This window comes from Sminthopsis crassicaudata, chromosome 1, assembly GCF_048593235.1.
Source record: "Sminthopsis crassicaudata isolate SCR6 chromosome 1, ASM4859323v1, whole genome shotgun sequence".
NCBI classification, from domain to species: domain Eukaryota; kingdom Metazoa; phylum Chordata; class Mammalia; order Dasyuromorphia; family Dasyuridae; genus Sminthopsis; species Sminthopsis crassicaudata.
Window position 1 is genome coordinate 219,142,890 of NC_133617.1, and position 144,179 is coordinate 219,287,068.

Genomic DNA, 144,179 nt, shown 5'->3' on the forward strand with positions numbered 1-144,179 from the left:
TCAGATGGGTGCCAACTAGCCATATTCACCTTGTCCATCAGAGAGAAATGGAACAGACCCTTGAAACGAAAGAGAACACCCAAGAAACATCAGGTGGTTCTGTTGCTGACTGTGCCCACCACTAAAAGAGCCTGGCAGTTATGGCATTTGACTCATGGAATCAAGAATTTTTGGACTTGAAAACCCTCAGAAATCATTGAATTTTCTGAGAATTGATAAAACTGTTACAGGACTTCAAAATCTGCAGGAATTATTGGATTCCCTAACACATAAAAAGATTGTTGCAGGACTTCAAAAACTTGTGGGGATCATTGGATTCCCTGACACGTGAAGTAATGGACAATAGATTGGTTTTGACTATCTCTTGGTTGTTGAAGAAGGCGTATGTGTGACTGTTGTTTACATACCCTCCTTCTAGGACTTCTGGAAATCTTTTACAACACCATGTTGGTTCATATTGTTTGTTATCTCACTACTTGCATGTACAATTCCTGTTTGTTACACCACATTGAGCTTGCACTAACTGTGGGGAGAGTCATCACTAAAAGCCTGTGCGTTATTGCTATGTGCTTGTGTAATACCTCCCATGCTGATAGTTTGTGCATACCTGTTTCTAATAAGACCCTTCAGCCCAGAAACCCGCTAGCAATTCCCACTTCCTTTGGTGCTTTTCATCTCCCTTCCTGAAATGTCAGGGAGGGAGTGATCACCTCCTTTTTGGGGTTCTCACCTCCCTGAGAAGTCAGGGATGGCATGACCACCTGTGTTCTAAAACAAAAGAAAGCAGGAGATATAAAGGGCTGAAACTCTTGAGTCAATGCATTGGGGGGGGGGGGGGTAAGACAATCAAGCACTTGAGGCTAATTGGATAATACTTTATAAGAATATGCTTGGAAAATGGCCTTTCCCACTCTCCTGTGCTGGCCCAATCATTTGGTGTATACAGAGAATTGTGGGAGGGACTAGAAGATGCAGTGAGTGTAGCCAGGGTCACTTCTGGGAGGGAGACGAGGCTGTGAGGTCACAGAGATCCGATGTCTCCGCTCTCTTCATTTCTACTGCTAAAGACCTAGAATAAAGATTTTTGCTTATCCTGATTCCAGTTTATTCTAAGGCATCCAGGGTCCTAGCGTGATCGCCATAGAAAATGACTGAATAACAAGAATTTAAATGATACAGTACAAAACCATCTTGACTTTGAAGATTGAAAAGGCCACAGTTATTAAATATCGAAACCTATTGACAAAAGTGGAATTTCTGGAGTCCTGCAAAAGGGAGAGAGTAGAAGGGTCTTTTTTGAGGACTCCTTGATCCAAAAGAGAGATACTGAGGACTGTGTGTGTGTGTGTGTGTGTGTGTGCATTTGCACATGTGCATGTGCATATTTTAATAGACAGTGGCCCAGGATTTACAAACAGCATGCATGTGGGTCAATAGCAGTAACCCTATCACGTCCTTGCCCTTCCATTTTTTTAGTTTCTTTCTGCTCTTTGATATTTTGTCATGACTCTGTTATTTTAGGGTTTGAGTAGCTAATAGTTATATCTGTTCCCAAAGCTTAGCCAAAGTAAACCTTAAATATATAATATATTCAGTGTGAGGATGGAAGCAGCTTTATCTGCTCTTCAAGTCTTTTCAAGATAAACTCTGTTCATTATTATCATCCTCTTTGCCAGATGATTATCTATCATGGGATAACAATGAATATATGAGGAGGAAAATGGTATAAAACACTCACACCAAAATTTTTTACATAGATTTATGTACAAAAATACATGGTTCCAAATCAACTCTTCTGTATACCCAAATGTATTAAAAATTGCTATATGATTTAGAAAGAAAACAGATAATTTAGAAATAATCAACTTTCACAGAACAATAAGTATGTTATCAATAATCATATATGTAAGAGAAGTAGCATAAAAGACTTCAAATATCTGTCTGATGTGGAAAAGAATGAACCATCATTTGGTACCCATGAAATACTAACTGAGCAAGAGGGAGGTCTCTAGGATAAATCTTCTGTATAGAATTTTGGAGAAAATACAGTCAAGAATTACATAGAAAGAGAGGATGGAGATTTATAATTTGCAATGGGAGGGATAGAAAGCATAATAAAATCAGATTCATCCTGAGAATAAGCAATTTAGCATAATTGCATCTTTGAGTTTTATACTTTTATTAATAATTTAAAAACTTGCTATTTTTTCTTAAAAAGTTTCACTTAGTCTTGATGAAGGCACAGTGTAAAATTCCTAAATGTGTCTAGACATGACAAAACAATCTTCAAGATCTAAAAAGCTTAGCTGCTTGAGAAGAGCAATATGTTCAGTATCTGGTAGACAGAACATTAAGTAATTGTCTAACTTCCTCAGCTTTTACCTGGACATTCTAGCATGCATCCTTTACTGCTTCAGAGACAAAGAGATTAAAAAATGCTGTGGCACATGGCTGTAGTCAAGAGTGAAGAGAGAGAACTTTGCAAGTCTTAAAAAGCAATTTCAAAATATTTGAGAACAAATTCATCTGAGGGATTGTCTCAGAGATAAAATGTTTCTACTTCTGTTGCATCAGTTACTTTGCCTAGATTTAGATCATAAAGGATTACATGAGCTCAGAATTTTAGACTAAGAAATCTCAGAGGTCATCTAAAGCTCAATCTTATTACTTTACAGATGATGAAACAGGGTTAGAGAAGTTTTACCCTCTCTAGAGCTATGTTTGTTATGTTGATGAAGTAATTTAGACAGTCCTCATTCTTTTTTTAAAGGTCTTCCTTTTCTTTCTGTTTTGTCTATACATGTGGGCGTATGTATATGTGCATGTGTATGTGTATTAGAGAGACAGATAGAGACAGAGACAGACACACAGAGAGAAAAGAGTGAAGAAGAAAAAGAAAAAAAAGGAGGAAGAGGAGGAAGAAGAGCAGGAGGAGGAGAAAGAGAAAGAGGAGGAGAAGGAGAAGAAAGAGGAAAAGGAAGAGGAAGAGGAGGATAAGAGGAGGAGGAGAAAAAGAAGAGAGGAGAAAGGAGAGAAAGGAAGTAGAGAGGAGAAGGAGAAGAAGGTTTTGAAGAAGACAAAAAACATTGGTGGGGAAAAAGGCATGACCTTTAGAATGACAAAATTATAAACTTAAGAAAGGACAAATTAATTTAAAAGATTTATTCACAATAACAGCACCAATCTGAAACACATTGCTAAAAGGTAGGGGACTGGACCTAATGACCTCTTGAGATGTCATCCCTCTTTAAGTTCAGGGATTCTATGAATTCTAAACAATTCAGTGATGAGCATAGAGGTTCACTGAGAATTATACAATTTATGAGTTGTAGAAGTCATGGAGTATTTTTCATTTTAAAGTATTGTCATACTGAGAAACAGGAGATGAAAATACATATCTGAATCCACACCATCCTAATTAGTGGCAGAACTAGAATGAGAACAAGATCTTTTTTTCCCCAGTTGAGTGCCTTCTCCATTTCACCAATTATCAATGGCAAGTTATTGGCATTAATTCTAGCTATTGTTTACTTTTGCTACAAAGCATTTTGGAAGGAGTGGGAAAAATAAGGAAATGGGATATATACTTTAAACAAATTCAATTGCTTCTTTCCATTTATACATATTTTATTCAGGTTTAATTAAAACTGATAATAGGACAATACTGCTATCTGTAGAGTTGACTTGTTTGGAGATCTAGTTTTTAAAGCAGGATAAGTCCTCATAATTGTGGAGATACTAGAGTTGGAAGAGTCCTTAGAAATATCAAATTCCTTGGGAATTTGTAGAGAATTTGTAGAGAAAAAACTATGGAGACTGGATATGGATTGAAACATAGTATCTTCACCTTTTTGTTTATTTGTTTTTTCTTTCTAGTATTTTCCTCTCCTTTAGTCTGATCTTTCTTGGACAACATGGCAATGAAATATTCCAAATATTGACATATGTTTAAAAGAATTGCACATATTCAACTTAGATTGCTTGCTCTCTTGGGCGAGAGAGGAGATAATCAAGAGAGAGAGAAAAAAATTTGGAATACAAAGTCTTACAAAACTGAGTGCTGAAAACTATCTTTACATGTATTTGGAAAAATAAGATACTATGAAAATTAAAAAAAAAATAAAGCTACAAAACCAGATTGGTACCTCATTGTAGAGAGGCTTAAATGTCAGATTAAAACGTTTATGTTTAATAATATAAGCAATAACAAACCACTGAAGGTCTGGGGAAAAGGAAGTGACATGACCTGTGCCTTAGGAAGACCACTTTAATAGCAGTGATGAAAACAAGACCAATTAAGATGTTGTTACAATAGTATAAGAGGTGTTGACGGTTTGATCAAGGGCAATAGCCATGAGTGGAAAGAAAGGAAAAACTGGGGAGCCTTTAATTTAGTTGTAGAGTAGTAGCATGACCTAGTAAATAAAGAAGCCTGTGTTCAAATCTTAACTCAGGCACATCTTGACTTTGTGATCCTGGACAAGTCATTCATTGTCTCAAGCAACTTTTGACTAAACTGCAGAGCAGGAACAGCTGTGTATTAGTAGAGAGAATCTTCTCTGGAGTCCCCTATGCCAATGATACCACAGGTCTAGTTACAAAATGTTTTTCCCACCAACGTGAATGTTATGTGAGTCTCCAATTATTGATTGGAAGAGAAGGATTAGGGAAGAAATAGTCCTGGATTTGTTAGCCATTTTCTGACCTTCTGAAGCACCCTTGTAGGAGGGTGTTTTCTATTTTTTTTTTAATACCTTTCCCTCTACTCCCTCAAACTGCAATAGGTGGGACTGATGTTATTCCTACAGAGAAAATAGGGTCCATTAAGATGATCTTTGGCATTTCCAAGTCATCAAAATTCTGGAACTGAATGATCTCTTTTCGACCCCCACTCCCAAACAACTTCCACCATAAAGTGGGCCTCAACAGCAAGTGTTGTCTTCTTAGAAGCTGGAATAGCAGGAGCATGACCTCTTTTTAAGTGGTGTTGAGCTCAGCCCATAGAACTAGATCATAAGTTAATCTCTGAGTTCCTCAGGTATGGAAATATAAGGCTGAACTCTACCTGATCCTGACCAGTGACTCAAAGATGCAGCAAATTAGGGAAGATGTGACAACTAGTTGGTTCTTCAAACCATTGTGAACAATTGGTCCACAATATCTTTCCAAGGAAACTGTTCTGTATACCTACCTGCCCTTATGGGATTACTTTTTTTTTTTTTTTTTTTTTTACACAAAGCTGACTTATGTTTTTCACTTTTAACTCATTCATCAGTAGCCTAATATGTGATTTGTTCTGAGCTCTCTGCTCCCCATTCCCACCATGCTTAGCTCTAGAAATTTCTTTTTTAGGAGCACAAATGAATTCACTAGTGGGGATCTGACAAGGGACCATGCTTTTCAAGGTTTAACTAACCACTGGTTTCTATAGCACAAACATCTTTAATATCTATTAATATGTAAATAAAAAGTACTCAGCATAAATAGCAAAGATTTATGAGATTTAAAGTTAGAGATCAAATTCTATATTCAAATCCATTGTCATTGAGTCTCAAATTGAGGTTACTGCCTTTATGAAATGCAGGGGACAGAACTATTTAGGTGATATTACAGAATAGGCACATATTCACTAAATTCAGATGTATCTAAGTAGTACAGCAGATAAAGCACTGGACCAGATGGTGGGAAAAAAACTTGAGTTCAAATATTGCATCAGATATTTACTAGCTATATGATTCCAGATAAATCACCTACTTCAATTTTCTCATCTATAAATTGGGGATTGATTATAATAGCATCTACCTTTCAAGGTTGTATGAATCAAATGAAATACTTACAAAATGATTGCAAACCTTAAAGTGCTATATAAATGCTAACTATATTATATAGCTATATTATCACATTTAGTGAATTTTCTTCATTAATCTAGAGACTGAAATCAATTTAATTAAATAAACATTTATTAAACATAGACCATAAGGAAATTGAGAGACAGTGGAGATAAGTACTTGAATGCCCTTCTGGCATGGAGGAAAAAAGAGACAGGAAATACTATTAAAAGACAAAGTAAGCTCAAAAAGTTATCAAACTGTGCATACCCTTTGAGCCAGCAGTGTTTCTACTGGGCTTATTATTTCAAAGAGATCTTAAAGGAAGGAAAGGGACCCACATGTGCAAAAATGTTTGTGGCAGCCCTTTTCATAGTGTCAAGAAACAGGAAACTGAGTGGATGTCCATCAACTGGAGAATGGCTGAATAAATTATGGTGTATTTGAGTTAGTTGATATTCCTTTATGTATAGTACTTATATTTTCAATGTCCCCATTAAGAAAACTTTCTCAGTGGCTAAACAATATGCTGGAATCATCTCATTTTAGAGCAGGAAGAGAACCTCTAATCTGGAGGTTCTTAATTAAGGTCTGTAAACTTGGTTTATTTTTCTTTACAATATTTTAATAACTATATTTCATAATTGGTTTTCTTTGTTACCCCATGTGGTTTATTTTATGAATTTAAAAGTTTCATTAGGCTTTACCAGACTGCTAAAGGAGATGAGGACACAAAAAAGGTTTAGACATCCCATTCCAGTCAGACTACTTTTACAGTGATAAAACTGAGGTACAAAAAATGGAGGGTGAGGGGTGGAAGAAAGAGTATCTTAATCCACAGCATACTCTGAACAGTTTTAATATGCAACTTTTTCTAAAGTGTATATAGATGAGTGTCTTTCAATAGATTTTTTTCAGTCCTTCTGGGAAGTATCTAAAATGCTTCAATGACAGTGACATGGTTAAAGAAGAATAGTCCCATTATTTTGCTTTATTGTATCAAAGAACTAAAGGCACAAACATAACTGATTTATCTGCAGTTCTATGCTTTATTACCTGAGATCTGCATTATTAAAAAAAATAGAAATTTAATTATTCTTGCATATGTCACAGAATTAGGTGTCAGCTCCCCCTATTTCCCACCCACCCCCAACATTCAGAACTTCTTTTGAACTGTGATTGTATTTTTAGAAAGAAACAAACCAGTATATAAACCAAACACCAAACCCTGGTGAAATTTATGTGGATTAAAGCAGGGAGGGCACACGCTTTAGTTGAACTATCCCCCAAGTCCCACCCTGAGGGTAGTTAGGAACAATAAACATTGGACATTGAAAGCAAGCTGTTAAAGGTCTTCTATCCTCCCAGAAACCCATCTTGGAGTACATTTCCAAAAAGGCAGGCTCATGGTTGCATGCAGCAGCACTTCCTTCCTTCCATTGGTCACTTTTCATCATCACGCCCATAGTTAATAGTCTGTATTGCCTGAGCTATGAGCATAGCCATTTCTCTGGTACCAGCAGCAACCACTCTGCATGACATGAGATCAAGAGGGCCCCCTGAAGAAAGAAGGGAAGAGAAAAACTGAAATTACCTACTGTCACTTTCAACATATTATTTTCCCATTATGGTTGTAGAGCTAGGCAGGACCTGGGAGGTCCCCTAACACATTTCTTTCATTTTGCAGATAAAGAAATGAGGCTCAGGAACATCTTATAGGTAGGAAGTGTCAGAGATGGGATCTGAACCAAGACCCTTTGATTCAATCCAGAGATGCTAAAGCCCATAAACTCACTCATTTACTCTACCTATCTAGATAAAGATATAATTTCCCTTATATTCAACAGAAATGAAGTAAAAGTGTGCAGGTAAACATGAAGATAGTCAAGAGTATGTTGGAAAATGTTTAATAACTGGCTCTCTGGGGTTGGGGGGGAAGTATGATACTCTTTTGAGTTTAATTTGAGTTTAATTGAGTAACATTTTTTCATTGCTTTTTAAAGCCTAAACAATAAATCAAGCCCTGATTTGTAATATTTGCTGATTTCTGAGGTGTAAATGATCACACTGAAAATTTAGCAACTGTCCCACTCCAACACACCCCTAAAGCTAGCCCTGTCTTGAAAACATTTGTCTTAGTATCTGACTTAGAATAAGATGTTTTTTGGACAATAGAGCCAAAAATTATGATTTTGAAGTTCAAGTTTTCAGTCAAGTAAAATAATATGAAAGAAGGATGATTGTGTTCAATATAAAAGGTAAGTGATAAGGACCTGATCACAGGTACATACTATTCACACAGACTGGCATAGGAAATTACTGTAAATAGGAATTTTGGGGGAGTTTTGTAGAAGCCACAGGTGACACATAAAAGCCAATAGATGACATAGAAAAAACTTAGAAATTCAGAAATATATAAAATATGCTTATGACCAAATATTTTACTCAAATTTTACAAGAAGGTACTGTAAAAATCCCTAAAAGAAAAAGAAAAATTTCAGACTTCTCTGGTATGAAGGAGGGTCAAAAAATTATGTGGATTTTCCAGATCATGTAGATGCCATGCACCTAATTCCTGTGAATAGTTGTGTGGGTATGTACATACATACACACATGCATATTTTAAGGGGGAGTATTGATTTCTTTGGACACTGTGTGCCTTTTGGCCATGAATTTGTAATGACAGTCAAATTTCAGTTCTGATTAAAAACTCTGAGACTATTTCATTTCTCTTGAGATCCTGATAGGATCTTGGAGAAAGTGCATTTTTATCTTTAGAGAGAAAATGGAAGAGGAGATATTCTGCTGTTTTGAGTTTTAATAGAAACTTTGTTAGTAATGTCTATATTTCTTATTAGTAGTGATTACACATAGCTATGACTAACCCTATTTGTTTTCAACTTGTTGGGAACTACAGGAAAAGGCAGCATTAGAACCTATTTAGCTAAGAACTGGAAAATTGAAGAGATACCATAAATTGGGGAATGGATGAATAAATTGTGGCATATGATTATGATGGGATTATGAGCAGGATGCTCTGAGAAAAACTTGGAAAGACTTCCATGAGTTGATGCAAAGGGAAATATACTGTCTACAAAATAACAGCAATGCTATAAAATGATCAGCTGTGAATGACACCAATATTCTCATCCAATACAATTCTGAAGGACTTATGATGAAAAATGCTATCCATACCCAAAACTGATGGTGTCTGAATGCAGAAGGAAACATACTTTTTTTTTAAATTTATTTTTCTTGAGGGCTTTTTTTTTCTTTCATAACATGACTATTATGGAAATGTTTTGCACAACTACACATGTATAACTTATATTGAATTGTTTGCATTTTCAATTGAGGTAGAGTAGGGAGGGAGGAAAAAAAGAATCTGGAACTCAAAGTTTTAAAAATGAATGTTGAAAGTTTTTACATGTAAAAACTTTGGGGAACATGGAGAAAAATAAAATACTAAATTAAAATCTGCCCACCCCCCCCAAAAAAAAAGAAAGAAAAAAGAATTCACTTGTCTGGATAATGGCACTCCAATCAAGCAAACAAGGAAACAAGGTACTATTTTACCTTGCTTACATTCTCTTTGTGGTGTAACAAAGGTGAAACAAAACCAAAGAAGGGGACAGTCACTCACCTGAAGTGTCTATCACAATACCACCTGCTTCCCTAATTATGACAGTGGCAGCTGCTAAGTCCCAACAATGCAAGCCAAATTGATAATATGCATCTGCCGCACCAGAGGCTAGGTGGCACAAAGCCAAGGTAGAACTTCCAATCACACGCACCCTGAATCATCATGAGAAGAGATGCAGTTATTTTCAGTTCTGGAAACACACACACATACACAAATGGATGGAAAAACCCATCCGTAAATGGTAACAAGTTTTAAATTGAATTTTTTTCTCTTAACTAGTATCCTGATTTCATTAGATGTCATCCATTTTCCTGCAACATGTACCCAATAATTAAGGATGAATCATAATATATCTATTAACAGGTTCTACATTATGCTGGGCAGTGATACGGTAGAGTGGTATGTGTGCTAAGTCTAGAATCAGTAAGAGCTAGCTTCAGATCTTCCCAACAGCTACTATTGCTGGCCTGCTATATTAGATCAGATTTGGTTTAGGTATTTTTACATAGGCTTCTTTGTGTATAGGTTGTTTTTTCCAATGGAATGTAGGCTCCTTGAGGGCAGGAACTGTTTCATTTTTGACTTTGTATATAGTGTCTAGAACAGTATCTGGTATGCTATAGAGTCTCAATAAATGCTTGTTGATTGAATGATTTCAAATCCTTCCTTTGGTATTTATGAACTGTGCAGCCCAAACACTTTACCTCTTTAAACTTATTTCTTCATCTGTAAAATGGAGCTAATAATACCCACAGAATCTATCTCATAGATCTCAAATGGGATAATATATATGTATGTGTGTGTAAGTGCTTTGCAAACCTCTAAGTGCTACATATCAGCTATTATTAAGAAAAGTTTAGGTTTGAAAGCAGAAAGGCATCTGTGAAGAACAACTCCCTCTGCCTTCAAACTAATTTTTAATTGGTCATTAGGTGAATGGTCTGACAAAATCTTAGATCTAGCAGTAAGTCCTGGGATCATGGACAGTCACCTAATTTCACAAAACCATGGAAACCTGGGCCAAAAAGAAAGAGAAATCATCAAAGGTATCTTCCTTCTGGTACTTGGCAGGATGTGCCTATGTAATTTCTGACCTTATGGATCTTCAAGGATGAATCACTTATACCCTAGTGCTTCCTGAAGTTTCATCCTGATCTGTATTATTCTGATATAGCCCCTTTGTGGTTTTCCAATTGGAATCCCTGAGGAGTCTGGCAACATCGGACAAAGTACTTTTCTGCTCAATCACAAGCACATTCTGGGAATTAAAAGTTCAGTCCTAGAATAGAAAACTCATACCCATGAGCTTTGGCATGGAGTAACCTCTCCATGTTACTGAAGAACAATTTCAGAGTATCAGGATCACGCTTTGGACCAATTTCTGTTAAAACCAAGGCCTTTGAGAGATCTGTAATCAAAAGAAAAAAAACCATACCTACATTTAGCAGACTGATGCAGAACAAAATGGACAGATTTAGAAGTATAATATTTACAATAATTACAGCCTAAGAAAGGAAGGAGAACTCTGAGTGATTAAAAAACCAATAATGATCCCAAAAAGTAGAAAATGAAACCATGCATTCCTCCTCTAGAGAGAGGTGGGAAACCATAAGGTCAGTATTTGGTCAGATGTAGTTACTAAATTGTTGATATTGTCTTTTACAAGAGAAGTTCACTTCTAGAGTAGAAGTGGATATATCTAATGATGAAAAAAGCAAATGATATCAATAAAAATTAATTTTTTAAAGTCTTAATTAAATAATCAGAAAAACCATTGAGAATCTTGACAATTTCTCCCAATTGAAATGCCATTTTTTTCTTTCTCACACTTAATGTATCAGAATTTTCAGCCTCTTATTCTTAAGAAGAATAAGCCTTCTTCATTCTAGAATAAGATAATTTAGAACTAGAAATTCATTTTCACCTAGCCCATGAATGCTTAATTGCTTCACTTAAGAATAGAGATATGGTAAGATAAAGGAGATAAAAGAAAAAGCTAACTTGTCAAGTTAGCTACTGCCTTCATTATTATTAATTATTTCAAAAGCTGCTTTCTTTTTATAGATTGCAAGGCCAACTGCTTTAATGTGCTTTCCCCCCCTATGGATAATAATAGCACCTACCTCCCAGAGTTGTGAGGAGCAAATGAGATAATAACTGTGCTTAGTACAGTGCCTGACACATAGTAAGTGCTGTAAAATATTAGCTTATTATTGTTATTACTTCATTTAACAAATAATGTGAAAACCCCTGCAAACTTTGGCAGTGAATTGAAAAATGACTGAATTTTCCCCCTTCTGAAATTCTGGACAAGCTAATTCTCCTTTTTGGTCCTTAACTTCCTCATGTGCCAAATGAGGCGGCTTGATGAAGCAACCTCTAAAATTACCTACCTTCTAGCTCTAAATCTATGTTCCTTTTCCTAAGATACCTTTCCCCCCTATATTTTCATGAATCTGTGGTAAATAGAAGGAAAATGTCATTGCTGAAATGTTTGAACCTTACAATGAGGAAAGAACTACCCTTCAAAATTGTTTTTTTAATATTTGCTATAATCATGCAAGTGGAAATGTTTCCTAAGAAAAGGCAGCTTTCATCCTTCCTGACTAGTCACTTTTTAAAGTCTCTGTTCTAATCTAAAGGCTGTTTATTCAATATAATTAAATGCAACAAATGCAAAGAATTATTTTAGAAAGAGGATGTTTTTGAAAGTGTATATTCAAGATTTGTCCTTCAGAACAGGGAATGAATACAGATCATCAGATTAAATGAATCTATTCTTTCATGGAAGCTATAGACGCCACCAAAGCCAGAGAGATGGACTAATGGAAGAGACATTAGGTAGGTGGCATCTAACATGTAACATTTTTGTAGTGATCAAAAAGCAGTTTGTCTTTGGCTTTTCTCATACCTACACTCAAAAGCAAGGGAATTTAGCATAAGCTGCAAGTTCCATCAGGCCTAATTGCTCAGGCACAGTGTAGTATAACTAGGTGTGTACTTAGATTATAATAAAATAGGCTTGCTGTTCTATGAAAAACTAATGCAATTATGCTTAATTTAATGAACTCAATTATATTTTAGCATCATAAAGTATCTTAACAAGGAACCAGACTGAACAAATGAAGGCACTTTCCTCTCAGAATGTATCCCACACTGGGATTTTGCTTCCTCTAGAATTTTGAAAACTTCTACTTTTTCACCTTCAAGCTTTTCTGTAAAATGTTTGCTCCTGCACAGGATGCCAGCTGCCTTCAGGGGCTCTGAGTTATTCAATGCCAGACACACCCAGAATTTTTCTGGGACCCACATTCTGTAAAAATCCAGTACCAGGAAACCTTGTAGCTGAATCTGCCATTGCAACAACAGACAATGGAAAGAACTAATTCCAGGTGCTGATCATAATCTCTCAATGCTCCATCTGGATAAAATCTCAATTAATTTATAGATACCTCACCCTGCATTCACATGGTATGAAGCTGTGTTAGGTTTTTTTTTGTTGTTGTTTGTTTGTTTGTTTTTTAAGTCTCCTTTCAAATCACATTTCCCTTTCCCATGGTACTATTCAATTCATGGATCTTTGCTTTTTTTTTTTTTTTTTCCTCCTTAAGGGCATGGTTCCAAACTCATCTTTCAGTGAAGCTTTTAGCAGAGCTTAGCACACCAGTTAGACCCATTTTTCACATTAGTCTAGATGATTTTTAACCTACAGATCTTAGTTCATGCCTTGACAGGTATTGCTCTAGGTACAGAGTGAGGGTAGCAACATAGGAGAATGATTGAAGGGAAGGTGACATTGGCCTTGAAAACCCATTTGGAAGAACAATAGAACTTCAAGGCTATGCTAGGACAGGTGCAATGCTTGGTAGAAATATCATGCTTCTACAAATAAGCATTCTTTGCATTACACCCAACTTGCAAAAGTCTTACACTTTAGTGTATCTGGAAGTATGTAATCTTCCTCCACCAACCAGAAACAAAGAGAACTCCTTAATATCTTTCTCAATTACTTATAAATCACAGATAATAACCAAAGTGCCTTGAGCACACAACAGCACCTGATGGCTTCCATGTTCTCAAATTCTGGAGTCCCCTCCCTATTACACATTAATTCTTTCTCTCTGAAGGAATTTGCATTTGCCATAATTTCCCCTTTTCCTCTTTAATGATTTGCAGCTAATTAGTTTTTCCTCAGTCTGTTCTCAGTGCCTCTCCCCCTCTCTATTTCCTTCCTCTCACTTCCTTTTCCTTATTCTACCTCTATCTCTTTTAATTCTTGTTTAGCTATATCAAGAAAAAATATTTTTCTGTTCCTTATCTTTTCTCTTTCCATTTGAAATCCCAAAATTAACCTAAGTTTTCACAGTATTAATGCTACAACTTTACAAGGGAAAAGTCAAATCACATATTTTGAAGTTAAATTAAATATAATAGAGGATATTCCCCAAAATTTTTGTGCAATTTTAAGCTATTGAAGAGCTTTAACATAAAATTTTAGGCTATCTAGAAGGGATCAACTGAGTCATTTAGACTAGTCTGTATCTGAGCAGAAATTTTCTACAACATCCCTGATAAATATCCAAACTCTTCTTGAAAGTCTCTCTAGTTGGCAGCCAATTCCACTTTTAAACACTTCTAATTATTACAAAGTTTATTTTTCAATAGATCCAGCTGGATTCTGCCTCTCTATGATAGCCATCTTTTGTTCCCAATCTAGTTTTGACTTCTTGTGCCAAGTAAAATTACCTAATTTCATCTCTTGAATCAGGAAGTGAACTCTGGATGGTTCTTTGGTCCCTGACAAGGTCATCTATCAGGGATAAGTACTTCATATTTGGCCACCAACCTATGAAGAGCCACCATGAGGTCATTTCCTAGAATTTAAAGGGAATGACTTCATCCTTTTGATCTTTCTCTCTTCCTATCTACAGAGCATGTCAGGACTCTTCAAGCTCCTGCCTGGAGGGGACACCAGCAAGAATGACAAACTGATCACATATGGCACTTAGCATTTACAGGTGAGCCTGAGACTGGATCTCCCAAGCCCTAACTGATTCTTCTGCTTTATATTTCTTTCCTGAGTAAAGGGAATTGAGGAGCAACCATAAAGCAGTCATTTCTAGCCTTGGAGGCGACCATGTAAGTTTGAGAAGGTGGGAACACAACGTTGTCAGTTTACAAGGTTCCACAAAATGTTTAATGGTTTCAACTTTGTCATTTTCCTCCCAAGGAGCAACAGTAGTTATGTTACTATTAGTTTTGTTGGTTAATTGGTTGTTGTCCCTCGTTCTTGAAGAGGACCACAATGACATCACTATGTTAGAATCAAATTACTGTGTCTGACTATAGTTGATGAGACCAATAAGAGCTTAGAATGCTCTGCCACAAGTAAGGCACAAATAGTTCATGTGAACAATTGGGACAGATTAACTTTGCATGCCTTTCATTTCTTCTGAGTAAATTCAATTCTTCTTTGCTCATAGAGCACAGTACCTTTTGATGAGGGCATGCCATGCTGAGTGGTCCTGTGCCAGCGTCTCCCTTGTCAGGTAATCAATGCTAAAGTTCTTAAGAGAGATCTGGAGAGCATCCTTGTATTGCTTTTTCTGGCCATCTTGTGTGTACCACATTATGATTTCTCCATAAAATAGTCTTTTTTGAAAAGCATACATTTGGCATTCAATGTGGGCAGTCCAATGGACTTTACTCCCTACGGAAGAGTTTGAATGCTTAACAGTTTAATTCAAGAAAGGACCTTAGTGTCTGGTATCTTATCCTGCCATGTGATCTTCAGAATTGTCTTCCTAAGACAATTCCAATGGAAGTGATTCAGTTTCATAGCATGGTGCTAGTATGCTGTCCAGATTTCATAATCATACAACAATGAGATCAGCAAAATGGTTCTATAGCCCTTTAGTCTGGGAGTCAGTTTCACAACTCTCCTCTCCTACACTTTCCTTCAGAGCCTCTCAAACATTATGCTAGCTCTGGTAATGCAAAATGTCAGTTGACAGGGCTTATGGAAAATTACATCAAAATTTGGTTGCTCAGAAATTCATCTTAGTTTTGTTAATGAGTTTGAAAATATATTGTATTTTCAGAATTTCTTTTGTCTGGAGGAAATAAAATCTTCCTTACACCTGATTAATAATAATTTTATATCTGAACACCTTTTTAGTCTCTTTCTGAAAGACCTACATAATCAAAACCTAACTTTTAAGTCATTCCCTGCAGTTTTGGGGTGGGAAATACAAAAAAAATAAAAAAGTATAAGTAAGAGACCCTAACCTCTCTGGAGACCAGGCTTCCTTAGACTAAATATAGCTCATGTTCCCAAGGTCCAGAATGAATAACCCTCTGAGGAGAAAGAGAAAATGAGTGTCACAGGCTTCCTGGTCCATAATCATAGTTCTTACAACTGTTCACGGTACTTTGAGATTCCTAAAAGTAACCTCTTTTTTTAAAAGAAGATTAGGTTCAACAAGCATTTATTAATTTTTTACTTTGTACAAGGCACTGTTGAGTGAAGAAGATATATAAAGTTGGAGTCAAAACCATCCTACTCCATTTTAGTCTTGATTCTTTATCGTGAAAACATGTCTCAATTCATCACAAATAAACTTCAGATGAACTACTAAAAGAACTTTGATCATGTTTGGACAGACCATGTCGTAGGATTATCTAGAAGCTATTGAAGGAATTGAAAAGGAAGAAAATTTCAGAAATTGAATTCTAAGTTAAATCCTTGAAAACAAACTCCCCTCAGAAGAAAAAAAAAAAAAGAGATCTCAGTTTTGTCCTCCATCATTACTCCTTCTTTCTTGCCTTGACTAGAGGAGGAAGATGGCTTTTCCATCTTCTCATCAGTGTTCTAAATGGCATCCCTAGATCAGCTGTCTTCAGTAATGTCTACATCATTGGGGCCAAGAGCAGATTAGACTCACAGCTGTAAAAGGAATTCTGCAAAGAGATTATACTGTGTCTACAAGAATAACTTCTTGAGCAATCCATGAATGAGTGATCAGAACTTCTAGCAACTAAAACCTGTGACCATTTTACCATGTGTGCATTTAAACTTGAGTGCACTTTCCCCTGGATTCTGCATATTTTGGTGGGGGAGACTATCCTAGAATTTTTTTGGAGGAGATATTTTGTGTAAATTTTACTTAGTATACAATCTTGGTAAATATAGCTTTCTAAATAATACTTAATATTGGCTGACTAAATATTTGCCAGGTGATAATCTTGGCCCTTTAAGTGTTGAGAGAAGAGAGACAGGGAGGGAAGAAAGAAAAAAGGGAGGGAGGGATGGAAAGAAAGAAATACATATATATATAGAGAGAGAGACACAAGAAAGACAGAAACAGAAAGAGAGAGAGCCCAAGACTCCCAGCATAGGTGTGGAAACCTGATTCAACAGTAGTAGGAAGAGTTGGAAATCAACACCTCAGAGTTTATATAGACTACATGAAAATTAAAAAAAACAAAACAAAACAAAACAAAAAAACCCTGAAATAATTCAATCCTTTAAGCTACATTCCAATCCTGCTTATGTATTTTGTATAGAAAACATCTTAATCTCAGGGAAAAACAAAACAAAACAAACTGAGCTTCTGATCAGTCCTTGCCTAAAGTATCACAAATTGTTCAGATTAAGGGCAGTTGTCACTAATAAACTTTTATCCTGAACATCTGTAGCTAATATCCCCCAGAGGTATAAATTCAAACTGTCTGATTTCTGCTCACCAGCACCAACAGCTAAATCAATACTGATGAATAGATTTTTATTTAGTCTTAAAGGTAAGAGATAATGAGCTCAATGCAGATTGAACCAGGGGTGGAAAGAGTAGTGACATATTAGTGAAGTTAAGTGGGTCAATGGATAGAGAACTCAACCTGCACTCAGAAAGACCTGAATTCAAATTCAACCTTAGACCTGTGACCCTGGAGAAGTTATGTAACCTCTGATGATCTCAGTTTTCCTAACTGTAAAATGGGAATCATGGTAGAATTCAACTCACAAGGCTGTTGTGAGGATCAAATAAGATATTATTTGTAAAGTGCTTATGCCTGGCACATAGTCAGTGCTTAATAAATGCTTATTCTCCCCCAATAGTGTACTGTTGTTAGAATGGTAAATTGGTCTAACTATTCTGGAAAAAAACAACTTAGAACTAATGCCCAAACTTTACTAGACTGTATATGCTATTTAGCTTGGTGGTATTACTATTAGGCATATATCTCAAGGATATTAAGCACTGAGAAGAAGACATATATAGGCCTATTTTCAGCAGGGCTTTTTGATGTGAGAAAGAAATGAAACAAAATAGATACCTGTCAAATGAGAAACAGTTAACCAAAGTGACATATGAAAACCATGGAATTTTATGTGGTATAGGAAATGAATGTGACTTATTCAGAGAAATATGAAAATACTTATATGAACTAATGTAGAGGAGAGTGAGCAGAACCAGATGAATGCATTAAAGAAAATTTCAATAATTTAAGACAAACTACTCTGCAAGACTTCAGAATATGGATTAAATGAGATAATATTTGTAAACCACTTAAAACAGTTTCTGCCACATAGAAGCTGTTTAATAAAAATTTTTTCCTATTACTAACCTAAATCAGCCAACCAACAATCATGATCTCAAAAGAATAATACTTAAATATATCTGATATCTCTTGATAGGAGGTAGAGAGATTAGAGGCATGGAAACAAGTGAGTATTCTCAGATATGGTCAATGCCTTGACTTGTTTTGACTACATTTGTTATAGGAGTAAGGGATGTATATGGAGGAGGGATGTAAGAAAATCATAAAGAAATTAAAGTAGGTTGAACCTATATAAGGCTGGTTGGCAAAATTCAATTAAAAATAAAGAACTGACTTGGTCACCAGATTTCAGTCATTGTAATGAAGTCCCTTTTCTAGGAGAGGTATCAAATTTAGCATGTTCCTTTCCCATTTCCTCAATCAAAATGCAAATTCAATGGACAAAGCCCAGACCAACCTGTCTCTCTGGATACTCGAAGCCTTTGTTCATTACAAAAGGCCCCTTGACCTCGTCTGCCAGTGTACAATCGTTCTTCAGTACAGTGGTAAATCACTCCAAATTCAAGCTATAATTTTTTTTTAAATGAAAGGAAAAAAAAAAGGAAGGTTAGTAAAATTATATCTCATCAGAACAATGGGAAATTAATGATGGTGATTATAAAGATATGGTTGGGAATAATACTGTGATAAATAAAACACAAGTTGATTTCCATAAATATCATCTAAAACTCAAAAGTTAGAGGAGGGTCATAAAGACATTTCTGAGATTTTCAAAAAGCATAAAGGTCACATTAAAGACAAAATTAGAACAATTCTAATCTAATCATCAATTTGGCTGTGAGCTCCTTGAGAGCAAAGCTTATTTTTTTACTTTCTTTGTATTCCCAATGCTTAGCACAGTGCCTAATACATAATAGGCACTTAAATCATACTGACTCTTGTCTGCCAAAATAACCAGTAACTGGTAAATAAATTTCTTGAAATATTTTCATTCTAGATAGAGCATCAGCCCTGAAGTTAGGAGGATCTGAGTTCAAATCTGGCCTCAGACACTTAACACTTCCTAGCTATGTGACCCTGGGCAAGTCACTTAATCCCAGTTGCCTCAGCAAAAAAAAAAAAAAAAAGAAGAAGAAGAAAGAAAGAAAGAAATATTTTCGTTCTTCATAAAGTTCTGCATTTTTTTTTTTTGTTAAAAAGAAATGAATTGCTCACTAAATGTCCTCAGAATTGCTGAAGTGTGAAGAATGTAACCCTATCGCCAACCATAACATAGAAAATGTTATTGAAATGTCAACTAAGAGTCACAAAAGTACAAAGACAGCCCTATGAAGGTGTTGGGGTAGGGGAAGAGTAAGGAGAAGGACAAGGAAGGAGATATAAATATCTCATCTATTTAAAAATCTAAAAAAAAACAATCACAAGAAAAAACTTTGAATAACCTGAAAAGAAAAAGAAAACAATTGAGTTGTTTTATGTCAACATGCTTTGGACACATTTCTTCTTTTGTTTTGAAGGTGGAGGGCACTGGTAAGGCAGGTGAAAGGGAAGGCAGGAAAATGTGTCACACCCTAAAAGCAAATATGGAAATGTTTAAGTCTAACACCTGGTGAGAGACCAACAAACCCCAGAAGTCCTGGCTTTTGCCCAGTTTGGAATGAGGCCACACTAGAACAAACACTTATTCTGTCCAAGTCTTGGTCTAATATATTCACAGGGAGACACTTTTATTCTACAGATGATCCATGGTGTTCAATCTAGAGTAGGTCTGGTCTGACCTCAAGATGCTAAATGCAAGCTAACTCTCAGTTTTGTACCACAGCAGACCCACATACACAGATTAGGTTTAACACTGATTTGCCCTCTTGGGAAATCTTTGACATTTGGGTCCAATTTCAAGGTTTCTCTGGATCAGAAGGGTGGCTTCATCTTGTAATCTGGAAGCTAAATCTGAACCAGATAGGCCTTTATGGATAGGAAGAACAAGGGATGGCTCACTAAAGCATCTCAGCATTTTAGAAAATTTGATGTGGGGATTCCTGTGGAAATCTAAAACAACTACTTTCAAAAAGTCAATCAATATTAAGAAGGTTTTGATCAGCTCTTAGAAATAACTGTGAAAAGATAGCCATCCTACAAACTTTCAAACCTATGTTATTTTCACTGCCACTTGTCGATCAGTCATTTTTCAGTCATTTTTCAGTCATGTCTGATTTTCAGAAATCCATTTGAAGTTTCCTTGGTATAGATAATCTAGTGGTTTGCCATTTTTTTTTTCCAGATCTTTTTACTGATGAGGAAACTGAGGCAAACAGGGCTACAGGGTCACACAGCTAGTAAGAGTCTGAGGGTAGGTTTGAACCTGGGTTTTCTTGACTCCAGGCCTAGTTCTCTATTCACTGTGCCATCTAGCTGCCCACACTGCTCTGTAATACTTTAATTGTATCACAGTAAAGCATCTTCTGATGGCAAGATCTGGCTAACTCAGTATCTTTACTATGGATGTTTAATATTTCATATCATTTTGCTTATTGATTGCACAAAATACTATTTAGTGTCAAGTATAGTATTTTAAATAGAAATAATCAATTCATTTTTCTTTTTCAATTTCAATATTAGCTTTCTTTCTTATTTTGACAACATAGCATAGTGAACAGAAAGCTCAACCTCAGAGGTAGAGAGATCCATGTTCAAGTCATGCCTCTTACACATACTAGCTGCTAGATCCTCAGAAAGGCACATCACCTTTCAAGGACCCAGTCAACTCTTTAAAAATATGAAATACAGAAAAGGTGTTGATCAACATTGTTTGAAGGAATTTCCTCATCTGGGAGTGTCCTGTACCAGTGAAATCACATCTTGCACTTATCCCTATTCTTACTTGTCTTTATTGTTAGCTCTCGATCCTCGTGCAATCAGCCATCTCTCTTTTAGAGATATAGCCAATCAATTGTTCCTGTATGTGTTATAGCTACAGCTACTTAACAAAATTCTTGTTACCAAAGTCTGACTGTCAAATGGCTCAAAATTAGAAGCCACCATCATTTCATCAACATAAATGACATTAAAGAAGAGGCATTAATATCCACTTTGCCACATCCTATCCTATCCTATCCATATCCTAAGAATCATGGAATCTTTCCATCTGACTTGAAAATGAAATCTTCATATGTGCTGTCTTTCCCAGGAGGACATGGGTTTTTCAGAATGTCTATAACAGTTCACAGCTCCACCAAAAGCATCTTAACATACTTGTTTCTCCATAGCTATATCAGTATTTGTTATTTTTCTTCTTGTCAACTTTGTCAATCTGATGGACAAGGCAAAGAATTTGAGTTGTTGGAATTTGCAATCATGCAATTATTGGTGATTTAGAGCATTTTGTCATGTGACTATTGATAACTTGGATTTCTTTCCTCTGAAAAGTAAACATTTATATCCTTTGACCATTAATCAGAGATTGGCTCTTATTCTTATAAGTTTTAATCTGTTCTTGATGTACCTTAAAAATGAATGTCTATTAGGATAGAAAATGACATCTCCATCCAGAGAGAGAACTATGGAGACTGAATGTGGATCGAAGCATACTGTTTTCATTTTTTTTTTGGGGGGGACTTTTTCTTTCTTTTGGTTTTTTCCTCTTTGGTCTGATTTTTCTTGTACAACATGACAAATATAGAAATATTTTTAAATGACTATACATATCTAACTAATGTCAGATTGCTTGCTATTTAGAGAAGGGGAAAGTAAAAGAAGGAAAAAGAAAAAAATTGGAATGCAAAATCTTATAAAAATGAATGTTGAAAACTATCTTTACATGTAATTGGAAAAATAAAATCCTATTGAAAAAAATGTATGTCTATATTTTGAAAGTTTTTCATTACATGTAGTTTGAAGATTATAAATATTTGATATAACTACTATATCAATTAGAAACAAAACTATTACATTCTTATGTATCAGTGCTATATTTGAGTGATTGTGGACAATCATTCCAGAATAGTTTATTTGTTGAATTTTCAGGGTAATTTTGAGGTCTCTCTACTATTTGCAACATTGGAATTTGTTATCTTTTTTCCCCATGAAAGACACTGAGTTTCTAAGTATAACTGGAACTACAAGATCATGTCTTAAATCAGTGTTGCTACTCTATAATTTCCTTATATAATTGGAATTAAACAATAAATTCAGACTCCATAAGGATATATCCATAACTATTGGTGTAATGACCTGATTCTAAATTACTACCATAAATCCCTTCATTTCTATTAAAAAATTCACATGACTTAGTTATTTGTTCAATCTTTTTCTGTTGAAATAGTTCATGGAGTACCTGGTTGAGTTTATGTGAATTTTGCTCATGGCAAACTTCCTGATTCCATGCTTTCATCTAAACCTGTAAAATAGTTACTATGTATCAGCTTTTACTATTGCTTAATGATATGAAAGCTGCTTTTAAATTGTTTGTCGTATACTTTGAGAACATCTATTAATTCTCTACCTTAGCCACCATAGGGATAATGAGTTTTTTGTTTTGTTAATATTGTAAGGGGATTAGATAGTATACTTTCCAAAACTGTTATAGTTCATTTTAAAGTTCCTCAAAAAGTAAATCCAAACTAGAATCATATAGGCATTAATTACGTTAAATATATTCTTTCCATTAAGTTTTGATTTTTATGATAGTAGTAAGTCTACACACACACACACACACACACACACACACACACACACTCAAATGTATAAACCCTGCTTTCCCTTGATGATGTGGTGCTTTATTTGTTTTTCCTGGAGAATACCAAGGTATTTTTAAATCTCATCTTCATCCTTTGCTTCAATTTAACCTCTAAAGTCAAGCTCAAGAATTCAGTATCTATTTTAGTGTACATTAAGAATTTTACATTTATCAAGTCAAAGCAGACATTTTAAAATCCATGGAGAAAGATTTCACAAGATGGAGAAGCTGTCTAAATTATTTTTCATTATAGTCATATAACTTTAGCTATGTATATCAAGTGAGTAATACTACGTATAGCTATATATATTAAGTAATATGATGTTTTGATGTGGCAATTAACAACATGTGAAAGAATGCTCTGAATCACTAATAATAAGAGAAATGCAAATCAAAAGAACCCTGAGAATTCATTCATCCACTAAGGAAACTGGCAAAGATGACAAATTATGGGAGTAGTCAATGGGGAAATACTAATGTTAACTAATGGTAACCCTGAGAATTGGTTCAACCATTTTGAGAAGTAATTTTGAGTTATATTTAAAAAAAATGACTAAAATCTCCATTTCTTTTTGATTCAGAATTGGAGTATTAGGTATACATCTCAAATTGGTCAACAACAAAAGAAAGACCCTAAACATACCAACATATTTACAACTATTTTTGTTGTAACAAAGAACTCGAAACACAGAAGATTCCCATTGATTGAAGACTGGCTAAACAAGTTGTAATGGAATACTGTTATAAAAAAAGATAAATATGATGAATACCTAAACATATGAGAAGACATATAGATTGGTAGCAAAGTGAAGCAAGCAGAATCAGGAAAACAATATACATGTCTATAAAATGGAAACAGTAACAACAAATCAATGAAACTGCTGTTAAATTATGGTGACTAGGATTAATGCCAAAGAAGAGATATGAGAAAGCATATCCTTCCCCTCTTTGTCAGTGTCTCCTTTTGGGATCATGGCTGTGGAACATTGAAAATAACGTCAGTCTTATGTGTTAGTTTTGTTGAACTGGTTTCTCTTCTTTTAATCTTTGTATTAAGGCACAGATTTCTGAGAGAGAGAGGATGGTAGAATTTTCTACATGAGGAAATGTAGTGATATAAAAACAAAGACAGGGGTAAGGACTGGACCATTAATATAATAAAATCCAGCATAAAGAAACCTCTCTTTACCAACAGAGTAGTACATTTTCGGCAACTTATTTTCTTCAGCCTAGAACACTGAAAAGTTAAGTGACTTATCTGGGGTCATACTGACAGTATGTGTCAAAAATAGGTCTAGAACCCAAATCTTTTTGTCTTTGAAGTCAACTCTATCCAGTGTCCACTACTCTCTCTATAAAATTAAATTAAAAAAAAAAAAAAAAAAAAGATCTTTTGAATGTATGTATGTACAAGGGTTGTATAACTCCCATTTTAACTTAGAAGTCACACCCAATTCCCTTTAGGAATAGTAATAATATTATAATAATGGGATTATGATTAGTTAGAACTACAAAAGACTCAATTGTCTCTCTGAAAGATGCCATAGTTTATATCAATTGTTCTAAATATTATTGTGTTGCTGGTGTATTTTAAATGAAAAAGTTTCTTTTAATAAGAACAACAAACATCCTCAGTCTAGTAAGCTCTATTTTATATTTTTGCAGTGTATGAATGAACAAACCATCAGTGTAGAAATAAGTTAAAGACTTTGTAATAATCTATGAAAAATAAATATTATGGTGCTTTGAGTTGATTTATTCAATAATTACTAGGTCAATTATAAGTTATTCTTTATAGTTCTGGAGTTTTTTGGTACAGCTTTTTTTGTTCTTTGGTCAATATATTTTTTTTTCCTTAGCTCATAGATGTTTTAGTTAGAGAGTGCACTGGATAACTAACATACAAAAACAAGTAATTGGCCCATATTGGTAGGGGTTAGTATTGTTATTATTGTTTATAGTTTGTTATATTGACCAAGTTATTTATCCTTTGTAAGCATTAGTTTCCTCATCTTTACAATGGGGATAATAAAACTTGTATGTGAAAAGACAAGAGAAGCCAGGATGGGAAAAATCTATAGCAATAATAATAATTATAACAGCTAATATTTATATAGCACTTCAACATTTGCAAAGTGTTTTATAGATCTCTCATTTTATCCTTATAATAATCATATTGTGCTATTACTATTATTATTTTTTAAATGAGGCAACTGATGTGCATATCCTTTGATCCAGCAATGTTTCTTCTGGGTCTGTATCCCAGAGATCTAAAAAGATCATAAAAGAGGAAGAAGAACCCATATGTGCAAAAATGCTTATAGCAGCTCTTTTTCTGGTGGCTAGGAATTGTAAAACGAGTGAAAGCCCACCAATTGTTGAATGGCTAAATGGTATATGAATGTATGGTATATGAATATGGCTTATAAATGTAATGAAATACTAATGTCCTATAAGAAATGATGCACAAGTTCAGAAAAGCCTGGAAAGACTTAATTGAACAGAAACTAAGTGAAGTGAGAACAAGGAAAACTGTACACAGTAACAACATTATGTGATGACCAGCTATGATAGACTTAGCTCATCTCATCAATACAGTAAACCAAGGCAATTCAATGAATTTGGGATGGAAAGTGCCATCTGCATTCAGATAAAGAACTATGGAGACTGAATTTGGATCAAAGCATATTATGTCCACCTTTTTTTTTTCTCATGATTTTTCTTTGCCAAGATGACTCATGAAAAATATGTTAAAAATGGATCCACACACATAACACTTATCAGACTGCTTGCTAGCTTGGGGAAGGGGAGGTAAGGGAGGGAGGGAAAAAATTTGAAACTCAAAATCTTACAAAAATTAATGTTGAAAAACAATTTATATGTAATTGAAAAAACAATATGCTATTAAAATATTTTTTTAAAGATAAAGCAATCAAGATAGATAGAGATCTTGTCCAGAGTCACACAGCTATTAAGTGCCTATAGCTGGATTTGAACTCAGGTCTTCCTGACTCCAGTTTTAGCATTAAATCCACACCTAGATACTTATTATTCTCAAGGTTTCCACTGATTGAATTTGCTTATTAAATATGTAATAACTATATATTGTGGTTTTTATTCTCTATCTACATTTCATAATTTTGTGTGAAGATCAGAGGACTCTGATATAAAGCATTATGTAAATATAAATTACTATCTTGAAATGTTGATCTACCTACCATCTTCTGCACAAAACCTTTTCTGATCTCCCCAGATACTAGTATCTTATTCTTCCAAAACACATTGTATTTATTTTATATGAACATATATCCATATATTTATATGTCTACTTATACATATATGTGCATATGTCTTTCTCAATAGAATATAAAATCTTGAGGGAATCAACTTTTATATCTCTTTATATTTTCATTTCTTAATGCAGTGCCCAGATATATAATCCACACTCAATAAATGCTTAGAGATTAAATAATTGATGTAAAATTTTCTGTTTGGTTCAAGCCAATCATGAATTCTTTTCACTGGTCTTATATCATTTTCTCAACTTTCCAAGTGAAAACAGAATCAAGTTACTTACTAGCAAGTAGGAATGAAAGACAAATTGAAAAGCCACACTTTCTCTTCCTTCACCCCCAACTCCCTCCCATCCTGATTCCAACAGGTTTAGATTTGTTTACTATGCCGGATTTTATTTGCACTTTAGGGGGAGACATATGCTGGATTTAGTTGTCAACACTGAACATCCCTATAGAAGGAATGGAGCCAGAATCTGAGATTATAATTATTCAAAGCTTTCAAGGAAGAATGATTAAACAAGCAGATACACATATAACTACTGCTGTCTGTCATACTGTTGGATGATTCTGAGACAACTCTAGATTACCCACTTAGAGAATACATTCAATATACACATACAACAGACACACATGCATACAAAATACCTCTTGATTAACAGCAAATCCAATGCTAACTGCCACTGTTGGAAATCTGCAAAGAAAAAAAAACACATTAGTTTTTCATATACACCAACCCTCAAGATCTTTATAAATGTGAAAGCCTTTAATAGCCACTGTAGGATATAGTTGGAAGGGTACCCAAGCACTTTATTGTTACTTTTTATTTTTTCCCCTTTTAGGATACTGGAAACTATCTCCATAACAAACATCTTCAGCTTGTCATGTTATAACCTGCTAGTAATAAGAGAAGTAATCTGAACCAGAGTGGGATATGTGTGTAGAATCAAGAAATTAGTTCCATTCCCATATGTATCTCTGAAAGTTTTTGTTTCCTCATCTTTAAAATGGAGATAATAAAACTTGTACATGAGAAGACAAGGGAAGGAGGAAATCTATAGTAATAATAATGATGTTAATAGCTAGTATTTATATAGCACTTCAAAGTTTGCAAAGTGTTTTATGGATTTCTCATTTTATCCTTACAATAATTTTATTATGTAGATGCTATTACTATTATTATTTTAAAGATGAGACAAAACCACTTAACTTCCAAAGTCTCAGTCTCTTCACCTTTAAAATGCATAGTATCTTCAGTATCTGTCTTACTGAGTTATTGAAAGGATCAAATAAAACAATTTATGTAAAGGGCTTTGCAAACATTAATCAAACATTATCAATTTGTTGTTGTTCATTTGTTTCAATTATATCTGACTTTGTGATCCTATTTGGGTTGGATTTTTGGTTTTTTGTTTTTTTTTTTTTGGCAAAGATATTAGATCAGTTTGCCTTTTTCATCTCATTTTACAGATGAGGAAACTGTGAGGTCAACAGTGTTAAGTTACTTGCCCAGCTGGTAAGTGTCTAAGGCTAAACTTGAACTCAGGAAGTTAAGTCTTCCTGACTCCAAGCCCAGCACTCTCTCCATTATGGCTTCACTTAGCTGCCCATTATTATCAATTACCCAGGATTTTATTAGATTATGAAGCAGTGTGTAAATAACGATGAATTTATAGTCAGTGTACCCATGTTCAAATTTTAGCTTTGACACTGAGAATCTATGTGATCTTAGGCAAATCACCATTTTGGACCTTAGTTTCCTCATTTGTAAAATGAAAAGAGTTGAATTAGATGACCTTTAATATTTCTTCGAGCTCTTTGAAAGAAGTCACATCTTATCCTTCTCTTTGTTTCCTTATTACTTAGCACATAGTTTGTCACTTAATGAGTCTGTAATAAATACCAGATGACTTATAGACTGATATTGTGTGAACTATTGTTGATCACAAGGATCAAAATTCCACAATTACATAGTCATTTAAGGATTACATTTATTTAAATCTCCCAGTCTTAGGATGGGCATGAAACACCAGAACAGAATCTCAATAGCAAAAAAAAAAAAAAAAAAAAAAAAAAAAAAAACCCTCTCCAAAATCTAGAAGTGGTTAGGGGAATGAATGAAGAGATTTTCTGGATGGGGAGGTACTAGGCAAGTCTGGGATCAGTCACCATTCAGCCCCAACAATAACTATAATGAAATGTCAGTCTGCTTCTATCTGTCAACAATCAAATCTTTGAGATAAGTCATTAGTAAGCAGCTCTACATATTTAATACTTTCTGGGATTATAGGAAGCCAGAGACTCAAGCTAAACCTCAAATATATCCTGCACATCAGCAAAATTGTATATTATGATTGACTTCCTTATTTTATGTTTACAGATTTTGGTCTTTGAATAATTAATTATTGGTAGACATTCCTTTCACAAATTAAAATTAATATTATCTATTTTAAGTTCCTTTTAGGCCTTAGAAGTTCAAAAACTTTCTAGTGTTGATTTAGAGCAGCAAGGCTAAAAAAGGTTAAGAAGTTAAATGAAGAGTTAAAAGGTTAAATGAAAAAACAAAACCTGTTTGTAATTTTAAATATTTTTGCCAATAACAGAAAAAAAGCAGAATATTTTTCTAGAAGAATGTTAAAAACTAAGGCCATTATTTAAACGTCAGTCCTAAGAAACATGCCTGTCCATGTCCAATCTCAGTGCTCATTAAAAAGGATGAAAATCTTGCATATGAGTCACCAAGAGTCTTTTGGAAATCTTTGAATCTGTATAATTCATGTAGCCACAGCTTTTATTGCCTTTTAGTTTTCTGCAAATCCTTAAATTTATTTTATGTCTGGATTCTTAAGCTCTATATCTCTCTAACTTAATTCCTTAGTCACAATGGTCTAGAAGCCTAGGTTATAGAATACAAACGTGTCTTTTGTATTCAGTTCTGTATGGCCAGTGTAAATGTAAACTACTTGGAGGCAGTATCTTTTTCATGGAACCTAGAACAGTATCCTGTACATAGTAAGTGCTTAATAAATGTTCATTAAATTGAATTGAATTGTGAGTATTTAATGCAACACTGTTTCACATGTAAATTGTAAAGATGCCTATGGATAGTTAAGCAGCCAAACAATTTGATGATAAAAGACTCACATTATGAAAATGCACCTAAAAATGAGTAGAATATAATCTTGGTCTTATTGAGTTCCTTAGAACTTCAGACGGTTAACACGATTTTCCTAATTTCACATAGCTGTTTCATGTTGCGGAGAAGGCTTGAATGCAGGTTTTCTTGCCTATAAGACCATGCCCACCATTCACTATGCTTTTATATTTGAATAAAAGCACATGCCACCTATAATTCAGGTTAGCTTCCATCTGGTGGTTCTATGTCTTTTTCCTGAGCACCAAGTATGGGATCTCTTTCAGAAGTGTATTCACTTAGAGTCAGAAAAACTATTTTGAATTTGTTAACAAATTGTCAATTTCTCTAAGTGTCAGTTTTTGTATCTATAAAATATTAACAATGAGACTATAAGCTCTTATCTAATGGCATTTTTGTAAGACTCAAATGAGATAATGTGTCTGTAAGATGCTTTGCAAACCTTAAAAGGATATGTATTAGTATTATCACTAAGCTTTAGCAGATGTACTTTCCAACAAGATACATTATTTTTATAAAATATTTTATTTTTAATTTATGTAATAAAACAAGGCATAAATATCTTGACACAATGGGTTTTAAACAATCGTGCATAGCATTTCCCTCATACCCACTAAAGGGTCACTTACAAGAATAGCAAATACTCCTTTAAAGAAATTATATTAATAGCATTCAGACTATAATTTATTAATATTTTGTTTACACATTTAAATCTTAAAAAAATAGTACTTCTAGGAGACTATTATAAAAGGAATTACAAACAGGAATTAAGATTCCTCATGATTTTATTCATACCTGTGTACAAAGTTGCAAGTACCATCAATAGGGTCAATGATCCATGTGGGGCTGTCTGTGAGGACACACTTTTCTCCAGCAGCAGTAGATTCTTCTGCAATGAATCTGTAATTAAAATGGAGTTAGCCTGTGACTTATAAGGAGATCACCACTGTTCAAAAGATTTTCCACTTTATTTTCTTAAGTGACAGAATGATAGGATTTTTTTTTAATAGTTTTTATTTACTAGATATTTGCATGGGCAATTTTACAACAATGACAATTGCCAAACCATTTGTTCCAATTTTTCCCCTCCTTTCCCCCTCCCAGATGGCAGGTCAACCAATACATGTTAAATATGTTAGAGTATAAATTAAATACAATATATGTATACATGACCAAATGGTTGTTTTGCTGAACAAAAAGAATCGGACTTTGAAATAGTGTACAGTTAGCCTGTGATGGAAATCCAAAATGCAAGTGGACAAAATTAGAGGGATTGGAAATTCTATGTAGTGGTTCATAGTCATCTCCCAGAGTTCTTTCACAGGGTGTAGCTGGTTCAGTTCATTACTGCTTTATTGGAACTGATTTGGTTCATCTCATTGTTGGAGAGAGCCACGTTCATCAGAATTGATCATCATACAGTATTGTTGTTGAAGTATATAATGATCTCCTGGTCCTGCTTATTTCACTCAGCATCAGTTCGTGTAAGTCTCTCTAGGCTTTTCTGAAATCATCCTGTTGGTCATTTCTTATAGAACAATAATATTCTATAATATTCATATACCACAATTTATTCAGCCAATCTCCAATTGATAGGCATCCACGTAGTTTCCAATCTCTGGCCACCACAAAGAGGGGTCCACAAACACAGAATGATAGGATTTTAAAAAGAGCCCACTAATCACCTTATCCCAAACCTTCCTTTTACAGGAAAAATAGAAGACATGAGATTAGTGTCAGTTTCTATTAGAGTTGCATTCATTTTCAGCAGTTAGGAATTTGTCCAAATAACTTAAATTATTCTACACAATGTAACAATTATTTCAAATTGTTTTGAGCTCTAATTTTAAAATTGTTTATACTACTTACTATGGGAGTAGGGAAGGAAAGGTATGTAACCTGGAGAAGGGAATAGTAAGAGGGGAAGAAAAGAACAATCTTCTAATATCTAAAAAACTATTGTCTGGAAGAAGGATTAGATATGATCTGCATATCACTATTTTGTAGACAGAGGAGAAATGGGTGAAAGGTCTCTGTCCTGGGCTCTCTTCTTTATTCTTTCTTTTCTCCCTTTCTCTCTCTCTCACAAACAACCCCCACATATACATACCCCTTAGCTCTTGCTGTTTCAGTTATTACTCTACACAGATGGTTCCCTGGTCTCTCTATATATTGAGCCCCAATTAACTTATGAACTTCAGTCTTGCATAATCAACTCTAGTGGACTTCTCTAACTAGATAGATGATTTGCAGCCATTTCTGTCAGTCAAGCCAATAAACACTTATTGAGTGCCTATCATACTAAGTATTGGAATTTCAAAAAGAGGCAAATGACAGTTCCTATCCTCAAAGAGAATATGCTGGGAGACAACAAGAAAGAAAAATAGAAACAAGCTATGTCCAAGATAAATGAGATATAATTGTCAGTAGGAAAGCACTCAAATCAAGATGGATCAAAAAAGGCTTTCTGTAGAAAACTGGATTTTAGTTGTGACTTAAAAGACATTATGCAGAAATAAAGAAGGAAAGCATTCCAAATCCAAGGGATAGGGAGAGGAAATTCCTAGAATCTTGAGATAGAATGTCTTATATAGAATAGGAAAGAGGCCAAATTCAACTCAGACATATTATGTACAGAATTCCTTATCTTCCTCCTTCTCAATTTCACCCTCTTCCTAGCTACAAGGTACCACCATCTTTCACGTCACATATTTTCGTACATTCAGAGTCAAACTGATCCTTCTCCTTCCCTCACTCATATTTAATCAGTTGCCAAGTTTTTTCATTCCACATTACCAGTATATTTCCTATTCATTCCCTTCTCTCTACACATATAGCCATCACTCTTGTTTAGCCTGCTATAAACTCTTCCTTGGACTATTGCATTAGTCCTATAATTAGTCTTGTCTCAAATTCCTGCCTTCCAATCCAAACAGCTGCCACATTGATATTCCTACAACCCTGGTGTGACCATGTTACTAAGCATCTTAGGTAACCCCAGCAGCTTCCTCATGTTTCTAGAATGAAGCAAACTTCTTGATGGGTTTTAAAGCCTTTCATTAAAGCCTTTTATCATCAGACTCAGCCTGACTTTTCAATCTTATTGCACATTGACTAAATTATAGACTATATGATGGAAGGCAATCTCATTTTCTTGTTTTTTCCTGGAACCTAATATCGTATCTCTCATCTCCAGGATTTTGCATAGTTTGTCTCCCATGCCTAGAATGCATTCCTTACTTCTGCCTCTTAGAATCCATTGTTTTCTTCAAAGATCAATTCAAAGTTGCCATCTCTAATAGAAAATCTATCCTAATTCCCTAGGTTCTAGTACTCTTCTCCCAATACATCTCTTTAAATATATTATATTTAATTTACTTTTACACCTTGTTTTTTCTCCAATAAAAGATTAAGTTTATTGAAGACATTTTTTCACTTTTGTCTTTGGGCCATCAATGCTTGATGCAGTACCAGTCACAGAATAAGTACTTAATAAGTGCTTATTGATTTGAATTGATGGTAGAAATATTTCAGTCATATTGAAATACTCCCTTTTTGCTTGCAGGGGGAAGAGTTCTTTAAAAGAATGCCTGCTCTGTTATTTCTCAGCTCAGTAGATAGCTAGTATTTAAGGATATACAAAATTCATTGTCTCTAATTTTTTAATGCAATGTAATAAAAAAAAAAGAAGTCAGATAAAATTATGAGGAAATAGAAAAGACTATTGTGACTATTTCATTGGAAGAAGAGAAGGCTGAAGGCAATTTTACCATGATCTTTAAGTAGATAAAAATCAGTGTAACATGATACAAAGATCATAAGATTGAGAACCAGTATAATGTTCTCTCTAAAATATAATGTTCTCTGTTGAGGTCTCTGGAGGCAGCCTTTGTTTCAGTTCAGTAATCATCACCACACGAGTAGCCAGGGGTTAAAGTCCTTTTAAATATCTCTTTCAAAGTCTTGTCTCTTTTCCTGGGGATGGGTTAGTTTTCTTAGAGGCCTAGCTCCTTGGTTCCATGAGCTTGAGCTTCTCTTCTCTGCCCTCTGAATCTCTCCAAATCTCTCCCAATCCAAAGGTTTGTGCTTCAGCCTCCAGCCACCACAAAGGTGAACGATGGAATGAATTTGTCTCAGCCTCTGAGAGCTTCTAGTGCCCTTATCTTTTCTGGCCCTGAAAGCTTCTAGCTTCTATGCTCCACACTGAGTATACACCAATCATTATTATCACTAGGAAACCATTATTTGTTGTAGGATTAAATCGATGCTAGACTACATTTAACCATTGTCTCCTCAATTCCACTTAGTACCTTGTTTCAAGTTCTGGCCTATAACAGACCATTTTCTTCCTCAATCTGCCACTAATTTGTTGAGAGTTTTTGGAAAAGTCACTTAACTTCTCTGAACATTTAATTTAATTTAATTTCCCATATCTGAAATGAGATAATTGCCTTAGATAGCTTCCAAGGTTCTTTTGAACTAAGATTTTCTGGCTCTATGATACAGTCTACATATGGTGGTATGGTGATAAGTTCCCATCGAATGATCAAGGAGGAATGGGCTTACAACAGAATGAATTTCATTAAGTTATTGGAAAGGATTTCCTATTTGTAAGACTGATATCTGAAGACTATTTAAAGCCCATATTTTAGATAAAGACTTGCAAGAAACTGATTTGTTCTAGTTTTATTTTTTTTGTCTTCTATCTCAGCGAAACACTCAACCACTACACCCCAGCTGTTTTCCATTTTTGCTTGCAAAATATAAGCATAATGGTATAAAGTAGGGAAACAAAGCCCTAAAGGAATGAATTTCAAGGAAACCTTCCCAGTTTTATATCCATGGGTATCAGGTAATAAATAATACCTTGTCATAAAATAATTGTTGCTTTCCATCAATAGAATTAAGATCATTCACACTTTCAATAAAATGAAACTATAAAGCAGATCGTTTATTTCCCATAAGAACAAATGTCCTTTACATTCAATACAAATTAAATTTCTGATAAATTATTCCTCTATTTCTGATTATGCACAATTATAAGATTGTGCCTGAATCAATTTACAATTAACCAACAAACAAATCTTAAGTTCCTATTAAAGGTTAGACATAGTGTTCAGAGATAGAAATAACTGAAGTATCCAAAGAGAAGAAGTGACTTGTTCAAATTCACAAAGCCAATTAGTAAGATAGGAAGAGAACCCCAGTCACCAGAATTCCAACCCAATACTCTTTTCACTCAATTTAACAAATGCTCAATAAGTACCGATGATGTACAAAGGCTGAAATTAGGCACCCCCCCTAATGCCCTCCAAGATCCTACATTCTTCTGAGAACTATAACATGTACATGTTCTTCTGTGAGCTATAACACATACATGTATAGGACATTAATACATTGTAAACAATATATAAAGGCCCTAGCATACTATAAAGTATACATATAATATATAAAAATACATCTCTGATATAATAAATTTGATTTATTTTATGACTAAGTTGAAGTAGATGTTAATCATTTAACACTAATTTTGTTTGCCTTCTTAAAATTTAGAAGGGCCTTTAAAGAATAATTTGGATAACATATCTCTTTTAAAAAAACACACATACACAAATGATGGCACACAAATTAATTGAGCTAGATACATTTTAATAGCCATATAAGTGGATACTTAATAAGAACTCAAGAAAATCACTGCTTATTAGCATACACTAAGGGATTTTTTAGAGTACTAGATTCTCTTGAGAAAAGTATAAGACCAAGTTATTAGAAGGCCTTTTAAAAATCTTCTCTATGATTCCAATTCAAAGTATTATTATAAGGCCAAGTTCTTCTCCCAAGAACCTCTTTAGTAATCATAACACCATGGTCCAGGGAAACTGTAGGTAAAAAGATTTAGAAACCACCAGGAACCCCAGTTGGTTTTACTGTGGCCAACAATTCTAACCTTAGTTCTCTCCCGTTTTTACTTTTACAGCTAACATCATAAGACCAAGATTAATCTGTTACCAAAAAACGAAAATAAAAATTAGTTTTCTCTCACAAAAGATCAATAATATTTAAATTTGTATCTTCTTTTCCTCTCAAATTATAAAAGGAATCATTCAAAATTATCCCAATGAGAAAATGTACCTCTCTCCTCCTTTTTGCAAAGGATACAAGATTTAAGCTATTAGACATGTAATAATATATGTATCTACATATAACACATGTATTCAACATATGTATAAATGCCTACTTGACTATGCCTATTTTTTTCATGCTTGAACAAATTGTGCTTTATTAATATAATAGGATATTCTTTTTTTAAAATTAATTTTATAATTATAACCTTTTTTGACAGTACATATGCATAGGTAATTTTTTACAACATTATCCCTTGTACTCGCTTCTGTTCCGAATTTTTCCCCTCCTTCCTTCCACCCCCTCCCCTAGATGGCAGGCATTCCCATACATATTAAATATGTTATAGTATATCCTAGGTACAATATATATGTGCAGAACCGAATTTTGTTGTTGTTGTTGTTGCAAAGAGAGGTAAACTATCCTATGTTCCTCTAATTTATTTATGATCTCGTTCTTTATGCCTAAATCATAGACCCATTTTGATCTTATCTTACTATGTGATGTTAAATGTGGGTCCATGCCTAGTTTCTGCCATACTAATTTCCAGCTTTCCCAGCAGTTTTTGTCAAATAATGAATTCTTATCCCAAAAGTTGGGATCTTTGGGTTTGTCAGACACTAGATTGCTATTTTTATTCACTATCTTGCCCTGTGAACCTAACCTATTCCACTGATCAACTATTCTATTTCTTAGCCAATACCAAATGGTTTTGGTGACTGCTGCTTTATAATATAGTTCTAGATCGGGTACAGCTAGGCTACCTTCATTTGATTTTTTTTCATTACTTCCCTTGAAATTTGCGACCTTTTGTTCTTCCATATGAATTTTGCTGTTATTTTTTCTAGGGCATTAAAATAGTTTCTTGGGAATCTGATTGGTGTAGCACTAAATAAATAGATTAATTTAGGGATTATTGTCAAATTACTTTGAATTATACATTTAACCTATATAGACAGGGGAAGGAAGGGGGAAGGAGGTTGAAAAATTTAGAAAAAAGGTTTTGTAAAGGTGAATGTTGAAAACTTATCTTTGCATGCACTTGGAAAAATAAAAAAAATACTATTAAGAAATTTTAAGAAAAGAAAACTTATTTCTCTAACTACTTAAGTTTTCCTAAAGTTTCCTTGCTATTACATTTTAAAAGAAAAAGGTTCACACCCTTAGTATATATGTACAAAAGAAACAAATTAACTACTAATTGTCATGACTCAAGCTAAAGACAAGGCTGATAATGTTTTAGAAACAAATCTGGCTGAATATTGACGGGAAAAGCAATGATTCATCACTCTTAAAGGTGACATTCCAGGTAATCAGGAAAGGTGTTAACACTGAAACTTAGTCTTTTCAATTAGGAAGCAGATGTCTACATGCTATGTGGGAGAAAGACAAAAGTAAAATTCTCAGGTACCTCCTCTCAGGTATTTATAAGTTCCTATAAATATGCTTGGGGGGAAAATTTATAAAACTTGTAATATAAAACTAAATGAAATATTTAAATAAGATCTATGTAAAGTAAAAAGTAACATATGCAGTTAACTTTCAATATTGGCAGCAACAAATTTTAAGCCTGTAAGAGAGAGTGTGGACAACAGCAAAGTTAAGGTGATAAGGTTAGCAAGTAATTTGCATGATGAATTGTGCTGAGCTACTCCATAATTTGAAGCTATTCACTTCATTCACTTTCTTTCAATTGTTCATTCATCAAAAATTTACTGAGAGATTTGTATCTGCAAAGCATTATGTTAGATGCTATATAGAGACAGCTAAATGGTATAACTCATAGAATGCTGGACCTGACATTGGTTGTGGTCCTTTGTTCGCAAAGAGGACCAAAATGACTTCACTACATTGCAGTTGAGTTACAATGTGTCTGGGGTGGATTTCCTAACTTTGAGCATCTTAAACTACTTCAATTCTGCTTTGACCATGGAACAAAGCACTTTTTCTAATGAGGGCATGCTATGATAAGCAATCCTGTGCCATTGTCTTTCATGTCATGCAATTAATTATAAAGTTCTCGAGAGACCTTGAGACTTTTCTGATCACCACGTGGGTGCTTGCCTATGTGAATTTTTCATAAAATAGTCTCTTTTTGGCATTCAAACAATGTGGCCAACCCAATGAAGTTGCACTCTCTACAGCAGAAATGAATGCTTGGCAGTTTAGTTCGAGAAAGGATCATCATGTCTGTTACCTAGTGATCTTCATAATCTTCCTAAGACAATTGATTAATTTCCTGGCAGGGCACTGATACACTGTCCAGGTTTCATAGTATATAACAATGAAGTCAGTACAAAAACTCTGTAGATCTTCAGTTTGGCTGCATCAATCATGTGCAAACAAAAAATCATGAGCCAAACACTTCCTCCACTTTAGTTTTGGCTTATCGAGGTCCATCAGTATTGTATGTCAATTTCCCTCTGCCATGATTGATTGGGTTCTGAATGATGGACAATTCTCATGTACTTTCCCAGTCACCAATGGAGTGAAACTAGGCTATGTGCTTGCTCCCATGCTTTTTAGAGTGATATAATCAGACATGTTGTCAAATGCCTTCAACAAGGACAAACAGGATATCAAAGAAAGCTACTACAATGATGGTAAATCAGGAAAAAAGATGAGTTCAAATCTATCCTCCAAACTTACTAATTTGTGTGACACTAGGCAAATGATAATTTGCCCCAGTTTCCTCATTCATAAAATGGGGATAATATTAGCACCTACCTTTTTTTTTTTTTTAATATTTTAGAGCTCTTTATAAATGTTACCTGTTATTATTATCACAATATTAAGGACATTAATATGAATATGACAAGATCCCTGTCCTTTGGACTCTGACAATTAATGAGTCACATTTAATCAATCAACTGATATCAACTGGACACTTGCTATAAGTCCCCAAACTATTTAAATGTTGAAGGCAATTAAATTCTTTAGAACCAAAAGTATCTTAGACTTTGAAGATCCTCATTCAACCTCCTTCCTACTGTAGTAATTACTTCTACTTCATTTCTTAAACTTAGCCGTGTAGTTCCTGCTAGAACAAATCCAAGTACCAGAAAGTTACTATTTCATGTCAAAGTGTTTAATGTTTTACCTCTATTGATCTGAAATCTGCTTTCTGAAAACATTTACCTAGTTTTAGAGTTGTCTACTAAAATTACACCGGCAGCTAGGTGGCACAGTGGATAGAGCACCAGCCCTGAAGTCAGAAGGACCTGAATTCAAATTTAACCTCAGACATTTAACACTTCCTAGTTGTGTGACCCTGGGCAAATGACTTAACCCCAATTGCCTCAGCAAAAATAAAATTACATAGAATGTAGCCTGTAATCCTGGATATATCCTGTATAAATGGAAAGAATCAAAAGATCTGAATTCAGAAAACCTGGTTGAAATCTTGATTCTATTCTTATTTTGTTTCAGTTTCCTCATCTGAAAAATAAGAAGACTGAACTGGGTGACTTCTAAAGTTCTTTTAAGCTCTAACTTCTATGAGTCTATAATTCTAATTTTTCTTCAGTAATAATAACCAATTTTTATAAATTTCCTACTACAGATAGATCTCTCTATACACATAGTTATAATATGGAATATCACATAATAAGTACATGGTTAATGAAAATGAAGATGCTAGATCGATACTTAGGGGAAAAAATGGGATAGCTACTGACAAGCAGAATCAAAGAAATCTTCATGGAAAAGGTAGCACTTGAGTTGTCTTTAAAACAATGGACTCAGAGACATGGAGACTCCTGGGGCAGAATATTACATGCACATCATCATATGTTTCTGGTATGTATTTTTGCTTAGTAGTTTTAATTTGTTACAATAACTGTGCTGCAAAGATAAAAAAGTATTCTTTAAAAAGAAAGAACAATTATGGGTTGGGATTCTAACAGTTAAAAAGAGATGAGAAAAATATTACTGGCATAGGAAATAACATGAGTAAAGACAAGAAGTCCAGGCTTTTTCTAAGAACTGAGAATAATTTTGGTTCCAATATATAATATATAAAGAAGAGCAATATGGGATAGCTTGGAGAGTTAGAATGTCTCTAAACTGTGGAAAACTTTGAATGCCAAAGAAATGTGAATTATATATGAAGTTGATAACTGAAATGCACTGGAGAATTTTCAACAGATTTATTCAAAAGAAATAGAGATCTATGAATAAGGAAGATTAGGTTGGCATATTAAGGAAAGGGATGGTAGAGATGGAAATACCCATTGCAATACTTGAGGCAGGCAGTATTGTGGGCCAGTGAGAGTAAAAAAGAGGTATGATTGATAGAGGACAGATATTGGAGAGATCTTGATTTATAAAAAGTGAAGGAGAAAGAAAAAGTCAGAGATAGTACTCTCTATTCTGATCCTTCCTACTATCATCTTATAGCTCTTCCCATTCTTGGCTAAACTCTTTCTGAAAACTGCCTACATAAGGTGCTTCTGCATCCTCTTCTCTCATTTGATTCTAACTTCAACATTTCACTGAAATTGCTCTTTCTAAATTTATCAATACTGTTGAATGAATAAATCTTAAAACTCTTCCTCAATCCTTATCATTCTTAACATTTCTGCAGATACCAATCATCAGCATCTTTCCCTGGAGAGTCTCCCCTCTCTAATTTTTTTATGACACTATTATCTCCTGGTTCTCTTACTTGTCTTGACCACTTTTCAGTCCTTTTATTGGATATTCACACAGATCATGACAACCAACTATGTGGAAGTCGTTTCAGATACTGTCCAGGACACTCTTCTCTTCTTTTTAATATATTATCTTACTTAGTGATTTTATCAGGTTCCATGATGTTAAAGACCATGCCTATGTGAAGGGGCAGGTCAATTCTCTGAGAGCCTGCACAGTTGTGGATCATAACATCTGAAGTAGTTGTAAATCAGCCTTTACTGATACAGGTGCTTCTGGGAATGAAATAAATTGCAGGCAGAGGGAAGAGGAGAAGAGGTCAGACAATGCAACTGCCTCTCAGTCTGCTTGTATGATCTTCCTCCTCCTCCCACATGAAAGAATTCATTCTGCTGGCCTGAGTTGGATATCCAGCAGCCACTAACAGGTGGCTCCCATATCACAATACCATGAATTCAATTATGATACCTATAAAGATGATTCCAAGACTCTATGTTATTGTTCATTCATTTCAGTTGTTCTGAGTCTTTATGATCCCATTTGGAGTTTTCTTGGCAAAGATACTAGAGTGATTTGCCATTTTCTTCTCCAAATCATTTTACAGAGAAAGAAACTTAGGCAGGGTTAAATAACTTGCCCAGAGTTTCACAGCTAGTGTCTGAGGCCAAACTTGAACTCAGGAAAACGAGTCTTCCTGACTCCAGGACTGGCAGTCTACTGTGCCATCAAGATTCCATATCCATTTTAAATCTCCCCCTCACCCCAAATTCTAGTAGTAACTAACTGCCTTTTTAGACATTACAAATTGGATATATGGTAAGCATCTAAACATGTCCAAACCATAACTCATTATCCTTCTTTCTCTCCAAATACTCCCTTCTTCCCAAAACTTACTATTTATTATCAAGGGAAATCACCCAGGAATTTAACATTGGTGTAATTCTTGACTTCTTACTCTCACCCACTTACATAATTTTTTGGTAATATTAAAAATGGTCCTGCTATGCAGGGGTGATTTATAGAATTTTTAAGATAAAATGGTTTTATACTTTATCAGTATTTTTCTGCATCTATTTGGCATAATTACATGGTTTTAAACGTTCTTATTTTTATTATGATTATCTTGTTTTTGCCAATCTTGAACTACCACTGTATTGCTCACATAAATCTAAATTAGAATGAGTGAGTTTTGAATATATTACTGGGGTTTTTTTGCTATAATTTTGCAATATTGGTTTACAATTTTTTTTACATTCTCCTCTTTTTTTAGGTTCTAAGATTATTTTGCCTCATAAAAGGTATTAGAATCTCTTCTTATTTTTTGAGAATAATTTACTGTCTGAAGCAGTTTGGTGAATCTTTAACGTCCTTACTTTGACAGCTGTTTTATGTTGCTTAAACTCCTGTAAGGAATAGTGATAATCACAGGCATTATTTTTATTTTTAGCCATTTTCCATTTTTTATAGACAAAAGCTTGTTCAAATCAAGATTACATGATTTATCAATCAATAAACATTAATTAAGCACCAGCATTTGATAGGCACTGTACTAAACATATGGGATACAAAAAAAGAGGCAAAAGACAGTTCTTGTCTCACTTGAATAAGGGAGGAGACAACAAAACATTGTATATATAGGAGATAATTAACAAAGAGAAGGTACTAGAATAAAAAGTGGTACTAGAATTAAGGCTTCCAGTAGAAAATTGGATTTCAGTTGGGACTTATAGGAAGCCAGGTAAGTTTGTAGATAGAAAAGAGGAAGGAGAAGATTCCAGACATGGGAGACGTACTGAGTACACTCACCACTCTTTTTTTCTCCTCCTGTTTTTACCCCAGCCATCTTCTTGTCATTTTTCTTTCCTGTTGTAATCTGGTATAGGAATACCAGACCTCCTGAGATCATGGCCTAGGACTTGAGCCATCATATTAACTTCTGAACCAAATATAAAGTCCTCTGTTTGGCCCTTAAATCTCTTTATAATCTGGATCCTTCTGACTTTCTTGCCTTCCCACAATTTCTTCTTCTCTCACACTAAGCACACTGGCCTACTTGGAGTTCTTCAAACATGAAGTTTCATTTTCCTATGCCTTTGCATTGACTGTCCTTGGATCTTTCAATGTTCTGCCCCCTGTTCTATGCCTTTTGGTCTCTCCAGGTTCTATCAAAACCATATCTATATGAAAATCTGGGAAACCAAAAAGCATAGATGAGGGGGCATATATATACACATATATTTACATACATTTGTTGTATACCTACATGTTACACGTACCTAATAATTTATACCTTGTTCCCTAGAAAGCATATTCTTTGAAGGCAGAAATTGTTGTTTGCCTTTCTTTGTATTTCTGGTATTCAGAAGAGCACTTCAAACAGAGTAAGTCCTTAATAATGTTTGTTGATTAATGTTTGGATTACATAGCCCACTATATAAAGCCACTCAGTCATACTCTACATTCCATTGAAGCCACTTCTTGACATGTGACCTGCTATCACATATGTAACCTCTCTCTCCTTTCCCAATCAAATCAGCACGTCAATTCTTTTCGAAAAGAGCATGTTCATCAACTTTCCTATATATGCTGCTTTCTCCCTATCAGAATGTAAACTCCTTCAGGACAGATTGTATTATTTTTGTATCTGTATCCCAGAACTATACACACTGCTTGCCCTACAGTAATTGCTTAATAAATGTGTTATCACTCTTTCATTCTCTAACTTTTCTTCTAATGTGTTGTACATTTTGACCTTTGCTCTAATTAATTGAGGATATGAATGTAAAGGGTCCTCTAAAAACACTGATGTCATTAATTGGTTATTTCCTAACTGGAAGCTTTGGTAAAAATGCTGGATATGTCCCTGCCTTTTGACTCTTCTTGAGGGAAGATACATTTATGTTCATAAGTATGGTATGGTGGAGTTTTTTTGTTTGGCCATCTTCCCTGTATCTTTCACCAGAAACTATCAAGTATCAAACTGTTGACTTAGTTGGGTGGATCTTGGCTCCAGAAGGATCCTGAACCAACATATTTTCACCACTAGTTCATAATGGAAAGAGAAATTTTGAAAATGCAATGATTTTTGGTCACTTTGCTTTAAGTTCACCATGAACATAATAAAATGAAAGATGTTATTAACTTTGGGAGCACAAGAAAACTAATTGCCAGTTCCTTTTTTCTTTTTATATTATCTTATTAAACTTTAGCCAGAACTTACTTACGCCTTCAAGTTCATTTGTAATTGGAATGGCAATAGTAATATAGTTCAGATTTTCTAGTGCTACAAAATCATCATGGTCTCTAAAGATAGGACATTTAGAAGATAAAAGGCCTTATCCATCACCAGCACATACATCTTCCAAATTTGGAAGAATGTACCACAGCTTATAATTTGTTAGCTCAAATAAAACAAAACAAAAAACAGTACCTGTTCTCAATGAGTTTACGTTCTATTAGGAGAAGCAACACTTACATATAAGTTTGTAAAGAATAAATACAAAATAAATACATGTTAGTTTAGGGAGACAGGCACTAGCTTTTGGGGAGATTTGTAGAGAACCACAGACAGTGGGGGGACTCTTGGGGAGGTATAAGACCTTTTAACCCAGAGGGAACCTGCTGACAATTTCTGGTTCAGTTCTTATCTCCCTCTGGGGCATATTGGCCTTCCTGAGAAGTGTGTGTGTGTGGTGTGTGACAACCTGTGTTCTACTTGAAGCAGAGCTACTCAAAGCAAAAGAGGCATTTACATATTAGTAGCAAGGCGTTTATAATTAGCACATGTTCAGTGTGCTGTAGTGATGTAATTGTACTAAGGTATTTAGGGGCTGAGAGGACTTGAAATAAATGGACTCCATCTTTGACCATCCATGGGGATCCCTGACTCATCACTCCTCCACAAAGACCAAGGTCCCAAGATCCTCCAGAGAGCTAGTGCGGACTCTATATTTTGGCACTCCAGTATGGGGGCTCTAGAAAGCACAATACAGAAATTAGGAAAGGTTTTTATCAGAAGGTGAACTTCAACTGAATCTTGAAAGAAGGGATTCTATAAGGTAGATATGAGGAAGAAAAGTCTGGAAAAAATTCTAGGCATGAGGGACAACCAATGCAAAGCCATGGAGAAAGAAGGTAGAGAGATATGTATGTATGAGGATAACAAGAAGGCCAGTTTAGCTAGAGCAGAGGTTACTAGAAGAAAAGTAATGAGAAGGCTGGAAAGGTAAATTGAGGACAGATTGTGAAGGATTTTAAATGACTCAATGTCATTTAAATGTCTCAATGAATTATCCAATACAAAGGAGTCTCCAATACCATCAATCAAAAAATAGTTTTCCCATTTTTGTAATGACAATTTTGTAATGACAGATATCTGGACTTACCCATCTCAACTGGGGAAATAGAGGCTCAAAGTAACACAGTTGGTTAGTGATGAAAAATAATAAATAAGAACAACAACAATAATAATTGCTAACATTTGCAAAGCATTTTAAGGTTTGCAAAGTATTTGTGCTATTTTGTTCCTCATAATAATGCTGGTGAAGTACATGCTTTTATTAACTTCATTTTAAGAATGAGGAGAAACTAAAGCAAGGAAGAGAGTAAGTGAATTGACCAGGATATGACAGAGCTACCTAAATGTTTGAGGTAGGATCTGAACTTGTCTTCCTGACTGCAAGTCCCACACTATACCACTTCGCTATCTCCCATTAGCAGAAATAAGTGTTTTAACTTATTCTATGGCTTTGCTTAGCTCCTACAGGTAGAAAAAAAAATCCACCTTTCTAATTCACCAACTGATATAAATGGTCAAAGGATATGGACAGACAATTTTCAGATGAAGAAATTAAAACTCTCTGTAGTCACATGTAAACATGCTCTAAACCACTACTGATCAGAGAAATGCAAATTAAAACAAAGAAAATGATAAATGTTGGAGGGGATGTGGGAAAACTGGGATACTAATGCACTGTTGGTAGAGTTGTGAACTGATCCAACCATTCTGGAGAGCAATTCAGAACTATGCTCAAAGCGCTGTAAAACTATGCCTATTCTCTGGTCTAGCACTGCCACTATTGAGTCTTTATACCAAAGAGATCATTTAAAAAGGGGAAAGGATTTACAGATATAAAAATATTTGTAGTAGCTCTTTTTCTTATTGGCAAAGAATTGGAAACTGAGGGGATGTCCATTAATTGGGGAATGGTTGAACAAGTTGTGATATATGAATGTAATGGAATGCTATTGTTCTATAAGAAATAATGTGCAGCCTGATTTCAGAAAAACCTGGAAAGCTTTACATGAACTGATGCTAAGTGAATTGAGCAGACCCAGGAGAACATTAAACACAGAAAGAGCAACACCATGTGATAATCAACTATGATAGCTTTAGATACAATGATTGAAGACAACTCCAATAAATTTGTGATGGAAAATGCCATCTACATCCAAAGAATGAACTATGGAGACTGAATGCAGATGGAAGCATACAATTTTCACTTTTTATTTATTTTTTTTCTTGTTATTTTCTCTTTTTTTCCCTGATTTTTCTTTCATAACATGACTAATATTGAAATATGTTTAAAATTATTGTACATATATAACCTATATCAGGTTGCTTGCTGTCATGGAGAAAGAGAAGGAAAGGAAAGGAGAGGAAAAATTTGGAACTCAAAATCTTAAAAAAAGGAATGCTGAAAATGATCTTTACATGTAAAAATATAACTCAAGTAAAAATTGGGAAAAAAAAATCTATCTTTCTAAACATTATGTCCTACATCATGCAAGAATAGATATTTGCCCGAGTAGACTGCAGACTTACTGCAGATTTACATAGAGGTTAAAATAAAACAATACCTATATTATCTACTGCCAAATACACATTAGGCCATGCAATTTCAAGGCCAGATTTATCAAAGTAAATTGACTTAAAAATCCAGAAGAAACATTAATTATATCTAGCACCACAGTGACCTCAGAATCTTGATTAGCATTCTGAATAGCTTGGCAATGTCCCATTTCAACTACACCCAGGCTTTGTGAATCATTTCTCTCCCATATCTTTACAAAAACCAAGCACTAGAGTAGTTTCTAAAGCAGCTGAAAAGAATATTGTGGTTGACTTACTACATCAAAATAAAAGCAATCAGGATGACTATGTGGTAGCCTGGGCCAAACAACTGGAAACATGATAATTTAAAAAACCTTATGAATTTTTAAAGAGATGTTAGACATCCTAGTTTGACAATAAATTAATCAGAAAATAGGAAAGGTAGACAAAGCAAAATTGGGGGTAGAACATTAGCCAAGAACATTATGCCTTTAAGAAAATATTACCAGAACATGTTTATTCTTTTGCATCTGTATAGTATTGCATAGTATTTCTGCTTGCAGTGTGTTTCCTGGCTAACAGAGAGAAAGCTACAAGTATATTTGAGAGGTTGAAAAAATGTTTATTCTTTTATTCTTAAGCTAATTCTTTCAGTCACATTCTATATTCATACTAACAGTAATTATAGCAGAAATTCAACCACGAAAAAAATGTTATAAACATCCCTTGGCAGAGGGTAGTATTTCATGGAGAGAATCTGGCAAACCCTAAAATAACGTAAGGAATCCAAAAGGAAATGAGGGCAGCATGAGGTCATGAAGAAAAGAAAGACAGCTGAGAAACTGATATTTCAACACCAAAAAAAAAAAAAAAAAAAAAAAGAGTTTGATAATTCATTTTGTGAGTAAATAGTCAGTGAACACTCCTTATGTCTAATAATTTGTGAGAAATACTTCTATGCATTTCTAATTGTAAGGGGATATGAATTCTCTTATGTTAGTAAAAGTTGTTATAATTCTTGCATATTTAAAAACTTTAGAGAGTGTAAAATTGTAACTATGGGATTCTGGAAGATCCTTAATCTCTTCTAAAGGTGTAGCTCTATTCTGGCTCCAGATTACAGTACATTTCTATTCTGCTGTTGCTTGGACCTACTGAGTTCTTACATGGTCTTTGGCTCCTTGGATAAGGAGCTATTGGCTCATCTGGTCACAATAATAATTCCCCTTTTGTTAAAGTTATCTAGAACTAGTCTTCTAGGCCTTGTCTTCATGTTTCTGCAGTATGAAATTCCTGACACTCCTGTTTTAGCCTATTTTTTTTAACTTCACTTTACCTGAAGAATATTCATTTGTTAGCCTATGGATAGAGTCTATTCTTTGGTGAACTTTAAATCCTTTCATCTATGGCAGGGAGTTCTTAACATTTTTTTCATATCATGGACCCCTTTGGCAGTTTGGTGAAGTTTAGAGACCTCTTGTCATTATGAAAGCACAAAATAAAAACTATGATTGCAAAAGAAACCAATTATATTAAATAGTTTATCAAAACATAAGGGAAACCAAGTTAAGATCACCTGACCTATGTGTTTAAGCTAACAAATGGAAATAATAGTAATAACAATAGCAATAATAATAGCCAGGATTTATATAGTTCTTCAAGGATTAGAAAGTATTTTATAAATATTGGTTCATCTAATCCTCACAATGACTATGGAAGGTAGGTACTATTATTATTCCCACTTTATAGAAGAAAATAGAGGAAAGCAGAGTTTAAGTAGAGTCATAGAGTTATTGAGGCTAGTTTCGAACCCAAGTCTTTTCTGATTCCAGGTCTATAGCTCTAGTCACCATGTCACCTAACTTCCCTAGTCTTGACAGTGGCCATGTGGCTAGTACCATCTTTCTACTGAGTATTTCTGCATTGAATCAATTCCCTTTGAAGGCCAGATTCCTCACTACTACTAATGGTTTGAAAGTTTTTGCATTCCCTTTGGAGTCACCCTGTTCCCTATATGAGGAGGGCCAAACTGATCTCAGTTTATTTATAGAATGGTTTTAATTGCTAATCATATTTTCCAGAGCTCAGTTGTTTCTATAACCCCAAGTTCTTTATAGGGATTACTTTTCAGACAAGCAATGTCTCTATCTCCTCACCCCCTAAATTCTAGGGGAATGTTTTTCTAGAATTATATTATTAATTTTAAATTTTAAAATAAAGCTACAATTTAACACAATTGAATAATAGCCATTATCTCCACTAGATGGAGGAAGGGGAAGAAGAAAGAGGTTCTCCTACATATGCCCTTCTGGAAACAGGAAGAAAGATATTTCTTAGCCCTATTTTCATAATCCTCCTTAAATTAAAACTTTATAGACAGAAAGAATGAAATAATAATTACTAGTAAAGAAACACATGATGGTATACCCATGGATAGAATATAGCTGCTGGCTCTGAGTCCAAGCTTTTCTTGGGAAAACATGCCTATAGCAGCAAAACAAGTAACATAACTGTGCCTCTGCCTACAATTGTCCCACAGGCATTCTGTTGTAACTTCCCACCCCACCCTGTAATACTCTTACCTATGGGAAGGGAACTTCTTCCTTAGTTCAGAAATAATTAAATCTTCCACAAGATGATCTGTTTCTGTCACAAGATCTGCAGCTGATGTTTTTGTAGACACACGCTTTTCCTCAGTGAGGGCTTTTTTGATAATCTAAAACAAAATGTAGATAATAAATTAAACTCATTCTCATCATCTAGCCAAATGTATTGCTCCTCTTATTGAGGATCCTCTTTGGAATCAAGATGTATGTATCAGTAATGTCTTATATAATATATGTAAGTTTAATATGTATATAAAATAGATGTATTATTATATATGGATACACACTCATTATATACATATAGGAATTATATAAACACAATGAAAAAGACACTTTAATTGGAGAGGCATTGGTTGCTTATATTTGAGCCATGCTAAAATAATTACAATGATGATATTAACCAAAATATCAGTGTCATGTCAAATTACCACATAAATATTTTATAGAACTAGAAATCTAATAACAGAAATGTGTCTGGAGAAAAAAAAAGTTAAGAATGTCATAGCAAATGATGAAAAAGCAACTAGGAAGGAATGGAAACCAGCACTACTCAAATCTTAAATTACACTTCAAGGCAATAATAATAAAAATTATTTAGTATTGGTTAACAAATAGGAAAGCTGAGCAGTGGATTAAGTACAAAAGACTCAGAAACCATCAGACATAGTCACAGAGATTAATAAACTCTAAGTACTAGGGACTCACTATTTGATAAAAACTTGGGAAAAAAAGTGGGAAAGTAGTCTAAAAGAAATTAAGATTTAAACCAATATCTTACACAACACAACAAGCTCCAAATTTATTTATGTCCTAGATATAAAAAGTCATATCATAAACAAATTAGAGATATAAAAAAGGAAATAGCTTTCACAGCTATGGATAATGAATAGCAATTTACCAATAGATAAATGGTCAAAAGAGATAAAGAGGCAGTTTTCAAAAGAAGAAAAATAAGCTCACAATAATAATTATAGCTAAACTATTTGTTGTGCTTCAAGGGTTTCAAAGTGCTAATATAGATCATAACATTTTCTCTTCACAACAAACCATTGACATATGCGCTATTATTATGCCCATTTCAGAGATGAGGGAACTGAAGCTAAAAGATTTTAAGTAATTTTTCCCAGGATCAAATAATAAGGTCCTAAAGCAGCATTCAAAATTCATCTTTTTGACTGCAAGTCCAGCACTATACCCACTATTTAGCTATTATTAACCCATATGGCTCAGGAGGAGAGGGAGAAGCTGGAGACTGCATAGCCTTGCCTCATTTAAATCCAACTCACTTAAAAGTCATGACATTTTCTATATGTCAAAGTCCTCTTCATAAGGATAAACATCAATCAACAATTTGTGAGTAATAATTAGGCAACATAGCTGCTCCTCTATCCCTCCTGCCTTCCTTCCTTTTTTTTCTTTCCCTCCTCTCCCTTTGTCCAATAGGGAATCATACTCTTATCTGCAAATAATGTCCAAAGGAATGTAAACTTCTTTTTGCTGAAACCTCACAAGATATCTTGGGGTTTAAGGATTAGATTTCTTTATAAAGGACCATGTCTTAAATCCAAATTGATTGGCCAACAACAGGTCCCCACTGAAGTCTCATTTAGTCATTCTTTGGATTCAGATGGCTCAGAGTAAATGTAAATAGCATTTGTTTCTGTTTTGGTCTGTCTTCTCTTCCTGGACTGATTATTTTTTTTTTGACTAGGTAAAAGAAGTCTTTTGGGGGGGCCAAAGTTTCTTACCTAGCCTTAATTACTGAATGGGCATTGCCTCAGAGAAATAGAGAACTGGCAAAAGTAAAAGACCCATATATTTCCCCCAAACAACAACAACAATAATTTCATAGCAACAGTTTTTCTTGCAGCAAAGAACTAGGGACAAAATGTACACTTATAAACTGGGAATGGTTGAATAAATTATGGTATATCAATTAAATTAAATATTACTGTACCATAAGAGAGATGATTCCAGACAGATTCAGAGAAATCTAGGAGGACTTACATGTGCTAATATAGACTAAAACAAATAGAACTGAAGAACAATTTATACAATGACAACAGATGTAAAGGAAAACAACTTAAAAAATTTAAGAACTCTTTCTAGTATAATGATCAGTAACAATGACTCTAAAAGATTGGTGGATGAATCATGCTTTCTACCTCTTGACAGACTGATACTAGTTTAAAGGTAAGCAATGAGGCATACTTTTTTAATGTGACCAATGTGTGAATTCATTTTTATTGCTTATACATATATGCACAAAGTAGAATTTTTATTTGGGAGGAATAGGGGTAGAGATGTTTGAGTAGTAGGAGGAAAGTAGTGGTAATGACTTTGGGTAGAGAGGGGAAAAGAAAAAAGAAGGGGGGAAGGAAGAAGATGGAAGAGAGGGCAGATACAAAGAGGTAGAGGGAGAATGAGAAAGAGAAGAAAAAAGGAAAAGAAGGAGAGGAAGCAGACATTTGAGGAGAAGGAAGAAGTCTAAGGGAAGGGAAAGGTAGGGAAAAGAGGAAAGAAACTCAAAAGAGGACATAGTGAAGCAGGACAGAGTTGAAACATAAAATATTAAAACCACATTTTAAATAAAAGTCTAATTTTTAAAAAGCCATGCATAACAGAAATCCATGGTACAATATACACTCTTTTTTTCCTGTTCATTGTATAAAGAAATCTTAGGTATGTCAAGCAAATTATAATGAAGTATTTTTAGAAATAAGATCACTTTATTCTAATAGAGATAAATAAACCTTTTTACATAGGATCTGTAGTTACAACACAAGACAGAACAATTGGGTGGTATAGTGGTTGCAGTGCATAGGCCTGGAGTCATGAAGACAGAAGTACAAATACAGTCTAAGATACTTAATTAGCTGAGTGACATTGTGAAAGTTACTTCACGTTTCTTTGCCTCAATTTCTTCAATGTAAAATGGGGATAATCACAACACCTACCTCCTAAGAATATTGTGAGGATCAAATGAGATATTTGTAAAGCTTTCCCCATGGTACCTGGCTCACAGTAAGTACTATATAAATGCTTGTTCCCTTCCCCCTTTCCCTTCTTCCTATGGTAGCCAGAAGTATTCAATTGGAAAAATGTTCTTTCACCTTTCTCTGAAATGGATCTAAATTTGGGGAAAAAAAAACCTTTTAAATGTTTTATAATCTTGATGGGTATATTATATCTGTATAGAATTACATATCTAAATCCCTGTTACCTTCCAGGTCTGACATCATTGTTGCTATGTAATTCTATAGCAATTTTTTGTATTTACACTTTTTATATTTTAATAAATATAAGTATTTATGTTTACACATTGTATTTTATTAATTTTAGCATAGGAACAAAAAGAAGTAAGTATGTCTTAGACTATAAATTAGAGTGTTTAGGTCCAGAATATTGAGAATGACCTAAAATTAGTGTGAACATGTCCTGGCTCTCACTAATTTAGGGTTCTGAAAGCCAATCAAATGCAAATGAAATTACTTTTATAGAAATCTGTTTTTTCTGTTCTATTCTTGAACTCAGATTTACAGTTTCCGTATGTTTAAGCTGTCACCAATTGCATGCCTTACATCATAGGGCAATCAATTGAGGGATGTGTTTTGATATTTTCTCATAATGAACAATAATCACAATACCTAACATTGATATAGTTCTCTAAAGTTTGCAAAATGCTTTACATTATGTATATTTTACTTTGATCTTCACTTTGTGCTTTGTTCACTGTGTGAACTTTGTGCTATTTTTATCCCATTTTACAGATGAGGAAATTGAATCTGGGAGAGATGACATGACTTGCTCAGGGTCACAAAGCAAGTGTCCAGGGAAGTATTTGTACTTAGGTCTCCCTAATTCTGGGCTGCTAGGTGGTACAATGGATAGTGTGCTGGATTTGAAGTTAGGAAAATTCATCTTCCTGAGTTCAACTTTAACTTACTAGCTGTGTGACTGGCAAGTCACTTGACCAAGTTCCTCATATGTAAAATGAGCTGGAGGAGGAAAAACCAAACCACTCTAATTTTTGCCAAGAAAACCCCAAATGGGATCACAAAGGGTTGGTCATTATATATTAGGACATAAAGACCTCAAAATCAAATCCAGAAAGGCAGAAATAGTAATTGTACTTTTTTCAGATCATGATGCAATAAAAATTACATTCAATAAAAGGCCAGGGGAAAATAAACCAAAAGTAATTGGAAACTAAATAATCTCATCCTAAAGAATGAATGGGTGAAATAGCAAATCATAGACACAACCAATAATTTCATCCAAGAGAATGACAATAATGAGACAACATACCAAAATTTGTGGGATACAGCCAAAGCAGTTATTAGGGGAAATTTTATATCTCTAGATGCTTACTTGCATAAAACAGAGACAGAAAAAGATCAATGAATTGGATTTGCAACTAAAAAAGCTAGAAAAAGAACAAATTAAAAACCCTCAATCAAATACCAAACTTGAAATTCTAAAAACAAAAGAAGAGATTAATAAAATTGAAAGTTAAAAAAAAAAAACTATTGAATTAATAAATAAAATGAAGAGTTGGTTTTACAAAACACTCAACAAAATAGATAAATCTTTAGTTAATTTGATTAGAAAAAAGAAAAATCAAATTGTTAATCTCAAAAATGAAAAGGAAGAATTTTCCACCAATGAAAAGGAAATTAGAGCAATAATTGGGATTTACTTTTATGCCAATTTTATGCCAATAAATTTGACAACCTGAGTGAAATGGAGGAAAACCTACAAAAATATAGATTACCCAGATTAACAGAAGAAGAAATAAATTACTTAAACAGTCCCATTTTAGAAAAAGGAAAAATAAAACAAAAGCAAAGAGTTGATCATGACTGAATAATAACTTCCTAACTCCATGTCCAGTCATCTTTCCACTGTGGTACCTAGCTGTCAAACTGGTGAAAATGCACTCTCTTTAAATAATGCTGAGCTGTCACTCTAGTTTGTAAACAAAGGAATCTGTTTTCTGATAAGCCTTCAATTCACTTGCCCTTTCAAATCAATCTCTCTCCCAACAAGCTTAAAATAAGCAGTAACATTACATTGCAATTTGTCAATAGTATAACAAATGACACAAAGACATATTTCAACAATGTATTAGCTATGAGGAAGATCATGGTGGAGTTCGCTGTAACAATCAATTCAACTTAGTAACTTCTTCACTGACACAGGCAACAAAGTTTTCTCATGATGATACTCGGATACTTAAAAATTCTTTAAGATATCTCTCTTCTTCAGACTTCAGAACTCTATTTTGTCAAAATGTTCCTTCAATTTACTGTTACAGTTAACTCATTCAGTTTCTCAGCAGTCCCTTTCTCTCTTGACAAACCATTTCCAGATGACAGTAAAATTATTCCTTCAAGATTCTGTTCCTTCTCAAAAATAAAATAACAACAAGCAAAATCTTTACAAGAAAAGCTATTTAAACTAGAGCTACATTTAAAAAAAAAATTAAAGTTTGTTCTTAAAGAGTTTATGGAGAAGGGATGTTAAGGGAAAGCATGGATAAGTAAATTAAAAATATGACAAAAATATATGTTCTTAACTATTTTCAAATAAGAAAAGGTTCTATGAAAGAGATGTTATTGAGAGGTACCAGTAGGGCAAAGAGAATGGAGTCCAAATTCCTTAGATTTGCATTGAAAGATCTACCTAATTTGGTACCTTGCTATCTACTTTTTTTTTTTTTTTTTTTTTTTTTTTTTTTGGTCAGTCAGCCAACAAGTATGTATTCAATGTTTACTATATAAATGAAAATAAATATAGTGCCTGCTCTAAAGGAACTTAGGTTCTAATAGAGGAAAAACAGCATGTAAAAGGGGACAAGAGAAGAGTCAGGTAAGGAGATATCAGGAGAGGGACATGATAGCTGCACCTAGATAATGAGGCTTAATTGGTCTGGGCTTCTTCCTCAAAATAGAACGGCCCATAAGAGTGGAAGTATGGGGCAGCTGAGGCACACTAGTTAAGTCCAGAAAACAGAACCTCACCCATCATGAGTAATCCTTCAACTAGAAACCTATGTAGGCTGTCTGTCTAAATTTATAATCCACCATTCCTTAATTTAGCCTTCTGCTACAGCAAAACTTGCCTACTTATTATTCACCAAACACCATGTGTCCTCCCAAATTTTGTTCATATCCCTCTCTCCATCTAAAATGGTCTTTTTTCTTGCTGTGTATTTAAGTCCTATTTACCTTTCAGAATCAGTGGTGATATAGTGAATAGAATACTAAGTTTGGAATGAAGAAGATCTTGGTTCAAATGGAGCCTTAACAATTTACTAGGTGTGTAATCCTGGACAAATCACTTACATTCTCATTTTCCTCAGTTATAAAAGAAGAGAAGAAAGACATTTTCTAAAGGTGAGCTATCAAACTCACTGCTCACCTGCTAAAGGTGGCTCCAGTCAAATGAAAATGTATTTGCAAATTATTAAACAAAAAAAATATAATAGAGCATAGAAAATGTTAGTGTGTAGTTTTCTAAGTCAATATTTGACCATCAACAATCCTTATATATGGTTTAGTGGGCCCATTTTTAATTGAGTTTGACACTACTATTGTAAGGTTGCTTTTTTTTCCCCTCCCAATTCTAAATCTCTGATTTTATGATCCTTCCTTCAAGGTTCATATTATGGTGAGCAAGGGCAGGTTCTAGCTTATGCTCAAAGAAACAAACTTGTTTCCTAGACCTGTCTTAGTTAGTTGTAAGGCTGCTTTTTTTCTGGTTTTGAAATCCAACCTTAATTGGTAATTATAATCCAAGGACTGACCAATGGTTATCTGGGTAATAAGTAAACTACATCTGTCCTTAGTGCAGGGATATAAAATCTTCTCAGGGCAGCCAAGGAGTAGGAAAAAAAAAAAGTGACAAGCAAGAGATAGTATCACATTATGTGAAATCAGTCCATTATTAACCCCCTTTCTTCCAATTATAAAGCAAATTAGATATATTGCTCACTTATCACCAAGAGGCTGTCTTCTCATTCCCTTCAAAGCAGCCTTAATTTTTATCAGTCTTTAGCTGCATAAAAATGTGTTTATGTATGAGAAGGGGGATACCTCAAGTGTTATTTTTCCTATTCTAATCCTCCAAGGATGATCAAAAGTAGCAAAGCATCAGAGGCAATGCACAGCCTAGAACATAGTAAAGATTAATTTGAATCCTGATCTACATATGCAAGAGTTATACAAATAAGTTTCTTTCTAAATGACAAAGTATTACAGCAGAATCTCCAGAAAACTTTGTAAAACCACATTAGTAAAGTAACTAAATAGTAAATATAACTACAAAATCCCTCTAGGAGCAGAAAATAATTCCTAGTTTCTTCATGTTTGTCCAGTTCAAAAGGGTATAGACATAACGACACTGGACAACCTAATAATTATTTGTATATAAGTTACACATGCGAAATGCTTTTAAAGATTTTTTAAAAATGGAAAAAGTGTACAAAATATTATTTCCATACAACCCTAACAACTTATATATCTTTTAAAAAACTAATTGCCAAAATTTTAGAAGATAATTATATTAATGGGATAAAATGGTTATAGAGTGTTTTAAAAACAATTCGAGTATTTTCTTTGCAGAATGACTATTACGCTCAGGCAAATTTGCTCTTTTGGACAGATTTGTACCCATCTTTTAAGAATCTACCTACTGGTATTTTTCCCCCCACAGTTATTTCCTTTCAGTCTACTTAGGGATTCTCAACATTCCAAAAGCCTAGTGTATGTCCTACTTTATCAACATTATGAAGCTACTCAGTTACTAAGTATACCTACAAGTTCACAGATCTCCTGCACTGGATTACTGCCCCTAATTAGTAATCTGTAAATGTTTAGTGGGTTATATTGGTTACACTGACTGACCCTCGTCACCAAAATCTTAACTTTTGAAAGAAAGAATACTAACAACTTATAATTTTAGTATTGGCCTTGGAAGCCAAAGTAATCCCAAAGAAACATTTATTTCAGAAATCCTTCTTCCAATGCTTCAAAAATTTTATTCTTGGTCAAACAGTAAGCCACACTAGAAAATTCCTGATTCCGTATTATTATTTTTCATATTATTAAATCTTCACTAATCTCAACAACTTATATATGGATGCTCTAGAACTTTTACTTTGAATAATTACTTATCCATTAAGGTAACACACAATAAAGAAAGAATTTGGGCCTGCATGTGAGAAACCATAGTCCTGGAATCACAAAGCTGGAAAGAACCATGAAGGCCATCACACATAGCTTGTACTTGAAGAAGAATGCCTTCTGCATAATACCCAACAAATGGTCAATTAAAACTTTCCTGGAAGACTCCTAGTGAGAGGGAACCAACTACCTCCTAAGGCAGCTCATTTTACTTTTGTACAGCCTTAAATTTTAACAAGTTTTGTCTAACATCAAAATCTATCTCTTTGTAGCTTCTATCTACTGATTCTGGAGTGTATGGGGCTTTCAGGAAAACTGACACATCTGATGAGAGAGTTTGCTGAGCCCTTTTCAGAGCTGCTCATTCACCTTTGGTGTCCACCTGATTCACCCAACTCTCATCTATGTCTCTAAGAAGAGGTAACATGTGCAATGGCTACATCCAATAAACTCTCTCAGCAGATGGGCTAAACTAAATTGAGGGTAATCAATAGGCCTCAGACCTGTTAGTGAGTTAGAGAGATGTCTACCTCAAGCATCTCCTTTCACCGGAAGATGAGAATTATTTGTTCCAAAAGCAATGAAGGCAGCTGAAGCAAGTACTTCAGAGTGCTTAAAGTTTGGACAGACATTGAAGATGTCAAGGTCATTCACTGTATTCCAGGCCATTACTAGTCATCTTGACTTTTGCTCTGCCATTGGACTTCAATAACTCAGGAAGAGGGAGTGAGGCTAAAGACTGTGCAACTCTGTCTCACTTAAATTCAATGCAAATCAAGACTTGGTCTTCTTTGAAACAAAAGACAAATAACTAACTCTACCTACTGGACTCTAGAGCCAAGGACAAGACAAATCTCTCTTCCCCATGCCAGCCCTTTATATAATTAAAGGCAATTTTTATGTTCTAACACCCATCTTTACCAAGTCTTCTTTTCCAGACTAAGCAATCAGGCATTCAGTCAACACACACACACACACACACACACACACACACACACACACACACACACACTAAATTGGGGATAATCTCAAAGGGAAGGCACTAAGATTAAGGACTGAGAAAAGCTTCTTGTACAAGATGGGACTTTTGCTGAGACTTGAAGGGAGCCAGAGAAGCCAGGAGGTAAAGATCAGGGGAGTGAAAGTAGCAAGCTATTAGATAATAAATTCCGTTTTGGACATATTGAGTTTCAAATGTCTATGGACCATCCAATTTGAAATGTCTAATAGGCAGTTGAAGTAAGGGTGTTGAAGAAAATGTTAAAAGGCTAAGGATTTTGTGAATATGCAGAATGATGAAATGAAAAATAGTTGCTGTATTTGGAGTGAGAGGATCCGGGTTCAAATCCTGACTCAATATTTACAGTGTTAGTTTGGGCAAAGAATTTATTTTAATTCAACATGATATCTGGCATATAATAGGTACTTAATATTTATTGAGTGACTGTTCTTGGTCTTAATTTTCCTAGAAATAAGACAGTTTGATTATATGATTTCTAAGTCTCCCAATTTGAAATCCATGATCCTATGAAGGATTTGATGTTCATCAATAGGATGCAAATGATCTTGTAGGAAAGATTTACAAGGTTAAATATTGAGAGAGAAATTTGGGTTCAATAAATCTAATTCCTGCATCTAACACTCATATGGAATGATCCTAAGACTATTTCCTTTTTTTGTACTGCTTAGCAGAGTGTCTGACACATGGTATTCGAAAAATGCTTGTTGAATTTGATTTGACTAAGTATATACTTGTTTTTCAGTTTATCAATTTTTCCTTAAAAGAACTACACATATTTAACCTATATCAGATTGCTTGTTGTGTTGGAGAAAGGGGAAGTGAAGAGGGGAGGGCGAAAAATTGGGAACATAAAGTATTACAAAAATGAATATTGAAAATTATCTTTCAATAATGGACAGAAACAACTACACCCAGAGAAGGAACACTGGGGAATGAATGTAAATTGTTAGCACTACTGTCTATCTACCCAGGTTATTTATACCTTCGGAATCTAATACTTAATGTGCAACAAGAAAGTTGGATTTACACATATATATTGTATCTAGGTTATACTGTAACACATGTAAAATGTATGGAATTGCCTGTCATCTAGGGGAGGGAGTAGAGGGAGGGAGGGGAAAATTAGGAAAAATGAATACAAGGGATAATCTTATTTTAAAAAATTACTCATACACATATGCTGTCAAAATTTTTTTATAATTATAAAATAAAAAAAGATGAAAAAAAAAGAAAATTATCTTTACATGTATTTGGAAAAATAAAATACAATTAAAAATGTTTTGCCTGTTTTTCCTTGTCACAAGGAAAGACTCAATGGGGAAGCAAAAAAGGGAGAAGACTATCCACTGATTAGATGAGGTATATTCCTAAATGAAGTATATCCACAAATGTATAAACACAAAAAGGGTCATTAAAGCATTTTAAAATAAAACATGAGGGTATCATAAAAAATAATTAACTACGAAGCACATAAGGAAAGTTGGGAAGATCACTGGGATGTAATGCAGAAAGAAATGAGCAGAACCTGAAACTATATAAACACTTGCCATAACTAATGTTTTTTTTTTAAATAAGCAAAGAAAAAAATGAAAAGAGACTCAAAGGAAGGAGAACTCTTGAGTAGGTAAACTTAAAGAGACTACAGGATAGAAAATATTTTCTTTGCTTTTTTTGTTATTTAAATTTTTTGGTATTTCTTGGCTAGATTTTGGGGCAAGATTTTGCCCCTCATTTTGTTTATTTGACGGATTTTGTTGATGGCTGCAAAATTGCAATATGTATTTTTAAATTCATCTTATTGAACTTGGCCCAATTCTATCTAGTCTCTCTATCCTGTCAAGATATTTTTGGATCCTGACTGTTAATCAAAATGTTAGCCAATCCTCCAATCCTCTTATGTTATCTGCAAATTTTATAACATGCCATCTATGTTTTTATTTAAGCCACTGATAAAAATATGAAACAGCATTGGTTTAGGAACAGATTCCTAGCTACTACACAACGAGTTCATAATAATATAATACTATTTATGGCTAATGCTAAACTGGACTCATGATCAAGAAGACCCGATTTAAAATTATGCCTCAGACACTTATCAACTATGTCCTTAAGTCACAACTTCTCTCATGATTAGTTTCTTAATCTGTAAAATGGGGAATAATAACAGCACTTCTTGGAATTGTGGTGAAGATCAAATTAGATGATATATGTAAAGAGTACTTTGTAACCTTAAAGTGCCATGTAAATGTTAACTATTTTTATTATTTGGTTCTACCATTCAACTCTACTAAACTATTATCTATTCTAAATGTACCAAATTTCTATCATCTCACTAAAAATTCTTGGGATTCATGTATTTCTTTCTTTATTTATTTTAAAAATATTTTTGATGGCTGCTTTAAAATAATTTGTTTTCTTTGTGATCCTGTTTATTTTTATTTTATGCATAAAAATTCCAACAAGAAATCCATAGATTTCTCCAGGGTGTCAGAGGAAGACATGTCACAAAAAAATGTTAAGAAATGCAGATTTCACTCAGATATTTGTTATCTTTTCCACAAGAAAGGTATGGAACACTTTGCCAAGTACTTTGCTAAAAATCTTTGTAAATTGTATCTATAATTAAGTAGTTTAGTAACAGTGTCCAAAAAGCAAGTGAGTGTAGCTGTTCTTGGTATAGTTTGTTCTTGAAGAAACTATGCTAGGTTATTGGTATCAATGCTTCCTTTTCTAGATGTTCACTAATTATCCCTTCAAAAATACACTCTATAATTTTGCCAGGAATTAAAGCCAAGCTCTTTGGCTTACATTTTGCATGCTCTGCCTTCTCTTTTGTTGAAAATGGGGCAACATTTTCCTTGCTCTAGTATTTCAAAGATCATTGACAGTAGCCCAGTAATCACACCAGGCAGGGATCTCCCCTTCCCCCAGTTTATCTTGGCCTGGGGATTTGAACTCATTCAGGGCAGTTCTCTTCCCAATTCCTTACTGAATTGGGTACTAGCTTGATTTTTATATTGGTTTTTCTAATCCAAAAAACATTCTCTTTGGTAGAGAAATCTGAAGAAAAGTAAGAATTGAGTTCTAATTCTCTCCACTTTACATTGTACTTTACAAATCTTAAAGTGCTTTACAAAATGCCAGCTATTATTATTTTTTTTTAGTAATAGCTTTTTATTTTCAAAATAAATGCAAAGATGGTTTCCAACATGCACCCTTGCAAAACCTTGTGTTCCAAATTTTTCTCCCTCCCTTTCCCCACCTTTCTCTCCAAGATAGCAAGTAATCCAAAATAGGTTAAATATGTACAATTCTTCTAAACATATTTCCACATTTATCAAGCTGCATGAGAAAAATCAAATCAAAAAGGGGAAAAATGAGAACAACAAAAAAAGCAAGCAAACAACAACAAACAAGATGAAAATACTATGTTATGATCTACATTCATTTGCCTTGGTCCTCTTTCTGGATGCAGATGGCTCTTTCCATAACAAGTCATTTGAAATTGAATGCCAGCTATTACTATTATTACTGACATGATTATGCCACACTTCTAATTGGTCTCCTTGCCTCAAGTCTTCCCCTCCAATCCAATAAGCAACAAAGAGATTTTTCCTAAAGCATAGAACTCTTCATGTTATTCTTCCACTAAAAAATATTCCAATAATCTTTATTACTTCTAGGATCAAATAAAGGCTCTTCTGTTTGGAAATTAAAGCCCTTTACAAATAGGTATCAATTTAACTTTCCAGATTTATTATTCATTTTCCCCCTTCACACACTCCATGGTGTAGCTAAACTCTCTTGCTTGCTATTCTTTGCACATAACAGCTCCTTTTAAAATTCCATTTCCTTGTGGCTGTATCCTATGCCTAGTATATAAATTCTCCTAACCTTTTAGAATCCCTACTTTTCTTCTCAACTCAGCTAAAGCACTGCCTTTTACAGGAAACCTTTCCTGATCCCTCAAGATGCTACTGTGTCTCCACCCAGACAATTTCTTTGTGCTTATTTTGTGTGTGTGCCAAGGAGAATGGCCAAAACAAAAATCAAGCTAATACCCAATTGAATATGGAGTTGGGAAGAGAACTGCCCTGGATGAATTCCAATCCCCAGGCCAAGATGAACTGAGGGAAGGGGAGATTCCTGCCTGGTGTGATTATTGGCCCACTGTCAATGATCCTTGAAATACTGGAGCAGGGAAAATGTTGTCCCATTTTCAATAAAAGGAAAGGCAGAACATACAAAATGTAATATGATATCTATATCTGTATCCATGTTTATATCTATATCCACTTTGTTGTTATTGTTCAGTCATACATTTGACTCTGTCACTCCATTTCGGGTTTTTCTTGGCAAAGACATTGGTTTGTCATTTCTTTCTCCAGCTCATTTTATAGATGAGGAAACTGAGGCAAACAGGGTTAAGTGACTTGTCCAGGGCCACACGGCTATTAAATATCTGAGGAAAATGAGTCTTCTTGACTTTAGGTCCAGTACCTCTATCCATTGGGCCACCCAGCTGCTCCATTAGATCTTTGTCCATACCTATCTCTAGATTTACATAGTGCTTTCTCTAATAGCATGTAGGACTCATCCAAGAGGGCAGGGTCTGTTTTATTTTTGTCTTTTATATTCCCAATGCATATAACACATTGCTTAAAACATAAGCAATTAACAAATTCTTGTTAATTGGTTAAAACTCATATTCACAGTGCTGGCTCCTGAATCTGTAACTGATGGATTGATTTTGTATTCAGCCTGTTACCTACTCTTGTTCATATCTTCTGTACCTCTTTTTAAAAAAAAAAATCCAAAGGTCATTGAGTTCCATATGCATTTACATAAGTCTTTATACAATTACTTTCTTTTCTTCCTCATTTGCAATTGTTTCTCCTTGGTGCTTCAGAATTTCATTTTAAGATTCCCATATCATCATGCTAACTCCCCCAGAGAATTCTAGTCTATGCAATTCTTCCTGTCATTTTTCTCAAACCTTTGAAATTTGCTCTCCAAAATTCTAGGTTTAATGTCAAACTTCATATGGTTATACACTCCTCTTATCACACATGATAAAATGCAGTGGTCATATTCCCTCAAGATGCCTATCACTTTTCTTTTTGAACCCAGAATATTTGTTGGCAATTTATTTGATTGCTATAATAACCCCAAAATAGCAGTTCTTTTCTTTGCTTCTACATCCTTTGAGAGATGAAATTACACTTAAGGTACACTAAGAAATTATTAACTGCTCTGCTTTTAGTAGATAGCTCCAATAGATGTCTAGATAATTGAATTTTTTTTTTTAATCATTGCTATATGATGCAATCATGTCAGGTTTCTGAAGTCTCTAGAACATCTTATTTATTTTATCCTTCTAAGTAGTTCATAATATTTTTATTACAATATTGTTTTTGTGCCTGCCTCTCTGGATCTTAAACTAAATGCTAGTATAGTAAATAAAGAGAAGGATTTTAAATCAGGAAGAAGTGGGTCCAAATTCCACCTGAGACTCTTGCTGACAGCACAAATTCTCTGGGCCTCAATTTCCTTTGTCTATAAAAGGGAGAGATTGGATTTTATGACCCCTAAAGATCTCTTCCAGCTGTAATTCTATAATTCTATGATGCTTACCTGACTAGCCCCCCTCAACACACAAACACACTCATATTCAATATATAGGATAAAATATATAGGGTCTCTTCCCTCCCACTCCCCTTTTTCTTATCCTGTATCTTTTAATGAAGTATCTTCCTATATTTCCCTAAAGTATGAATTTGACCATATTTCTCTTCTATTCAATAAATTCAGTGGTCCACTGGGTATCCAGTGATACCTCTGGGATCAAATGTATTTGATTTGGTATTTGAAACCCCTTATTATCTGGCTTCAATCTATGCTCCCGGTTTTATTTCACATTACTTCCTTCCATACACACTTTGATCTAGCTAAACTGGCCTTTCTTCTTCTGATTCTTTCCTGTCTCATACCAGGATTCTGTTCCTTCTCACCTCTATGAGGGTCCCTTACTTCCTCTAGTTAGAGAAGGTAGAGGGTGGATATCTGGGAACTCCTCTACTCTCTGTTTGAAGAGGCAACCAGGGAATTCACTTCATCATTTCCTAGCTGACTTGCTTCCCAGATTTCAAAATCTCCAGAAACTCATCATTCTGTAAGATGAAATCAACTTTGTAATTCAAAACTCCTCAGCACCCTCTGCTCATACCCCGCCCTGAATCTGACTGGAGAGGTTGGATAATAAAAACTCCTCACTAATTTCCTGAGTCATTTAAAGAAGGCAAGAAAGGAATTCACCTCATCATTTCTCACCTGAATTTCAAGATCTCCAGGAATTCATCATTCTACAAGAGGAAATTGACTCTGTAATTCAAATCTCCTCAGATCATTTCCCACCCCAGCAACAGGACTTCCTTATGCCTTTACACCTGATCCTTGTTATTGATGTTATTTAGTAATTTTCAATCAAGTCCAACTTCTTGTGACCTCATTTGGGGTTTTCATGGTAAAGGTACTAGACTGGTTTGTCATTTCCTTCTAGGCAAGCACAGTGAAGTGACTTGTTCAAAATCATACAACTAACTTTGGCCTCTGAAGCCAAATTTTGAACTCAGGAAGATAAATCTTCCTAATTCCAGGCCTGGAACTTTATTCATTGTGCTACCTACCTGCCCTCACCAGGTTCTGCCTCTTTCCTTTTTAGCTTTATTTTATGTGTTGTCTCTTCCTATTAGCTTGTTAGTTCCTTGAGGGCAGGAACTACTATCCTTTGCCTTTATATCACCATAGTAGTACAGTGCCTGGTGTTTAATTAATGTTTAATGACTATTTGTTCCTCTAAGATTTCCTAGTTTGTTTTTCAAGACTCAGTTCAAGTCCTGTCTTCAAAATTAATCCTTTCCTGATGACCTGGACTTCTCATGCCTTCCCTATACAATCATCTTTCATACAATTTGTATCTGATGTGTGTGTGTGTATGTGTGTGTGTTTGGTGTTACAAAAGTCTTAATATAAATGATACAAATATACCAAAAAGAACATTTAAGAGGTTAATTACTTATAATTTTAAAAAATTAACAATAAAATAATTAAGCTTCTAAATAATGTTTTTATAAGTCTGAAGAATTTATATTTTTGAAGTTACTAAAACTTACAACTGCACAAGACTTTTGGGACAAACATCAGTTCCTATTCCTGGATATTAAAAGTTTCTAGAGGTCAAGGAGTATTTTCCCTTTTCCCTTTTTTATTTCCTCTGCCGAGCATAGTACCTGGCACATAGAAAATAGCATATGATAAATACTTCTTGACTGATTTTGGCTATATTTTAGTCACAGATCCCAACTGTCAAATGGTTATACTAGTGAGCTCAAAAGGACTCCCAAGGATTACCTTGCTCTTTACTCATACTTTGTATATAGACACCTGAAGTTGTATTGCTAATCTCTCTAGAATTTTGTTTCCTAGAAATGTATGACCATATCTATAGTTATTTCCCTTTCTTGTATAGCATTTACTTTGTGGATAAGCATAGATAGGTTCTTCCTTACTCCTTTCTTTTTAGTTAAAGCACTTTTGATGGGATTTGCAAGGCTTCAGGTAAACCTAGGGGGGAGGGAGAAACGGGGCTTTTTAGATATATTCTAGGCTTGGTGAAGAGTCTATTATGTCTATTATTTTAAACAGTGGTCCAGAAACTTAAAACCTATTGTCAGACACTGGGAACATATCAATTACTATCTGGTCAATAAATAGCAATCAGTATTCATAAGAAAGGCATGACCAATTATCTCCCAAGGCAATTCAATTATTGGGTTCTCTCTCACCTGTTGGCACTTGTGAGACAGCCTGGCATGGTAGATAGAATGCTAGACAGATACAGAAAGATCTGGATTTGGAAATCTGTCACTGGCATTTACTAGCTATATGACACTGGCCAAGGCATTTCACCTCTTCCAGACATCTTTTCCTCTCTTGTAAAGTGAAAATAATAATTCCCGTAGTATTTTTGAAGCATGACAAAGTGGATAGAGAGCTGATCTCAGTCAGAAAAACCTGGGTTCAAGGTTTATCTCTTATAAATACTGACCTGTAATGCTAAGAAAGTCATTTAAAGTCTCAACATTCCTAATTGTCTAGGACATTAAGTTGAAGAATAGTTGCTGATCAGTTTTGTTAGATGGAGTTCCTTTTACTAATGACAACACAGGTTTGGACCAAAACAACAAAAACAGAAAGAATAACATGCATTTATTAAGCACCTACTAGGTGCCAGGCCCTGTGATAAATAGAATATAATTACAAAGGGAAAGAAGGACAGTTTCTGTTCTTAAAAAGCTTACATTCTAATAGGGGTGGAAATGAGACAGAAAACACATAAAAGAAAACTGGAATCTGAGTGGACATGAAGGTATGGTGAGACGATAAGGCAGAGAAAGCCCAGAGTACAATCTAGAGAGGAAAGGGGCATGGCTGACTTGGCCAGTGGTAACTAGGAGGAGTCATTCAAAGAGAGAAGTTAAGGGGCAAACGGTACTTACAACGTGTGAATTTTAAGGCTTGAGTGAGACTTCAAGTTTAAGAACTAGCCTAAGGTAGAGGAGATTTGTACTATAGCCTAGAGACATGTCACAGGATTGTAGGAATCAAATGAGATAATATTTGTAAATCTTAGAGAATTACATACATTTCAGTTTATAATATAATAAATCTCTAAGTAGAAAGCTTCTCAGAGGCCATCTATTCCAATCTGCACATTTCTAAAATTGAGGAAACCGCAGTCCAGAGAGTTTAAGTGATTTGCCCACTTCTTCACTCTTACAATCTTGCCTTTCTCTTCAAGTCACTGCCATCAACTGATAGCAACATTGATACCACCTGTATGCCTAAGGTCTTTAGCTTCTTGCCACATGATTATCAGCAGTGTTTTCAATATTCCCTCTGGAAGGCATTATTTGTGTTCACATGAGTCACCAGATACTTGAAAAGCCATCAGATTTGAGAAAATCTTAGGCAGTTTTCTGGCACATTATCTGACAACACATGGCAGAATTCGAAATTGTCATTGTCAAATTAATAGTCACCTCAGAATCTCTCAGAAGAGAATCATCAATCACCATTACTCATTTGTTCATCTGACCTTTCCTGCATCATTGTCACATGATAGTACCCGTGAATCTACCTCATCATTCTATAGAAAAAAAGTAATTGCTTCCTTTTAAATCATCTAGCTTCCTCTTCTTTGAAGAAACTCAATCATTTTACACTAACTAGTCAGTAGTTCTTATTTCATTGCTCCTTTGTGAATATTTTGCTAGCATGTTGACAAACAAGCATTTCCTCTCATATTGATTTTTTTAAATTAGGGGTAATTTTTGCACTTTAAAGAAAAAATTTATTCTCTCTGATAAGCAGAGGAGTTGAGAGGTTAAGTCAAGTCAACAACATTTAATAAGCGATTCCTATGTGCCTGACCTACATTAAGTACTAAGGGTACAAAGAAAGTCTATCCTGCTCTCAAGAAGCTTATCTAGTGGGGGAGACAACATCCAACAACTATGCATGAACAAGCTTTATGCAGAAGATGAAACCTTATCTGAGACTTGAAGGAAGCCAGGGAAGTTAGAAATTAGAGATGAGAAGACTGTGAGTTCCAAGAATGGGGGATGATCAATGAAAATGCTTAAGTCAGGAGATGGGGTGTTATAAACAAGGAACAGTAAGGAGGCAAGCCATTTTCACTAGATCACAGAGTACATGGCAGAAAAGTAAGGTACAAGAAGATTAACAAGGTAGGAAGGGGTTATTTTCCTCCTTGCAGGGGTAGGGGAGTAAGTACACAGACTATTATATAAATTGTTATATAGGACTAATGCCTTGATTGTCTTTGCTAAACTGCTTCCCATTCTTTTCTCCCCATATCTTTCTTCTTTAATATTTGTTTTCTTTTTTCTCAATAGTATTTTATTTTTCCAAATACATGTAAAGATAGTTTTCAACATTCATTTTTGTAAGATTTTAAGTTCCAATTTTTTCTCCCTCCCCTCCCTACCCAAGACAGCACCTTCTTTAATATTTGTTACAATGAATAGAATAGTATCATGGATAGGAGGAGAAAAGATATATTTAGTAAATTGTGAAAACAAAATGTATCAATAAAATTTTAAAAATCAAAATAACAACAAAAGAAACTAAGGTCATAATATCATGCCATGCTGAAACATCAAAAAAAAAAAAATTTGTTGGTTGTGGGAGTAGGATTTTGAATGCATTTTTTAAAAGGGCAACAAAAAAAGATGCATCCAAAATGCAAAAAAAGAAAGAGGTTGTGAAAATGTGTTTTTAATAAATTTGTCTTGATGAAAAAAGCTGACTCCAGAATCTGTAACGAAAATTGCAAGAATAATACACATTCCCTAATGGATATATTTTCATAGGATAAAATTTTCCAATTTTCTAAAAAGGAAAAACAAATTTTGAACAACTAAAACTAAAAAAGGAAAAATATTCATACTCTAATACTAAGAAAAAACAAAACAAAACAAATTTGAGATAGCACCTTATTATATCAGTTTAGCACAAATTGTTAATAAAATTTAGTGTTGGTAGTGTTATGGGTTAACATCATTATTTTCCTCACTGGTATACCTATAAACAGGTACAGTTTTTTTGGATAGGATTCTGACTTTAAAACTTAACCCTTAAAACTTCTGACTTTTAACTTAACCCTTTAAATCTTCCCTTCTTTATGCTAAATATCCTTGGTTCCAAAAGCCTCATATGGAATGATCTCATGAACCTTCTTTAGGAACTCTCGATTTTAACAATGGAATTCCTGAAATGTGGTACCCAAAGCCAAACTTAATACTCCAAACTTTCTCTTTAAAACCATAATGGAATGCAATAGGACTCTCACCCAGCTCCTCTGGATATAGTGTCTCAATGCATCCTAAGTTTGCTTTCTGCCTATCATAGAACACTACTTCCAAATCTTATTTGAACTAATTGATGTCCAATCATGCCTCCTCTGTCTTATGAAATTCATTTTTGAACCTGTGTAAAAACTTACATTTATTATTAAATTTCAACTTACTAACTTTGACCCATTTTAGTCTATTAGGATTTTGGGGGGTTAAGCCTACATTGTTTAATATGTGTCAGTTCCTTACATTAAGCCAAAATCTGCTCCTTTTTTGGATCAATGAAAAAGGTCCAAATAGCAATCCTTTAAATGTTCAAAAATAACTGTCACATCTTCCAGCAGTTTTCTCTAAATAATCCAGGTTCAATCAATTGATTCTTGCAGCAAGATCACTATCTTAAGCTATATCTCTTTAGTCCTCTTATCTATTTTGGAAGCCTTACTCTGGATGTGCCCCAATTTGTCATTGTCCTTGGTAAAATGTGCCCCCAAAGAACACAAGGATCCAAAATACTAGGCTGACCAGAATCACAAAAACCTCAATAATGAAAGAGATCCAGGTCAATAAGTGTAATCCATACCTGAATAAAAATTCCTTCTACAACCTACCTGAAAAATACTTATCCTGCCTTTGTTTCATAATTTAAAGTTAGTGGGCACGGATCTTCCCAAAGGAATGCATTTCACTTATGAATAGCTTTAATTATCTGATAGTCTTTCCTTAAAGCAAGCCTAAATTTGCAGAATTCAACTAAGAAGATAAAGGAATTACTATTTTAAAGGTGTCATTAACATACATTCTATCTACATTTTTGAACTTTTCCCAGGCATTAAAACTATACTCTTTCCCCTACCCTATCTCAAGTCTCAAGGAAAAGTTCAACTCTACTTTATCCCTTATACTGAAATCCCTTGTCTTCCTGCCATCACTAATCACTTCTTGTCAGAAGGGATTACTCCCTCCATATGCCTCTTTCAATACTACATATGCATTGCTGAAAGAACCATTACAAATTTATTTTACCTAATGTGGCCCAATGACAACTGGGCCCTCATTGAGGCCAGGCAAAAATATCCAGCTATTTACTGACACCTTTAAATAGTAATTCCTTCATTTTCTCAGTTCCAAGAATCATACTTCTTCATTTCATTTCATCCATTTAACACCTTAGATGTCAACATCTCTTAAAACTATACTATCTCCAAGTTCCAGAACTTTGTGATTCCACCTTATTCATGCCCACACAATTCTGTATTTCTGATGAGGGTTGGGGTCCCTTTAAGATTCCTTTCTAATTGCCCAACCCATGACTGACCTTGATTCACAAATACTGGTCAAAGGCACCCTTTGCTGGGCCCAGCCCCCACCATCATCAGCTCAGCTTCCCCCAGCCCTCACCTGATCTGAGCTAACTGAAAAGCCCGAGGAGAACTTAGGGGTACCACTCATCATCTTTTGGGTATAAAAGAAACAAGGTAGAACGCCCTCATTGCAGGAGCCCTCCCAGCAGCCACCTTTGGCCCTGGCGTCTTTCTAATTGAGCTTTACTTCCAAATTCCTACAATAAACCTTTTATTTATCAATCTAGGTTTTCGGGCCTGTAAATTCATTTACAGGGGACGCTGTACCTAATGGGATTATCTATGCGTTGAGAAATGGGATTCCCACTTTCCTTTCCCTCATTAGTTAGTGGCCCTCATGGGGACCCAAAAATTGTTACCCCGAAAACTAACCTTAACCTTTTCAGGTCTCTCAGAACCAATTTTCGTCCTTAGCAGTTTCGAGCAGCTTCTGGGAAGAATATCTGTGTTCCTACCCTCATCTCACTCTATCTCTAAAATATAGGGCACCCAGACCAGGTTTGGGGTGCGAGAAAAGTCTCCCATGGAGACTACTTCTTTTTTTGTCTCAGTCTCTAGAGGCCGCTTCTAGAGCCAAGACATTTCTAATCCCTTTATCTTGCCAGAAAAGCCTGCCCTCAGGCCGGAGAAGCTCTGGAGATTGTCTCTTCTTCACCCCTCCCCTACCACAAGGCCATCCCTCTCGGGTCCCAGCCTGGCAGTCTCCTTGATCTTTTCTGGGGGAGATGTCTGTGTTTGAGCCCTTCTCTAACTCCACCGTAGTGGCCAGGCTGTAGCCACGAGGAGACGGTCAATGGATCGGGGAGAACTTGGAGATGTCTCTACCCAACTGCATGAGCTTTCACCTTCCCCACCTGAGCAGCACTGGGTTAGATAACATCTATCCCTTCCCCCATCCTCTCTCTTTTCCAACCTCTCCCATGTGGCTTAACCTGCCATTTAAATGCTCCCATCCTGTCCCCTTCTTGGGGTACAGTGGGGAGATTTGGGGACTCTTCAAGATCTCTAGAAGTCTTTATTCACTTTTAAAAGGTGCTTTGCTGCAACTCTGAACGCCCCTCCCATAGCTTCTACCTGGCTCTTAAAAGAGCTGCCAGTGCTCTCAAGAGAACTAGCTTGTCCCATATCTTTTAAAATGGGACTCAGTTTACATGCTCTCTAGGCTGGATTTTAAAACTACCCATTTTCTTTCTAAGCCTCGGGGCATACTTACCTGCTTTCTAAAGCCTAGACAGAATTTAGACTAGCTGTTCAAGCCTTTCTCTGTCTCAGTAACCTTACAGGTGGGAGCTCCTGACTTTTCTCTTGGTCCAGGATTTTTAGCTCCTAGCACACTCTCTATTTCTCTCGATTGGATGCCCCCTTCCAACAGTTAGAAGATGCCCCTTCCAAGTTCTGGTCCTGGCCAGGCTAAAGCTTCAGAAAGGACATCTTTGTAATTTGGGCTAGGGAACAAAATTCTGACTCCAGGCAAATTAATTGTTGAGCGTGAAGTTTCTTTTGATTTCTCCTTTTTTTCCCCCCATCCTGACTGCAGGCAGGGGTGAATTAAAGTAATTGAAACTATTTAAAAAACACTCCTTAACTATATTTGGTGCCTCGCTAGAATCTTTCTCTCTTCTGGTGTGCAACAGTTTTTTTTTTTTTTTTACTGCCTCAGTTTCCTTAAACTGTCTCTTTCTTGACTCAACTTCTCTGGCTTCAGTCCAGGAAGTCAGGGATATAGAATTAATAATAGATTCTCTCTCAAGCTGCCTTTTAGAGAATGGCTACATTAACACCTGAATTCTATATGCAGAGTTCCAATCTCTCTCTAATTGCCCAACCCCCAACTTGCTTCCGGAATCGCTTATCTCCAATTAGGATCTGACCTTCTAAATGCCCCAAATGCCTCCACTCTAATCACTAGAAGAAGGGTAGGGGTAGGGTTTTTGTCCTCCACTCACTATTCTCTGCTTTACATGGTATGTAGCCTGAGGCAAATGCTAGCAGCCTTCCCCTCCCTTTGCCTCTTCTAATAGAGTAGGGAGGGACCTTGTGGGATTTCTCCACCCACCTTCCTTGAGTCAAAACTGGGGGACTTGCATAAAACTGTTTGACTATTGTCTTGTATGAGAAATTTTTAACTATTGCTCTATATAAACCTGTTTAACTATTGCTGCATAGACCTGTTTACTATTGCTGTTTCAGGAAATTTACTAGTCTGTTATGTATAATCTGATAATTTCTATAAGGGGGGGGAAGGAAACAGATTTCAGCTGGTCAAGAAATTGGGAAAAACTGATGACTTATTTCAGTTCAGGCCGAATTAGAAGCTCTTTGATTAAATTTGCTAGACTATGATTGGCTGGATTATGTTTTAACTTTGAAATTCCTTATTCAGTCTTTGGGATTATTCTTTAAAAGCAATCAGAAATCAGACACCTGTACAAGGACTGGCAGCCTCTCTGATCTGTTTCTCCACCCCTGTTACCCCAATTCCTTATTATTTCAGCATTTCGAGATCAGAACTCTAATGGTTGGGGTGGCCTGGCTTGGTCTAATTGCATAATTTACTCAGAAATCTGTCCTCCCTAGAGAGAGAGAGAGAATGAAGTTCTCAAACTCCATTTTTTGTCTCTCTCTCGCGGAGCCCCTGACTTGGGGTGCCCTCTTAGGGCAACAGGACTGCCTTGAGCACTGCTACACAGCAGCGGCTGAGTTAAATGCACAAATGACTACAGACGTAAAGACTCCATCTTTGGCTGAGATGCCCCCCAACTGCAGAGATCTAAACAGGTAGGCGTGTGTCTCTCTGAATAAGGAATGCTGTTCTATGCTAATAATTCTGGGGTTATTGGAGAGAAACTGGTCCTTGCATTCTCTAGTTTTAGTCTGGTTTGTTTTGTGTCCTGACTGTTTCCCTAGTTATCCTGACTCAGTCCTGACTCAGTTTCCCCACCTCTTAGCTCTGCAAAACCTCTCCCTGCCTCTTTATCAAAATACTTGATAAGATCTTATTTTTCAGAATAGCATAATGCCCTATCAAGATGCTGTCTCCACTGATTGTTATCTCTAAAAACCTACTCCTATGTTGCTCTAGCCTCTATTCCAGTCCGTGAGGTAACACACCTCCCACAAACTCTATCAGCGAGGTGGGACAGCTCAATTTCCTGGGACTTGATTGAAGCTGTCTGGCTGGAGCTCTAGGCTCAAGCCTAGTATTGGTCATTGAGACTTCATGGCATAGTTCTAGCGAAATAAATCTGTGTCTCTGTGTCTTTGTGTCTCTCTCTTAGGGACGCCTAAAGGGAATGAAAGCTATAGAGTTGGGGTCCGGTTAAACTAACCATATCTCCACCCACCTTGATAGCGCTTCTACACCCAGCAAAACTAACTCCTTTGAAGCCAAGGTTGGGAAAAGAGCAATATTCAAAATTAGCCTGAGTTTCTGTGAATGTCATCCATACTTTATGGATTTATTTCTAAAAGTTTAACTGCTAACTTCTTAAGTTTTCTTATGTGGAATTAGACATTCTGTATATGATTGTATTTGCATTGGGTATTTTAAAAACAAACTGATTACATCTACTTGGATATGAACTCATTGGGACAAATTCCTTATTGTTATCAACATAAGGTCATGATAAATATTTGTTTAGAATTTATGTTCTTGCATTTTTTCCTCATGCAACTGATTAAGATCAGAGCAATAGTCGATAGAAATTGTTAATGCGATTCAATTGTCATACCTTGCTGTTTCTAGCCTGATTATATGTAATCATTGTATCCTAAATGCTTGGGCAAATAAGCATTTAGCCTAGTCATCTGTCTGCTACTGGACAACTGATAGAAATCTGTAAGACCAAAACTGATTTCTAACACCTGTTGGTTTCCTTTATCTCGTTAACCTGAGACTCTCAGTTCTCTCTTCAGGGCAACTCCTGCCTCCAGACACTCAGAAAGAAGCAGAGATGCTCTTTTAATGCAAATGTCTTCCAGACTTAAGCCTCAGAAGACCCCAGTCTCTGCCCTGAATCCGAGCAGGAGGAACTGCCTTCTCACCACCACAGAACACCACAAGAGTTCACCTGGCCCCCCAGCGTCCTGCTCCCTGGTAGGAATTTGAGGTCTGGCCCTGTTTCCCTTTTATCTCAGGACAGCCCCAACACCTCAGGGGGCCAGTAAACTGGGTAGACTATGCTGATACTATGCACCCCTCCTCCATAAAGAGTGGGCAAAACTAGGAAGGAAAAGATTCAGGTTCTTTGCTTATTGAATAACTAATTCTCCTCAAGAAAAACAGCAGTTTTTCCAACATTTCCAAAAGCTTAAACTGCATTCTTAACTTGATCTGCAGCTTTGACAACTGTGGGGATATGGCCATCCCTGGACCCTGCCTTACAAAAGAGCAGTGGTTCATTAAATATACTAGATATCAAGGCTTCTTGCCTCTCCCAGTTTCTGGTCCACATCCGTTAATCCCAAACCCAGGAGAAATTAGCTTTCCTGGTGAAAGAACTAGGCTACAAATAATCTTTTCTCAGCATTTTCTATTTCTCTTTGATAATTAGATGGGCTATCAGATAAGCAGCCCACAGAAGGGACCTGATGCATTTCTTGCTAAAGGCCCCATTCTCCTGAATGTCACCATCTCCACCCTGGATGACATCCCACTTTTAATCTGTTCCCGAGATCTGTTTTCTCTAGGCTTTACACCTTGGATTCTCAGCTGGCCTTTCAGTTTGGAGAACATTGACTGGGGACAACTGACTGAGACACACCCTCGATGCCCCCCTGCTGCCATACCCCACACCTCACGCCTCACCTCCTGGCATGAAAACCCAAATTTCTATGACCCTTATCAGCTTGAAGCAGTTAAAGAGGAAATCAGCGACCCATTTCCCACATGCATCTGGAGGCGATGGTTTGGGGGGGGGGACAAGACAAGGGGACCCTGCTGTTGAGGGCGGTAGCCCTTTGGTATTCCTTGTTTGATCTCCAACTTCTTTTGGGACTTGGACCTTTGATACAAGATGTGGTCAAACTAGTTTGGGCTATCTGAGCTGGCCAGGGTTTTACAGCCCCCTATTCTAATCTGCTCAGATAGACCAAATGCCAGCAGGAAATTCCTTTTTGGGAAGAGACTTCTGTCTGTCCCAAAAGATAACAAGAGAGTCCTTATCTTATTTACATCACTCTCAGGCTGAATGATTGTGCTCTTGTATAAAAGAGAGAAGGAAGGAGAGAGAGAAAAGGAAGGAGAGAGAGAAAGGAACTGACCCATCTGTTTAGACCACAATTTACTCCTCATCATTTACTCCTCATCACTGCTACTCTGAAGATCTTTGGAGAAAATCTTCAACCTTTCCTTAATTGAAGGACACTGTCCCATATTTTCTTTTTTTTTTTTTTTTTTTTCTTAAATGAATTTAAGTCTCAACTGTTTAAGGGGGGAACTGATGAGGGTTGGGGTCCCTTTAAGATTCCTTTCTAATTGCCCAACCCATGACTGACCTTGATTCAAATACTGGTCAAAGGCACCCTTTGCTGGGCCCAGCCCCCACCATCATCAGCTCAGCTTCCCCCATCCCTTACCTGATCTGAGCTAACTGAAAAGCCTGCTGAGAACTTAGGGGTACCCCCCATCATCTTTTGAGTATACGAGAAACAAGGCAGTACGCCCTCATTGCAGGAGCCCTCCCAGCCAACACATGGTATCCTTCCAGCCATGTAAGGATTCCTGCCCGCCCAGCGGCCATCTTTGGCCCTGGTATCTTTCTAACTGAGCTTTACTTCCAAATTCCTACAATAAACCTTTCATTTATCAATCTAGGTTTTAAGGGCCTGTAAATTCATTTTACAGGGGACACTGCCCCTCATGGGATTATCTTACTATCTATGTGCTGAGAAATGGGGTTCCCCCTTTCCTTTCCCTCATTATTTCTACTTCTCCTACTCCTTGATTCACATTGAATCTACTCTTCCCTCTTAATGTGACTCTCTAAAGTCCTTTCTCTTTTAGCTTAGGTCCCCATGCTTATTTATCCTTATATTTAAATTTGTCCCATTTGTAGTTTGTCAATGCTAATGTCTAATTAGCTGCTATCCTAAAATCCATCTTTGCTCTTTCCACATTCTCCCTTCCCATCAGGCCAGATAATCCTATTGCTTCAACCCACTTGTTTCTGAGTGACCACCACAATTTTGTTTTTCTTCTCTTTTTCTCCAAGGCTAAAGCAACACTGGAGAAAATTATAATATTCAGCTCATTTCACTCATTACAATTTGTCATACAAATCTCAGCTGGGCCTTCACAGATGCTTAGCAATCAAACTTTATCCTTATCTCATGAGCCACAGTATGCTTTTAACACTTTTCTTTTCCTCTCACCATCAACCACAGCCATATTCTCACAAATATAATGGATAATCCAGCTTTTTGTTGCTGAGAAGACAAAAGCTTTCTTTTTTTATTTTTTAAAATTAATTTTATAATTATAACATTTTTTTTGACAGTACATATGCATAGGTAATTTTTTTTTTACAACATTATCCCTTATACTCCCTTCTGTTCAGAATTTTTCCCTCCTTCCCTCCACCCCCTCTACTAGATGGCAGGCATTCCCATACATATTAAATATCTTATAGTATATGCTTGGTATAATATGTGCAGAACCGAATTTTGTTGACAGAAACTTTCTTAATCTCACTCCTCCATGATTAAAAATCTCTGCATCATCCCCTTTCTCTCATTTTACCTCCAATCACAGAGAAAGAACTAGCCCTGCTACCTTCTATGGTAATCTCTCTATTATGACCTTGATCTGATATTTTATCACTTCCTTTAGAGATTTGCTCTACATAACATCACTTCCCTCTCATGTCTTGAATTTCTCCTTACCATTAGCTCTTTCCTAACATGCTTACAAACATGCTCAGGTTTCCTTGATATATTTTTCTTCCTAACAAGCTTCCTTTTACTCTGTAGCTCATTCAACTACCATTTTATCTCTCTTCTAACAGCAAAACTTAGAAAAATTATTTATACTGAGTGCTTCTACTTCCTAACTCCCTACTCTAAATTCCTTATGACTGAAAAGGTTTTCTGAAGTAATCATTCAAATAAACTTTATCTGAAGTCACCAATACTCTTCTAAATTGCCTTTTTACCCTCCTTGACCATTCTGTAGTCTGATAGTGTTGGCCACCAACAGGGTGTTTTTCCTCACTTATCTTAAAAAATGTCATATTTTCCTGGTTTTCCTCCTATGTCTTTAGTTGTCCCTTTTTTGTATTTTTCACTGGATCTTTGTTCCTATCCTAAAAACTTATTAAGATTTCATCTTTGATCCTTTTTTCCTCTCATCCACCCCACTCTTTCTTTTCCTTTCCTTTTCTCCCTTTTTTTTTTTTTCATGACTTCAAAATCGACTTCTATGCAGATTAACTTCCAAATCTCTATCTCTCATTTTAGTGCCTAGGCTGAGTTTGACTGACATTTCCATGTGGCTATATGACTGGGACTTCTAATTCATTACATTTAAATCATGGGATTTACCTTAAGCATCAATCTGATCATTTCACAACCCTACTCAATATATTCTGATGACTCCTTATTATCTTTAGGATGAAATATAAATTCTTGTGTTTGGCCTTCAAAACCCTTCACAATTTGACTCCTATCTTTCCACCCTTATTTTGTATATTACTCCCCTCAAAATCTACTGACCTTGTTCAACTTCTCAGATAATAGCATTTCCTTTTCTTTATTTTTATATCCTTTCTTTGTCCCTACCAACCATTTCCCATGCCTGGAAAAAAAAAATCCCTAATTTATTTCAAGACTTAGCTTAAACATTATCTTCTACACAAAGTCTTTCCTAACTCCCTTTCCTGCTCTCCAATTGCTAGTGTTCTTCTTCTGAAAATTACCTTGCATTTATTCTTTATCTTATATGTACTTATTCCCATATTGGTATTTGAGTTTTTTCAGAACAGGGACTATATTAATTTTTTTGTGTGTTTGTATTCCCAGCACCTACCACAGAACCTTATAAATTAATTGATTAATTGGATGCATTAAGAGTTTTGAATTGCCAAATATTTTTGTCTCTATATCCTTATACAAAGTCTTGCATTTAGTAGTGCTTAATAAATGTGTTAAATTGAATTAAACTCTTTTTTTTTCTGTTCAAATTTTTTTTCTCTTTTTTTTATTATATATTTTTTATAATATTATCCCTTGTATTCATTTTTCCAAATTATCCCCCCCCTCCCTCTACTCCCTCCCCCCATGACAGGCAGTCCCATACATTTTACATGTGTGAATTAAACTCTTAAGTGAAAATCAAAATAGAGAAGACAAGAAGAATTTAGCTCATCAGTTGCTTGTGAGATGGGGTAAGGGAGAATCACTAAATTCTATAGTGAATGAAAAACTTTAGTGCTCTTTTCCAGGGATTGGTATAGCAGCAGAAACATTAGTGCTCTAAAGTTCCTTCAAAATAATTGAGTCCAAAGTACTCATTTTACAGCTGAGGAAAACAGGACCCAGAGGGATCAAAGCAAATTATTCAGGCTTTTAGTGGCAGAGAGTGGGGTTAAAATCTGTGTCCTATCCTCTAGTACTGTCCTTTTCCCACTATACCATGCCATTTCTCAGCTAAATTCTGAAAACCAAAAATGTACAATTATGTTTTTCCTATGCTTTGTGGGAACCATAGTAGCCATGAAAACTACTTTGGTTGAAAACCCAAATTGTTAAAAAGCCATCATTTAAAAATCCTAATTGGACTAAGTATCTAGACTTTAAAAGTTTTAAATTAGCCTTATGATTTTTGTTAGGGTTATCAGGAAAATAGTTTGTTCATCTTCCATGAGGGTCACAGTGACCTTGTGTGGCTTTAGTTTGCCACAGGCATGGTCAGTTGTACTCCATCCTATCCGCCAGGCAGGATGTATCAGCATAATACTCAAGAGAGCTACCAGAAACCAGGGATTCCCTGACTAGACTTCTAATTACAGAATCTTTGCTCCACCTTCCCCTTTCCCCCCAGCTTTTCTTGTATGTTACATAAATAATTTTGTCTTCTGTTTCTTCAGTCATTTAGAAATTTCCTCATTTTGTCATCCTCCCAATCTAACATAGCAGAGTCCACATAAGTTTCTGAATTCTTGGGCAAGATTTTTTCCAAAAGCATCTTAGAAATGAAAGGTTTTTATGAGTTTTTAAATACAGTAGTGATACATACTTTATAAATGAGGGTTTAGAGAAAGGAGGTAATAAGAAAGGGAGAATGGTCACATTCTTGGAGGAAGTTATGCTTTCCAAGAAAATCTGCCAACCATTTTCCCTTTCCCTATCTTCCCAGTTTAGAAGGGGCTTTAGCTTTCAGGAACAAGAAAGATACAAGGATAAACAGGCAGGAATGTTTGCCCTCCAGTTATAACAATCATTGATATGTACAGGTTTAGGATTCTTCCTTTTCTACAAAGGAGAAGAAAATAGAGATCAAGCCAAAAGGATAGTATTTCCACGGTACTGATTATATAACATTATCCTTAACTAAATAGCTCTTTTAAAATCATAGCAACTTCTATGCTACTTCCAATCAGTGTCCATGATTTATTGCCTCCACATTACTTTCTAGCTCTCTTGTATAAGCTGTTTTCCCCCAAGAGAACACAAACTCCTGGAGGATAGGAATGGTCTTGTTTATATTCCCTGAAATTAGCATTATGTCAGAGACATACTATCTATTTACAGTATATTCAGGATCACAGAATACTAAATATGAAATAGACATTAGAAGCCAGCCCAATTCATTTTACAGGTGAAGAAACTGAGGCCCAGAAGGATTAAGTGATTTATTTGTCCAAAGTCACACAGGTGATTAAGTCAATTAATGGTAAAGATGAAATGAAAAGAGAATAGTATATCAATTTCCCTCTTAATTCCAGCTCTCTTCAAGCTCAGAATTACACCATATTCCATTCCAAAAGCTTATAGATTTCCTTCAAAAACTGTTGTTGGGTTTAGAAAAAATTTTAGTTGTAATCAACCTAGTCCTGTTTCAGAAAGGAAATCTATTCAATTCTAATATCTTCCATTCCCCAAATAACAAAATCTCTAGTAATTACCGTAAGCAAGTAGTATTTTAATTAGGGTAAATTTGAAGAAGTCTCTCAGGAAAGGGCTTCCTTCCCTTTTCTCCCCAAAATCAAAGTAAAAATGCCCCTAAAAGAAAGAAAATGGTATTTCATTTATTTAAGCTACTTAACTTTAATTGGTCCTGCAGTTTGACCTCTAGATTTAATTTTAAAAACATTCAGAAAGTATCATGTTTCTAACACTGTATCCAATGACTATAGTCATTTTAAATTCTGTATTTCCAATTTTTAAAAAATTCCTGTTCTAAAACTTATTTTCTATGAGATGTTGACAAGTTCCTCTACCTTTTTGATTCTCAGCTTCTTCATGCATAAAATGAAGTCTTTAAAGTCATCTTTCCAGTCCTAAATCCTATGATCCCTTCTTAACTGCAATTTGCAGCTGCTTGAATAGTATTAGTTATCATTTTTTTGGTGCATAGGTTATTGGTAATTTGTACAGCTCCAGAATTCTTACTCTGTATTCTTTTCAAAGGCTCTAGACTAGAAAGCCTGAGCTCATAAAGCATGTTTTGTTTTGTTTTGTTTTCTTTTGGAAGTATCCTAGGTTAAGTGTCTCACATGTAGTGTCTGAAGCTCGAATTTGAACCCAGGCCCCCTTGCCTCCAGGGCTGGTACTCTATATATTGCGCCACCTACTAGTCCCATAAAAGCATTATTAATAAATTCGAACTTTTTTTTAAGAGGACACTTTAGCCTGTAGTGAACCAGAGCTCTGTCAAAGATCAAGACCTATATCACTTTACCTCTATCAAGTGCTTCAGTAGAGCAACATGGGGACACCAGAGTAAGGGTGACTATGTACATTCGGAGGAAAAGAGAAGTGCACCCCTTCTTGCTAAATGAAGAGAAAAGAAAGATTCGTACAGGAAACAAAAAACAAAGGGCTTCTTTGACACTGTCACCCTAACACTTTATGTTGAGAAACTAGACAGGAACTAGGCACAGAGATGGTTTATCTGACAGCGCCACCAAACCAAAAGATTACTAGGCCAGAAGAACACAAGCATTCTGTCTCTTCTAAACTCTGACTTAGGAGAGGGGGAAGGGGGAGGGTAGAAAGAGATGGGGCAAGGTGGGGGAGGAGCGGGAGCATGAGATAAGAGGTAAGGCCATATGGCCCCAGCCTACCCCAAACGCCTTCCCACAAGCTAAGTGTTAATCTTTCAAACCACGAATCATCCCCTGCCTAAGAAAACCTACATCTCCACCTCTCAACCACCACATTAAGCGACAGATGTAAAGTTGTTTGTTGTTTTTTTAAAAAATAATTTTGAAAAGTTACAAGGAACTCGAGTGATCTGGTTTGAACCTGTGTGTCTCCAGCTCCTGGTAGAGAGGATTTGATTAAACTGCTCCCGCGTTTGGGAACCAGGTGTCCCGCGTGCCGGACCTCACCAAGCCAGCTCCTCCCTCGCTCACTCCACCTCCGGCTGCCCAGGGGCAGGCGCGGCGCAGGCATCGCGCAGGTCAACTCCGGGAATCGAGCTGGGGATCTAAGGGGCTGGGGGAGGGGTTGGGATGAAGATTGGAAACTGAGAGCCCCAGAGACCTCCGAGGCCGGGGAAGAGGATGAGCGTGGACGTGAGGGAGCGAGAGGGGTGGTCGCACGCGGAGTAGAGCGCACAGAGGGGAGAGCCTGGGGAACAAGAAGGCTGCTGACCTGTCCCGCTCGGAGCGCCAGCTGCACCGCCACCTCTGCACACTCCTTCCAGGGATCTGCACCGCGGCTGTTGCCATCCCCCAAGGCTGCCTGTGCAGCCACAGCCTCCTCTTCCTCTTTGCAGGGCTTCATAGGTCGTGGTTCCTCTCCGGACGCGAGCGAGTCTTCACTCCAGTCTTCCTCCTACTCCTGGGTGCCTCGGCTAGCGAGCCAAGGAGCCCACGGGCGTGGGGGCGGGGAGTAGAGACTAGGGACCCTGGTTTGCCCAAATCTTTAACTGCCCTTGAAGAGTCAGAAACTTCTCTTTTTCTCCTCGGGCTGGAGATAGGGGCCTCGTTTGCGGGAGTACCGGGTGCTGGGGAGAGATGGGGTATGGGAGGGGGGGATCCGGACTGCCCAATTCGCAGCTGGAGGAGGAGTGTCCGCAGCTGCTGCCGCTTCCACGGCCAGTTCCCACTCCTCTACCTCTCCTCCTTCTCTCCCTCCCCCAGATGCACAGACCAGGGAGGGACTCCCCAGTCTCCTGGAGCCCCGCCTCTAGCCGCTCTATTACCCTAAGGGGAGCCCCTTCCCCCTTCTGCGGCCCAGAGCTCAGACAACCTTCCAGTTTATACTACTAGAGGGGGTGGAGTAAAGTGGGGCGGGGGTGGGAGGGAGCTTGATAAGGTCCTAGGGTGCGTGAGGGGCGGGGGTTGCCCTGAGCTTCTTCTTGTCCTAGGGAGAAAGGGGAGTGAGGAACTCCAAGTTCTACTCTGGGAAGGGGATACACGTACACACGCACGCACACACTCATCCTTTATTAAATGCTGCAGCTCTTGGGAGGTAGAGATAGGCAGTCAGATCGCCAGAATTGTTGGGTAAGTTAAGAGGTAGTGAAGATTCAGGTAGCGATACCGGACGTGGCGGCGGGAAGTGACTTACTTAACTTACTGCTTCTCTTCTCCGCCTCGTCCAATACCTGCTTGGCTGAAGAGCCCTCTTCGCATTTTGGCTGCAAATAAAGTTCTTTGGCAGCTTCCATGCTGCTTAAGTCCTGAGCATGGGGGAAGGGCTGAGGGGGGGCCGGGAATCGGCTGGCCCATGTTTCTGCCTGGACACATATTCTTTCAGCCCCCTACTTGTTGGAGTCTAGTTCCTGGCTGCTGCTAACTTTGAGTGACAAAAGTAATAAGGGTGTTAGCAGCTAAGTAATGAGAATTTCATCTTGAAGGGAATTCTGATGCGTTCTTTACTTTTTCTTTTGAATTAAATTTAATATCTCATCTGTTTTCCTCATTGTATTGCGTTTGTTTACTGGAAGCTCTCCATTTATACAATACAAACAATCCAATCAGTTTTCCTTTTACTTCTCAGGCATCCACAGTTGCCAGCACAATGCTCCAATGTTCCTGCTGAGGAGCAGAGGTGGGGGTGGGTGAAAACAAAAACACCTTTCTTGTTTAGATGCTTAAATATAAACAACCCCAAAAGGTGAATTTTTTTTCTCCTGTCACCTTAAAAGAAAAGAGAGCCTATATTGGCCTGTATTATCTTTTAAATCAAACCACAAATTTGGAACTAAAAAATATGTGCTGGGACTCTTTGTCACATTGAGTGAGTGGCCTTTTCAACCTTGAATTCTTCAAGAGGAGTAAATGCTGCTACCGTCTTTTAAGCATAAATGCAAGGCCTTTCCACCCCAAGAGCCTGAAAAAAAGGCCTCTAGTACTTTAATTTCATAAGGTGCTCTGTACACAGCTTTTATGAAAGATGCTGAGCCACATAAAAATTATACCAAAGTGTTAGTTTTCATAGTTTGAGAAAATAACAGTATTTCTTTCCAAAAGAAACCTGGAAAGAACATTATTTGTGCAGATGAAAGACCTGCAGATTTAAATGCCATCTCTGATTTTTATTAGTTCTTTGGTTTAGTCAACAACAAGCATTTATTTAATGTTTATGGTGTGCCAGACACTGTTTTAGGCCCTAGAAATACAAAGACAAAAACAGTCCTTCCCTCAAAGAGCTTATCTTCTAATGAAGGAAATAATATTGATTCAGTCACTTAGCCACTCTGGCCCTATTTTCCACATCTGTAAATATACTTAATAATAATAATAATATATTTACACTCCCTACCTCCTGTGATTGTTGTGACCATAACTATAAAGGACTATATAAATATGAGCTATTTTATGCCTTAAAAGAACCCTAGTGAGCCCTAAAAGTCCATCTATATTCTAACACAGTTGATTTGGTAAGGGCATTAGCCATTTTTATGTAGTAAATACTATACTTAATATTGAAACTAAATGAGAATTGCTCAGAAACTTTTTGATTTGGATAGATGATAAATGATCAGTAACATAATTGCCATTATGAAGATGTTCAGCAGTCATTCTGAGTGTTCTGGGTTCTTTCATCAGTCAGCACCAAAGGCACAATTATTGGCCTTACACTCTTCTTGTTCCCCCACTTTGTTTACTTGTCTCTCTCTTCCTCCTTCCCCACTCTCTAAAAAGAGGTCAATGCATGGAGCAGTCATGTAATCCCAACAACAAAGGACTTCAATGTCTTTTATAGAAAAGATCCTGGTTATCTCTACAAGATGGGGATTCATATTTCAACTGGTGACTCTAATACTCAAAGGACTATATCTTTGATGATAGCATTTTTAGGACGCTGGGTGGTATCCTTTGAAAAAACAACATCTTTTTTCCAGGAATCTTCAAATTGTACTCCATAGGCAATCAGTCTGCCTTGTCATGAACCTGGTTCTCCTATTAGCTCATAAAACAGCTGAATATCTAAAGAAGCTTTTGTAATCCCCTTTCATAATACAACCAGATATCTCATTTTTTCCATTAATAAATAATCAAATGTGATGATCAATTGTAATGGACTTGGCTCTTTTCAACAATCACCTCAACAATGAAGTGATTCAAGAAAATTCCAATAGACTTGATATAGAATCCATGTAAATCAAGAGAAAGAAATCTATGGAGATTACATGTGAATCAAAGCATAGTGTTTTCGTCTTTTTGTTGTTTGTTTACTTGTTTTTTCTTTCTTGTTTTCCCCTTTTGATCAGATTTTTCTTGTGCAGCATATTGAATATGGAAATATGTTTAGAATAATTGCACACACTTAACCTATATTGAATTGCTTGCTATTTTAGGGAAAAAGGAAGGCGGGAAGAGGGAGAAAGATTTTGCAAAGGTGAATAGTGAAAATTATCTTTGCATATATTTGGAAAAATAAAATACTTTAAAAGAAAGAAAGAAAACCCCAAATGGAGTCACAAAGAATCAAAAATAATTGAAACAACTGAAAAACATCACCACCAAAAATAAGCAAGCAAGCAAACAAATAAATAATCAAAATTTTTCTTGCTGTGCCTAAAGGTTCCCTGTAGAAATGTAAAACAATTGTTTTTTGTCCATGATTATAGGGCTAGTATACATTGGAGACAATACTTGAACTTAGGTCTTTCTGGCTCCAAGGAGTACTATATACAGATAAGTGATTATTTTCCAAGGATTTGTAGTATTCTGTAAACAAATGGAGTTTATGACAAAGCATAAAATAAGAATTCATCCTCCTGGCCCCCTCCTCTCCCCCCAGCCTCATCCCCTTCCCCATCCTGACAAACACACCCGAGTTGCCTACTATTTTTCTTTTCTTCAAGACAATTAATGTTTCCTTTCCTTTTCTTATGTCATTCAGTCAATTTAAAAATGTGCCACATACTGTGCAAAGGTCTATGGATACAATGAAAGGTAAAAGACAGTCTCTTTTTTCAAGCTTATATTCTAATGGGGAAGACAATGTGCAAATAAGCTATAAAGAGCAAACTATGTGTTGAACAAAAGCATAAATAAAATGAACTTTCAACTCCCATCACTTATGTAATTAACATTCTATACAATGAATTTTTTTTTTTCAATAAAGCAATATGTACTTTTTTAGATAAAATACTCCAAAGGGAACTGTTTCTCTCTTTTTTTGTTAGAAGTCAATACTGTAAAACCTTCCCACCTGAATAAGTGTCATGGGACTTAACTTCCTCTAACCTTGTTGACTGGTTGGTGCCCTTCCATAAATGGAAATCAAGTGAAAATAGGTTTTACAGTACTCTTGGAGAACAGCACTTAGCAAAATGCTATTAATAATTTCCTAAAAACATTTAAGAAAAGGAATCAGAGAAAGACTATTTGTATCAGTTTATTAAAACTTGTTATCTTGAAGTAATAGAATAGTGACAAAATTGAGTAAAGGATATTTATCCAAGTATTCTGTATCATCATTAATAAATAATTCAAAAACTGTGCAAATACATTTTATTTGCAAACTCGTTAGTAATTAGGGAATGGAAGAATGACTATGAATGCAGTAATTTTATGCTGTCTCTTTCTTCATACTGATAGATCCTTCAATCTAACATACATACTCGTCTTTATTGCACAAGCTACCTTTTCCAGGAAGGATTATTCCACTTCTCTTCCTATGCCTATGGTTAAAGAAGCAAAAATAAAACAAACAGTTAAATTAATCATTACTGATAAATTGGTGATTTGTCAGTTATTTAAAAAAAATATTCCATACAATCTTAAAGACAGATTGTTTATTTAATTAGAATTCCTGGTAACTTGAAAAAAATCACTTGTTAGGCAAAACTGTGATAATTAATGAATTAAAAAATTTTTTAAATTAGGATTTTTTTTTTTTTTTTTTTTTACTCATTATATACCCTGGTGAGACCAAGATTCCTGCAGAGTATGAAGCAGGGACCTGGGTAGGGAATTCAGAGATAGAAATAACTGAAGTGACTAATGAATTCATAGGTACAGCATCTGAGGACCAAAGGAATATATACTTATTTTGTTCTCTGTAGTATCCAACTTTATCTAGCTTACTCATGATTAGTGCCTTCAAAGGTGTGTTCAGTTGTGTATGACTCTTTGTGACCCCATGGACAATGTTGTCTGTTAGGTTTACTTGGCAAAGATACTAGAGTACTTTGCCATTTCCTTTCTTGGAGGATTAAGGCAAACAGAATGAGTGACTTGTTCAGGGACACATTGCCAGTAAGTGTGGGAGACTGGATTTGAACTCGAGTCTTCCTGACTCTACTGAAAAACTTAACTGCCTCCTTATCTTAGTTTGGTATATTTGAATGTAATGCTTTTCCCAAAGCCTAGTAAAATGGTATTCTCTCTTTATTGGTGGAAGGAGATGAGGGCTCAGTTTGATGGGCTTCGGTTTTCAGTCCATTCCCCCTTTAAGGAATCCCCATATAAATAATCTTGATAAAGTGTACCTTCCATAAGCTTTCACCTTAAAGAGTGAAGATGTAAGAAGCCAACTTCATTATCTGCTGATGAAGGAAAAGAATCTAGGATGATATAAAAGGAGGGGGGAGTCTATTATGTCCTAATTCCCAGCTTGCTATTGCAGTGACTTTAGGGAATTTCCTATTGGATGAGATCTGGGGTCTTTTTCTTGTTTAAGCTGAGTTACATTGCTCCCAATGGTCTAGCTTCTTCATTTTTTATTGTCTGATATATATTCTCCAAAATATTCTTTGTCTGATTTCTATTTTGCTACAAAAAATGCTGAAAAAATGGTTTTCTTTGCTATTCTCTGAGTTTTCACTGTGGACGTGGTAATAAGTAGGAAAGGTGTGAAGCCTTCCATATAGAGCTTAAAATCTTCTTTCCCTCCAAAAAATGACCTGGATGGAACCTGATCATACCCCCTAGCCAGTGGTCCTCAAACTTTTAAAATAGGGGGCCAGTTCACTGTCCCTCAGACTGTTGGAGGACCAGACTATAGTCAAAACAAAACTCACACTCTGTCTCCGCCCCTCAGCCCATTTGCCATAACTCTGCCGGCCTCATAAACGTCCTCAGCGGGCTGCATGTGGCCAGCAGTCCGTAGTTTGATAACCCCTGCCCTATACTAACATTTAAGGGAATAGATATAGACTTCTGGCCCAGTAGCCACCTCTCTCTGAGGAGAACAGAATGGCCTCTGGGCCCAGTCTCTTGCTTCCCCACCTGACAAGAATGAAAGTCTCCCTTGGAGAAGGCTGAAAGAGAAAAGAGGCTAGAGATGTCTATTCTGCCTTCCTTTAAGTTACACAAAGATAGGACTTGCCACATATGGGGCTCCTCTCATTAAACATGGGTCTCCATAACATTACATATAAAAGATGGCAATTCTCTGTTTATTTTCTTTTATAAGACAATGTAAGTTCCAATGATCAAGAACCAGAAGTTCTAGTAAGTTTAACTAGCTCATAGTTGAAAGTCATGGCTACTAACTAAAATGGGGCAAAAGGGAACTGGGTAGCTTCATCACAGATTGGTCCATATTCCCTTGTTACCTTCTTTCATTTTGATATCATTATAACTGGACAGATTCCCTGTGAATGTTAGCTGCTTCTTACTTCCTTAAATCCAGAGGGAAACCATTATACAGGCACCAAATATAGAATCTTACACATACTTATCATGATATTTAATTAACCTAATAATCAAATACATGTTACTTTAATATTTATAATTTTTTATAATAACTATGAGGTAGATAGTGCAAATATTATTATCTTCATTTAATGGGTGAGTAAACTGTACTATAAAAAATTATACGACTTGTCCAGGATCATTCTAGTAACTATTAGAGCCAGACCTCAAATTCAAGCATTCTGATTCTTAAACTATTGCTCTTTCCACCATAATCAAAGTCCTAAGTTCTGAGCTCATATGAATCATATCCAATTTGGGGAGCTACCTCAAACATACTAATAGCTCTTTGGCTCAATATACCTCCACCCAGATTATATTTTGGGAAGATGTCATAAAGCTTGTATCTAGGTTTCAATAGTTGTGGATGAAATGTTCCTTTCATTGGGGAGAGGAGAAGAGAGTTTAAGGTTAAACTGTAAATATTGCAAGCAAAATAACTTGTATTTCATCCCACATAAAATTCAGAAAATGAAAAACACTCTCACAAGAAATGAACAAATGCAGAAAAGACACAAAGAACTCACTAATAGCCAATAAATTATCATAGTGGTTTTCCTGCTCTGGTGATTCTTAAAAAGTAAGTAGAAACCAGGTTCTTAAAAAATTTTCCAAGTTCAATCCCATCTTGTGGGTTGGCTTACTCTTGAAAATGACCTCATTTTGGGATTTACCAGTGGGTCAATCCACCCAATATTCCAATATACTTTTCTTAGGGATATGTTTTCTCATATCACACTCAGTAGATTAACATTGGGACTTAGATTTCCTAAAGAAACATGGAGGCCATGGTTGATCAGCCAGTGTATTGGAATTCTAGTGAGTTCCACTTTCATCTCATAAATACCCTCAGAAAGTCTTTGGTTAGGGATTTCCTGGAAGAGAAATATACTTTGGGTTTTTAAATAGACATTCTCCTTTTTCACTGGTCCCATACTATTCACATGAAGTTATCCCTTCTACATCACAGGGGTTTTCATCGGAAAATCTATTTAAAATATTTTGGTCCTCCCTTTATACCAGAGAAGAAATCTGAATTACTATGGTATTAAGAGATAAGTTGATATTATACAGTACTATATTTTATTCATTTCTAAATTTTTAAACTTCTCTGTTATCTGCTGGCCTTTATGGATCAGCAGAAGCTGCAAAATACCCCCAAAAATTCCTATTTAAATTTTTAATGCCAACTTGGCAATATATCAAAACTACAATGGGGAAACGTGCAATGTGGAAGGGATACTGTAATTTATTGCATTGTCAGAATACAAGGTTCTTTGTCCCTCAAAAGGGCTTGCTAAATTAAAACTAAGATTATTGCACCAAATGTATCCTTATAGTTTATGTCATCATTAATACTACATAAATTGTAATTTATGTGACTAATCTCCAATTGCTAGACATGTTATTTTCAGTTTAATGCTATTATAAATACTGATGTTATGGAAAATAGGTCCTTTTTTTCTTTTTATGCTATTCCAAGGATTACTAGTCTCAGAGTCAAGAAAGATTAGGTTCAAGTATTTTTCTCTGCCATATGCTGGCCATGTGACTGGGCTTATTTTCAGTGTTCTTGAGGCAACTTGCTTGATGCTAGTTTATGTTGGCAGAGGAAATTCCTTGAGTCAAATGGAAGACTTGAGTTTAATGATAAAATTTCTTTCCATATTGTTCTCTGAAAAAAAAATCCATATCATTTAAAGTTTTGCTAACCAGTTCTACCTAGCCTTAATTATTATATGGTGTGGCCTCAATCAAACTGAGACTTATTATAAAGACATTAGCTTTAAAATGCCAAGCTTTCCCACTGCATCCAGAACCAGCTCCAAATGACCTAATCTGTATCTTGCTACTGGACCCAGATAACTCTGGACAGAAAAGTGAGGCAGGTGACCTTGCACAGCCCTCTCTTTCTCACTTAAATCCAGTTTATTTGCATGTCATGGCATCACCTCCCCATGCCATGGTTTTCTTTGAGAACAAGGACAAAGAATAAGATTATTGGATTATCCTTATCTCTTGCTGAGTCACTCCTCTCAGAAAATTCCCTTTCTTTTGATAGAAAATTAGATCATTAAACTCTCAAACTTGGACTCGTCTATACAGCAACCCTTGAGATTAATGCTTCCCAAGAAATCTCCCCATTTCTAAATTTCAAAAATTACATTACCCAGGAACTTCCTTTGTGGGAAAGATGGGCAAACATATATTTGCCTCTCCCATAATGAAGTGATCAGTGGCTCTTGGAGGCTGAAATTCACTTGCTGGGTTCTCAGGATTTCTTCAGAGATTAAAAAAAAAAAAAGAAAAAAAAGGGGGGACATCTTTTTCCAATATTTCTCCCACAAGTGCCAGCTAACATCTTCATCTTGACTATAGTTCCTATTAGTGGAACCCATCCTTTAAGAGATATGAGTCAAGCCCAACCTCCTCTAGGGAGATTCAATGAAAAATCCCACATAAAAGTTTACTCACTTCACTCACATCAACTTACCTGATTAACATCTACCACATTGCTTTCTTGGGTATAATCCTAGATTACAGAGGAAATTGAATTCTGTCTTTCAACATAGTGTGTATATGTTTTCCACTTACACTTTGGTCTCAGATGATAAATATAATTAACCATAGTTATTAAATGATTTTATTGTGAATAAAGCACCAGAAAGATTAGAGGGACACATAATAAAATAAAGACATAGTTCTTACCCTCAAGAAGTTATGTATAGATAATAGGTAAATATATATTGCATATGTAAGGTTTAACATGTATATATGATTACCAATATTTATGTTACACTATAACATTTGCATGTACAGATAGAATCACAAAATCCCAGGTTTGTAAGAGATCTCAAAAGTCATTTGGTCTATCTATGAAAGAATCGATTAGATTCTATTAGAAACTATTAGAAAGATAAAGATTAAATGTGGGAAAAGGAGAATGTGAACTTGAGGGAACATAATAGTCATGTGCCTGGAATTATGCTCCTGATACTTAGATATCAGCTAACATCAGAATGAATCTTAAATATACAGGTTCTTACGTTGGGTGATATCAGCTTGAAGAGGTTCTAGAAGATCCATTCTGGTCCTGAGTCATCTCTACCTCAAAGGACTCTGGGATAATATGTGTGCTTTGGTCTGCTTTGGGGGAAGTACAGTTATAACCAGTTTGAGATTTGGTGGGAAGGAGGACATGCCTCAGGTTTGGACCTGAAGCCACAAGTCATATATAAAACTGATAAGGTTTCTTTAGATCAGAGATATCCTGTACCATTGAGAAAGAAACAAAAACAAAAACAAACGAAAAAAACCCCAAAACACAGCAACTGTAATCTCTTGTCCTATCATATTTAAAACTTGCTTCTCCAATACTTTTCTGAAGCAAAATCAAAATTTTTGGTAGAAAACAAAGATAAAAATGTCATTTACTTTTCTGTATTCATTCTATATTGTCCTATATATTAGAAGAAGAAAGAAATATTTAGAAACATGAATTGATATTGATTTTGATGCTTATTTTCCCTTGTGGCTTTATATTTCAAGTACAACCACAATGTTAGAGACCAAAGTAGACATCATTGAAGTTGTTAGAAGTATGATTTCATTAAAGAAAAGTAATGCCAGTAAAAAAAAAAGGAAGCAACAGTGTGGTCTATATTGAGATAAGGAAATCAAGTTATTTAAAATATAAAAATAGGTTCCCTGTCCATACTTCTCATGAGAGTGGAAGGTGGATGTTAGGCATGAGGATAAGGCTATATATATATGATATAATGAATACACAACTTTATTTTTTTGTTACATATGAGAGTCAATTTTTTTTTTTTTTTTTTGTTACATGTGAGAATCAAAATGAATAGTTGTTAATTTGTTTGTAGAGGAAGGAATTAAAAACCAGTAAGCAGTAGCAAAAGCCTTTGGAAATTCTACCTACCAGCCTCAAATGCTTTTTTTCCAAGATCATTTAGCCCTGGAGAGATACGGTTTTTTGATAGTAAAAAAGATTTTAATGATGTGATTCTGGATGTGATACCTTATGACATTACTCATTCTCTATACATTCAGAGAATTTTTCTTCCTTGTCAGGCATAAAAATGTTTCCATGAAATTGGTGTTGAAGTAGGAAATTTTATTAGCTTTCATTATTTGAGATGAAGTAAGACTGTTCTGTATTTTAACAATACTAGAAATGAAGTAACAATGACAGCTCACATTTATAAAGCACTTGAAAGTTTACAAAATCCTTTCCTAATAACAATGTTATGCTAATATATGGGGAACCTGAAGTTCCAGAAAATAAAATGTTTTGCTCATAATCACATGACTCAGAAATAGCTGAGCTGGAATTTGAATCCAGCCCATCTGCTCCAAGTACAATTCTTGTTCACTACTTTATGCTTTTTCATAACTTAAAAAAAAAAAATCTTGTGACTGTCAGAAGGAAAAACCAAGGGACTAAAGGGCTCCTATGTTTTTATAATAAAAACTGAAATAGTTTAACTCTATGATGACTTTTAAAATGGACAAAATTTTTACTATTTATAAAATGAATTTATCCCACAATTTAGGTGACTTCTTTAGTTTAGAATTCATGATAATTTGGGCAGGAAGATGGTCTTCTTGATTTCAGGTCATATACTCTGTCCATTGTATCACTTAGCTGCCAGCAAAATATAAACCTTGCCTAGAACAATATATGTGAAGGGATAAAAATCCCTCAATTCTGCATAATTATAATGACCAAATTTGGATATAAGTTGAGAAAATATTGTTTCTTTCCTTCTTTGAAGAGTGAAGAACATATTCTTAGTTATTTATAGGCAATATGTTACTTGCTTTTGTGCAATTACTTCTTTTCTTTTTCTTTTTTTATTCTTAACTACATGGGATGGCTTCATGCATTGGAGAGGGGGATTTATTTCAAAATGGAGGTGATATAAAAATAAAAGTTATAAATAAAAATATTTTAAGTAAATAAAAATATTTTAAGGGGGTAAATAAAAATTTCAGTGCAATAGCATTCTATTACACTCATATGCCATTATTTTTTCAATCATTAGACCTCTAGTTTATTTCCAATTATTTGCTAAATTAAATAGTATTTCTGGAATTCATTTTATACAAATAAGTGATTGCTTTCAGGTCAATAATTCTTAGAATCTAATCCTCATTTTACCTACTTCCCGACAGAGAGGTAATAGACTACGACTGTATATTAAGACTTCTTATTTTTATTTTTATGGAGGTGGCCAGTGTAGGAGTTTGTTTTGCTTGACTTTACATGATTGTAACAAAGATTATATTTTTCTTTCTTTCTCAATAAAGGAGATGGAGTGGGAGGGAAAAAAAAAGATAGATTTTCATTGATTTAAATAAAATTTAATTTAAAATGAAACATAATCCTTGTGGTGAACATGATTATTTAAAAATTCTTCATATTAATTTATTGCTTTCCAAAAAGTGAAACAATTCACAGCTACAAGAACATTATGTTGCATATTAGTTTTTAACTACAGATATGCCAGCATTGAATTTTATTGTCTTTCATTAACTTTGCAAGAGTTATTTTGTGTCCCCCCCCTGAGGCTGGGGTTAAGTGACTTGCCCAGGATCACACAGCTAGGAAGTGTTAAATGTCTGAGACCAGATTTGAACTCAGGTCCTCCTGAATTCAAGGCTTGTGCTCTATCCACTGCATCACCTAGCTGCCCCTCCAGAGTTATTTTGAAACTTAAAGACTTTTAAAGCACATGGTAGGAAATACACACATATATATTTATGTGTACAATATAAATGTATGTATATTTATACATATGTGTACAATATAAATGTATATATTTATACATATGCATACACATGTACAAATATAAGTATACATACATACATACTAATCTATATTACACATATACACACATAAATTACAAATGGTTATCATTTTATAGTAGGTACTTTTAGTGACTTCTTTTAGGTTATAATTTTTCAACACAGTTTAAGCCACTGTGTATTTGAAAGTAATAAACTATTTTCATTTAAGATACTTCAACATAGGACTGAGGACAGTTATATTAAACACCATTGTTGGAGCTGTGACTTGGTCTTACTACTCTGGAAAGGTATTTGGAATTTTGTAAAAGTGATTAAAATGAACATGCCATCTGACCCAGAGATACCATTGTTAGGCATCTAGCAGAAATCCCTCTTCTAGACCTCAAGGAAATCTAAGGCAGAGATTAGAAGTTCCATACACACCAGGAAAAAATCAGAGCCAAGAGATTAGCCTTGAATGCCTAATGCCTTTTGAATATATCCCAGTTGCAGCTATGCAGCCAATCAACAATCCATCTCCTCACCACATGGTTAGCCCGCGAGAAACAACTGCAGAAAATATATACATACTCAAAACTGGGAAGCAAGATACTTGTATTTTACATATCTTGTCTTTCTAGAGCCAGATTTGTCAGCATCTTCCAAGTAGTAGATTGTACCAATACTTCCTTCCCATTACAAATTTGTTTTATTTTTGAAAAGTGATCTCTCTCTCTCTGTGTGTGTGTGTGTATATATATATATATATATATATATATATATATAAAATCTTCCCCCCTTTATATTTATCTCTTTTTCTTCCCCTCAGGGTCTTTCTAGCAGTTTCATACTCTTCCTTTCCTTCCCTCCCCATCTCTTCCTTCCCACCCACTTTGGGATGAAAACTCAAACCTTCCATGGTTCATTTTCTTTCTAGCTCAACTGATATGGTTTAAGCACCAAAATGATATATGTGATGTAAATATCAGATGATGGTAGGCACCAAAGGTTTGTGAAGATTTCACAATGGCCATATTCTTTGGCAAAAGGTAGATTTATTTAGGGGAATAGATTATAAACAAAATGAAAGGATATAACAGGCACCAGGAATGAAAGAGTGGGAGAGTATATGAAAGAAATTCCTCCATGGAGCTCACAATTATCCAATAGAAAGGGATCATTCCATGAGGTTGGGGCATGCCCCTATCTGACAGGCTAAATCCTAAAAGAGCCTTAGCACCCTAAAAGAGTTAGTTAGCTACAAGAAGGAGAAGTGGGATCGGGAAGGATAGTGGAATTAAGAGAGATATCATGTGGCATAGGGGAGGAGGGGTAAGGAGAAAGATACCAAAAGGCAGAGTATCATGGGGGATAGACCGAAAGGAAGGCAGCAGCCATGGGATGGCCCATAAATAGATTTTACAGGGAAAATTTAACCTCAGGGATATGACTGGAATTTCTGACATGACAGGGCATGGCTAGGTGAGACTGTTCTACAGAGTCTAACAGTAGGTGAGACCTCCATTGAGAGTGGGTCTCAGGGATTTGACATAACTTGGATTTCAGACTGAACATCATAGAGCTAAACTGATTTCTATCAGTGCCTTTTCCCTGCCAGCCTCAGGGATTAATTTTTATCAATTCCTCTGCTAACCACACCTAACATTGAATACCTCATCACTATTAGTGACTCTCTGGACTTTGCCACTATGCCTTCTGTGTGGGTAATTTCTCTCCTCTCTTTTCAACCCATTTTAATGTGTTGTCTTACTCCATTAGAAGGTAACCTTCCCAAGAGCAGGGACTGTTTCTTTTTAAAATTTGTTTTCTTTTATTCCCAGAGCTTAACACTGCACTTGGCATGTAGTGTATACTTAATAAATACTTGTTGAATTGGAATTGAAATATTAGGCTATTATTCCCATCTTTGTAAAGATTAAGTAACTCTATAGATCAGTCACCGTGACTACAATGTAGCCTGAACTCTGGCTGTCTTCCTTATCTCTCTCACATTGGAATGTCATCTCTATTCCTGGGACCCTGGCTTCTGATAGGCTAACTTTCACTTGATATTATTCAGAATCTGACCTTCATGTTACTTCTTACCCTATTGCAAACCATATTTCTAGGTCTATATCTCACACTTCTTGCTGTTGTTGTCTTCTGCACCTGAAGGAACACCTTTGTATTTATACCCACAAAGCATAGCACTCCCAGTGACTTAGACAGCATTTAACAAATATTTTTTCAAAACATCCATCCATTCATTCAAATATCCAACATCTAACAATATCCTCCTGATCTACCAGGATAGCAAACCTAGTCACAGTGGTGATGAAGTCATACTGACATGACACTGTCCTGATAAAACCATCTGGCCATTAAGATTTCCACTTCTAAGTTCACAAATCATAATCAGCCTTTAAACAAAATGTTCCAGAACTGTGGGAAAAAGCTAACTGACTGACATATTGCTTCAAGCCTCTATTTCCTTCCCCATTTTGGAAATGAGGACATTAGCTCAACTCTGGTTCTATAGCATCTCATCTGTCTACATGAAATTTTAAAATCCTTAATAGCACCTCTGCAATTACATCTGTCACCATCAACATTTCATCACTTAGTTCATATTTAGGTTTGTTGATTTATTCTCACCGAGGGTAGTTAGGTACTGTTTTATTAACATATCACATATCTTAGAATTTAAATTCTTCTTTAGCATGCTTGTTCCTTGCTTCCTGCTCCAAAGACAACTAACCTTGACAGAGAAAACAAAAGTAACGTAAATTGAATAGTGCTGCCTTATCTTCATCATCAGATTGTACATTTTTATCTACACAAAGCAGCAGTTCTAGCCCTTCTTATATTAAAAAATAGTAGACCTTATCAACCACTATATATATATATATATATATATATATATATATATATATATATATCATGCTTTTGTTCCAATTTTGGTGATCTTTTCCCCGAACTTCTCACCTTCTCCCCAGGTAATCATTAGTAAACTCCCTTGAGCCATACATATGTATACATATATACACATACATATATATGTATTAAACACATACATACATGTACACACATATATATTACCAGCATTTCATCCTTGGCCAAGAAAAGATTATTTCTACATTTTAAGCTATGATCTGGAACCTCAAATTTCTTTCCTTGGGCATGATCTTAGCCAGCTATTCCTTTCCCAAACATATTAAGTTTCTTTCTTTTGAAGCTCAGACTTCAATGGCAACAGTGATGAAAGTCACCTGGGGGTTCTAAGGTCTTTAGCTTACACCTCAGGATTTAAAGTTTTCTGGCAATTACAATAAGGTGATATCATTTGTCTCCAGATATGTCACTAGTGGGTAGTAGTATTCAGATATGATATTTTCCAAGAGACTTTCTGTCATGTACTAGATCTGTATCCCAGGAAAACAGCAGACCTCTTTTTTGTTGTTTGTAAGTTTAATAAATGTCTACCTCTTTACTATTTGATTGAGAATCAGTAACTATTGCTACCCACTTTTTTTTGAAAAATATTTTATTGATGCCTTTTGGCTGGCTCTCTCCCAAACCTGAAATACTCTTCCTCCTCTGACTTCTCTGACTACTGACCTCTCTGGCTTCAAGTCCAACTAAGATCTCAATTCCTTTTAATTCCAATTCCTTCCAATTTAACTTGCATATAATTTGCTTGTACATATTTGTTTGAATGTTATCTCCCCCAATTTATTGTAAGTTCCTTGATGACAAGAATACTTCTTTTTGTATCCCTAGTGTTTAACACAGTTCCTAGCATATAGTACTTTTCTTATATTATTGATCGATTGTCTTTTCATTGTATGATTTCCCACTCCCCTTCAAATTAACCCTTTCCTTGTGATAGAATATCAGTGAAAAAATATTTGATATAGGGATCATATCTTACAATGTGTACAGTATTCTGTCCTACTAACCTCTACCTCTCTGTAATAAAGAAAAAACGATATTTCATTATTTATTTTTTTTTCTGGGACAATAATTATTTTTCTATCACTCAGAGTTCACCTTCCTTTTAATGATCTTTTGGCTTACATTCTCACAGTCATTGTTATATGTTAGTCTTTTGGTTTAGGTTTAGGTTTATTTTACTAAGGATCAGTTCATACGAATTCTTCACACATTTCTCTAAATTCTTTATATTCATCATTTCTTACCATATTGAAGAAAGTAATCCAACAATTGTTAGACAGTCACTTTGCAGTTTTTTGGTATCATAATGAATGCTACTTTGACCACCTATCTGTTCTTGTTTTGACTCTTACTAGATGGTCTCTATCCTGAGGCATTTATGCATCTATGCCATCATTCCATGGAACACAAAAAGCTTCTTTGTGCTGAGAGAGTCCAGTTCTTCCTTTCTACAAAGAGAGCCTAATTAAATAGAACCAAATGTTCAAAAGTTCTTCCTTTTCTGTGTCACATTTTTCCACCCTCCAATTTCTTGACATAGCTTAGGAGTCCTTAACTTATCTTCCAGATACTTTTACTTTTAAAGTCACTCTCCTTGGTAAATTGGAAAATAGAGAGACCTCCTTTAAGTTTTGTCACCTTCATTGGTATACTTAAGTATACATAATGTTTACATATTATTGGCAAAAATAAAAACACAGGAACTCTCTTCTTTTGGTCTTATTTGTAAGTTTAAATAATTAATTTTAAAGGGGGAATTGCTATGATGCCTGTCACATGTACTTGCTATATGGGGGCTCTTAAGTGAAGTTTTTTTTTATCTGTAACACATATACACATGCACACACACACACACACACACACACACACACACACACACATAGCTTTTCTTGCAATTTAATACTAGCTCATTCAGTTACCTTCGATTTGCAATTATCAGGTTTCTGGAAATGCCTCATTAAACAAAAATATTTGCTAATATCTATTATTAGAAGAGGGTCTCAAGCACAAAGTAGCAGCCTCTTTGTAACTATTTGTTCGGTCTTCATTTTCCATCTTGTTACATTTCCTGTCTTAAGTCTCCTCTGTTGGTGTAATACCTATTGTTAGAATATTAAAGTAGCCATCCCCAGCCAAAATTTCAGATCTCTAGGAAGATAGATTTTTTTTTTTTACTACATAGACCATATCTTCCATGTACAATATCACTGCTAAAGAACTATCAAATATGTCATTATTTCACTTAGTCATGTTTGTTTATTTTCAAGGACTAAATAATTATATTAGGCAGGATATGCCTGCATCTTGATTTTAGGAAATCAGTGAAAAGAACTCTCATGATATCCTTGTGGAGAACAAGTAAATTCATAAGATATTGAACATATTTGAGCCCACTTTTAAAACCACATGAGCATAGGTAGCTCAGATCAGTAATAAGGTAACAAAAACTGGAGATTCAGCATTTCATTAGGCTAATCCAACATATGTGCCTGTCTTCTTATTGTTTCTAACTTTCCCTTTTGGGGCCAAACAGAATAGATAGAACCTAACACATAACAGCCTTCCATATATTCACTGTCAATCTTTTTCTAGAGTTCAATCTAAGAAAGACCAACTCAGACCCATGTCAACCTACAGTCCAAAGATCAAACCTGATACAGTCATGATATGCCTTCTAGGAAGGCAAACATGTTTACATTTTTACATGGGAGCACAATTAAAACTGAGCTTGGGGTGGGCTTAGGCAGTACGGGTCATGAAGACAAAAATCACAAGGGCAGAGGTGTAATTACATAGCATTCTTATCAGGAGCTGGATTGTTTTAGAAGGCATATCATAACCATATCAGGTTTGATCACTGGATTTGTTGGTCAACATGAGTCTGTCTGAGTTGGTTTTGTAGCATGCAGGGGGAGTTCCAGGTTCAACATATGAATACTACAAAGAATTTCTGATGCTCAAATACTGCTAAGAATTTCTGATGTGCCCAGCTTAAGGCATGTTCCCTAGCATTCTCCTAATTAGCTAATTCTAATTCACAGATCAGTCTGGTCTCCTCTGGATATTAGGGGAATTTGAGCAAATCAAGGTAGTTATTGAAAATCATTAATTGCCTCAGTTCCACATCACAAATTACTCATCTCTTTAAGTCATGGACCATGCTCCTTTAAACTAGGAGTTCTTGGGGGTCCATGCATAGATTTGAGATGGTCTGTGAACTTAGGGGGAAAATTACAACTTTATTTCAAGAACCTTAGTTTTCTTTGCATTCCTTTTGTATTTTATGTGTAATAGTGTCTACCTGGCTGCCATTCCCTGAGGGGCAGGTATGTTACATTTCACTCCTCTGCTAGAGTTGTTCAGTAGCAACAATGAGGTTAGGAGCAATCTAGACTCTGATATTTACTCAAGCTCCTACTCATTCTTCTATTCCCTCAATTTTGGGAGTTCCTAATAACTCAGTTCCATTTAACAGATTAGCTTTTACAAAAGGATATTTACTCCAAAAATATAGCAAGAACAATATACAAACATCCCTTCTTTTGCTAACACTCTACCTACTCAGTCTCTGGGGAGGAAAGGATCATGATGCACACAATTATATTCAATTTCTACATAGTATAATACTACTAAGTTCCAACAAAGCAACACTCCCCTCCATTTTTATCTAGGAATTTTGGTTTCTCAGGATTTTTCTGCAGAGATGGTAGCAATATCTGACTTGGAATCCTGGTTCTAAGGTTAACATGTATTGAACTCTAGGGACACCATTTCCTGTACCTAAAACTGAAATGGGCTAAGCAAAACAGATCAAAACCCCAATCTTAATTCTTGGGGCCACAATGCCTATTGCGGGGAGCGGAGGGGGGGAGAGCAGAAACGGAGCTTTCTCACTTTCCTAGATTAGTACTTGGGTCTCATGCTATGGTTAAAGATAGTTTTCACCCTGGGATGCCACTAGGAGAAACTGGTAGTTTTAAAGAAATACCCTGTTCTGGCTATGTAGGCAATGGAAAGAGGTTGCTATCACTCCTATGACAGGAAACATAGGATATCTTCTCCAAGAAGCAATTAATTATCTGCTGTTTCTGACATGTATGTTTCCATCTTAGATGATCCAGGTATACATAAAAACCCAGTTGCATATGCATTTAAAGATATTCTGAGAAGGGATCCATAAGTGTCAATAAAATGCCAAAAGATTCCATGAACCAAAAAATGTTAAGAAGATTGTTTCAAGCAATCATTTTATGGTATACCTTTATGGCCCATAACTTCCCCTCTCTGAATATTTTATAATTTATCAATCCTTCCTAAAATGTAGCTTCCAGAATGGAATACCAAACTACAAATGTTATGTGGCTTCACAACTCATTTATTTGGATAACTATATTATAAAACTAAGTTAAGTCTAAGAAACTCTGATAGGAACATTCACAAAAAATCTTTTCAGTATCTAAATAATTCACCCAGTCACTTAACCAATAAAAATGACAACGTGAAACCTTTATCAGGATAGATGTTAATCCCCACTTACTGTATGCTAGCAATAAAATACATCAAATCAAACAGTCTATCTTTGCTAGGCTATACACCCATTGTAAATGTCATGCGCTCTATTTCCAAGAGATCAAAGAACAATAGGCCATAAATTCCTGGGAAGAAATTAGCCACCAAATGGAAACTTTTAAACAAAAGCCACAAGATCATAGTTTATTAGTAAAACAAGATGCAGTTTTGACCAAAATGATGTCCCAATATCATCAAATCAAAATTGGGAATAAATAGGGAAGTGTTTTGCTTTTTGTGAGTTTAGAAAATTTAGATCATAAAGCATAGGCAATTCCTGGGGACTTTAATAATAATAACAATACATTGAGCATTAGAAGCAATTACACAAACAGCAAATTGATTCTAGTGTGACTCAAATATGCCACCTGAGCCTAATCTATAACTTGAAATTGTTGTGCTTAGATCCTTGAGTAATTTCTAATGGACAAACTCATCAGGACTTGCTAGTACTAGTGCCCTCCTTCCCATGATGATCTTGTATTCACTTTGCACATATATTCTGGACATGCTTGCATATGCACCTATTGTCTCCTCTGTTAAAATGAAAGATACTTGAGGGTAAGAGAAGCTTTATTTTTGCATTCATGTCCCCAGTAATTAGAATTGTATATATAGCACAGAGCAGACCTTTTGTTGATTAAATGATTATCTTTGTTGAATACTATGTAGAAATACTATGCAAAGAAGCCATTAATTTCTTTCAGAACACAATAAACACTATATGAAATAATTTAGAGTAAATTGTACTATATACAAAACCAGCTCAATGACAGTGGTTTGTTAACCACTTGGAAGAATGTTGAAGGAGCTGAAGTTGGCTGTCATAGTTTCAAGGTAATAACACTAATAACTGTCTAAGTGCTTAATATTAAGACATTTAAGAGTGTCAAACATGATTTGACATCTATAAAAACTAAATTAAAGCTCAGATTAAAGGGCTTCTCAATGGTCATACCGCTAATAATAAATGTAAGAAGTATGCTTTAGACCCTATAACTTTTTAAATCCAAATTTAGGGTTCACTCTATTCTTTAAATTAAATACTTTTACTCTAAGTATTATATCTTTTAAACTATACCATAAACTATAACTATCCTATAAATCAAAGCTTCTTAAACTGTGTGTCATGACCCCATATGGGGTCACATAATTGAATGTGGGGGGTCATGAAAATATGATTTATTATCAGTAGATGTTTGATTTGTACACATATTTTATATACCTATATACTCATATATAATGTATAATGTAAAGATTTCTCAGATAAAAAGAGGTTGAGAGTGGAAAAAAATTAAAGAAGCCCTACTATAACTATATCATAAATTATAATTTTATTATAAAATATTCTCTCTTTCTCTCTCTCTTGTAAAGTATGGGCTAGCTTCCTGGAGGGCTTCAGGGTCAGCCAGAGTCAGGATAAATCAAAGTCTTTGGTCTTTAGGGGCTGAAGTGAAGGAGGCAGGCAAGCTGGATACAAAGATGTATTCTGGATTCTGGAGTCCAGAGTCTCCATCCTCTCTCCTCCTTGTCCTGCCACCAAGTGACTCTCATTTCTCATTTATATTTTCATAGCTGCCTGTCAGGACTCCTGCCCACTATGAAGAGACCCTCTTCTCAGTGAAAAGCTTTTGTTATTTCTCTGCCAGGACCTTATCACTCAGAAGTCTGTTTTCCTGGCAAAGCTGGCTTCTGAAGAGCCAACAATAAAACTTACTTTTTTGCCATTAATATTTTGGGTTCATGAATTCTTTCATGTTGACCCTGTGCTGACCAAAGAAGGGGATTCCCACAACTCTCTGCACTGCGACTAGAACAGCATCATTACCTGTACAAGAAGATTAAAAAAAAATAAAAGAAAAAAAGAAAGAAAGAAAGAAAAAGGATCCATATGTAATTTATTTTATTTATTAATTTTAACAAGTACATTTTGTTTTATTTTTTATTTTTTTCCAGTATCTTTATTTTATTTTATTTTTAAATTAATTTTATAATTATAAATTTTTTTTGATAGTACATAAGCATGAGTAATTTTTTTTATAACATTATCCATTATATTCATTTTTCCAAATTTTCCCCTCCCTCCCTCTACTCCCTCCCCTAGATGACAGGCAATCCCATAATATTAAATGTGTTACAGTATAAACTAGATACAATATATGTTTGTAAATCCAATTTTCTTGTTGCACGGTAAGTATTGGATTCTGAAGATATAAGTAACCTGGGTAGAAAGACAGTAGTGCTAATAGTTTACATTCAATTCCCAGTGTTCCTTCTCTGGGTGTAGCTGTTTCTGTCCATCATTGATCAACTGGCAGTGAGTTGGATCTTCTTTATGTTGAAGATATCCATTTCCATCAGAATATATCTTCATACAGTTTTGTTGTTGAAGTGTATAGTGATCTTCTGGTTCTGTTCATTTCACTCAGCATCAGTTCATGTAGGTCTCTCCAAACCTTTCTGAATTCATCCTGCTGGTCATTTCTTACAGAGCAATAACATTCCATAACATTCCATAACATTCATATACCATAATTTACCCAACCATTCTCCAATTGATGGACATCCATTCAACTTCCAGTTTCTAGCCACTACGAAAAGAGCTGCCACAAACATTTTGGCACATACAGGTCCCTTTCCCATCTTTAGTATTTCTTTGGGATATAAGCTCAGTAGTAACACTGCTGGATCAAAGGGTATGCACAGTTAGAGAACTTTTTGGGCATAGTTTCAAATTGCTCTCCAGAATGGCTGGATTCTTTCACAACTCCACCAACAATGCATTAGTGCCCCAGTTTTCCCACATCCCCTCCAACATTCATCATTATTTGTTCCTGTCATCTTAGCTAATCTGACAGGTGTGTAGTGGTATCTCAGAGTTGTCTTAATTTGTATTTCTCTGATCAGTTGTGATTTGGAACACTCTTTCATATGAGTAGATATAGTTTCAATTTCATCCTCTGAAAATTGTCTGTTCATATCCTTTGACCATTTATCAATTGGAGAATGGTTTGATTTCTTATAAATTAGTATCAGTTCTCTATATATTTTGGATAAGAGGCCTTTATCAGAATCTTTAATTGTAAAAATATTTTCCCAATTTGTTACTTCCCTTCTAATCTTTTTTGCATTAGTTTTGTTTGTATAAAAGCTTTTTAATTTGATGTAATCAAAATCTTCTATTTTGTGATCAATAATGATCTCTAGTTCTCCTCTGGTCATAAATTCCTTCCTCCTCCACAGGTCTGAGAGGTAGAATATCCTCTGTTTCTCTAATCTATTTATGATCTCATTCTTTATGCCTAAATTATGGACCCATTTTGATCTTATCTTGGTATATGGTGTTGTGTGGGCCCATATCTAATTTCTTCCGTACATTTTGTTTTAGCAAAGAACTAGAAACAAAGCAGGTGACCATAAGTTGAGAAGGGATGAACAAACTATGGTATAATGATAGAGTGGGATAGGAATAAGTGAGGTCAGTAACTACAGGTCCTATGTTACTCCTATTCCTATGTCTGCTGACTGTTAGCACATTCTGCACTTTGCAACAAGCTGTTTTTGCAGAACACCCTGATAGTTAAACTACAAGATCCTGCTTTTTGCTTGATATTAATTAAGCTTCGATCCACCTGTGGGTGATCAGATCAAGATAAATTAAATCAAATAAACTCTTGCTTTTGGAGAAGAGTTTTTAAACCTGGATTGTCTTAGTCAATGGGATGAGGGGACAGAGGGTTAAGATGGGAGGCTTTTGTGTTAGGAATAAAAGTCTTGTTTTGGCTGAGTTCCTTTGTACTCCCTATATGCAGATTGCTGGGTTTTGAAAGGGAGCACCTTTCTTATGAGAAAGAAATTCCTTTTTACCTCTATCTGAGCCATTTTACTAAATTTATGTGATTTCATACCACACAAATGTTAGGGAAGTATTCATCATTACAGTGGTCCCTCAACTTGCACATGAATTAGATTTAAGTGAGAGAGAGTTCACAAAGTCACCAACCTCATTCTTCCAGTCATCAAAGTGCAGGACAAAAGTCAATGAATAGCATTGGCCTAGGGTGCAGTAGATGACCTAGGTGTCTTTGATGCCTGATTAAGGTCTAATGGGCTTCACATAGCACTTGCTTCAGCCACTTTCGTGACATTGGAACAAATTATTCTCATCCACCCTTTTTACCAGAAGTCTTCATATGCTTGGGTTAAACATATCCCTAATTCACTGATTGGTTTGAGGTCCATTAGTTAATCTTAATCTGATTTAACACATTTTATTGTTTAATTCTCACTCACCTGTGTCTTCAAGAAGCTGTAGCATGCTTAACAGCCATGTTATGGAATATTATTGTGCCATAAGAAAAGATAGAAGGGTCAAATTCAGAGAAACCTGGAAGAATTTAATATGAACTGATGCAGAGTAAAAGGAGCAGAAAAACAATTTAGATAATGACTACAATTCTATAAAGGAAAACAACTACAAAAATTTAAGGACTATGATCAGTTCTTTGAATAACTACAACTCCAGAAGATTGATGGACGTTATCAATCTATCTGTCATGGCTATCTATCTTATGGCAGAGAGATGATGAGCTAGAGGTGTAGAATGAAACATAAAATTTTCGTTATAGCTGGGGAGGGGGTGGATGGATTGATTTTATATGACTACTTATTTGTTATAGAGGAGGGCTTTTGTTATTATTTATTGGAAAAGGAAGGCAAGAAGACGTAGTGATAATGAATTTTTAAAAAAATTTTAAAATATCATCAAAGAATGATTCAATAAATGACAGAACAATGCTGGAGAAAATGAAATTAAATTTGAATTATATAAAATCCCTTCAAAGTGTGCATGAGAAAAATGACAGATTTTACATTAGTATCAAATATAATCTACTCTCTTGTTATTCTCTGAATATTAAAAAGTTTATATGTGTTTATTCTTAACTTTATAATAAAAATTAGTATTTTAAAAATGCCACAAGGAAAATATATTGCAATACCAATAGTAGCAAAATCAGAAAAAAAGCAAGACTTTTCTGAAGGAGTTAAGAGGGGGACTTAACAAAAACATCACCTTTGTTGTGCTGGGAAATTAATTGGGGAAAGAGTTCATGTATATAAATGTAATTTGTATTACTTTTATGTAACCTAGAAGGCTTGTTGCTGGTCCAATATACATAATAAGACAAGAATTTGGAGTTAGTTGTGCAAGGCATTGTGCTGGGTAGTCTCTTTTTCATCTCAAATGCATCTAATTCTCAAAATGCAACTCATTCTCAAAATGCAATTCTAGCAGCAGAACTGAAGTGATGGACTAAGCTAGTATTATTATTGATATTATCATCTTCATCATTGTCATCCTCATCATTGACATCATCAATATTTTCTTTGTCCTCATTATCATTTATTCAAACTGAAAGTGCAGCCCTGACTTTGGAAGACTTTTCATAAGTAATAGGAATAGCTAACATTTATTTTACTTGACTTTCCGACTTAAAAAACACTTTATATATTCCATCTCATTTTTTTCTTCCTAATAACTCTGTGAAGTAGATGCTATTGTTATGGGGAAACTGAAGCTGAGAGAGATTAAATGATTTACCCAGGATCACAAAACTAGTAAGATCAGGTTATCCTAACTTCAAATTTAGGGGTCTTTCCACAATTTTAGAGGTTTCAAACTTCTAGTGAGGTATTGCTCTTGAGTGTGGACAGAACCAGATTTAAGATTTTTAAATTTTTAAATGTAATTAGAAAATATCTAACAAAACAAAGGAAAATACTATAAAACATAATGTTAGTATGTGTTTTTCTAATATTCCTATTTGAACTGTCTCTTAAGTAGAAGAAACTTTTGTTTTAAGAATAATGATTGTAATCCTTTTTGCATGCATATTGAGAATTAAGTTTTCTTTGAAGCACAGCTACTTATTGGTTTGTTTAAAAATAAGTTTGCACATGTAAAATGTATGGGATTACCTGTCATGGGGGGAGGGAGTGGAGGGAGGGAGGGGATAATTTGGAAAAATGAATACAAGGGATAATATTATAAAAAAAATAAAAAAATTAAAAAAAAAATAAAAATAAGTTTGCTTGTCAAAAATATTTCAGGTTTTTTTTCTTTTCCTTTAACTTTTGCCAAAGATTCTTCTCAGCACACTCTTAGAATAGCTTCCATCAAGGTCATTGTTAGAATTTTTATTAGTCCCTCTGCTGAGCAGACTGCCCATCCTGACATAACTTCCCAGTTCCCAATGTCACTGGCTATATATCATCTTTAGGCTAATTAGGGGAGCCAACCAAGGATAAATTTCCCTCTAGACAATAGGGATCTGTATCTGAAGCTACTGAAGATCTTGATTGTGTTTCAAATCTATTACTAAAACTCCAACCAGCCATAAGGGTAGAAAATTGTTCATAAGCTAGGCATATGCCCTGGACACTTAATGCTTGTAAATCTTCATAAAACTTAATTAACGTAGATGAGGAACAAGGTCAAATGTAGAACTTTTCTCTACATAAACAGAAAAAATACAGCCGCAAATCACAGTCAATCAAGACTAGTCCTATGATAGTCTATCAGCAGAGTATTCATTAAGCATATAATATGTGTTAGCCAAAATACAATAATCAGTACCTGCCTTCAAAGAGCTCACATTTCATTTATTTATTTTAAAAAATCTTTTTATTTTCAAAATATATGCATGGATAAATTTTCAACATTGACCTTGTGTTTCAGATTTTCCCATTCTTCCCCCATCCCCTCTCCTAAATGGCAAGCAATCCAATAGATGTTATAAATGTTAAAATATATGTAAAATCCAATATGTGTAAGCATATTTATACAATTATCATGCTGCATAAGAAAAATCAGATCAAAAAGGAAAGAAAATGAATAAGAAAACAAAATGCAAGGGAACAACATCAAATAGAGTGAGAATGTTATGTTATGATCTGTATTTAGTTCCCATAATCCTCTCTCTGGTTGTAGATGGCTCTCTTCATCATAAGATCATTAGAACTGTCCTCAATCATCTCATGGTTGGAAGGAGTCACATTCATCAGAATTGATCATCATATAGTATTGTTGTTGAAGTGTATGGTTCTGCTCATTTCACTTTGCATCAGTTCATATAAGTCTCTGTAGGACAATCTAAAATCATCCTCCTGATCATTTCTTATAGTTCAATAATATTCCCTAACACTCATATACCATAACTTATTTAGCCATTCTCTAACTGATGGGCATCCACTCAGTTTCCAGTTTCTTGCCACTATGGAAAGGGCTGCCACAGATATTTTTGCACATATGGGTCCTTTTACCTTTTCTATGATCTGTTTGGGATATAGGCCCAGTAGAAAAACTGCTGGACAAAGGGTATGCACAGTTTTATAACTTTTTGTAGCTTACATTTTATTAAGGAAGACAATACATAGAGGTGAATAGTAAGTAGTTTGGAGGATGGTTGGAGCAAAATAAAGTGAAAGTTTATCAATTGGATTATGATATCCCCAGGGACAGTCAAAATTTCTGGTAGGAAGAGAGGGAAATGATGATGATGGTTGGTCTGGAGGGGGCTGTGGTATAAAATGAATCTTAGAAATACTGGTGCATGTATCACTCTACATGAAATTCTATGTGGCTCCATCATGTGGAATAGAAGTATCTACCAAGGTGGCTGGCTGGGAAAGCATTCTCTTCCCTATACTTGTTTTTCACTAGAGATCCAGATAGCTGTGATTAATATCTTACAATAAATTTCCTTGGAATAAATATGAATGTGTGTTTGATTTTGCTTTCACCTTTTTAATGATACAGTAGTATATTTATCTAATAACTTTTTATTTTGGAGTACACGTAGTGTTAAGTACTAGGAGATGGGAAATAGAACCTAATAACTCTCTGACCTTTGGAATTAAATTCATAAACTTTTGACAAGATGATATATTTTCTTGTTCACTTTTTTAAAAAATATGCATTTCTCTACTTTTTTATTTGCATGTGAGATAAAAAAGATCATGGGAATATTGTGATGAGAGAATTTAGGAAACCCCTGGGTTTTAGATTTAGACAGTATTTGGTATTTTGATGAACAGGAGTTTTCATACCTCCACTGACCTATAACCAAAGCTACAAATGATTTTAAAATGTTTTTAGGTTAATAATCAGGAAATGACAGAAGTCAGAGAGGACTTTATAACCCTAAATCATATAAAGGTTTGGGACTGATACATTGTTTTGTAATGCTAGAGAAACTGAGGAAAGACAAAGATTGGAGGGTTTTTAATATTTTAATAAGGGAGAGTTTGGAATGGCAAAGCCAGCTGGCTGGATTGGACTCTTGTCTCAAAGCACTTAGCCAGAGCAAGAGATTCCAGAGACTCTTATAGGCTCCAGCTATTAGGGAAACAAAAGTGGGGGTGGGGGTGGGCAGAGCACTGGTGAGTGGAAACTTCAGGAAGGACCATAACTTAAGTTCTGATAGGTTGGGGATAAGTAAAGAAGGATCATAAATTGGGATAAATTGGGATTGAAGAAGCTAAAAGACAGGATGTCTGAGCCAGAAGATGCCGAAGCATTTGAGATAAGCTGTCTGGAGTTTTATGACTCTTTGGAATGCTTATGTGACCAGGGCTCCAGAGCCCTAACTATCTCAGTCCTAGTGGTCAGGAATGGGGGGGGGGGGGGTTGCCACCAAGGAGACTGAGGCAGAACTGAGGCATAACAATTTCTGATAAGTAATTGTAAATTGATTAAAACATTAAATATCTGTAAATTTTACTTAGCTGGATAGCTATTCTGTGTTCAAAAGAGCTTGGCACCCAGCTGGACTCAAGACTATTCTAAAGCAAAAAGCCTCCCAAAGATAAGTCTCTGTGAACTGACAGATTATTTTTCTTATGGGAAAAAAGGCAAAAGGCTCTTCCTAGATTAATCATTTAGTGTATAGAGAGCTTGCTTTTCCCATTAAAAAATAATTGAAGTTTTGTTTTGTTTTGTTTTTCTTTTTCTTTTTTAGTCTATGGGCTCTAAAATGAGACAGCAGAGACTAGTCTTCCTTTTGTAGGAAAGAGGTAGCTCCTCAACCAAAGCAAAGAAAAACCTCCAGAATCATAAGCTCAGCAAAGTAATGCCTACCAGTAACCATTACATTTGTAGAGTATTGTTTAGCAGACACTATATATAAGAATAGCAGGGAACAAATTCATTGGGAATGATGGGAGGGCATTCATAGAAGACATTGTTAGGGGTTTGAGCTACTCCTCTTTACATGTATTCTTGTTTCACTTCTATATGTGTGTTCCTCCAGATGTGTACCCTGGCTACATGTGAGCTCCTCACATGCATGTCCCTCCATATGTGATCTCTGTCAGTCAACTCTTTCCACTACTACCTTTCTTACTATGCTATTTCATTCAATATTTTTGTTATACTTTTCTTACCCTTATTCTCTCCCATTTTCTCTTGATCCAGTGACATGGGCAATCTTTCTGTTCTGCAGAAAAAGATATCCTATCTCTTAATTCTGGATATTTTCTTTGGTCTGCTATGTTCTCTCTTCTTACTTACATTTACCAGAGTCCCTTACTTTCTTTAAATCCTAAATAAAATCTCATTTTTTACCAGAACCTTGTCTCAAACCTTCTTAATTCTGGTGTCATCCATCTGTTATTATTTCCTCTTTATCTGATATATAATTTGCCTGTACATATTTGTTAGTTGTCTCTTTATTTTATTTTAACCCCCTTGAACTCTTTTACTTCTTTTTTGTATTCTCAGGGATTAGCACAGTGCCTGGCTGTGGCAACCACTGTTAGGAACCTGAATATCTTAGAATCAGCCAGAGTCAGAATAAGCAAACGTCTTTATTCTTGGTCTTTAGCAGTAGAAGTGAAGAGAGAGTGGACATGTAGGATCTCTGTGACCTCACCTCGTTGTCTCTCTCACCAAAGTGACCCTGGCTAGTCTCACTGCACTTCCTAGTCCTCCCACAATTCTCTGTATACACCAAACGATTGGGCCAGCAAAGGATAGTAGGAAGGGCCATTTTTCTTTTTCTTTTTTTTTATTTTATTCATTTTTCCAAATTATCCCCTCCCTCCCTCCACTCCCTCCCCCCATGGCAGGTAATCCCATACATTTTACATGTGTTACAATATAACCTAGATACAATATATGTGTGTAAATACCTTTTTCTTGTTGCAATCATTAATTATTAGCTTCCGAAGGTATAAGTAACCTGGGTAGATAGACAGTAGTGCTAACAATTTACATTCGCTTCCCAGTGTTCCTTCTCTGGGTGTAGTTATTTCTGTCCATCATTGATCAACTGGAAGTGAGTTGGATCTTCTTTATGTTGAAGATTTCCACTTCCATCAGAATACATCCTCATACAGTATTGTTGTTGAAGTGTACAGTGATCTTCTGGTTCTGCTCATTTCACTCAGCAACAGTTGATTTAAGTTTCTCCAAGCCTCTCTGTATTCCTCCTGCTGGTCATTTCTTACAGAGCAATAATATTCCATAACCTTCATATACCACAATTTACCCAACCATTCTCCAACTGATGGACATCCATTCAACTTCCAGTTTCTAGCTACAACAAAAAGAGCTGCCACAAACATTTTGGCACATACAGGTCCCTTTCCACTCTTTAGTATTTCTTTGGGATATAATCCCAATAACAGCAATGCTGGGTCAAAGGGTATGCACAGTTTGACAACTTTTTGGGCATAGTTCCAAATTGCTCTCCAGAATGGTTGGATTCTTTCACAACTCCACCAACAATATATCAGTGTCCCAGTTTTCCCACATCCCCTCCAACATTCATCATTATTTGTTCCTGTCATTTTAGCCAATCTGACAGGTGTGTAGTGGTATCTCAGAGTTGTCTTAATTTGCATTTCTCTGATCAGTAGTGATTTGGAACACTTTTTCATATGAGTGGATATAGTTTCAATTTCATCATCTGAGAATTGTCTGTTCATATCCCTTGACCATTTATCAATTGGAGAATGGTTTGGTTTCCTATAAATCAGGGTCAGTTCTCTATATATTTTGGAAATGAGACCTTTGTCAGAACCTTTACTTTTAAAAATATTTTCCCAATTTGTTACTTCCCTTCTAATCTTGTTTGCATTAGTATTGTTTGTACAGAAACTTTTTAGTTTGATGTAATCAAACTCTTCTATTTTGTGATCAATAATGATCTCTAATTCTCCTCTGGTCATAAATTCCTTCCTCCTCCACAGGTCTGAGAGGTAGACTATTCTCTGTTCCTCTAATCTATTTATGATCTCATTCTTTATGCCTAAATCATGGACCCATTTTGATCTTATCTTGGTATATGGTGTTAAGTGTGGGTCCATATCTAATTTCTGCCATACTAATTTCCAGTTTTCCCAACAGTTTCTTCCGAATAATGAATTTTTGTCCCTAATGTTGGTATCTTTGGGTTTGTCAAAGATTAGATTGCTATAGATGTACCCAGGAAGGGCCATTTTTCAAGCATATTCCTATAGAGTATTGTCCAATCAGTAATTAGCTTCAAGTGCTCGATTGTCCCATCCCAGTGCACTGACTCAAGAGTTTCAATCCTTCACATCTCCTGCTTTCTTTTGTTTTAGAACATAGGTGATCACACCATCCCTGACTTCTTAGGGAGGTGAGAACCCAAAAAGAGATGATCATGCCCTCCCTGACTTCTCAGGAAGGGAGATGAAAAGCACCAAAGGGAAGTGGGAATTGCTAGCTGGTTTCTGGGCTGAAGGATCTTATTAGAAACAGGTATTCACAAACCCATCAGCATGGGAGGTGTTACACAAGCACATAGCAATAATGCACAGGCTATTAGTGATGACTCCCCTACAGCCAGTGCAGGCTCAATGTGGTGTAACAAACATGAATTGTACATGCAATTGGGGTTATAACAAACAATATAAATCAACATGGTGTTGTAAAAGATTTCCAGAAGTCCTAGAAGGAGAGTATGTAAACAACAATCACACATAAGCTTTCTTCAGCAGCCAAGAGATAATCCAAAATCAATCTATTATCTATTGCTTCATGTGTCAGGGAATCCAATGAGCCCTTCAAGATTTTGAAATCCTGCAACAATCTTTTTTTTTTTTTTTTTTTTTGAGGCTGGGATTAAGTGACTTGCCCAGGGTCACACAGCTAGGAAGTGTTAAGTGTATGAGAGCAGATTTGAACTCGGGTCCTCCTGAATTCAGGGCTGGTGCTGTATCCACCAAAGCTGCCCCAATAATCTTTTTATGTGTTAGGGAATCCAATGATTCCTGAAGATTTTGAAGTCCTGCAATAGTCTTATCATTTCTCAGAAAATCCAATGATTCCTGAGGGTTTAGAAGTCCTACAACAATCTTATTATGTCTCAGAGAATCCAATGATTCCTGAGGGTTTAGAAGTCCAACAACAATCTTTTCATGTCTCAGGGATTCCAATGATTCCTGAGGATTTTAAAGTCCAACAATTTTTGATGTCCATGAGTCAGATGCCATAACTGCCATGTTCTTTCAGTGGTGGGCACAGTCATCAATGGAACCACCCGATGTTTCTTGGGTCTTCTCTGATGGACAAGGTGAATATAGTTCATTGGCACTCATCTGATTCCTTCTCCATCTGTAGAGATACAAGCAAACCCTCTTCCCCAAGCAGTTAATCTATCTGGTCCCTTCCATTCACCACTTTCTGGGTCTCTCTACATCACCTGGCCATTATCTAAAGACAGTGGAGCCACTCGCACTGGATACTGCCCTTCCAGTGGGTTATAAAACCTGTCTGCTGGAGCCAGTGCATCTTTGTCAAAAATCAAGAAGTTAATAGTATAAAGAACTAGATTTAGAAGTTCTCTAGGGTTACCTGTGGTTACCCCTAGGTAAGGTTACCCCCTTTCTTTTGTTTTTGGAGGAGCATCTTAATGTCTCTGTTTCTCCTCTCTACTATTACCTGTCCTTGAGGATTAAAAGGTATGCCATTTATGTAGATAGTGAGCATAGGTTGGTCAGCTCTTACAGCTGCTGTCTGGTATATTCCTGGATTTTGTTGCTTGGAGTCAGAATCTGGGCGACTATCAATAAATCTGATGCCACTACTTCTCCTGGTTGATAAGTCACACATTGTCTACCTGTATTAGTAACTGGGATATTATCTACACATTCCCCAGTTTCCCACATCAGTGTATGGATGCACACTGTTTTGTAAGCACACTCAGGAAGTGAAATGGTCAAGCCTACTATCCCTGGAGGGAAGGGATCCATAGGTTGGAGATGAACAGATTTTACCTCTCCAGGGGGTATCTCAGTTGTCCTAGCTGGATACAACTCTATTCTTCCCAACTATAATCCTTTTCTTCCATCAGGTTGCTTCTTGGCTGATTGGTTGTATAATCCCTTTCTCTTATCAGATGGCTTCCTGGTTGATTGGTCATGTCTGGGTACTGAAATTCTAGGCACTCTCTGCATGTAGCATCGGCTGCCATTATGCCCCAAGTATTCTTTATCTTGGACCCTGAGACTGGGCCCCTCATCCTGTTTTCCTGAATCAGTCTACATTCTGATGCCCAATGGAAACCTCTGTTGCATTTTGGACATGGGGTATTGGATCTTGTTCTCCCACCCTGTTTTCTCACTTTGTCTCTATGCCAACATTGAGCTTTCAGATTCCCTACTTTACCACATTGAAAGCATTGACAAGTCTCTCTGGAAGTCCCTTGCCAAAAGGGACCCTGTGTTCCCATGTTGGGATCTTGGGAAGTCTGCATCATATCCTGGCTACATAAGATATTTGTTCCCACTGTGGCACAGTGTCTTATGATCTCCTCTAAAGGAGCATCCTTGCATAGTCCTAATATAATTCTTCTACAAACCTCATTAGCATTTTCTTTAGCAAGTTGCCTGTTACTGCATTTTCACCATTAGTTCGTATGACAGCTGCCTGCAAACATCCCACAAAATCAGCAAAGGGTTCATTTGATCCTTGTACAGTTTTTGTGAAGGTCTTACCCTTGTGGTTTTACTAGGAAGAAAAGCCCATGCTTTGATAGCAGCAGCAGCAATTTGCTCATATGCTGCTAAGGGGTAATTAATCTGTACTGAAGTGTCTGCATAAGAACCTACATCTATTAGCTGGTCATAAGTGATTGGAGGAATAACTCCACTATAACTATTTTGTTGGGCTTGTATCTTACAGTGCTCACTATATTCAGAAAGCCACAACAAGTTTTGTCCAGGTTCTAAGCATGTCCTTGCTATAGATTTCCAGTCCCTAGAGGTTAAGACTTCATAAGCCAAATTCTATAATAACATCTTTACATAAGTTGATGTAGCCCCATGAAGAGAGCAAGCCTTTTTCAGGTCTTTGAGGATTTCTATATCAAAAGGAGTGTATCTTCTACTTTCTTGATCTGAAGAGTTAAACTGTTCAATCACAGGATGTATATTGATTTTCTTTTCTTTCTTTTTTTTTTTTTTTTTTTTTCCTTTCTGAGGCTGGGGTTAAGTGACTTGCCCAGAGTCACACAGCTAGGAAGTGTTAAGTGTCTGAGATCAAATTTGAACTCAGGTCCTCCTGAATTCAAGGCTGGTGCTCTATTCACTGTGCCACCTAGCTGCCCCTGCATGTTGATTTTCAAATCAGGTAAATCCTGGCCTTCTTCTGTGGCTTTAAGTAGTGCCTTTTGTAATCTAGTCATAGGAGGGGGTGATTGCTAGGGGGGAGGCGCTGGTGATATCATCGCCCCTCCCACTCCTCCTCCTCCCTCCATCCTAGAAGGTGAAGTTGATGGGGACATGCCAAGAACCAGTTCTGGTTTTAGGGGGGGTTGAAGCTGCCTGGTCAGAGCAAGAATCACCAGGCCCTTCACCACACCCTTCACCACACCCCCTTACCACACCCTTCACCCTGCCCTTCATCCTTACTTAACTCCACATGCCTCTAGTGATATTGCTATTAATCTGTTCATTGTTGTCCTCTTTTTCCTCATACTTCCTCATCTGGCTGTTCTTAAAATTTTTCTTTTTTCTTTAACTTGCAGGATTCTTTAAGGCCAATTGTTTTATGTTGTATGTATAGAATGTTTCTTTGGAAATTGAATCAGAACCATTATCATTACAATATTCATAAAGTTGATCTCCTACTAGTTTCCAATTATCTGCCCCTATATCTTCTTCACTGAAGAACTAAGGGGATGTAAGTTCTAAAGTATCCACAAATTCATTGATCTGCTCCCAAGTCATAATTAAACCCTGTCTCTTTATCAGTGAGTATGCTTCATGCAGATCTCCTTAGGGGTGGGGTGGGGGTGGGGCTTGGCCTGGGGGAGAATCTTTTCCTGATATCTGCCCCCTTTCAGCTAGAAAAGGTTACTAGTTTAGCCCTTAAAAAGTAAGTTCACCGTTTTGTCTTTTAAAATACTCACCCTATTTCCTGATTCCCAAGGGCTTCTTTAGTGAAATTAGGGCCCTTGGACCTGCATTGGGCACCAAATGTGGTGACCGTGTTAGCAACCTGAGTACCTTAGAATCAGTCGGAGTCAGGATAAGCAAAAGCCTTTATTCTTGGTCTTTAGCATTAGAAGCTAAGAGAGTGTACGTGTAGGATCTCTGTGACCTCACCTCATTGTGGTCTCTCTCAGAAGTGACCCTGGCTGGTCTCCCTGCACCTCCTAGTCCCTCCTACAATTCTCTGTATACACCAAACGATTGGGCCAGCACAGGATAGTGGGAAGGGCCATTTTCCAAGCATATTCTTATAGAGTATTGTCCAATCAGTAATTAGCCTCAAGTGCTTGATTGTCTGACCTCTGTGCATTGGCTCAAGAATTTTAGCCCTTCACACCTGGCAAATAAGAGATGCTTAATAAATGTTCATTGAATACCTATTAATTCTGTCCTATGGTTATATAGTAAAGGGCTGTACAGTCATCTTGGCTTGTGAGATATAATATTGTTTGAGTAAATTCAAACCCACAGAGAATCTTAAACCTTGGGTAGCTGGGATTTCCACATGTAAAGGAGTGGAGGAAAGCTGGGAGAACAAATGCTATTTATTCTCTTTCCACTTTCTTTGGTATTGACGTATAGAGTTGTCTCTGATATCATCCATTCTTAATTTAAACATCATTATTACATATTGATGCAAACATTCGCAAAGAGAAAAAAAAAAAAAAGGTCATGGGGCTTATTCCCCAATAGTTCTTTCCCTTACCTTTAGTATGCAGGATTGAGATTTCCTATTCTCCCACTTTCCCACCATTCTTAAAATCTTCCTGCTTTCAATTCAACTCCAGGGTATTTTTTCAGCTTCTCTTATTACTGCTTATTACTTTTTAATTATTACTGCCTTTATCCTAGTCCTGAGTGCTAAAGGGCAACCAGAAGTAGACTCAATGACCTTGCCTGAGTGAGTAACAAGAGGATCATCATGCAGGATTCTGATAAAGATGGACATAGATCTGAAATGGTAGCACAGGGGAGAAAAGAGAGTATATAGAGGATGAGCTTTGAATTTCTGAAATGTTGGAGTCTTGGAATCCATCGAAGAGAATGGACGATAAAGGGAGGAGTAAGTCCGGCAGTCTATGTTCTTTTGTAAGCCAGACCTTAAAACTGTTTAAAAGAATTCAGGAAGACACTGAGTGTTCAGAGAAAGGAAGGGGTTAGAATTCACAGGGAAGGGGAAGCAGAAAACAGATGCCCTATTTATGAGTACATGGACAAAGGGAAGTTGTATGCAAAGGTATTTCATGTCCTGTTTTGTCGGAACTATGGCTGATTCTGCCTTCTTTCTTTACCTACAGAGTTTTAAATAAGTAGGCTTTCAGGCCATCCTAAATGCTCCACTGTTTGGAATTTCTCTTTTAGATGTAGGGGCCCCAAAGAGAAATATCCTGCAAAAGTATTCTGGCTCAATGGCGTTAACTTTTGAGAAGCCATTCATCTTTTTTTCCCCCTCTTAGTTCAGTGTGACTAAGTGTAAGGAGGATAAAGCTCTTCAGCCCTTCCCCCAAGTCATGTAAGTGTGGCTCAGCTGCAAGTAGGGCAAAGTTCATGAGACAAAAATAAAACCACATCACTATGGCAGCTCTTGACTTTGAATTTTGGTACAGGGTTTTCTCCTAATGAACGCTTGCTGCCCTCTAGTGTTCTTCCTTCCTATTTATATCTGATAAAAATCTTATTTATATTTTATATTTATAATATTTTATAATGTATTTTGTCATATATTATGTTAATAATATTATATTTTATATTTATTAAATATATTTATGTATAAATATATATTTTAACTCATTAATATGAGTTATTTTGTAAATAGGTTTCTTAGTAAAGCATTCAGTTTTGAGTTAGTTAAGTGTCATAATGGCTAAGGATTTTGCAGTTGGGAGAGGCCTGAGTTCAAATTTGATCTCAAATATTTGTGACCCTGGACAAATCACTAAACCTTATAGCTTTACCTTTATAAATGGGGATTTATATATGGGAATAATAATAGCACTTTTTCCTCAGGGCTGTTATAAACATAAAATGAGATAATATTTGTAAGGTGCATTGCAAGTCTTAAAGTGCTATATAAATGTTAGCTATTGGACAGCTAGTTGGAGCAATTGATAGAGCACTGGTCCTGAAGTCAGGAGGACCCGAGTTCAAATCTGGTCTCAGACACATAACACTTCCTAGCTGTGTGACCCTGGGCAAGTCACTTAATTCCAATTGCTTTAGCAAAAAACAAACAAATAAATGTTAGTTATTTATTTGGACTATTTTTGGCAATATATTACTAATAACAGTTTTTTATTTTTCAAAATACATGCAAAGATATTAGCTATATATTAATATACAATTAAGTAGACCAGCTTAATTCAACAAGAGATTTGAGTACCTGTTATGTATAAAGCACTGTACTAGATGATAATCCAAAGATAAAACCCAATGTGATCCTTCCCCTTAAATAGGGTATATTGGAAACATACGCAAATAAGGCTGACATAGACTGGGAAATGATGAAGTCAAAAGAGAGATGTAGAAAAAATGCTATGCAAAAATTAGAGTTTATTCCAGAAAATGGGGGCTTTTCTATATCAGGGGTTTTCAACTTGGGGTCCACAAACCCCAAAGAGATTCACAGTCATATTTCAGGGAGTCCCCAACACAATGCTTGGCAAATAATAGGTGCTTAATAAATGTTGATTGATTGTTTAAATTTATTAATCTACCTTCCCCAAGGATCTCTTTTTCCTTAACACAAGGCATTTCCTTCTATCTCCCTTAATTCTATACTATTTGGAACATTTTGTTCATATTTAATTTAAATCCAGTAACTAAATAGCATCCATCACTAACAGAAAATGAGATACTTCTACTATTTTAAAAGGTTTTTGTTTGTTTATTTGTTTGTTTTGGATTATATTGTTCTCATATACCATTAAAGAGGCAATTAGTTAGAGGAAATTGATAGAGTGCTACATCTGGAGTCTGAAGAAGACCTATGTTCAAACCCAGTCATAGACTCTTTTTTAATTTAATTTTTTTATTATGGCTTTTTATTGACAAAACAATGGGTGATTTTTTAGCATTGACCCTTGCAAAACCTTCTATTCCAACTTTTCCCCTCCTTACCCCCATCTCCTCCCCTAGGTGGTAGGTAGTCCAATACATGCTAAATATGTTAAAGTATATATTAAATACAATATATGTATACATATTTATACAGTTATCTTGCTGCACAAGAAAAATTGGATTTAGAAATAAGGTAAAAATAACTTGAAAGGAAAACAAAAATGCAAGTGGATAATAACAGAAGGAGTGGAAATGCTATGTTGTGGTCCACACTCATTTCCCATAGTTCTCTTTCTGGGTATAGCTGGTTCTCTTCATTACTGAACAATTGGAACTGATTTGGATCATCTCATTGTTGAAGAGAGCCGCGTCCATTAGGATTGATCATCATATAGTATTGTTGTTGAAGTGTATAGTGATCTCCTGGTTCTGTTCATTTCACTTTGCATCAGTTCATGTAAATCTCTCCAGGCTTCTCTGAAATCTTTCTGCTGGTCATTTCTTACAGAACAGTAATATTCCATAACATTTACATACTATAATTTATTCAGCCATTCTCCAATTGATGGGCATCCATTCAATTTCCAGTTTCTCGCTACTACAAAGAGGGCTGCCACAAACATTTTTGCGGATATAGGCCCAGTAATGACACTTCTCAGCCACAGACTCTTATAAACTATATGACTCAGGGCAAGCCATTTCATTTCTCTCTGCTTCAGTTTTCTCAATTGGAAAATGGGAGTAATTGCTCCTTGCTGTTAGGATGAAATAAGATTATCTTTGCAAGGTGCTTAGCACATTATCTGGAACATAGTATCAACTTCATAAATACTTGTTTCCTTTCTTCCTTAAAGAGGATCAAAATTGGAAAAAACCCATCTTATATCATAATTTAACTTTTTAAAATACATTAAACAAAATCTAACAAAATTTTCCTCTCCCTTATCCAAATGAGTTCTTGCTCTCAAGTTCCTTATTTTTCATTTTTTTTTAGCATTGAGTCCTCTCCCAATCATATTTGAAATCATAGTCATCTGAATTTTCTTTTGTCTTTGTCATTCATCCCCAATCAGTCATTAATTCATCGTGATTCTTTCTTTTAAAAAACCTATGATAACTATCTTCTCCTTTCTGTTCCCTGCAGACAATATTCAAACCTCTGATGTTTCATCTGAAGGTTACAGTAGTAATATTTACCTTTAATTTTTCATACCATACTATCTTTCCCTTATCAATAATATTTTATTTTTCCAAATACATGTAAAGATGTACATTGTACAATCTTTACATTTCTATAAAAAATTCCAAAATTTCTCTCTCTCCCTCTCTCCACTCCCCAAGACAGGAAACAATCCATTATAGGTTAAACATGTATAATCCTTCTCAATATATTTCTATATTTGTCATGTTGTACCAGAAAAAAACAGACCAAAAAGGTATTAAGCCACAGGAAAGAAAAAAGAAACAAGCAAAAAAAGTGAAAATATTATGCTCTGATCCACATTGTCTCCATAGTTCTCTCTGGATGTATGGCATTTTCCATCCTAGATTCATTCCATACTGTCTTGTATCCCCTTTTCAGATAAGTCTATTCTACTGTTCTGTTCAAAATCCTTCAGTTAAATTAATTTAGTTAAGATTAAACTCTAAATTTTAAGCAAATAATTCTTGGTCATAATCTGTCTACCATTACTAATTTATTTTACCTTATTTTCAAATATAAACCTCCATTATAAACAAACTGTTTACTACTCCTAAATACAACTTGTACTTTTGTCCATGCTACATATCCCTACCTGGAATACCTCTCTTCTTTTATTATCCATCCAAATCTTCCACATCCTTTTTAGATAGGGCTAAACCATTCTCAGTGAATTTTTCTTTACATATCCAGAAAAGCAGAATAACTGCAAGATACTTACAAACAAAGCCTCAGAAATTGCCACAAGATCAATTGGAATTCCTAGAAGAAATAGTTTTAGAAATTAAAGATTATATTATTAAAAAATGGAATTCATACTTACATGAACTGATGCTAAGTGAAATGAGCAGAACTAGGACTCTATACACAGCAACTTTAAGATTATACAATGGATGATCAATTCTGATGGACATGGTTCTTGTCAACAGTGAGATGATTCAGGCTAGTTCCAATGGTCTTGTGATAGAGAAAGCTATCTGCACTCAGAGGGAGGACAATGGGAATTGAATGTGGACCACAACATAGTATTTTCATTCTTTTTTTTATTGTTTCCTTGCATTTTGTTTTCTTTCTAATTTTTTTTCCCTTTTTGATCTGATTTTTCTTGTGCATCATGATATTTGTGGAAATATGTATAGAAGAATTGTACATGTTTAACATATATTGGATCACTGCATCTCAGAGAGGGAGTAGTGAGAAGGAAAGGGAAAAAATTAGAATGCAAGGTTTTATAAGGATAAATGCTGAAAATTATCCATGTATATATTTCAAAAATAAAAAACTTCAATTAAAAACTTAAAAATATATATAAAAAAAGAAAAAAAGTGTAATGTCGAAGAAACTGAGGCAAGATAGAGATTAGAGAGTATTTGATAATTTATTTGAAAGGGAGAGATTTACTGGGACCAAATGGATCCATGGTTTGGTCCCAGGGCTGAATGAGACTATCATCTCCAAGAACTTACAATATAAGATCTCAATGACATATATACACGTGGCTCAGACACAAGGGGTAGACTGAGGCGGGGGCAGAGTCAGGTGCTGAGAATGGGAATGGGACTCTGATAATCAGGGTGAGGGGAGCCACAGGAGATGGGGATGACATAATGGGGAGAGGCATCTTGATAAGATGGTACCTGATATTCTGATAGATTGGATTGGGAAGAGGCATTCTGGTATTCAAATATTCTGATGATTGAGAGGGAGGGGTGGTTACAAGAATGACCAGAATAATTAGGTCACAATTCAGGGAAACCAAGGCTGGACAATTCAGGGAAACTGAGTCAGGATAATTAGGGAAACCGAGTTAGGACAATAAAAGAAAACTGTCGCATAACAAAAGAAGTGAAAAAATAAAGAAAAGAAAAAATTGAAAGTCATAGAGAAATTGGAAAACAAACAAGAGCATGGGGAAGAAAGGCATGAGAAGAGAATTAGTAACAGCACAACTATTACAAAACTTAACCAAATATCAGACTTCTTGAAAAGTTGTTGTTCAATCATGTTTGACTCTTCATGACTCCATTTGGGATTTTCTTGACAGTGATATTGAAGTAGTTTTCCATTTTCTTCTCCAGCTCCTTTTACAGATGGAGGAACTGAGACAAATGGAATTAAGTGACCTCCTTAGAGTCACATAGTAAGTGTCTGAGACCAGATTTGAACTGAGGAAGATGAGTCTTCCTAATTTTAGGCCTAGCACTCTATCTACTATGCCACCTAGCTATCACCTTGAAAATTGGAATGGACAAAAATGACACTATGAAACAAAAATAGTAAAATAAAGTCAAAACATTGGAAAAAGCAGAAAAAATATAAGATATCCCATATTAAAAAATAAAACAAAACAGCTGCCTTGGAAAAGATGAGGGAAATAAAATTTAAAAATCATTAGGCTTCGTGAAAGTTAGGACAAAAATACCTGGGCATAATATTTCTAGAAACCATGAAATAAAATAGCTCAAACAAATTAAAAAAGAGATGGCAGAACAGAAGGAATCCATAGAGCACTTCTTGAAAGAAACCTCAAATAAAATTCCCAAGAATGTTATAGACAAACTCCAGAACTTCCAGGTACAAGAAAAAAAAAAGCAGTTGAAAATAAAGTTCAGGTACTGGGTAACCGTCAAGATCATATAAGAATTAGCAGCTACTGCACTGCAATAGGAGAGAGCTTAGGCTATGATATTCCAAAAGACAAAAGATATAGTTTATAAATAAGAATAACTTATAAAGCAAAACTTATAATTCTAAGTGGAAAAAAAAAACTTTTATTGAAACAAAGGTCTTCCAAACACTCCTAATAAAACTATTGGAGTTGAGAATACTCTTTGAAATATAAATATGGGTGTAAAGAGAAACATAAAAAGATAAATTCTAGTGAACAATTAGAAAACCTTTATAAGGATGAAGTATTTGCATTCTAATGAGGAAGGGAGAATGACATAAGCATCCCCTAAGAATTACAATGAAAGTTATGGAGGAGTTAAATTGGGCAGTTAAATGGGGAGTGAGCTTTATCATGTCATGATCATCATTAAAGCAGAAAGGAAAGGGAGAATAAAAGGAGGTAAAGGAGGACAACGGAGGCATACAATAGGAGAGCACAAGTAGAAGTCTATACAAATGATAAAGGAAATAGTAGCATCACTTGAATTTCACTTTCTTCTGAACTCTTGTTGATGATAATGATGATGATAAAAAGGAGAAGGAAGAAGGAAGAGGAGAAGGAGGAGAAGAAGAAAAGAAACAGTAGCATTTTTATTATGCTTATTATGACCAGGCACTGTATTTAATGTTTTACACATGAAATAATTTTCATTTGATTTCACAACAATCCTGGGAAGAAGGTGCCATTCTTTCCCCCATTTTACAAATGAGAAAACTGAGGCTAACAGCTCCAGGGAAGGTTCTGTTAATATAGCAAAAATGATAATATAACCTAAATTAATTTACTTATATAATGCTGTTCTAATCAATGCCCTGCCCTCCCACAAAGGATATCAAAGGATTATTTTACACAAATAAAAAAAATAATGAAATTAACAAAAGGTCAACAAATCTCAAAGGAAATAATGAAAAAAGCAGACCAGAAGATGCCCTTGAAGTTTTAGGTCTCAACAATAAAACAGTAGTCATCAGAACAATTTCATATTGTTTAAAAAATAGAGGTTGTAGAATGGAACAGACCAGATACACAGTATTCCTAAGCAAATGTTAGCACTCTGGGCCATATATCTTGCTGTTGGACTTAGATGGCTCTGGAGGAGAAAGTGAGAAAGGTGACTTTACACAGCCCTCCCTTACTTAAATCCAATTCACTTGCATGTCATGGTATCACCTCCCTCATCACAGTCGTCTTCAAAAAAAGGGCAAACAACAATAATTATTTGGTTACTGGGCAGCTAGGTGGCATAATGGATAGAGCCCTAAGTTGGGAATCAGGAAAATTCCTCTTTCTAAGTTCAAATTCGGCCTCAGACACTTACTAGCTGTGTGACCCTAGTGTAAGTTCCTCATCTGTAAAATGAGCTAGAGAAGGAAATGGCAAACAACTCCAGCATATTTGCCAAGAATACCCCAGATGGGGTCATGAGTCAGACATGACTGAACAACAAATGATTAGTATGGCATTTTGCCAACATTAGAGATACAAAGAAAGGCAAAGAAAAAAATACTTTACTTTCAAGGAATATGCTTTCTAAGTAGGGAAACGATATGTAAATAACTAGGCACACGTACGATATATAGAAGAGATAGAAGGGAATGCTACAGGAGCAGTGGAGAGTTGGATGAGCTTCTTCTACTGGTATTTTCCTCTCACTAATTCTTACAGAGTAGCAGGGTCTAGTGTGATCGAAGACCATTTCCAGCCAGTTGAAAAGTGATAATCCCCAGAAGTTGTTTATGTACACAGATGAGCAGTGTATGTGCATCTAATTTTCTGCTTTAATACCTAAAAAATACTAAAAATTCTGGGACTAGGGATGAAACTTTTGTTCAGGGTTGTTCAAGGGATTATATAACAAGATGTGGGATGTCTGCTGCAGAAAATGTTTTTTCAGTGATGGAAGTGGGACTTAACATTCCCCAAATTCCATGTCAAATTTTACAGCACAAACCAATGGGAACCCAGTACTACTGGGAGGGAGTGGTCAGGTTATATTCAAGTTGAGTCTTTCACAATGTTGCTTTACTTAGGACTGGGGATTTGGTTTCCTGGGTCATGGGTATAGAGAGGTGTACGGGTAAATATTTTTTTTTAAATAATTTTTATTATATATTTTTTATAATATTATCCCTTGTATTCATTTTTCCAAATTATCCCTCCCCTCCCTCTACTCCCTCCCCCCGATGACAGGCAATCCCATACATTTTACATGTGTTACAATATAACCTAGATACAATACATGTGTGTAAATACCATTTTCTTGTTGCACAATAAGCATTAGATTCCGAAGGTACATGTAACCTGGGCAGACAGATATTAGTGCTAACAATTTACATTCACTTCCCAGTGTTTCTTCTCTGGGTGTAGCTACCTCTGTCCATCATTGATCAACTGGAAGTGAGTTGGCTCTTCTTTATGTTGAAGATTTCCACTTCCATCAGAATACATCCTCATACAGTATTGTTGTTGAAGTGGTGTACGGGTAAATATTTAACAAACTGTATATAAAACATATTTTTAAGTTTAACTGTCCTGTTAACCTTTTTCCCATCACTTTCTTAAATCTAGATAATTAACAAAACAATAAATCTAGTCCTGTTTTGTAGTATTTGCTGATTTCTGAGGAGCAAATGCTCTCCCTGAAAATGGAAGGATTGTTGCTTAGAAGCTGGTAAGATCCAGCTCTGGAACACTTCCACAAGTATTCATCTACTGTTTTTGACTGTGCAAAGTCCTAGGAGAATTTGTTCTTTGGTGAAAAATGAATCAATACATATTAGGTGTCCATTAATTTCCCAAAGCTGAGACAAATACTCAGTGGTTTAGAAATTCAATTTGAGGAGCCAGGACCAGGATATAGGTACTGGTCAACCTAAATAATCTAAATATACAAGAGGAACAAGAATGGTTATGACCTTTTTATCTGTGATACTAAGTAAGTTACCTTCATTTTGGGGTTATGTTCAGCACCTAAGTAGTAGGGCAAGGCTAGACTTGAAACTCTGTAATCTGCATGGATATCTATCATGCAATGAATTACTGAAATACAAGCTGAGGAAATGCTTAGAAGGATCACCACAGATTTAAGGGTGATGAAAGATAGGATTTTATATAGGTACACTACAAACAATTTCAGGATAGGTTAGTTGTTACTTCTTATATTCATTATGTTAAAATGTCTACTTCACAAAATGGATCACCCAGGGCAAGAGTATTTTATGACTAATTCTGGCTTAGTATCTAGTATCAGTTCCTGACTCCTTTCTGGAGGAACAAATCTAGGAAACTGACAACTTTTGATGAAAAGGGAATGTCAAAATTCCCCTTTAAGTTTCACAAGAAATCTTTCCACAGTGTCCTATAGGAGACTATTACATATGAGGTAGGGGATGGTCCCACATGTAACCAGTCCCACCATGCAGGATACAATTTTGGTCTGAGGTGTTAGCTCTTAAGAATTCAGATCCATAAATATTAGGTTCAAAACCCTTAAAGGATGATTCTCTAGGAGAATCTAATAAACCCTAAGAGGCTTACTGTGCTGCCCATAACAGACAGCCAATTCATTCTTTTTGAAGAGCTATTTATTTAGCTTTTCAAGAACTCACTGGAGAACAGTCCATTTTATGGAAGTCTGGACCAGATGTTAATAGATATACCTAGGACTATTTTCTAACCTTCCAAGTCTCCCCCTGGATAACAAACAGCTCAGCAAATGTTTGAGCCACGGGCTAAGAAGAAGTATATTTTTGTTTAGGAGTGAGGTAACAGTTCCAGAATCTTGCCTCCTGAAGAAGTGTCTAATTGATTAAGAATAATTAATAGGTCCTAAGAGAGATCCAACAAGTGGAAGAAGATGTGGTTTAATTTTGTCCAGAAGAATAAAGAAAGAACTTAGAGCTGGGCTAAGTAATTTTTTTATAAAGTAACTAAGTCCCAGAGTGAGGCAAGGTTCTGTAGTAATTTAATTCTGACACGCATTTTGTCAGTGGGCAATATTTAAATTCATTGAGTTGAGACATTTTTTGTTTCATACATTCAATGTCTATGAAATGTTGTGAGAAGCAACTAATATTAACCAGGAGTGGCACAAACTTCCAGCAGTTGAAGTGACTATGTTAAATACATAAACAGCTTTTCAATATACAAACTGATTACTTCATTATTATAAACAAATGAATCATTTTTCTTTTGATATCACTAATGAAACACTGCTCCCTAACTTTGTAAGACTTTAAAATAAGGAATAAACAGTCCAGTAGTTACTGGAAGAGAATTAGAAAAGAAAAAAATCAACTGAAAAATTCTATCATTCTTTCACTCTTTGTCTCTTTGTGTTTGTATCTATGTTTCTCTCTCTCTCTCTCTTTCTGTCTCTCTTTGTCTCTGTCTCTGTCTCTGTCTCTGTCTGTCTCTCTCTCTCTCTCTCTCCTCTCTCTTCATCTGTTTCTATCTCTGAATCTATGTCTCTCTGCCTCTACCTCTGTTTTTCTGTTTCTCTCTCTCTGTCTGTTATTTGTTCTTATCTCCCTTGCTTTTTCTCAGTGTTTTCTCTTTCTCTCCTTCATTTTCTCACATTTTGCTTTAAAATATACTGTCAATGTAATTTTTTCTTTTGTGTCATTATGACAACTAGAAATGAGCTCAGTGTTCTCTTATGGTAATGCTTTGAATTAAGCCTCAAAGGCAACGTTACTTATTATTGAGTTTTGTCTTTCAACCTCAACTCAGCTACAAACTAGCTGTGTGATTGTGATGGAGTTGCTTAATCTCTCTGTATCTCAGTGTCCTTATTTTTAAAATAAGAAAGTTTGTATCATATGATCTTTCTAATCCCTTCCAGTTTTAAAATTCCATTTTATGATCTTCCAAAATCCTCCAAAATTTGTCAGAAATTTGAAAATACCCTAATCACCTATTGACATTGATTATTAGTGATGAATTCCTAGTCTTGTAATTTCATAGTTATACTTTCTAGGAACAATTTGTAATTTCCACTATTCCATCTAGAAAATGTGGATATAACTTAAACTTACAATATTTCCTCATTCATCTCCCAAATATAACTTTTGATTGCTTCATGAATAGTATAAAAAGAATAATCTCAAATATTATTTTTGACTCCAAATTGCAGGAGAAACTGAACCACTTAGCTGCCTCCTTGTCCTTTCAAATTGTGGGAGGAATTAGGAAGAAAATAGAATCTTAGGAACATGATTGATGAAAGTTCCAGTGGTTTCCTCCACGCATGAATGTAATCTATTTGTTTTTTCATGATACTTTTTACTTTGGTCCAACTTTGTAAAAAATAGCAGCATCAGAGCAAGAAATTTAAGTTCAGTCACCTCTGCTTCCTTGACCATCATTACTATAGTCTCTCTTGCTCTAACTTCAAATCAGACTGGATTTTGGGCTCTTGAGTGATGCCATCGGCAGAGATACAGTCATGCCAGCATTCTAATTAGAACCTTGGAATCATTTCAATCTACAAATTACTCCACATTTCCCTGGCCCTAAGCAAACAGAAATATAGGTTTAATAGAAACTCTAAGATGAGTGGGATCTTCAAAGTCATCTAGTCCCATCTATACCTGAAAAATGTCTCTTGTACAACATTCCCAACAAGTTAGTCTTTGCTTGAATGCATCTAATGGTGAGAGAGATAATCAATTCCTGATATAGTCCATTCAGTTTTGTGATGGTCCTGATTATTAGAAAAAATTTTCTTGTTTCAAGGTTAAATTTATTTGTCTGATGCTTCTACCCAAAGGCTCCTAGTTCCGTCCTTAACAGAATAAGTCTAATTTTTCTTCTACAGGACAACTTTCCAACATTCCTTTTTTCTATGGGTTGAATATCCTTAATTTCTTCAACTAATTGTCAAATGGCAGGATGTTGGAGTGATTCAATATCTTGGTCTTCCTCCTCTGGGCATGCTCAATATTACCAGTGTGATTCCTAAAATGAGGCAGAAGGATCATCCAATATGTTGGAGAAGCAGGATTTGTACAGTTAAGCTCTTTCCCAAAGCTACTTCAAAAAGATCTAGAAAACAAAACAGAATGAGTCTGGATCAGGAAACAGGAAAAAAAAATCTCTTTGAATTATATTTTTCAGATCTGTCTTCCTTCATTCCTCCCTCCCTCCTTTCTTCTTTTCCTTCTTCCCTGCCTCCCTCTCTCCTTCCTTCCTTCCTTCCTTCCTTCCTTCCTTCCTTCCTTCCTTCCTTCCTTCCTTCCTTCCTTCCTTCCTTCCTTCCTTCCTTCCTTCCTTCCTTCCTTCCTTCCTTCCTTTCTTCCTTCCTTCCTTCCTTCTTTTTTTCCTTCTCCCTTTCCTTTCTTTCTGTTTGGATTTCAATCCTAGCTGCATGAGCCTTTAGTTCTCTCACTTTGAACTTGCAGTTTTCAAATGACAGATGGTAGCTAAGTCTACTAGCAGTCCACTAGAACACCAAAAGAAGCAAGTCTTTTTCAAATGCAAAATCATTTTTCCCACTAACTATACTGCTTTTTTTTTTTTTTTCAAAGTAGCATTTTTTTTTCCCTGAGGCAACTGGTGTTCTGAAGTGCCTTGCTCAGGGTCACACAGCTAGAAAGTATTAAGTGTCTGAGACCATATTTGAACTCAGGTCCTCCTGACTTCAGGGCTGGTACTCTATCCATTGCACCACCTAGCTGCCCCCAACTATACTGCTTTTGCACTTATTTGGACTTTTCTATCCTTCCTTTCTTCCCTAAGAAACTTATTAGGAAATCTCATTGTTGTTATTTCTCTGTAATAAAAAAAAGATTTTGGGATTTTCTTGGCAAAATCCTTTTCATTTTATAGATAAGAAAATTGAGGCAAGCTAGATGATGTGAATTGTCCATGGTCACACAGCTAGTACAGGTATGAGCTAGAATTGAACTTAGGAAGAGGAGTCTTCCTGAATCTAAGCCTGGCACTCTATCAACTGTATCACCTAGTTGCAAGAAATCTCATTATCCTGCAAGATCAAAACTGCTTCAGTATTCAAGTCCCATTAGTACCTTCTGCTTCTCTGATTGAACACTGACTGGAAGGCAAAGCCACAGCCTCTGGATCCTCCCTTACTTTCCTCCACTCTTTTCCTTGCCACTCAGGGTGTAGGGTGTGTTGGGGGAAGAATGTATCAGCAAAGTATGGATCAATTCTCTGCTGTTTGTGCTAATTTTGGCTTAACAATTAATACCAAGAAAATACAGGTACTTCATCAGCCAAAACTACACTGTTCATTTGTGGAAGCATCAGTTATAGCAAATGGAGAAGTTTTGAATGCTGTGGACAAGTTCACTTATCTTGGCAATATATTTTGCTGGGATATACACATTGATAATGAGAATGACATATGCTTTGCCAGAGCTAGCTCAGTGTTTGGGAGGCTCCAAAGGAAAGTGTGGGAGAGAAGAGGTATTAAATTGACAACCAAACTGAAGATCTACAGAGCTGTTTCCCTGATCTCATTGTTATATGGCTGTGATATCTGGACAGGATACCAGTACCATGCCAGGAAACTGAATCGCTTCCATGCGAATTGTTTAAGAAGATTTTGAAGATCACCGAGCAGGGTAAATACCAGACACTGAGCCCTTTCTTGAATTAAACTGTCAAGCATTCCATCTTTGTTGGGCTGGCCACATTGTTCAAATGCCAAATGTACACTTGCCAAAAAGACTATTTTATGAAGAACTCATAGAGGGCAAGTGCTCACAAAGTGATCAGAAAAAGGGATACAAAGACATTCTCAAGATATCTCTTAAGAACTTTAGAATCAAGTGTATGACATGGGAGATACTAGCACAGGATTGCCCAGAATGGCGTGCCCTCATCAAAGAAGATGTTCTACTGATTGAGCAAAGCACAATTGAATTAGCTCAGAAAAAACACAAGATGAATAAAACTAGAGATTCCACTCCAAATGTTCATAAGGACTATTTGTATCTAATCTGTGGCAGAGCATTTTGAGTTCATCTTGGTCTGATCAATCACAGTCAAACACACTAAACTGACATTAACAAAGTGATGTCATTTTGGTCCTCTTCAAGAAGTAAAGACATTACTACCTAGCTTTTCAGTCTCTTTTTGTGTGTTATCTTCTCCCATTAGATTGTAAGCTCCTTGAGGACAGGCATTATCTTTTTTATTTATATTTATGTCCTCTGGGTTTAATACAATTCTTGGCACTAATATGTACTTAATAAATGTTTATGGAATTGATGAATAATTGATTGAAGTGGACTTGTCCATTTAGCCAAACTATTCCCATCTTGTATTTAGGAATTATATATTTTTAAACCTGAGTATAAAACTTTATATTTATTTCTTTAAAAAAATTTTTTGATTCATTCTAGTATTCTAATCAGACAGCTTTTTTTTTTGGATTCTGTAATTCAAATTTATAGTTAGTTATTTCTCATGGGATTATTTCATTTGCAGATTTGACAAACATGTCATCTTTGTCTTTGTTCAAGTCATTGATTAAATGAAAAATAACTAGAGACTTCACTCTAAGTTGACAAAGATTCATTAAGTCCTGTTATCCAACCCATTCTGAATCCATTTAACTTTATGATCACCTTGGTCTCACTTCTCCATTTTTCCCTGAGCCGTGTCTTCTGACATTTTTGTCTTCCTTTTTAAATTTACCTTCTCATTGAAATAATTGAATATGAACAACAAATATTAATTTAATTTGGAGAATTTTATTTAATTCTTCATGGAATTTTTCTCCCTTCTCATCCTCTGCTAGCAAATAGATTGGTCTTTTTTTGTTTATGTTCATCACAAGTTCTCCAATTCAAGATGATCAAAGGTTCCATGAAATAATGCTTCTGGTTGCCTTTTCATGTAATGTTGTACCACAGTTCCCTTTTATTGTCCTGACACAGTTTCCCTAATTGTCCTGCCTCAGTTTCCCTGAATCGTTCTGCCTCAGTTTTTAATTGTTCTGCTCAATCCTGCAACACCCCCTCCCTCTTAATCATCAAGATCCAGATAAGGAGAAAGACCTTCTATCTTAGACATCAAGACCCCAGACCTTCCCTACTTATAAGAATGTCCCCTGCCTTCCCCATTCTGTCATTGCTCTTCTTGATCCCAACTTATCAGAATGTCTGGTGCCTCCCCCCACCCTGTCAGAACCAGATTGATAGTTCGTTCCTGCTCTCAGTGTTCTGACTTCACCCTTGTCTACCCCCTGGTAGCTTGGAGCCATGTGCGCATATATATATATATATATATATATATATATATATATATATATATATATATATATATATGTATATGTCATTGAGAACTCACATTGGCTGCTGGATTCTTGGAGCAAATAGTCTCATTCATCCCTGGAAGCAGAATGGATTCTTTTTTGTCTCCAATTAATCTTTCCCTTTCAAATAAAATATTAAAAACTCTCTAATCGCTATCTTGCCTCAGTTTCTCTGGTATTACATTTTGGAGGTCCCACCAAGATATTAGAAAATGAGAGCAGGATTAGAGATTAGAGACCTTTGGGTCTCTGCCTTGGGTCTTGGGGTGGTTGAGGATCTGGGTTCTTGACCTGGAGAGGCTGGCCCTCTGGATTTTTTCCAGAATCTCCAGGAAAGAGAGCAGTTTTTGGCCACAGCTACACCCAATGGTGGACACCTTCATTTTGGCCACTGGAGAGTAAGTCTGGATGTCTTAGGACATAATCTGATCTGTTTACCTGTTCTGTCTGTCTGTGCTAGCATCTGGATTCTCAGAATAATAAAATGCTGAAGGACATTAAATTCTGAGAATGGTATCATTCCAGGATGCTGGATGATACCCTCTGTTTTGGGTGTCTTCTAATTCACATCTGGTCTGATCTGATTCTGAGCGCCATTTTTGGGCACTATCTGGTTATATATGTTAAATGTTTTGTTTAATGTTGTAATTGTGCAGTCTATGTCTGTGTGATTTGTGTTCTGTGTTCTGTGTTAAAGTTTTAAGAACAATTCAGGGAAACTGAGGCAGGACAATTTTGGGAAACTGTATCAGGACAATAAAAGAGAACTGTGGCACAACAGCAAAACCAAGAACCAGTGAACCATTCTTCCATTTAACAGCATATCTTGTATCTTCTTGCTTCACTTATGGTAAGAATATCAATATTGATATGATTCATTTCCTCCAATATGCCAACTTGTTAGTTGTTGGACAGGGATCTTACATTAACAGTACCAATAGTTAAATCAATGTTTATAGACATTCAAAATAGGATAGATTGAAGCAGGCTATAGCAAATTACAAATGAGAAATTGTGCAGATAAAGGAACACAAAGGATGTCATAAAACAAATCTATTACCAGAAAAAAAAGGAAGGAGGCAAAAATATGGCAAGAGCAAGGGATAACCAAAAAACAGCTTAGTTTCCACTGGTATCCAGCGTGTTAAGTGATCTCCCATAAGAGACTTTTTAGAGGATATGGACAAGATTTGCATAGATAGATTAATATCTGAATCACTAGAGAAAGTGCGAAAATCAACAAGATCACAAATACATGAAAATATGACAGTTATCAAATCTATGTTAGTTTTCATATCTTTTACCTCTCTTTCTGCTGATCTGTCACCATCACAGCAGAAGTGGAAGGTAGCTACACAGAAGTGAGAGTAATTTTGCATTTTCATTTTATATAACATATGGTAGATTCTGGAATATGTTTCATCTCTATAGTAATCAGAGAGAGAAGGAGTTATCCTTAGGGAAATTGAGGCAGACAGACAATGAAAAAGGACTTCCATGGTATATGCTTGGGGACAAGGATCAATGAGAAGCATTAACTAAGGGCCAGGCATCATGGTAAGTGATTGAAGTATAAAGAAAGACAAAGATAATGTCCCTGCCCTCAAGGAGTTCACATTCTGATGGGAAAGACAGCAGGTTAATAATTATGTACACATAAGATACATAAAAAGGAAGTCAGCCCCTTACCCTTTGCCTTTTGTTTGTCCTCTCTTTGCCCTGAGAAGGACTATTGAGCTGACTTTCAATTTGGCGTTAGGAAGAGAGAGGGCAAGACATAGGCTATCTCCCCACCATGTAACCTAACAGCAATAGGCTTTGGCAATCGGAATTCCCAGATTATTGGTATCATGGTTCACTTGCTATCTGCAATGATGAGAAACAAACTAACTTGAAGTAATGATGTTGGCTGAGATTTGAGAAGAGCATTGTTACCAAAACAATATTTCTGGCAGAGTGCCAGAGTCTGCCAGTTACTGCAAAATGTAGAGGGGGGGAGATGAGTAGAGGAGTATGTGACTGTTAGCTCTCTGATTTAAACATCATTGTCCTTTCTCACTAATCCTATCCCAAATCTATAACCTTGGAATACTCAAGGTAAGTAGGTTTAAATCTGGACACTACTGATATAAGTGATTGAGAAAAGGTGAAAACTTGAAAATTATTTATTTATTTATTTATTTATTTTATAATTATAAATTTTTTGACAATATATATGAATGAGTAATTTTTTTTATAACATTATCCCTTGTAATCATTTTTCCAAATTATCCTCTCCCTCCCTCTACTCCCTCCCCTTGATGACAGGCAATCCCATACATTTTACATGTGTTACAATATAACCTAGATATGTGTGCAAATCCCATTTTCTTGTTGCACGTTAAGAATTAGATTCTGAAGGTATAAGTAACCTGGGTAGATAGACAGTAGTGCTAACAATTTACATTCACTTCCCAGTGTTCCTTCTCTGGGTGTAGTTGTTTCTGTCCATCATTGATCAACTGGAAGTTGGATCTTCTTTATGTTGAACTTATCCACTTCCATCAGAATACATCTTCATACAACATTGTTGTTGAAGTGTACAGCGATCTGTTCATTTCACTCAGCATGTGATGGACTTTTCAATAATGAAGTGATTCAGGCTAATCCCAATAGACTTGTGATAGAGCCATCTGCATCTAGAGAGAGGACTATGGGGAATGAATGTGGATTATGTCATAATATTTTTGCCTTTTTATTGTTTGTTTTCTTTTTTCTTTTTTTATCTGATTTTTTTTCTTATGCAGCAAAATAAATATAAAAATATATTAAGAAGAATTGCACATGTTTAACCTATATTGAATTACTTGCTGTCTAGGGGATGGGGCTGCGTGGGGAGGGAGGGAGAAAACATTGGAACACAAAGTTTTGCAAGGGTGAATGTTGAAAACTATCTTTGAATGAATTTTGAAAAATAAAAAGTTATTATTTTTTTTAAAAAAATAGCTTGTGAACATGAGCAAATCACCATTCTGAAGTTTGCCCAAGTATAAAGTGGGAGTAAATATTTTATCTGATGTACCTATTGCACAAGGTTGTTGTCAAGATCAAACAAGATAATGCACTTTTGGCACTAAATGTTAACTACAATTATTTTTTTCTCTTTCTAGAGACAATCAGGGTTAAGTCACTTGCACAGGTCACACAACTAGTAAGTTCTGGGACCAGATTGAACTTAGCTTTCCTGTCTCCAAGATTGGTTCTCTATCCATTGTACTACTTGGTGGTGCCCCCATAAATTATAATTATTGAGAGGCAGCCTGGTGTAGTTAGAAGGACTGAATTCAAGTCCTATCTTTTATACAACCTTATTGACCAAGGATAAGTCATTTAACTTTCAGTGATTCAGACAACTTTAAATCACATATAGATTGCTGGTGTGCATTAGTGGAAAAAATTTCTATCCCAGAATTACCCTATTCCAATGAAATTACCAGTCTAGACCTTGTTCTATCATATAGATTAAGAAAATTTTTCCATGAAAGATGTTGAAATCATTTTCAAGACTTAATTGGCCCAAAGACTACAGCTCCAGTAACTGATATAGCTCCCTAGTGACTTAAGGGGGAAAAAAAGCCAGCACCACACAAGGAGTCAGTAGTTTTTTCTTCAGGCAGACCATGATACAGGGGCAGAGAAGCTATCACTAACTCAATCAATGAATATCTTTTTTCTGCTATGTTCGAGTAAAATTTATGTTAACTATTAAAAGAATTAAAAGCATATTTTAAAAATTCCAACTCTAAGCTTGAGATTGGCTTGAGTTAGGTCTACCTAATTATCTCTTTCCTACTCTGAGACTCCTCTCAAAGAAATTATCACTATGATTATCCTACTACTACTAAAAGCCTCTGTATTTGACTAGGATATCCTCAGACAGTAAACAGTCAATTATTAAGGCTCTATTTAAAGCCTTTCCAGCTTGATAGAACCTGTCATAGCCTATGATCTCCTTGGAACAGTCTTTGAGAGTCTAGGGTCAACTTTATACCATGATGGGGCATAATGGCAGGGCATTTGGGGAAGAAGTTATAAAATATAGAAAATATAAAAAATAGCATGTTAAATGCAAAAAATGGTATAGATAGCACAGAATCACACAGGCTGACCTTCTTAAAGAAAAAATAAATGTTTTAGTTTTTCTAGAACTTTTCTAGAATATTTGATATGCTCTCATGCTGGGCACCTTTGAGCAAGCATTTCTTATAGGTTTGAAGAAGCTGTATTCCTATGTCTGAACTATTGTAAATAGCCTCTTACATAGTCTCTCTATCTCCATTCTCTTACCCCTCCAATCCATTTTCACACATCTGCTAATTTAATCCTACATAGATACATAGTTTGATCCTGTTATTTTCATGTCTTTTTAAAAATAACTTTAGCGTTTCATTATTGTTAATAAGACAAAATTCAGATTTGTTAGCCTGACATTTAAAACCCTCAACAATATAGTTCCAGCCTACTAATATATCTTATATCATTCTGTCCTTCTTCAGAAATTCTATCTACATTATAGCCAAATACTATTAGTTGACACCTAATTTTGTTTGGTTCTTTCACCCCTTGTTGAATCTGATTTTTTTTTCTTTCTCATACCTGAAATAAATTCTCTCATCGTCTATTCTTTTTTTTTTCTGAGTCAATTGGACTAAAATGATTTGCATAGGGTCACACAGCTAGAAAGTATTAAGTGTCTGAGGCCACATTTGAACTCAGGTCCTCCTGACTTCAGGGCTTGTGCTCTATACACTGCGTTACCTAGCTGCCCCTCTCCTATTCTTAAAAGAAGAAAATTTCTTTTAAGGTTCAACACAAGGACCACTTCCATTGAGAAGCCTTTTCTGGTCTGTTCTCTACCTCAGCCAAAAGTGATCAGTCTCTTTCCCCTTTTGTTTTCCTAGAATACTTGTCTGGATTTCTCCCCATCATTCTTATTTGTGTGCATCAATTTTCATATGTTAAACTTCCTGGGGAAAGGGACTTGCATATAGCAGTCAGTTGATAAATATCAAACTGAATTCTAGAAATGAGTTTTCTGATCATATCAGCTCTTATAGGATGTGTGACCCAGAAAAAGACAGGATGAAGAATCAAGTATTCTCATTATTATAGGCAGCTATATTATTACTCATATGACTTCCTTTTACAATATGTAACAAAATGGCATAAGTTATGAGTACTCATTGGTGGGTGGTGGTGCAGCAAAAACTAATTACATCAGGATAATTTCATTCTTTTCTGCAACCTATAGAAAAATAGATTGTCAATTAATTAATTAAAAAGCAAAAGAGTGTAATATATGAACTGGCCACCAGATGACTCTACTCTCAAAGATCTGGAGCAGACTGAGGATGTGCCAGGTTCAAAATTGATCTGGGGTATAGAAAGAAGAAAATGGAAAATCACTCAGAAATATTAGAGTTATGGCAATCTCAATATGTCTCTAAGCCCCCAAATCTCATATTTGGGAAATTTGCTCTTGATCAACTAAACTTATTTATGAGATTTAGACATTTACTGTTTATTGACCAAATGATTTATTAAAGCAAAACAGCATAAGTAACTATAAAGAAACCGTCACTTAGCAAAACTATAAAAAAGTAATTTGACCTGGCCATCTCCTCTAACAAATCTCCACCACCAGTAGATGAGGAAAAGAAAAAGGGAAAAAATTTAGATCTACTCGTGCAAATAGTTGGAGAAAAGTGGGAATTGGTGGGAGAGGGGACACTGGGGTAGATTGTTCTTCCAACCTGATTTCAGAAAAGGCTAAGTTTTCATGGTAGTTCTGGCAAATCTCCATCACCAAAATATCCTTGTCTTCTCATTGTTCCAGGTCTCTGTGTTATCAATTGCCATTCTCTGGGACCTGTTTGAGTTAATCCTTTAACATGGCCATTTCTTTCTGCATCAATAGTGGCTGCTTCAGGAAGCAGCTAGCCAGCAGTAAGTGGTTAATTGGCTACTTGTCCCACCAGTAACTTTGAAAGAAAGTACTAGAATGACAGATTGGATATTTCTTCCAGGGGTATTGTTTATCCTTCATTTTCAAAGAGGACTAATATCACAGGGTGCTGTCTTGACTTGTAAGTGAATTGGATTTAAGTGAGGCAGAGTTGCTCAAAGTTGTCCCTCTCGTTGTCTTTTCTAGAGTCATCACAGTCTAGTTACAGTACAAACATCAAGAAGACTATAAGATGATCTGGGATGCAGAGGATGTCTGACCAAGCTCTAAGTGCTGCATAGTAATTGCTTCAGCCATCTTCATGGACAATGGAATAAATTGTTCTCACTTGTGCATTCTGCTGGGGAAAGTCTTGACATGTTTGGGGGTACACATCCCTTAACTCACTGAAGGTTTTGAGACCTATTGTTTATCATCAACCTATTTTAACCCATCTGCCAAGACAGTTTTATCAGGCTATGACCACTGCACATACTACAGCTTCTTGGAGTTACAGATGAGAATTGGGCAAAAGGGGATGAACAGCTTTGAAAAGGACTCAGCAAGCCTTCACACCAGAGGTGCTAGTTCTCCCTGAACAATTCCAGGGCAAAGAGAAGAAGAAATTTAAGGATGTTAGAAAATGTACCCCTGTGTACATTTCCCACTTTTCCCATTGGTTTACTGATTTTTCCCCAATCAACTTTCAGGATGCCTTGGAAACACTTGTTATAAATACTTGAAGAAAATTTTGCTTTGCTTTTGGCTGTGAAAAGGGATAATTCTAGGACAGTATTTAGTATGAGGAGACAAAGGAGGCACTTTTACCTCTCTACATGAAATGATATATTGTTTATATTCTTGTTAATATAAAAAGAGGAATAAATGGGAAATATGTGAGTTATTATTTTTAGAACTTTTATTCATATTTTATTCATAATTCATATTATGTTGAATGTGTTTAAAAACATCTTTTGAGCAACCATATTCTCCTAGAGATGCTATACAGTTGCAAATCATAGGACACACTATGATCTCCCAAGAATCAAAAGGCAATGGAGATATCATGTGGCAGGCATACATAGGCTTCATTAAGAGATATATAATTAGCATAGGATCTCTTGGGGATTTGATAGCATTTATATTTCCTATGCTGAAGGAAACAATTGAACTTAGAACTTTGTTATCAAGAATTGTTATTTCAAAAAATGGCTCTTTAACATAGCAGTCACACTCTCAAGTGATCTCCAATTTTACCTTATCCCAGACCTGCTCTCCATGGAAGTGTTCCTCCTAACCAGACAGCTGGCATCATGTTGGATAGAGCACTGGGTCTGGAGTCAGAAAGACCTGAGTTCAAATCCAATTTCATACACTTACATAGCTGCCTAATCTTGGTAAGTAACAACTTCTGTCTGTCTCAGTATCTTTACTGTAAAATGGGGATAATAATAGCATCCACCTTCCAGGATTGTTGTAAGGAATATTTTTTAAAAGTACTAAACATAGTGCTTGACACATAATAGGTGAATAATGATTGCTTATTTTTTCCCAACATAAATCTTGTAATAAACAAGGAATTTTTTCCCCATACATTTCCCTGCCCAGGACCTTTTATTTCCAAGGTCTGATATATTTCTTTTCCTCACTCCTCCTTTATTATCTCTTTAAAAGTTGTTTTGCATTTCATAATATGTGCCCCAGAGTGCATTGAGTGGCCATGTCTGCCCCTCAAGTAAGAGTTTTAGCTGAATCTTGTTATCAGGGATGGTGTGTGTGCAAAATACATTGTAAAAAATGTCAAGCACATCACAGATGTGAAAAGAAGATGAGCTGGTCACTGAGGGAAGAGTAAGGACATATGGAAGATAGAAGGGCTACTATGATATCCATAGATTATTAAAAATGACTGAAGCAAAACTTTCGATCCATGGGCTAGATTCTCTGTGAGAGATTTAGATAAAGACATGCAACAAATCAGAGGAGATGGTGTAGAGGAAGAGATTGCCTGCCTTAAAGGAAGAGATTAATTACATCCAGGAAGATGAAGATCCATGACATATTGGAATGTACATGTTTGGATGCTTAATAATGTTTGTTGAATTAAAGGTGCACAAAGGCTTGATCTTCAGTCTTCAAAGGAAGATGAAGTTGTTATTAGAATCTGTGGTTATAATGAAATTGGGCAGGACAGGATTTAGCACCAGATTTAGAGAGGTCTTGGGTTCAAGTTCTATCTTTGATGCTTATTTCCTTTTGTGTCTATAAATCAGTGCCTTAACCTCTCCCAGTTCTAGTTTCTTCATCTATAAAATAACTGGATAAGACTAAATAAATCATCTTTGAAGTATTTATAAACTCTAAATTTGATCATGGAATCTTTTCTTCCTAAATATAGGAGGAAAATGTGATTGTCAGTCTACTATGATATGTGCCCCAGATATCAAACATCTTTAAATGGTCAATAGAATGAGACATTCAATTTATGCCTTAGATTTCCTTTTTATTAGGATGCTTTTTTGTTATAAAATTTTTACTTGCAATCTTATAAAGTACAGCATGTATGAACAATAATTGGGTATAAATTGCAGAGACAAATTTATTATTAGTATAAGCAAAATTTATTCTCCAATTGATAAATGGTCAAAGGATATGAACAGACAATTTTCAGATAATGAAATTGAAACTATTTCCACTCATATGAAAGAGTGTTCCAAATCACTACTGATCAGAGAAATGCAAATTAAGACAACTCTGAGATACCACTACACACCTGTCAGATTGACTAAGATGACAGGAAAAGATAATGATGAATGTTGGAGGGGATGTGGGAAAACTGGGACACTGATGCATTGTTGGTGGAGTTGTGAAGGAATCCAACCATTCTGGAGAGCAATTTGGAACTATGCTCAAAAAGTTATCAAACTGTGCATGCCCTTTGACCCAGCATTGCTGTTATTAGGATTATATCCCAAAGAAATACTAAAGAGCGGAAAGGGACCTGTATGTGCCAAAATGTTTGTGGCAGCTCTTTTCGTAGTGGCTAGAAATTGGAAAATGAATGGATGCCCATCAATTGGAGAATGGTTGGGTAAATTATGGTATATGAATGTTATGGAATGTTATGGAATATTATTGCTCTATAAGAAATGACCAGCAGGATGAATTCAGAAAGGTTTGGAGAGACCTACATGAACTGATGCTGAGTGAAATGAGCAGGACCAGGAGATCACTATACACTTCAACAACAATACTGTATGAGGATGTATTCTGATAGAAGTGGATATCTTCAACATAAAGAAGATCTAATTCACTTCCAGTTGATCAATGATGGACAGAAACAGCTACACCTAGAGAAGGAACACTGGGAATTGAATGTAAACTGTTAGTCTACTGTCTTCCTACCCAGGTTACTTATACCTTTGGAATCCAATTCTTATCAATTCTTGCAACAAGAAAATTGGATTTACACACATATATTGTATCTAGTTTATACTGTAACACATTTAATATGTTTGGGATTGCCTGTCATCTAGGGGAGGGAGTAGAGGGAAGGAAGGAGAAATTTGGAAAAATGAATACAAGGGATAATGTTGTTAAAAAGAAAGAAAGAAAGAAACAAAGAAACAAAGAAAGAAAGTTAGATTAGCAGTTAGAAAACATAGAACAATGGACCTAGAATCTGAAAATTCGAGTTTAAATTTTAATTCTGCTGATTACTACTTATGTAATTTTGGGCAAGCCATTAAATCTCTATATGCCTCAGTTTCTTTATTTGTGAAATAAAGAGGGTAAAAAGATGAATTATAAGGCTCCTTCCAGCTGTAAGTCTATGATACTACCACTTTCCTTTCATTGCTAATGTTATACAAATCTGACTTTTGGCAAACAGGATGGTGAGATATAGTGGAACTAGAACATGTTGCTCTAGGTTCAGATACAAGACCCTGACATTTATTAGTCATGAGACTTTAGGCAAATAACTCAACTTTTCTGATTTTGTGTTTCTTCATTTATAATATGTAGATAATAATATTAATACTATTTATATTAGAAAATTGTAAATAGTTTTTTATAAATCCTAAAGTATTATATAAATATGATTTATTTTTCAGGCTTTTAATTAAACTCAAGTCTAAGAAGCAAAAAAAAAAGTATAAGTAAAATTTTCATAACAAATAGAGTTATGAAAAAAGTGAAATGAGCTGAAATACTTATCACAGTGTCAGTCAAACATTAAGACAAGCAATTTGGCTATGCCACAAAATAGCTGATAACAGTTATAGCTGATCCTGTTTTTTAAGTTAAAAAGAGAACTACAAGAAACATCTTCTTCTTTGCTGAGGCAATGGGCTTCCCCTCTCCAAATTCCTGCAAGCAAAACTAAATGATCACGTGTTAAATGTGTTGTAGTAGTTATTCTTGTTCCAGAATAGACATTCTTGAACATTCTGTCTCTGGCATTCTATGATTACTTGATTAGAGCAGTATCAATTTAAGAGCAAACTCCAAGTAATGGATTCATATTATTTTTTTATATTTGGAATAATTTTCCATTATTAACAATAGAATTTTAGAATTACAGTGATCTCAGAATTTGTGTTCTTATATCCTTATCCAATTCATTAAAATCATCTAAAACATCTCCTATCTATTTTCTTGGAGATCCGTGAGGATCTTGTAACATGAAAAGAATGTGCAGGTTTTAATCAGTGTTTAAGAATTTGACCTCTAGAATTCTTTTATCCATGGGGCAAGAAAAAGTTCATATGTCAATGGTTGTTAACTTCTGGTATTCCCAAAATATCTCTGTGGATATAGGTGGGGTTATCCATTTCTAGAATGTATACTTTTAAATTATACTCTATTGCT

At 35.6% G+C, this 144,179-nt stretch overlaps 1 protein-coding gene across 1 annotated transcript; it reads right to left on the reverse strand.

The window, feature by feature from the left end:
• Nucleotides 1–6,857: 6,857 nt before the first annotated feature.
• Nucleotides 6,858–82,526, reverse strand: IMPA2 (inositol monophosphatase 2). The gene is made up of 8 exons (XM_074274802.1): nt 81,750–82,526; nt 48,404–48,537; nt 30,008–30,112; nt 26,707–26,752; nt 18,488–18,596; nt 10,771–10,879; nt 9,472–9,623; nt 6,858–7,387 (listed from the first exon to the last, which is right to left on the reverse strand). The coding sequence occupies exons 1-8, from the start codon at nt 81,879–81,881 to the stop codon at nt 7,272–7,274; spliced, it is 903 nt and encodes a 300-aa protein (XP_074130903.1). The 5' UTR covers nt 81,882–82,526; the 3' UTR covers nt 6,858–7,271.
• Between the last annotated feature and the right edge of the window lie 61,653 nt (nt 82,527–144,179).

Excerpts from the sequence above, each read along its gene's own strand:
- IMPA2 (XM_074274802.1), bottom strand. The coding sequence starts at position 81,881 with ATGAAGCCCTGCAAAGAGGAAGAGGAGGCTGTGGCTGCACAGGCAGCC. Across the intron at positions 48,538-81,749 it reads TGGCGCTCCGAGCGGGACAG|ATTATCAAAAAAGCCCTCAC; the intron begins GTCAGCAGCCTT and ends ATTTTGTTTTAG. Across the intron at positions 26,753-30,007 it reads ACTTGCAACTTTGTACACAG|ATTTCCAACAGTGGCAGTTA; the intron begins GTATGAATAAAA and ends TTTTCTTTGCAG.